General features: G+C 32.1%; 10 protein-coding genes and 1 long non-coding RNA gene across 18 annotated transcripts; 8 read left to right on the top strand and 3 right to left on the bottom strand.

Annotated features, from left to right (window-relative positions):
- Window positions 1-5634: 5634 nt before the first annotated feature.
- LOC137831324 (cytochrome P450 71D11-like) lies at window positions 5635-7988 on the top strand. Its single transcript, XM_068638965.1, has 2 exons — window positions 5635-6704; window positions 7250-7988. The coding sequence occupies exons 1-2, from the start codon at window positions 5802-5804 to the stop codon at window positions 7871-7873; spliced, it is 1527 nt and encodes a 508-aa protein (XP_068495066.1). The 5' UTR covers window positions 5635-5801; the 3' UTR covers window positions 7874-7988.
- A 7530-nt stretch (window positions 7989-15518) lies between these two features.
- LOC137831323 (cytochrome P450 71D9-like) lies at window positions 15519-18998 on the top strand. Of its 2 annotated transcripts, XM_068638964.1 has the most exons (4): window positions 15519-15536; window positions 16366-16455; window positions 16596-17365; window positions 18225-18998. In XM_068638964.1, the coding sequence occupies exons 2-4, from the start codon at window positions 16431-16433 to the stop codon at window positions 18834-18836; spliced, it is 1407 nt and encodes a 468-aa protein (XP_068495065.1). In that variant the 5' UTR covers window positions 15519-15536; window positions 16366-16430; the 3' UTR covers window positions 18837-18998. The 2 variants fall into 2 exon arrangements, with proteins under 2 accessions (XP_068495065.1, XP_068495064.1); XM_068638963.1 differs by lacking the exon at window positions 15519-15536 and having other exon boundaries at window positions 16453-17365.
- Window positions 18999-21281: 2283 nt separating this feature from the next.
- Window positions 21282-23648, top strand: LOC137831322 (cytochrome P450 71D9-like). Its single transcript, XM_068638962.1, has 2 exons — window positions 21282-22318; window positions 22882-23648. Exons 1-2 carry the CDS (start codon window positions 21416-21418, stop codon window positions 23500-23502), a joined length of 1524 nt encoding a protein of 507 aa, XP_068495063.1. The 5' UTR covers window positions 21282-21415; the 3' UTR covers window positions 23503-23648.
- Window positions 23649-24576: 928 nt separating this feature from the next.
- LOC137831321 (uncharacterized) lies at window positions 24577-27192 on the top strand. The gene is made up of 2 exons (XM_068638961.1): window positions 24577-25219; window positions 26466-27192. The coding sequence occupies exons 1-2, from the start codon at window positions 24709-24711 to the stop codon at window positions 26861-26863; spliced, it is 909 nt and encodes a 302-aa protein (XP_068495062.1). The 5' UTR covers window positions 24577-24708; the 3' UTR covers window positions 26864-27192.
- A 6367-nt stretch (window positions 27193-33559) lies between these two features.
- Window positions 33560-39815, top strand: LOC137831320 (ABC transporter C family member 3-like). 2 transcript variants are annotated; one of them, XM_068638960.1, is made up of 11 exons: window positions 33570-34955; window positions 35034-36200; window positions 36375-36461; window positions 36554-37204; window positions 37394-37558; window positions 37677-37971; window positions 38075-38286; window positions 38477-38782; window positions 38891-38954; window positions 39153-39392; window positions 39482-39815. In XM_068638960.1, exons 1-11 carry the CDS (start codon window positions 33822-33824, stop codon window positions 39595-39597), a joined length of 4437 nt encoding a protein of 1478 aa, XP_068495061.1. In that variant the 5' UTR covers window positions 33570-33821; the 3' UTR covers window positions 39598-39815. The 2 variants fall into 2 exon arrangements, with proteins under 2 accessions (XP_068495060.1, XP_068495061.1); XM_068638959.1 differs by having other exon boundaries at window positions 33560-36200.
- Window positions 39816-43999: 4184 nt separating this feature from the next.
- Window positions 44000-47541, top strand: LOC137833069 (uncharacterized). Its single transcript, XM_068641451.1, has 7 exons — window positions 44000-44148; window positions 44255-44340; window positions 45726-46021; window positions 46092-46218; window positions 46307-46582; window positions 46776-46877; window positions 46980-47541. Exons 2-7 carry the CDS (start codon window positions 44293-44295, stop codon window positions 47358-47360), a joined length of 1230 nt encoding a protein of 409 aa, XP_068497552.1. The 5' UTR covers window positions 44000-44148; window positions 44255-44292; the 3' UTR covers window positions 47361-47541.
- A 1586-nt stretch (window positions 47542-49127) lies between these two features.
- On the top strand, window positions 49128-55374 carry LOC137831319 (ABC transporter C family member 3-like). Of its 3 annotated transcripts, none has more exons than XM_068638956.1 (10): window positions 49128-51508; window positions 51853-51939; window positions 52039-52689; window positions 52901-53065; window positions 53281-53575; window positions 53672-53886; window positions 54012-54317; window positions 54406-54469; window positions 54568-54807; window positions 55018-55374. In XM_068638956.1, exons 1-10 carry the CDS (start codon window positions 49730-49732, stop codon window positions 55128-55130), a joined length of 3915 nt encoding a protein of 1304 aa, XP_068495057.1. In that variant the 5' UTR covers window positions 49128-49729; the 3' UTR covers window positions 55131-55374. The 3 variants fall into 3 exon arrangements, 2 of the variants coding, with proteins under 2 accessions (XP_068495057.1, XP_068495058.1); XR_011084403.1 differs by having other exon boundaries at window positions 49189-51508; window positions 53722-53886; XM_068638957.1 differs by lacking the exon at window positions 52039-52689 and having other exon boundaries at window positions 49275-51508.
- Window positions 55375-60971: 5597 nt separating this feature from the next.
- LOC137831318 (uncharacterized) lies at window positions 60972-62685 on the bottom strand. 2 transcript variants are annotated; one of them, XR_011084401.1, is made up of 5 exons: window positions 62200-62685; window positions 61891-62109; window positions 61599-61801; window positions 61351-61503; window positions 60972-61214 (listed from the first exon to the last, which is right to left on the bottom strand). It is a non-coding gene; the product is annotated as an uncharacterized lncRNA (long non-coding RNA). The 2 variants fall into 2 exon arrangements; XR_011084402.1 differs by having other exon boundaries at window positions 61599-61797.
- Window positions 62686-67251: 4566 nt separating this feature from the next.
- Window positions 67252-69389, bottom strand: LOC137831317 (U-box domain-containing protein 14). Its single transcript, XM_068638955.1, has 2 exons — window positions 69256-69389; window positions 67252-69060 (listed from the first exon to the last, which is right to left on the bottom strand). Exon 2 carries the CDS (start codon window positions 69012-69014, stop codon window positions 67629-67631), a length of 1386 nt encoding a protein of 461 aa, XP_068495056.1. The 5' UTR covers window positions 69015-69060; window positions 69256-69389; the 3' UTR covers window positions 67252-67628.
- Window positions 69390-73288: 3899 nt separating this feature from the next.
- On the bottom strand, window positions 73289-78851 carry LOC137831315 (uncharacterized). Its single transcript, XM_068638954.1, has 9 exons — window positions 78484-78851; window positions 78056-78241; window positions 76460-76586; window positions 76215-76301; window positions 75894-76087; window positions 74541-74636; window positions 74339-74432; window positions 74115-74234; window positions 73289-73592 (listed from the first exon to the last, which is right to left on the bottom strand). Exons 1-9 carry the CDS (start codon window positions 78634-78636, stop codon window positions 73489-73491), a joined length of 1161 nt encoding a protein of 386 aa, XP_068495055.1. The 5' UTR covers window positions 78637-78851; the 3' UTR covers window positions 73289-73488.
- A 9719-nt stretch (window positions 78852-88570) lies between these two features.
- On the top strand, window positions 88571-92632 carry LOC137831314 (zinc finger CCCH domain-containing protein 18-like). Of its 3 annotated transcripts, none has more exons than XM_068638951.1 (8): window positions 88571-89395; window positions 89978-90902; window positions 90998-91153; window positions 91235-91414; window positions 91545-91636; window positions 91767-91940; window positions 92030-92099; window positions 92234-92632. In XM_068638951.1, the coding sequence occupies exons 2-8, from the start codon at window positions 90193-90195 to the stop codon at window positions 92304-92306; spliced, it is 1455 nt and encodes a 484-aa protein (XP_068495052.1). In that variant the 5' UTR covers window positions 88571-89395; window positions 89978-90192; the 3' UTR covers window positions 92307-92632. The 3 variants fall into 3 exon arrangements, with proteins under 3 accessions (XP_068495052.1, XP_068495053.1, XP_068495054.1); XM_068638952.1 differs by having other exon boundaries at window positions 89081-89395; window positions 89952-90902; XM_068638953.1 differs by lacking the exon at window positions 88571-89395 and adding an exon at window positions 89591-89705.
- Window positions 92633-112670: the final 20038 nt, after the last annotated feature.

Genomic DNA, 112670 nt, shown 5'->3' with positions numbered 1-112670 from the left:
TCTTTTCTTACTCATCACAATGCACCTGAACCTCCATCAAACCAACCTTCTTCTTCTACTCGTCATAATACATTGAACCTCTAGTAGACCAACCTTCTTCTCCCATGCCAAGAAATCTAGCACTCACTACCAAACCTTCTCCAACCGACCTTCCTGTTCGACGATCCAGTCGCACATCCACCCCACCTTCCTGGCTTCAAGACTACGTAACGGGATCCCAAGCCAATCATTCGATCACTACCCAAGACCGGTCGAATGGAACCAGGCATCCTATGCATCATTTTCTTTCTAATTCACGATTTTCTTCTACACATAGTGCATATCTTGCTAACATCACAGCCACCAAAGAACCTCACACTTATGGTCAAGCTATCCTTAATCCAAATTGGCAAAAAGCAATGGATGAAGAGCTTTCCGCCTTGCAGCTAAATCAAACGTGGACCTTGACACCGTTACCCGCTGGGCAGAAACCCATCGGATGCAAATGGGTCTATAAAATAAAGTACAACTCAGATGGTAGCGTCGACAGATATAAGGCGCGCCTTGTCGCAAAGAGGTACACTCAGATTGAAGGTGTCGACTATTCTGAAACTTTTTCACCAACAGCAAAATTAACAACTTTGAGGTGTCTCCTCACCATTGCAGCAGCCAGAAATTGGTTTACTCATCAGCTAGATGTGCAAAATACCTTCTTACATGGCACATTGCATGAAATTATTTACATGGACTTGCCACCCGGTCATCATCGACAGGGGAGAACATTGTATGTCGACTCAAGAAATCCCTTTATGGTCTCAAACAAGCATCTCGAACATGGTTTTCAACATTTTCTCATGTGATTAAATCTGTAGGATTTCAACAGTCTAACACAAATTAGTCTCTATTCAGAAGACATAATAACTCATCATTTACTGCCCTTTTGATTTATGTGGATGATATTCTTTTGATAGGAAATGATTTGACAGAAATTCAGCGTGTTAAATATTGTCTATTATAACAATTTCGCATTAAAGATCTTGGAGACCTAAAATATTTTTTAGGGATTGAATTTTCCCGTTCCAAAGTTGGTATTTACATGTTCCAAAGAAAATATGCGCTTGATATTTTGCAGGATACGACTCACAGGTGCTCGTCCAGACAAATTTCCAATGGAACACTACTTAAAACTCATGGAACGACTAATATACCTTACCTCACGGTTACTCAACCTGACATAACATTTTCGGTTCAGACCCTAAGTCAATATATACAGATCCACGGAAATGCTGCAATTCAAGTCCTAAAGGACATCAAAGGATCACCAAGACAAGAATTGTTATTGCCATCCGAAAACAATCTGACATTATTGCGACTCAGACTGGGGAGGTTGTAACAGAACTCGAAGATCAGTACCTGGATATTGCATTTTTCTTGGTTCTTTTATTATCTCATGGAAGTAAAAAAAAATAGACAAACGTATACCGCGCGATGACCAATACTTGTTTGGAGATAATTTGGTTGCGATATCTGTTGCAGGATTTAAAGGTGTCATGTAACTTGCCAGCTCAACTTGTCTGTGACAATCAAGTGGCATTACATATAGTAGCAAAACCCAGTATTTCATGAACGCACAAAGCACATTGAGATAGACTGTCACATTGTGCGAGAAAAATTACAAGCTGGGATAATCAGTCCTTTATATGTATCGACACAGTATTAACTCGCTGATATTTTTACAAAGGCACTAGGCAAAGAACGATTTTTGACGTACGACACAAGTTGGGGTTCATGATCTTCACCTACCAACTTGAGGGGAGTATTAAGGAAATAATAATTATTATCAAATTATATGCAACTAATTTAATAATAATAGAATTTCATGATTAGTATCCTACTTGTAAGTTAGAGAGAAAAACTCCCTATATATTTCATATACATCAGATAATAAGAAACCTCTCTTCTTATCATTTTCTTATAAGCATGATGTGTGATCGGTTCCTTTTCCTTATCTTGGTCTGTCCCATGAATCTGTCCCATGAATTTCAGACTGAGAAATTGAAACCCTTGGTGATGCTGAGACTGTGCACTCTGATGCTATCGTAGCAGTTTTAATCTTTGAATAACTTGAGATAAAAGTCGTCATTTTGCGTTTAGTGGATGATTTAAGTTTTTATATTATTTTTCACTTCCAACGACACTATTATTTGGCAAAGCTTCAATTCCCCAACCAACACCGTCCTTCCTTCATGGAATGTGTGGACCTAACGGCTTGTGTAATACTGATCTTATTATTGGAAGGACCACTCTTGTTTCTATTACCCCACCACAACTGCCAAACGCAGTTGGTGGACACTCTTATATTCGCTTTCACGTTAAACGGTCATCTTTTTGTTTTTACCATAGACGATTCAAGTTATCAAGATCTTTCTAAACTCAAATATTTTGTTCTGGAAGTGTTTTCTAATAATTATTAATCAATTGGGAAAGTTGTACTGACTTTAATTAATCTCTTTAAACAAAGAATAACTTCATCATTTGATTAAATCAATTCGGGAAAGTTTTTGAAATAAAAATGTTAACAGAAGGTTTTCAAAAATAGAAGTTCTTCGTATTCATGATTATGTCTTGTATGTTTTGTATGCATCAACATTTTGATTTTATACAAAGATGGAAAGTTTTTGAAATGAAATTACTAGAAGTTTTCTGATATAGAAGTTTTTTCAAAATATTTATTCTGTGTTATTCAAATTAATTTATATTGCTTACTGTTTATTAGAGTATATGTGAATTATTTCTGAAAGAATAAATGCTTAAGACGCGTGCAAAATTCTTTAATATCAGAAGTCTCCTTTTTTTAAGGTCTAATACAAAAAATAATGAAGTTGCATAGCAAAATTTGTGCAATCTTCAGGTCTTAGTGTACATGCTTCAAGGTTCATCTTTTTGAAAGTTATATGAAGGACTATAGGCAGAAGAAGAAACAATAACTATTAGAATATCTTTTGTATAGAAAAAGTTATGCACGAAGTTAATATTTCTTCTTTTAGAGTGTATAGTCAAATCGGATTACGTGCTTAATCATTGTAAATTCTTCGATCAGTTAATTATACTGATAAATGTCATAATTCAGTAATATTTTATATAAAAATATAAGTACTTATGAATTTTAATTGATAAAATAGTTAGGAAATTCTTTCTATACTAAATCAATTTTGATTGGCACCAACGAAAGTTTTAAAATTCCATTCTACCCTTTTTCACACATTTTTTTACGGATGCCAATATCTAGAAGTGATATATTTATCTATGAATATTGGCATCCGAAAGTGATAGTTTTGCCGACGAATATTGACATCCGAAAGTGTCAATTTTACCTACGGATATTGGTATCCAGAAGTGTCAATTTTGCCTATAAATATTGACATCCAGAAGACATCCAAAACTAGCACTCTTTGACTACGAACATTTTTATCCGAAAGACATCATCATGCTTTCTACACCACATCCGTAAGAGGTAGTTATTGAGGTTTCTAGCTAAACTTTTTCCTTGATTCTTATTTAATATTCTTTGCTGGATGGACAAGTATTATATGTAGACTAGTTTATACAGATAATGTTTTCCACACGAGTTTGCATGAATTATATTAATGATTTCATTTGGTTTTAAGATGATATTTTGGATACACATAATGTTTTCAATAACTTAATATTTAGGCTCGTGCGAAAAAGATATTAATTATTCCAAGAGTACTTGAGTGTTGCAGTCACAGTGGTGGTCCAACATACATGTGTGGATATGATAAATTACAAGAAATCGTGAACAAGTGGTTCAAGAATATGATTGTAACTTCTGGATAAACCTTATGGATATCTAGATTTAGAACTGAAGTGGTTGCTTCTGGATATGGACGTGAATTTGCAAAATGCACTATCATGCTTCGTGTGTGTGTAAGAGTTCCGCAAGAGTGCTTCGTGTGTGTGCCTCAATGTCTAGAACAATGAATGTGCTTAGCTGTTGGGTTGGATGCACTTAAGTGTAAACCTAATTTCAAGGTGTTTTGGTCATTTCGCATGGATCATTAAGGGTGTTATGGACATTTCACACGGTCAATTGGGTGCCAATAAGAATTGATTGTGGGGCAGGGAGAATCGGCCAAATAGTTATAATTCAACTTCAAATTCATCATACACTAAATCTTTTAACAAACTTTTACATATTGTCTTATATTTAGAGAATATTATACTTGAAAATTTAGCTGTTCTTTGTGAGTTCGATATTATTTTTTAAGGATAAATTATTACTTTTGACTCGGTACACTTGAGATAAAATAATTATCGTATACCCTATAAGCTTACCTTGTAGTCTTTTTGAGAATGTTTTTCTTGAATCTTGAGAGGTCTTAGTCTCGAGGAGATTAAGTCTGGTATAAGTTGAAGAAGTTTATGTACTTGATATAATTTGGAGATGTTTGTTTACTTGTTTAGTAATCCTTGTGATTAATGGAATCACTTAAATAGTTTGTTCATATATACAAGAACTGGACATAGCTCAAGGTGTATAAAATATGTTTTGCTTTATTCTCTCTTAGCCAGTTAGACATTGTGTTTTGGCTTTCTTCACGATTTGAGTTCAAACTTCATTAAACCCCTTATAGAGTTAGTTATTCCTATACAAATATACTAGTGATATCTTTTAAGTAAATTGTACAATTTAGTAACAGAATGTTACTAAAAAATGAATAAAATTTAAAAATGTTGTCTTTCTATTTAAACAATTTAGTAAACGTTACAAAATATTTATATGCAACATTTTTATAATCTTACTTTATTAGAAAAATATTACTGAAGATTTTTAATAACAATTTTAAAATGTCTCTTTATTGAAAAAAAAAATTACTAAAGATTCTTAATAACATTTTTATAATGTTACATTTTTATAATGTTACATTTTTATTAAAAATATTACTAAAAATTTTTAGCAACATTTTAAAAGTGTTATCTTACTGTTAAATAAATTTTACTAAAAGTATTTACTAATATTTTTATTGATATGTGAAAATATTGCTAAAAGTCCTTAGTAACCTAACATTTGATAAAGTGTTACCAAATGATGTTAGTAACATTTTTTATTTAATGATATTTTTTAATGTGTCAGATTTAGATATGTCATAATACTTTATACTTTTCATATTCATGCCTTTTTGTTTTCTCACTTCTTGTTCATCTAAAATTATAAACATATTTAGTGTTCGTACAAGGCTAGGGCCACCCTATAAAACCACTTCTTCCTTCAATCCGTCTACCCTAGAGTCTCAGCTCATTTGCTATTCTCTCAACCCATAGAAAATTAAATGACATGGCCTTAATTTTGAGAAATAAAAAGCACAAATAGTTCTATGTCAGAAAAAATCTCATTCTTTCACTCTTGTATTGTAAAAATCACATAACTTCAACTATTAAAAATTTTGGAGCAAAGAAAAAAATTACCTGATGTTTTGAACCAGAGATTATCTCATGCCATAAATATAGTCTGTTAGTCTAATTATTCATGAAAAGGACTCGTGGGTTCAAAGATAATGACTTCATTGAACTAAACGAAACCAACTCCAATTGTACCAAACTAAGGTTAAATGCTTTCCTTGTAAAATTTAAAATAGCAGGCACTTTCATAGAGAAGAAATCAATCATACACAAAAGTCCCTATATAGGAGAAACCAAGATGATGACAAGGTACCAACAAACGTAGTTAAGAATGCTAAGTAATGTGTATATAAACAAGCACTAGTAGCAGCTGACTGACATTAGAAATCTGCATCTTTTCCATGGCTCAACTAGTGCTCTACTTTCCAGCTCTTATCTTCTTTATCTTCTTAACCCTTGTAGTACAGAAAATTGGAAAGAAACCCAGGAAAACAGATGAAACAACTTCTAAAATACCTCATGGGCCTACAAAGCTACCTATTATAGGAAATATATACAATCTGCTATTCTCTCAACCCCATATAAAATTAAGAGATTTGGCCTTAAAATATGGACCTTTGATGCATCTTCAACTTGGAGAGATTTCTACTATTGTCATTTCATCCCCTGAGTGTGCTAAGGAAGTGATGAAAACCCATGATATTAACTTTGCCACAAGGCCTAAAGTCCTAGCTGTGGATATAATGAGTTACAATTCCACAGATATAGCTTTCGCTCCTTACGGAGAATATTGGAGGCAGCTAAGAAAAATTTGCACATTGGAGCTTTTAAGCCTAAAACGTGTAAACTCATACCAGCCAATTAGAGAAGAGGAGCTCTCCAATCTTGTCAAATGGATAGATTCAAAGAAAGGATCCCCCATCAATCTCACTCAAGCTGTACTTTCATCAATTTATTCAATTGCTTCAAGGTCTGCCTTTGGCAAGAAATACAAAGACCAAGAAAACTTCATATTAGTGATTAAAAAATTGATTAAAGCTGCAGGAGGTTTTGATATTGGAGATTTGTTTCCTTCTGCTACTTGGCTGCAACATGTCACTGGCATGAGGCCCAAGCTTGAGAACTTGCATCAACAAGCCGATCAGATAATGGAAAACATCATCAATGAGCATAAAGAGGCAAAGTCAGAGGCCAATGATTACGAAAGGGAAGCAGAAGATCTTGTGGATGTTCTCATACAATATGAGGAGGGTAGCAAGCAGGATTTTTCTTTAACTAGGAACAACATCAAGGCTATAATTCTGGTATGGATCATAACCTCTTGCAAATACATTTTATGATCATAATCTTTCTCATACTTGCTATGAAAGTGGAATTAGTTAATAAGGATGAGTTTGATTTCTATTTTTCATAAACTGATTTAGTTTTTAAAATATGAAGAAACTAGACACTCACACCAAGTTCATACCTCACCCAAACATTACCAGTGCCGATGACTCGCTCTGATGAGCTAAGATCCCAAAACAGAATAACTGAATCAGAAAACATCTCCTGGGTGTTTCTATTTTATGTTTCTAAAACACTTTTTTTGGAAGAAATTTTCAAAACTTAACACATTCTAGGGGAGAAACTCATTATTGTATAGCATGAATCTTTGGAGAACAATTTTTAAAACCAAAAAGAGAGTATGAAATCAAAATGATTCTAAATTCCTCACTTTTCCCCTCTATATCTTATTTTTCACTGGTGAGATTTTGGAAGTAGTGAAACATTTGCCTAAAAACTCTAGAAGCATGCAGTCTGTTTATTTCCTTACTTTTAGCCTTTTGATTGATAAACTATTTTTAAGGACATTTTTGCTGCTGGAGGTGAGACATCAGCAACAACCATAGATTGGGCAATGGCTGAAATAATGAAGAATTCAAGAGTAATGAAACATGCGCAAGCTGAGGTTAGAGAGGTATTCAACATGAAAGGAAGGGTTGATGAAAATTGCATCAATGAACTCAAATATTTGAAACTAGTTGTGAAAGAGACCTTGAGATTACACCCTCCAATTCCTCTTTTGCTTCCAAGAGAATGTGGTCAAACATGTGAGATACATGGCTATAACATACCAGCCAAAAGCAAGGTCATAGTCAATGCTTGGGCAATTGGAAGAGATTCAAACTATTGGACTGAACCTGAGAGATTTTATCCCGAGAGATTCATTGACAACACTATTGACTACAAAGGGAATAATTTTGAGTACATTCCTTTTGGAGCTGGAAGAAGGATATGCCCTGGAAGCATATTTGCATCCAGAGTTGTCGAATTGACCCTTGCAATGTTGCTATATCACTTTGATTGGAAGCTTCCAAGTGGAATGATAAGTGAAGAATTGGACATGAGTGAAGAGTTTGGAATCACAGTTAGAAGAAAGCATGATCTGTTCTTGGTTCCTTTTCCTTGTCTTCCTCTGCCTGTCCTTTGAATTTCACACTGAGAAATTGAAACCTTTGGTGATGTTGAGATGGTGCACTCTGATGCTACCGTAGCTGTTTTAAACTTTGAATAACTTGAGATAAAAGTCCGTCATTTTGCGTTCAGTGGATGATTTAATTTTTTATATTATTTTTCATGATCAGTAGGAGTTCCTAGAGTCAAGAAAGCATGATCTTCTATTCTGTTATTTAACTGTGTTTAAACATGAATTACACATAAAATACAAGTCACTTCTGTTATTTTTAACTCTCAATTAAAACTAGCAATTGATAACATGAACCTTCCTTTTTGAGAGACTAAGTTAGATTCATAGCGTACCATGGAAACATAAACTCCCAAAAAACATATCAGAGTTGTTCTTTTCTGGCTTGTTTCTTCACTACCCTGTTTTTCTTGCAATTTTTTATGGAATACACCCAAGGGAGAATCCTAGAATGATTTTTGTTGCACTACAGCTTGATGAATCTAAATCGTCTAATTTTCAATCCTTAATCAGAGTTATTTAGCGTGCTATTCAAAACCGAATGGAGCAAGCATGTTGGTTTCTCCATAACAACTTCCTAATTATACACATGAAAACAGATAACCCGACAGGATGTATAGATCCAGAGAGAGATTCATGGTGTTGAAGAAATTATATTATAATGCAATAATTTATATTATCATTACCTCTAATTATCCAAAAGCTTGTCTATTTTTATTTTTTTTTGAGTAAAAGTGATGTTAGAACTTGAAAGGCTGGATCATTATACCTCCATGGTTTATGAGTAAAAGTGATGTTAGATCCTCTTTTTATTTTCAGTTGTTGTGTGAGTGCTTCAGGATGGTTGTGCCCAAATCTTTCTTTCAGGATGCTGATATGATATGATCTTACCTAATAGGAGATAGTAGGGGATGTGATGAGGCAGTTGCTTGGTTTATGAATGCTTGAATTTAATGTTTTTCATCTTTGAAAAGAAAACCTTTATATAAATTCTTTCTAGATAAAGGGATTAAGACTACATCTTTGTAAATATTAAGAATGAATACAATTTTGTTAAGGATTGCAGCAAAAATTTTAATGCTTTTAAGAATTTAAAACATTTTTTCTTGATGCTTTTGCTTCATACAAAAGATAAATAGATGTCTTTTGTGATGGTGAACTGTGGCTGATCGGTAGGTCTATTTTACCAGGATAGAAAATACTTTCAAGGATTACACAAAATCCTTACATCCCGTAGAAGTCCTTGGCCCAGATAGTTAGCTGTTTCTTCTGCATCTCATTCTTTCTCATGCAGCTTGTGCATTTCTGAATTGTGTAATTCAGAAAAATGTTTCCAAATTGAGTCATAAATTGTTTTTGAATAAAGTTTTGAATTTTGTATTCTAGAATATATTTCTAGATATGCATTTTGGAATGTAAAACATGTAAGAAATTATGTAAATTAATTTCTATAAAGTGACTCACATGACTTAGAGTTTGGGCTTTGGGTCCAAATATGATTTAATAATAATAATAGAATTAAAGGCCCATTAGTTAATGTGAGAAATATATATCTGATGATATACCTAATGGAAAACCTACATCTGATGGAGATTGGGTACTAAAGGCTATAGGGTTCTGTCTCTGCAAATAATAGTTGTCTCATTGTTAACCATCACAAAAGTGTGTGACAAGAACAGAATTGCAAGAGATAGATTGGGATAAAGGAGATAAAGTAACTGCTCAATTAGGATCACTCATGGATCAAGGTAAGTGTCTATTCCTTCTTGATTGTATCATTGTGTGAGAATCATGATATGATAAGATCTATTTGTGAACATAAATTGTATGTGTTCAATTTACGTTTATTCATGTGTTTTGACTTACATGTGGTATCAGAGCCTTGTTGCTCAAGTTGTGATTCTCCATTAATGCTTTTCCAAAGTCAAAGAACCCTAATTTTAAAATATTTTCAATTTAAGAACTCTAATTTTAAAATTAGGATTTATACATTAAGGTTTTCATTCCTCTATAATAGATCCCTAATTGTCCTAAACCATCAAAATTAAAGAACCCTAATTTTTAAAATTAGGGTTTATGGATCAACGCCATTAACGGCGTAAAACCTTTTGAACCCAAACGCAAGAGAGTGGCTGCTGCTGTTGCGGCTGACTCATTGTGAGAGGGGTGGTTAACGGCATCCCTGCAGCCTAAGCAATTTTGCTTCATGAAAAAGAAGCAAATTTGATTTACTGTGCCTTAGGTTATCAATTTTATTAATATTATATTAGAAATATAAAATAATGAAATACGTCAATTTTATTGATATTATATTATAATATAATATAATAAAATGCATTAAAAGAATCTAATTAGTGAATCTATGTATGAATTATTCTCTGCCATCATGAAATGCATGAATTCTTTGCTGCACCCCATATTAAAGTTTATGTATCATGTTTTAATGTAATTTTATTTGCATTAAATTAAAGTTTAATTAAAGTTTTAATGAAATTTTATTATGTTTTAATGTAATTTTATTTGCATTAAATTAAAGTTTAATTAAAGTTTTAATGAAATTTTATTATGTTCATTAAATTAAAGTTTGATTAATTGATTGAAAGTGAGGAATGGAAAATTATATTTCCGCTTTATGTATTTAATTTTAAATTAAAATTTTGGAATTACTTGTATGATGGATTTGTAATCACCAAAGTGATCAAATCTTTAAGTTTTATTTAATTCCAAATTATGGATGAAATTTTATTTCATATAATGATATTATTTATGGAATTATTTGTATGATAGATTTGTAATCACCAAAGTGATCAAATCTTTAAGTTTTATTTAATTCCAAATTATGGATGAAATTTTATTTCATATAATGATATTATTTTTTGGAATTATTTGTATGATATATTTGTAATCACCAAAGTGATCAAATCTTTATGTTTTATTTAATTCCAAATTATGGATGATGAAATTTTATTTGAATTAATGATATTATTTATGGAATTATTTGTATGATAGATTTGTAATCACCAAAGTGATCAAATCTTTAAGTTTTATTTAATTCCAAATTACTGATAAATTTTATTCCAATTACCTATAGAATGGATGCTAAATTATTTATATATGTGGGTAAATGGAAATTCATTATTATAGGGCATTATGGATCACCCAAAGGTTGATTAGTTGTCCTTATAATTAATGGATATGATTGTCGGTAGTGAGTATGTGTTATTAGTTTTGCTTGTATATTCAAAGATAACAAGTGTTTCTAGTTAATGCATATATCTTAGCAAATAAAGTTAATACTATTAGCATCATTATGTTTTGTGTATTAATGAATCTCCCAAAGGAGAACATTAGTATACATAGAATGTTTTCTGAATCTGTATGGTATGTTTAGTTTATGACTCAAAGTATTAATGTTAAGCATGTGTGATCAAGTATATGTTCCTGTATCTTTATGCGAATGAGCATAGCAAGTAATATTAAGTCTGCTCTTTCCAAAACTGATAGTGCAAAAGAATTTATGAAAATTTTTGGAAGAGCGCTCCCAAACTACTGATAAGTCTCTTGTTGGGACATTAATGAGCACATTAACCATCATGGAATTTGATGGTTCTCGTACTATGCACGAACATGTCATTGAAATGAATAATATTGCGGCAAGACTTAAGCCTATTGGAATGGCAGTGGATGAGAACTATAACATGTTAGTTCAGGAAAAGACTAAATTGAAGAATCGAGGAAACCACTCTATACACTATGTGAACAATCAGGGAGCTGGAAAGAAGGTCTTCAAGAAACATGGAAAGGGTAAAGGACCAGTGAAGATAAATGAGTCCTCTACTAAGCTCTAGAAGAAGAATGACAAATGTCATTTCTGTAAGAAATTGGATTTGGTACTCTTTATGATGGATTATATAGATTGAACCTTGATAATCTATATGTTGAAACTCTTATGACCTCGCATCATAACGTAGTTTATTGAATGAATGTTCTGCTTTCTTGTGGTACAAACGTTTGGGGCATATTTCCAAAGAAAGGATGGAAAGATTAGTAAAGAATGAAATACTTTCAAGTTTGGATTTTACTTATCTGAATGTTTGTGTAGATTGTATTAAAGGCAAACAAACAAAACACACAAAGAAAAGAGCCACAAGAAGTACTCAGCTTCTTGAAATTATACACACTGATATATGTGGACCTTTTGATGCAAGTTCTTTCAATAAAGAAAGGTATTTTATCACCTTTATTGATGATTTTTTACGTTATGGTTATGTTTATTTACTGCATGAAAAATCGCAAGCGGTGAATGTAAAATTAAACATGAATAAACGTAAATTGAACACATACAATTATGTTCACAAATAGATCTTATCATATCATGATTCTCACACAATCATACAATCAAGAAGGAATAGGCACTTACCTTGATCCATGAGTGATCTTAATTGAGCAGTTATTTTATCTCCTTTGTCCCAATCTATCTCTTAGCAATTCCGTTCTTGTCACACACTTTCGTGATGGTTAACAGTGAGACAACTATTATTTGCAGAGACAGAACCCTATAGCCTTTAGTACCCAATCTCCATCAGATGTAGGTTTTCATTAGGTATATCATCAGATATATATTTCTCACATTAACCAATGGACCTTTAATTCTATTATTATTATTAAATCATATTTGGGCCCAAAGCCCAAACTCTAAGTAATGTGAGTCACTTTATAGAAATTAATTTACATAATTTCTTACAGTGAATGCCTAGGAAGTTTATATAAATGAAGTGGAAAGACAATTAGACAAAAAAGTGAAAATTTTCAGATCAGACAGAGGTAGTGAATATTATGGAAAGTATGATGAAAGTGGACAACATCCTGGTCCGTTTGCTAAGTTCCTTGAAAGACGTGGTATTTGTGCTCAATACACAATGCCAGGTACACCACAACAAAATGGTGTTTCAAAAAGGCGTAATCGAACCTTAATGGATATGGTTAGGAGCATGTTAAGTAAGTCAACTGTACCTGTTTCATTGTGGATGTATGCTTTAAAAACTGTCATGTATCTGTTGAACAAGGTTCCTAGTAAGGCAGTTCAAAAGACACCTTTTGAATTGAGGACAGGAAGGAAACCCAGTTTGAGACACCTGCATGTTTGGGGATGTCAGGCAGAAGTTAGAATATACAACCCGCAAGAGAAGAAATTGGATGCAAGAACAATCAGTGGATATTTCATTGGTTATCCAGCAAAGTCAAAAGGGTATATGTTTTACTGTCCTACCCATAACACAAGAATTGTTGAATCTGGAAATGCACGGTTCATTGAAAATGGTGAAACCAGTGGGAGTGATACTTCACAAAATGTGGAGATTAAGGAAGTTAGAGTACAAGTTCCTTTAACTAGTACCTTTACTTCAAGTATTGTTGTTCCTAATGTAGTTGAGTCACTCAATGATGAAGAAGAACAACAAATTAATGATCATGAAGAAAACAATGAACCTGTAGTAGAACAACCACAAGAAATAGTATTAAGAAGATCTCAAAGAGAAAGAAAGTCTGTTGTTTCGAATGATTATGTGGTTTATCTACAAGAGTCAGAAAATGACTTAAGTATTGATAATGATCCAGTTTCATTTTCAGACGCCGTCAATGATGATAATTCTGATAAGTGGTTAGATGCCATGAAAGATGAGCTTAAATCAATGGCACAGAATGATGTATGGGACCTTATAGAATTGCCAGAAGGATGCAAGAGAGTCGGGTGTAAATGGGTCTTTAAGACTAAACGTGACTCTCATGTCAATATCGAACGTTATAAGGCCCGACTTGTTGCCAAAGGTTTTACTCAAAAAGATGGCATTGATTATAAGGATGTTTATATGGACCAACCAGTGGGGTTCATTGAAGAAGGAAAGGAACACATGGTGTGTAAACTTAAGAAATCAATATACGGGCTTAAACAGGCTTCTAAGCAATGGTATCTTAAGTTCAATGATACTATTGTGTCCTTTGGGTTTAAGGAAAACATCGTTGATCGGTGTATATACCTGAAGGTCAGTGGGAGCAAGTTTATATTCCTGATTCTGTATGTTGATGATACCTTGCTTGCAACTAATGATCTTGGTCTATTAAGTGAGACTAAGAAGTTTCTCTCTAATAACTTTGAGATGAAAGATATGGGCGAGGCATACTATGTGATATGAATTGAAATATTCCATGACAGATCACAAGGACGGTTAGGTTTATCTCAGAAAGCATATATTAATAAAGTTTTAGAGAGATTCAAAATGGATAAATATTCGACATCTCCTGTTCCAATACAGAAAGGAGACAAATTTAGTCTCATGCAATGTCCAAAGAATGACTTGGAACAGAAACAGATGGAGAATATACCTTATGCATCTATTGTTGGGAGTTTAATGTATGCTCAAACTTGTACACGACCAGATATTAGTTTTGTAGTTGGTATGCTTGGTAGATACCAGAGTAATCCAGGATTGGATCATTGGAAAGCAGCAAAGAAAGTTTTAAGATACTTGCAAGGAACGAAGGATCACATGCTTACTTTTAAAAGATCTGATCACCTTGAGGTGATTGGATATACAGATTCAGATTTTGCTGGCTATGTAGATACACGAAAGTCTACATTTGGTTATGTGTATCTTTTAGCCGGAGGAGCGATTTCATGGAAAAGTGCGAAGCAGTCAGTCATCGTTGCGTCCACTATGGAGGCTGAATTTGTGGCATGCTTTGAGGCCACAGTTCATGCTAATTGGTTGCGGAATTTTATTTCAGGACTTGGAATTGTTGACAGTATTGCCAAGCCGCTGAAAATTTATTGTGATAACTCCGCAACAGTCTTCTTTCCTAAAAACGACAAGTATTCCAAAGGTGCTAAACATATGGAATTGAAATACTTTGCCGTTAAAGAAGAAGTTTAGAAACATAAAGTGTCAATAGAACATATTAGCATTAATCTTATGATTGCTGACCCTTTAACAAAAGGGTTACCGCCCAAAACATTTACTGGTCATGTTGTAAATATGGGCATTATGTCTACTAGTGAATTATGAATGTTGTTAATGCTTATTTGACACTCTGAGCTCATTGATAAATAAAGTTTCTGAAATTTATGTTGTTTTCTACTTTATGTATATGCATGCAAATTATGTTATTGTGTTGTGGAAAACAAATTATGTTGTTATTGATGACAATGACATTATGTTTGAACCTATTATGAATTTCTCACTATGAAGTCATATTAAGGAGAAAGAATGATATAGTAGTACATGGAAGGAAATGTGTTGATTCAAATGACATGTAACCGCCATGACTCTTATTATTTATGTATTCTTGATTATGAATAATGATAGAACCAATTTATGTAAGGCCTTTTAAATGCGCATTTATGTAATTATTAAATCATGAAAGTATTATAAGTCATATGAGTCAAGTAGGCCCATTAGTTAATGTGAGAAATATATATCTGATGATATACCTAATGGAAAACCTACATCTGATGGAGATTGGGTACTAAAGGCTATAGGGTTCTGTCTCTGCAAATAATAGTTGTCTCACTGTTAACCATCACGAAAGTGTGTGACAAGAACAGAATTGCAAGAGATAGATTGGGATAAAGGAGATAAAGTAACTGCTCAATTAGGATCACTCATGGATCAAGGTAAGTGTCTATTCCTTCTTGATTGTATCATTGTGTGAGAATCATGATATGATAAGATCTATTTGTGAACATAAATTGTATGTGTTCAATTTACGTTTATTCATGTGTTTTGACTTACAAAACATTCTGAAATTAAAGCCGGATTGAGTAATTATGTGAGTAATTGTTTGGTTAGTCATCCTTTTGTGACTAGGACAGAAAGAAGAGGAGGATGTAGTAGAGGTATTCTCAAGATAATGACATTATCCTAGTAAGAAAATAAAAGTGATGTGAGTTGTCCTTAAGATCTACTGTCAGTAAATTAGGAAGGTTGAAATTCTGATATCAAATTCAGATTATGTTAAGAAATAAAATTCCTAGAATTAACTGGAGAATAAAACAGGATCAAATCATTTCCTGATATTTTGTTTTTTCAGAAATAGGCTGCTATCATTTCTGTGATAAATCACTCCCATCAGTATGTAGAATAAAATTTTTATTCCCTTCCTATCTACATCTACCATTATTCAGAGAAACACTTTAAAAGAGAAACACACGTCGAATTAGTCAATGGATTTAAGTGTAGTTTTCTTAATTATTGTGGAACCCAAGTTTCATAAATATGAGAATGATTGCTTTAAAATATAACAATTATCAAGTTCTGCAATTTTTTAAGCCATATGATTTTGCTAAGGAGTTTTTTAAACTAAATGTTTGTCAGTTGATGTACTACTGCAACCACTATTTTGTATATAGAAATATGTCTCTTTGTTTCTAGTTTTTGGCTGTGGTAACATTCTTGTCCATTTTGAATGGTGTTGCATTAATCAAATACATCACCAAAATGCAGAGTATATTGCAACCAGGAGATTAAAAATATTCAATAACGGACGATGAAGGTTCCACAATCTATATATGAGCTGCAAACAAAATTTCATTGGTAAAACAGAAAACCTTGATCTAACTTTTATTTCCACATGGATCTTCAAACCCTCTACGTTTTATCCATTGTCATTTTTATGTTTATTGCACACAAAATAATAACAAAGAAATGTGCCTCAACTTCAAATTTACCACCAGGGCCATGGAAGCTACCTATCATAGGGAACATACACAACCTTGTAGGCTCACTTCCCCATCGTAGACTGAGAGATTTATCAGCAAAATATGGACCCTTGATGCATCTGAAGCTTGGAGAGGTTTCTACCATTGTGGTTTCGTCTGCAGAGTATGCTAAAGAAGTGTTGAAAACCCATGATCTTATCTTTGCATCAAGGCCTCCAATACTAGCTTCAAAGATATTGTCTTACGATTCTGTGGGCATTTCTTTTTCTCCTTATGGTGATTACTGGAGACAGCTAAGGAAGATTTGTGCGTTGGAGCTATTAAGCTTGAAACGAGTCCAATCTTTCCAGCCAATCAGAGAGGAAGAGCTCACTAAATTCATCAAAAACATTGCTTCAAAAGAAGGGTCACCCATCAATCTCACCAAAGAAATCCTCTCAACAATATCTACAATTGTTTCAAGGACAGCCCTTGGAAGCAAGTATAGGGACCATAAAAAATTCATATCAGCTGTAAGGGAAGCCACGGAGGTTGCTGGAGGTTTTGACTTGGGAGATTTGTACCCTTCTGCAGGATGGCTTCAGCACATCTCAGGGTTGAAGGGTAAGCTAGAGCAGAGTCATCAACAAACTGACCGGATAATGCAAAGGATCATTGATGATCATAGAGAGGCTAAGTCAAGGGCCGCACAAGCCCAAGGTGAACAAGTGGAGGATGATCTTGTAGATGTGCTCATGAAGGAGGAGTTTGGCTTAAGTGACAATAGTATCAAGGCTGTGATTTTGGTAAGAGTATTTACATCTCCCATCAATGTTATTTGCATAGTAGAGAGTGATGAACAATTCACATCTTCCCTATGTACTTACTTTTATTAAACTGCTGCTGTGTGCTGATAACTTCTGAAATGTGCTAGTCAACTTTTAAACGGTGACACACAAACAAGAAGCAAAACTAAGTTGCTACTTGACACTAACAATTCCAAATAAGAATAGGTTAAGGTTGTATTTAGATAAATTTGTCTATAATAAGTACTTACAAGAAAAGAATTTTTTTTTATCAGCAAAGAACTTAAATTAAATTAAGAGGATACTTCACGGTATCCAACCCTTATACATAACCCAAAAATCACATAATAGGGTTTTTGGATCACAAAAACAAACCAGGAACACAAAAGTACAGTTGTTTGCTGCATAAAAGCATACAAAACAGCACCAACAAACCCTGCCACTAGAATCTGCTAAAGAACTTCACCCTGCAGCTTCTGAATTGGCCAGCTCCTCAACACCACAACTCTCCAAAAGTATAGAATTTCTATATAACTAAAGCTGTAACAGATTAAAAGAAAAGAAAATGATAAAAAAAAGGATAGAGGCTTCTCCTTGTTAGCTGAAATTAGTTTTGCATATCCAAAGTACAAAGTTTTGTACAAAGAAGTTTAAGTTCACACCACTCTGATTTACAATAGGTCTTATGCTGTGTTGTACTGGACTAATTCATTATACTTTTTTGGTGAATGATGGTATTATTTGGGTTAATTTCATTTAACTTTCTTGCTTATTCTTCCACTGCAAAGAATTTTGGTATTCCTTCCACTGTTTCCTATAAAATTCAGATGAACATCATGATGTCATGATCTTGAATTAGGATATTTATGGAGGGGGAAGCGAGACATCATCTATTACCATAACATGGGCAATGGCAGAGATGATAAAAAATCCAAGAGTAATGAAGAAGGTACAGAGTGAGGTAAGAGAGGTATTTGGTAAAGAAGGAGGCCCTAATGAAAGTGACATGGAGAATCTAAAATATTTGAAATCTGTTGTGAAAGAGACATTGAGACTGCACCCTCCTGGTCCCCTTCTACTTCCAAGAGAGAGTGGACAAGCTTGTGAGATAAAAGGGTATCACATACCAATCAAAAGCAAGATCATTGTCAATGCTTGGGCTATTGGAAGAGACCCAAATCACTGGACTGAGGCAGAGAGGTTTTATCCTGAGAGGTTCATTGAAAGTGATTTTGACTACAAAGGCAATAATTTTGAGTATATTCCATTTGGTGCTGGAAGAAGAATGTGCCCTGGCCTCACATTTGGCTTGACCAATGTTGAGTTTCCTCTTGCATTGTTAATGTATCATTTTGATTGGAAACTTCCCAATGGAATGAGGAATGAAGATTTGGATATGACTGAGGTTTTTGGAGTATCAGTTAGTAGAAAACATGATTTGCAGCTAATTCCTGTCACTTTCCATCCTTGAAAGAGCTGAGATTAAGGAAACTTTGTATCAACTGTTGGTGATGTTTTTCTTAGCCTTTTCATTTCACTGAACAAATATATAAAGAAAAATATGTATTTGAACCTCAATAATGGGGCTTTGGAAGATAAATTTCTAAGAGAAAAGAAAATGCAATCTGTTCAATTCTGTCTAATTTATTAGTTAGGACTATATTAATTTTTAAGAGTGTTAAAATTGAAATAAGTTAATCTTAATCAAATTTCATAACTGCCTAAGGTTTCTATTTGAGATTTTAATATTTTTTATTGACTTCAACAATATAGCATAAATTACTAGGTTGATACATATTGCATTATATTAATTTTGATTAATATTTTTAATTTTTAAATTTATATTTATCTAATGACATTTATAGTTTGAACAAGATCTTTGTTTTGGTTTCGAGCAAATATGTGTCCTATAATTATATATTATATATTGTGGGTGCGAATTAAATATTTTTAGTTATTTCAACAAGATAATTATATTTGTTAATTTTTTTTAAAATAATTTAAAAACCAAAAATTGTAAAAAATAGTAGCAATTGTGCATTTAATCACTGCGTAAGATGTTAAAAAGCATAACCATTGTGTTCAAAGTTAAATTTATTTATGACAAAAGAATTTATTTGGTGTAGTGGTTAAAGTTTTTGTACGAAATATTATATTTTTCTTGTAGTGATGATAAGCCAATAATCTCAGGCACTTTCTTCTTGCACCCCTACATTTTTCTTCTTGCACCCCCACAATATCATCCAAAGACCATATTATCCCTATTATTTTTTAAAAAACCCAAAATGCACTTAAGCTGTACTTAAATTTTACATTTCGGATTATGAAATCCGAAAAATTTTTGGATTGACACTTCTGGTAAATTTTTGGATCTACCAATCCATAATTCAAAATATATATTCCACATTCAGAAACCCATCATTCAAAAAAAATATTCCGGATTTCCTAATCCGTAACAGAAATATGCATTCTGGATTCAGAAATCCATAATTAAAAAAAAAAATTCTGAATTCACCAATCCGTAACAGAATTAGGCTTCCGGATTCAGCAATTCGGAAATCAACAATTTATGCAAAATTTGCTTTCGGAACACCCCTCATCCAGAAAACACAATTTAATCAATTTTGGATTCATGAATCCGTAATACATTACCAAATCTCGATATCTGGTAACCCCAAAATCTCCATAACTACCATGCTCCTAAAAAAAACTTAATTCTTACCTCTACAACCAAATAACACTCCAGCAAAATAGCGTATCCATCTATTTTGCCTCGAACAACTACAAAAACCCTTCACCAGTGGTTGATATTTAATGATGAAAATTAATAGTGACAAAAAATTCAGCATGGTACCCTTTTCAAATTATAGGTCAAGATTAATTTTAAAATATTTAAAATTGTGGGGTGCAGGAAGAATAAGCCATAATCACTTTCGAATTACTTAAACAATATCAAAACCCAATTAGGTTAAGAAAAATTAACTATTCAAGATATTTGAAGTTATATTAATACTTCTATTAAAATTTCAATAAAAAAAATCACGTACTTTTATCTTAAAGATTTTATGTTAAAAGTAGTATCTTAAGTTTGTTATCTGAAATACTTGATTGATTGTGACTGATTTGATCTAATGATTGTAACTATTTGTTGTAAATTAATATTTTATGATTGAGACATATATTAATACATTACCGAATAAATGAGTTTGCCTTGGTTGTTCAGTTAGCGACGGAATCAAAGTTGATGAAAATTGAAAGAAACAGATTATGACGAAAACAAGGGCTACAAACAAATAATCAAATAATGAATGTTTGACGTAATCCCTTAACTTTACGTTTGGGCTGAAAATTTCATAATGTCCACAAAATTTCATAATTATATGGTTCAGACATTAAATAAAAAATCAATGATATTTATCATTATACTAAAAAAAAAAAAGTTGTGAATTTTTTTTAGGGTTTTAAAATATGATTTTTGTTTTATTATTCTTACATACTTTTTTTTATCCTTATGAAGATAAAAAAGAGAGTATTTGGTGAGTAACAGTGATTTCTTTTAACTGATTTTAAGAGAAAAGCGTGGAAAGTTAGAAGTAGAAGAATTTATGCAAAATAAAAAATATTATTAAACAGATTAAATAGTAAGAAATAGAATTATTATACTAAATAAAATTATAATAAAATAAATATTACAATAATAATTCAAATTAATTAATTTAAATTTAATATTTTATAAAGTATTTTATTTTAATATATTATTAGTTTAAAATATAAATTTTGTATTTATTAAGATTTTTTAAATAATTTTTTTAATTTAAAATTTATTTTAACTTTAATTTATATTTTACAATTTATTTTTATATAAAACAATTTTAAAAATTTATTTTAATACATGAATCACAATTATTACTTTCTTCTATCATTTCTTACTCCTTTTAATACAAATAAAGGATAGGTTGAATTTTGCCCTCTTCCATTACAATCTGTGACCACAAATTCTCACATCAAGCTCTCTAATCAGATACTGATAGTTTGTTTTCCTTCACATCCATGGAGATTGGTCTCCAAAACATTCCCTCACCTGCAATCTTACCCTTGTTCTTCTTCTTGTTCATAGGGTTTAGCATATTTTGCATAACAAAAACCAAGTCTTCAAACTCCAAGTTACCACCAGGACCACCAAAACTACCCCTTATAGGAAACTTGCACCTGCTTGGAGCAATGCCTCATCATGGCCTGCAAAAACTATCACACCAATATGGCCCTCTCATGCACATAAAACTTGGTGCACTTTCCACCATAGTGGTGTCTTCCCCTGAAATGGCCAAGGAAGTGATGAAGACACATGACATCATTTTTGCAAATAGGCCTTATCTTCTTGCAGCAGATGTAATATCCTATGGCTCCAAGGGCATCAGTTTTTCCCCTTACGGCAGTTACTGGAGGCAGATGAGAAAGATTTGCACCTTTGAGCTACTAACTCCAAAACGTGTTGAATCATTTAAAGCAATTAGAGAAGAGGAGACATCAAAACTTGTTAAAGAGGTAGGTTTGAGTGAAGGGTCATCTATGAATCTCAGTAAGATGATCAATTCATTCTCCTATGGATTAACATCACGTGTAGCTTTTGGAGGTAAATCCAATGATCAAGAAGCTTTCATAGCTGTTATGAAAGAGGTGTTAAAAGGTGTTGCTGGTTTCTCCCTAGCTGACTTGTATCCTATTAAAGTGCTTCCAGTTTTGACTGGATTAAGGTCCAAAGTTGAAAAGCTACATCAAGAAGTAGATAGGATTCTGGAGAAAATTGTGAGAGATCACAGGGACACTAGTTCAGAAACAAAGGAAACCAGTGAAAAAGCAGGAGAAGATCTGGTTGATGTCCTGCTAAAGCTTCAGAAGCATAACAACCTTGAGCATCCTCTATCTGACAACGTTATCAAAGCAACCATTTTGGTTAGTATTTGCAATTACAAATCATATAATTTCCAAAATAGCTCCAAATATACATCATCAAAGATCAAATAACTCCTGTTGACTTCGATGATTGTAACATTTTCTTTGTTAAAAAGACTTTAAGGTGATACTCTCGCTGCCAGAGCATAAGCAATATTCATAGCATACTTGGATTTTGACTACAAACTAAGTTTAAGTAAAATCTAGTATATTATAACTCATATTTAGATAAAGAAGATTTTCTTCGAGAGGCTCAACCAAAATCTATGTATGACTCTTGAATTTGAAGAAAAAAAAACAGTTTCCCATGTAAGTTACTTGATAAAAACTTAACAGTTTGATCAATTGGAGTCATGATCAACTGTTATAAGTTAAACTCAAATGCAGCTCGACTTCAGAAGAAGTTAGGCAAGGTGCTATATGAATGAAAAAATTTCAATTCATTTTTCCTTCTTATTATGTTCTCCTGTAAGTTTATCTGACAGAACTGGGATATACTATACTAGTTCAGTTGTGTTGCAATAAATAGTTGGCAAATATGCTGAGTTTATCATTTATTTCAGGATATCTTCAGTGCTGGAAGTGGTACTTCAGCTAAAACCATAGATTGGGCCATGTCAGAACTTGTCAAAAACCCAAGGGTGATGGAGAAAGCACAAGCTGAGATAAGAAGGGTGTTGGGTGAAAAGGGGCATGTAGATGAAGCTAACCTCCATGAACTGAAGTACTTAAAGTCAGTAATCAAAGAAACATTGCGTCTACACACTCCTGTTCCATTATTACTGCCAAGGGAGTGTAGTGAGAGATGTGAAATTAAAGGGTATGAAATAGCAGCTAAGAGCAAGGTTATTGTTAATGCTTGGGCTATTGGAAGGGATCCAAACTATTGGAATGATGCTGAGAAGTTTTGGCCAGAAAGGTTCCTTGATGAGTCAGTTGATTACAGAGGTGGAGATTTTCAGTTTATTCCATTTGGTGCTGGAAAGAGGATGTGTCCTGGAAGCACTTTTGGCATTGCTAATGTTGAAATCTTGCTAGCAAATTTACTTTTCCATTTTGATTGGAAGATGCCTGATGGGAACAAGTGTGAAGACCTTGACATGACTGAATCATTTGGCTTGTCTGTTAGAAGAAAACAAGATTTGTATTTGATTCCTTACATGTGCCACTCATTTGCTAATTAGAACCACTCAGTTTTAAAATCACTCCATTTTTAGTGAAAATGGAAGGATTTTGAAGAATGAAGATACAAAAACAAGAGTTCAGAGAGCCAACACTTCTACAAGTCATTCATTAATGCCAATTAGTGCACATAAAGGTGTATTTTCCCTTTTTTTGCAATTTTTTATTTAGATTCGTTAGTTGCTAATTTTTATATGTTTATAAGATTTTGGTTATCGAGTTTGAGTACATGTTAATTAAAATAAATAAATAAATAAATAATATAACAAAAATGGTGTAATTTGATTTCAAAATTACAAAAATAGAAAAAAAAAATATTTATTACGAGATTGGGTAGGTAAGTCATGTGACATAAAAATGCTTGTATACGAGTATAATGTATTATAACTAAATTAATTTTAAAATATATATTTAATTTTTTTTCACTAAAATTAAAAATCTATATTAGTTTTCATCATACAATTATTTTAAAAATAACAAGAATTAAATTAAATTTGAATGAAAAATATGACAATATGGTTCAACATTATTTATACAATTTTTCTTATAAAAATACAATCAGAGCATAATTTGGTTGCTCAATTTCATAATGAAAAAAACTAGTTATATTATTTCAAGTTTTTTAATATTGTTTTCAAATTGAAGATAAAATTTAATTTCATAGTTAGTATGGATTTTTAACGTCAAGTTTTATCACGTAAATTACGGCTGTAAAACTTTATTTTAATTCGAAAATACCACAAACACTTAATAGACTAGTAAAACTTTATTCATAAGTAATAAAGTATTTAAAAATTATATAACTTTGTTTTTTCGTTTAATTTTTGTGTATACACTTTATTATTTTATTTTATGATTTTGATAAATAGCATTACAATGTTTTAATGTTGTAGAATTCGAAGTAAATTTCTCAGAAAACATTTTTTGAGATTTTTTAGGGAATATTTTGAAATGATTTAATATTAATAAGCTATAAGTAAACTATATAAAAGATTAATATAATTTATAATTTAGAAAATTAGGATTAAGTTTGTAAGTTTTTTTGTATATGTCAGTTAATTTTCTTAAGAGCATTCATTTTCTTCCAACTATGCTCAGAACAGTAAACGAGGTCGTTTCGTTTTACTCATTATCCCTCTTTCTCTCCCTATTCTCTGTCACACCACATTCCATTTTTTCCAAAAAGTTTGCACCTTTCCAGCTCCGTCATGGCCTCAAAACCAGAATCCGAAACCGGGTCGGGTGTGAGGAAGCAAAACGGAACGAACATCTCCGAGTTGATTTCCGAGTTGCGCGACTCGTTCCTGAGTAGCGACTTCGACCGAGTCGAACAGGTGCTGGTGGCTCGGGAAGCGAGGCTGGAGGCAGAGCTCGACGAGAAGAAGAGAGAAATTGGGTTCCTCAAAGAAAGAATCACAATTGAGACGTTGGGGAGGATCAATGCGGAGTTGAAACTGAAGAAGCTGAGGAAAAAGAAGTTGGTGAGGAGTGATGATGGGTTTGGGGATTGTGAAATTGTTGTGAAGAGGGAAAAGTGCAATGTTGAGGGTGGTGGTGAAGTGGAGGGTGGAAAGGTTGAAGCTTTGGGAAGAAAGGAGAGAAGGGTTGCTGAGTTGGAGAGTGAGAAGGAGATGAAGGTTTATGAGGAGAAGAAGGAAGTGGTTGGAATCAATGGTTCTATGTCTTTGAAGAGAGATGAAGGTGGTTTAGGTGCTTCAGGTATGGATTTTTTTTGTCTTGCTTTTTTTTCTAGTTTGGCTATATGGTTGTGGTTAATTGAATGTTTGTTGAGAGAAAAGAGGAAAAAAAAGTTTCAATTTAGTTTTTGAAGTGATGGTGCATCAACTTCTGTATGTAACTCTACTAGGGCCATTATCCTTTACTTTTCCTAGCTTGTTGAATGCTCCAGCTATTGATAGTTTATCTTCAGTTTATATTTTTGTGAATTCAGATCCTACTTGGTGATCATCTTAGTAATCACCTTAGTAGTTGTTTGTTCATTCCTCTTCTTCATATCATCCTTCTATTAATATGGCCAAATGAAATGAGTATGGCAAAAGAAAGGTTCATTATAATGTCAGAAAGGATTGTGCATATTTTCTCTTTTAGACGTTCTGCTCATGGTTTGATTATCAAAGTTGTGGTTTACATATTCTACAAGATTTGAGCACCCTGATGTCAGAATCTGCAACTGCTGTGGTTTTACTTGAGCTTGTTACCATGATTTTCTGTTCTAGTGGAGGGCTGGCTTGTTTATGTGCTTTGTGTAAAAAACAAACGATTTCTTATAAAATCAAGTTTGTTGGATTTCCTACCATATGTATATCTATATTTGATTTAAGTATAGATCATCATCAATTACTTAAAGAGCCAAGTGTATGTATGTTAGGGAAACAAACCTCTTCTTGCACACTGAAGATCAAAGGATAGAACACAAACAACATCTCCGTAAATAGAAATAGTTGAAGGGTATAAATTGAACATGGTTCAACACTTGTTGTGTACGTTCACAAGAACATCTCAATAAATATATTGAATATTTTTAATTTTTTATAAACTTCTTCACAAGTACTTAAACGATAAAAAAAATCAATAGAAAAAATGAAATAAAATTCTCCATGAGCTAAAGTTAGTTTATACTTAAATTAGTCTGTAGAAGTTCTCTTGTATTAGTTTCTCTAAAAGTTTATTTTTAACTTATTGATAAGCTAAAGAAAAGTTATTTAATTTTTCTTTCTTTATTTTTTTCTCCTATAAGTTAATTTTGCTTTCTTATCTTCTTCTCCTATAAGTACTTATAGAGAAATCCATACAAATAGGTCAATTATCTCCCAATAAGATTACAGGTTTTATTAGGGTTTTGAAGTCTACTGCACTTCATATCCCAAGCTTCTGCTTAAGGTTTTTTTTTTGTCCACAAATATACTATTGTGTAGGACTAACATATCTCTCTCTGTGATGCCAGAAAGGGGAAAATTGAGTATTGAAGATGTTATTACTGTAGAAAGTGATGAAGATGAGTGTAATTTACAAGCAACATCGGACAAAAAAGAGACTACTTCATGTACTATTATAGATAATAACCATCAAAGTTCACCAGCAGCATTCCAGAAAAACCTTCTGACAGGATTGACTGAAAGCATTGGGAATCTGAAAAGAAAATTTGTTTCTTCGCCCAAACTCGATGAAAATATCAATGTCTTGAAAAGCTTAGATAGCGAGACTTCCTCTTCTAGTTCCAGTTCTAGTTCCTCTTCTAGTTCCTCTTCAGCTTCATTTGATATGGATAGTCTCCCTGTTAGAAACAATAAGAAAACTAGAACAGATGCAACCAATCTTAGATTGGATTTATCGCAAAGGTAAAGAGGCAGGGCATAGATTTATGGTAATGGAAATACTTACCATAGAATGGATTTTTCTTGTGGCATATGAGGGAAACATCTTGGTAGATAAGTGTTTTATTAAATAGCAGATTATTGTTCATTGATTATGTATAAAAGTAATCATAACAACCTACTTCCCATTCACTTACAGGATGAATGGATTGAAGAAATCCAGGATTGGTTCTAGTAGGAGTTAGGTAAGTTATTCTGTGGTAAAATACTGATGGAACAAGATGAACAATAGTAAAATCTTGCACGTCAAGGAACACTAAATTAATAATTTTTCGTATATGGATGATTATCAAGCCAGCCACAATACTGCACTTGTCAAAGTTACTACATTATCTACCCAATAAGGTCACCTTCACCAAGAATAATTTCTAGTTATTCTTTATTACATTATCTTTGAAATTTAAAATTCTATAGCATTTACAAATTAATTACACCAATGATTGTGACTGGGTTAACAATGCACATTAAGCTTATGCAGAAATTATTATATAAACATTATTGCATGGTTCTAGTTGATCTTTGTGCAACACAATAACAATTCTTATTCTTAAGTTAAAAAATGTGATTACATATTAGATGAAGATTGGTGAGAGCTGTGCTGTCTCAAACTATGAAATAAGTAATAAAACTTATAAAGATTTATGCTTAATTTCTGCTGAACATATCTTGTATGAGAGACAAGAAGATGGTTTCATACTGACAATTAATTTCATAGTAGTCTATCTAAAGAATCAAAACTTGGAATACCACAAAAAGAAATCTAATTAATAGATAAGGGAATATTGTTAGAATGAGTAATTACACACTAGGCCAAAAAAACAATCCAATTAATTGGATGAAAGATTTTATATTAGGTTAAGTACATGCTTTTTCTGTTCTGTCATTTTATTTAGTATGTTATTTTCCAGTTTCATCTTTGCTTTATTTTAAGTATTGTAAGGCCCATGACCCTCAAGTTCTTAGGGACTAACCAAGGACTAACCAATATGAATGAAGGCAAAAGTTTTTTTTGGTAACCTTAATTTTTAGTATAGCAGTAACAAAAGATCTAACAAATATGCTCACTATCCTTACTTCTGTATGTGCTTATTACTTATTACGAACTTGTATATATATATCAAACATCTGTCTTCCTCCTCGCCCCACCATGGATAAGTTTCCATGTTTTCCTTACCTTTCTCTTTCTCTTGGTGTTATATAAAATAATGAAAAGGTCATAATATAGGAGTTCCACCACCATGGAAGCTGCCCCTCGTAGGAAACTTACACCTACTTTTTTGGCTCATCTCGCCCCCATTGTGTTTTAAGAAACTTGGCCAGCATGTATGGTCCCCCTTAATGCACCTAAAACTAGGAGAGGTATCAAACATCATAGTTTCTTCTCCATAAATGGCCAAAGAGATTGTGAAAACACATGATATCATCTTTTCCAATAGGCCACAAATTCTTGTTAACAAAGTTGCTTACAATTCCAAAGACATTGCCTTCTCTCCCTATGGAAGCCATTGGAAGCAACTAAAAGATGTGCACAGAAGAGCTTTTAGCCTCAAAGCGGGTACAGTGTTTCTGGTGTCAACATTCATTTAAGAGGATGTGTCCTTGGATTGCATTTGCAATAGCTGACATTGAGTTGTCACTTGCTAGGTTGCTCTACCATTTTGATTGGAGGCTGCCTATTGGAATCAAATTTCAAGAACTTGACATGACTGAATCATATGGTTTAAGGAAAACTGAGAAAAAAAAGTATTTGTTTGATTTTCTTAAGGAAGACATTATGAAGCAAAATTCTAAAGTATTTTTGTTTCAACTCTCTCTGTTAAGTAAAAAAAAGGCAGATAAATAATTTTAACGATGATAGAAGAAAATAATTTATGAATTGTGGAATCCAAACAAATTTTACGGAAAAAAATGATTTTTAAATTGTATAATTTAAAGTTTTTTTGAATTGTATAAATGCTCTACAAACTAATATAATCCGTTTCTTTGAATTTTGGAGAAAAAAATTATATCTGTCGAAAGAATTCTCCAATACACAATCAATAGTTTTCAAACAAATTAAAAACAGAGAAGTCCTACTCCTGCATGACTTTTACCCCTGTTTGCTTCCATGGATGTACTGTTCAAGAGGAAGGATGTGAGTGGATATCCATGGTTTGGATCAAGGGATGTGCAGGGAAGTGAAGGAGAAGATATACCTGTGAACAGTAAATATCCTCTCCCCTCAAAATGAAGAGATGTAGAAGGAAAGTCATGTCAACATTCCTTATTTCCAAATTTACCCTCATTTAAATGTATCACAATGTTTCATTTGAATGTATTAGTATTTTAAAAAATTTATTGTACAATGTTTAAAATATATATATATATATATAATATTTAAAATGAAAAAACAAATCATAATAAATTTTAAGGAAGTTTTAAGTTGTTTATTATTTTATAAAATATTATAAATCAGTGTAAAAAAAATATAGTTAAATAAAATCTTCCATTTATATATTAGTTATTAGAGTAGATCAGGTGATACCTATTTTTCAAATTCTAATCAGATATTTTATTAAATGTGGTTGGATTTAGTTTTTTTTAAAGAAAAGAACATACTATATCTAATTAAAATTAAAAATATTACCTGGATTGGATCATGGTCATCACCAAAAGGTTATACTAAATATTTTTCATCTTATTTTATACTAAATATTTAATTTATTTAATACAAAAAAAAATCTCTAAAAACAATCCATCACTTAAAATAATTTTATTCTAACTTAAATTATTCATTAGAAACTGAAAATATAATTAATATATTTCACTTATTTTTACATAATTTATTAATAAAAACTACACTTTATTATAAATATTAGTTATTAAATAAATTTAACTAACACAAATATTTAATAAACCAAAATAATAATAATTAATTATTGAACTATATCGGATTATACTACTAATACATTTTTATCCTTATTTTTTATTATAGTTTTTTATGAAATCCTTTTCTAAGGTTAATTAAGTTATATTTTTGTTACTGTTATATTTTTTAGATTGCTTTATTGTGAGATTTTTTAATATTAAAAAATAGTAATTTTTTATTTATATAAGATGTGATTTATTTTTTAATTTTATAGTATATGTTTAATATTTAAAGAAATTATTTGAAATTCTGTTTTTTTTTGTTATGTTTATATTAATATATTTCTATATATATAGTTATTATGTTTATGAGTTATAATTTATTTTATTATAATTTTTTATGAAAATTTTTTCTATTGTTAATTACGTGATATTTTTGTTGTTGTAGTATTTTTTATTTTTCATTTCTAGAGAGTTTTTAATATTAAAAAATAATATCTTTTTATTTATATAAGATTTGATTTATTTTTCAATTTTATTACTTGAAGTTCTGTTTTTATTTAATTTGTTGAATACATATTTTTTTTTCTAATTATAGTTTTTATATTATACATATTTACATTTAACATATATTTTTTTAATTATAATTTTTAAATCTAAGAAATGTGTGAAAGTTTTTCATTTTTAAACAAAAATAACTCATTTTGTTATTAATTTTTTTAATAGGCAAGGGTTAATATGTAAAGTAACATTTCACACATTTAAAAAAAATTAAAATTCTCTCGTAACAATCACATAACTTACAAACTCCTAACCTACCCCAATCCAAACACCCTCACTTTCTTCACACTTTCCTCACACATCCTCACATATCCACTATCTCAAATCCTCATACATCCCCTCCCTAATCCAAACAGAGTCTAAAAGATAAAATAAAAAATTTAAAAGCAAAAGGTATGTATTATGCATATGACTTCATTGATAATAAAAAATAATAAATAAAAATCGTATTTAAAAACATGAAATTTTATTTACTCATTTTTATAATTCTTTTTTAAAAATAGATCTCTTTAGATAAATTTGTAAGAAAAAACGCAACAATTATCAATTAATTTGATACGATAAAGATATTGTGTTTTTAGTTCTAATTATACATACTAAATTATTTTACAAATATATGAGACTCTATGTGTGCCATAGGTGTAACTTCTCAAAACATTGAACATTGTTGTATGGATTACAGAAGCATGTGTTACAAATTAATACTGAGAATGGGGAACATTGGAGTATGGATCAAAGGCAATTTTTTGGTGTGATTGATACATCATCACTTGATACAACTAGCACTTGATTATATTATAAAGTGAACTTTAAGTCTAACTCAATCCCATAAAACTAATTCATGGGGTGAGATTTGCACCAACTTATATACAATGAAATATTTTTATCTCTAGTCGATGTGGGATCTCCAACACATCTCCTCACGCCGAGAGTGACAGCTCGTACGTGAAACAACATATTAACATATTATGGGTGGTCCTCAAATAGCAAGTGACACAATAGGCCCAACAAACACTCGCTACGATAGACTGAAAATGGTTATGATACCATACAATTTTTTCATTTTTTATTTAATTTTTGTTTTCTCTCATTCAAATAATAATATTCTTTTTTATTTTCTTTGTCACTATTTCTTTTCTTTATAAGTCAAACAAAAACTGAGTTTCTTGTACTCTCGTCCTCTTTTATCATCTGTCCCATCATGTATTAACTACCTGCCATACAAATGCATAAATGTGTTCATAATTTTACATCTTGTATTTCACTACATACGTGAAAGTTCACAAATATTTCACATCCATATATCAGGGATTATTATTATCTTCAGCAATAACTGTACCTAACTCTATCCATTTTATTAATGTTTTCAACAATATGATGAGAAGTGAAGGACTGTAAAAAAGTTAGAATAAAAAATAAAACTGTTTAAATTAAGTAAAAAATATATAGAAATAAATAAAAAGTTATATAATTCTATTTATTAATTTTTATATTTAGTTGTTGATTATTTACTGTTATTATTATAGGAAAACAACAAGAAGAAAAAAAAAAACAAAGTTTATAAGAATTGTAAGTATGTACGATAAACATTCAAGCAACAATTAAGACACTGTACATTTGCTGATAAAAAAAACAAAACACTACATTTTCAGATGTTGAATTAATTCTAAATTGGTTTCTAAATTCTATTATTATTAAATAGTTTTTAAATTGGTATCTAATTAGCAACCAATGTTTTAATTACCAATTATTTAGTTTCTAAATTTGGTTTCTAAAATCTTGGTTGCTAATTAGATACATCTATTTAACAATATTAAAAACCAATATTTTTTTTTAGTTTTTAAAATGTCTCTAATTTAGTTACTATTGCAACTAATTATTTTGGTCTCTAAAAATTATTTTCTATTTCATGATTGTCTTGTAGTGTCATTACTATATCATTAAACTAATTAAAACAATAACTGAATTCATATAAATAAAATAAATAATATCCTAAAGCAGTAATTAATGTCATAGAGAATAAATAAAAAATGAAATAGAAAAGTCACAAAAGAACAAAAGCACACTAATTGTAAATGTTAGTATGTGATTTATCAATTCAAAAGGTGACTGATTTTTTTTGAAAAAAAAATGCTAAAAAATCTTAATTAATAACTAATTTTGTATGAAAAATGAATTAACCAAACAAGTCTAATAATTCAAATCATAACTAAATAAGTTAAATAGTAACTCAATTTCTAAAATAAATAAAATAAAGAAATCGTTAAACAAGAAAATTTGTATACAAAAATTAAAATAAAAAATAAAAAGGGTTACAAATATTGGAACAATAATATACTACGTGCAAAAATGTCTATAGTGAATTTTTTTCTTCAATTACAATTTTCAAGCAATAACAATCAATACCAACTTCTATTAGTACATATTATTCGTAATTTTAATTCAAATTATACAAATACTTCGCATATGAAAATTTCAAAAATCAATTAAAAATAAAATTATATCATTAACATCATAATTTGAGTTGTATGAAAAAATATTATTTTTTATTTACAATTTTCTATTTAAATATAAAGTAATACATATCTACATTCATATATCAACATTTATCTTTATTTAAATTCAATTCTTTAACAATTTTATGTTAAGAATATTTAGGTAAATAAATACATAATGCAATTAGTTTTATTTTATTTACATCAATTATATCTTGTAATATCTTTCCACTCAAATGTAATTAATTTCTATACATTTAAACAACAAAATTTTCCTCTCACTTTCATCTCTTTTCCTTCCCTTACAAACAAGCATAATAAATGTGTATAAAAGAAGTGAGAACATGGCAATTACATTTCTGAATAAATTATAAACATTGAATTAATGAATGTGTACGAGAAAAGTGACATTCTGTTTGATCTAGAATTATTTTAATAATTTATAAATTAAGTTGTTTTTAAATTAAATATTGTTTCACGTGCTTCAGATTTTGCAGTGCCATTTAATATAAACATTAAAATTTATGTGCACTGGTGAACTGCAATGATTTATAAATCATTTAATGGGAAATAATAATCTAAATTTTTTATAATCTTACAACTTTCAATATTATTATTTAAATATTTTTAAATATATTCATCACACCTTAAAGAATTGCATTAAGAGTTGTATATGATATTTTCCTTACTTATTTAATATGGTAACTGCATTTAATTTACACTTCAGAACTTTTATTCAGATCATGTGCAATGTGTCATTCATCGTGGCTCACTGCGGATCAAGCCTTTCTTCTCACTATCACTTTCATAATTTTCACCCGTGTTTCCTGGAAAATATAGCCTCCATTTTCTCTTGTTTTCTTGCTCTTTCCTTCATATCTTGTTTTCATTCATTGACCATAACTTCATTGTCGTCCATAACCAGAATGCCTTCATTACCAATCCATTTCTCAGAATCCTTGCAAGGTTCCCCAACAAACTGAAATTCCTTGTTATTGTTTCTAGATCAGCTGTTGTACATTCATGATGTTGTTTGTCTCATCACTCCATTCTCTTACTCTTAGACACCTTGGCAGTAGTTTTCTGAGATATTTAGTTAAGCCGGTTTTCTTGCATGGCTTTTCTGGTTTCCTTCATCTACTGTTATTGGTGGTGCTTTTAGTGTCGCTGCTGTGGAGGAAAGTCGCAGTTGGAACCAGAGAACGTTCTACAAAGAACATTACTAATGCCTTGTTTGCTAAGGCTCCACTTTGTTCCCTACTTGTTTCGGCTTTCAATCTTCTACTCTTTTTGTTTGATTACTTTTGTTGGTATAAAAATGGTTGGTCAGAAGAAAAGCTTGCGACCCTTTTGGATTTTCTGCTCAAAACAGTTGCTTGGGGTGTTGGTGGTGTTTGCTTGCACATGGAACTCTTCATTTCAAGGGAAAGAAGATTACCATTCTTCTTCAGAGCTTGGTGCGTCCTTTTCCTCTCTGTTTCCGGCTATTGCTTTATAGTGGACTTTGCTCTCTATGAAAAAAAGCATTCTGCTTTGTCCATTCAGAGCTTAGTTTCTGATGCTTTCTCTGTGTGTGCGTGTTTATTCTTCTTTTACTTGGACTTGCTTGTAAAAAATGAGAGTGGAGTAGGAGATAGTACTTTTCAAGAATCTCTTTTGGATGCTGACTCAAGAGGTGATGTGTTTGGGTCAAAAGAGACCAAGGGGGGTGACACTGTTACACCTTACTCTAATGCTGGAATATTTGGCCTTCTTACCTTCTCTTGGATTGGTCCTCTAATTACTGTTGGCAGGAAGAAGTCTTTAGACCTTGAGGATGTCCCCCAACTTGACAAAAGAGACAGTTTAACTGGAGCTTTTCCAACTTTTAGGGATAGGCTTGAGGCACAATGTGGAGCTGTTAACACAGTGACCACACTTATGTTAGTGAAGTCATTAGTATTCTCAAGCTGGAAAGAAATTATTTTCACAGCCATACTTGCATTGCTAAACACTTTGGCTTCTTTTGTTGGTCCCTATCTTATTGATGGTTTTGTTCAATTCCTTAACGGACAACGAAAATTTGAGCACGAGGGCCTTATATTGGTGACTGCATTTTTAGTGGCAAAGCTTTTGGAGGGCCTCACAAAGAGGCACTGGTTTTTTAGGTTGCAGCAGGTAGGAATACGAATGCGAGCATTGCTTGTGACTATCATATATAATAAAATTTTGAATCTTTCATTTCAATCCAAGCAGGGTCACACTACTGGGGAAATAATCAACTTCATGACAGTTGATGCAGAAAAAGTTGGTGAGTTCAGTTGGCATCTACATGATCTGTGGTTAGTAGTTCTACAGGTTATAGTAGCCTTGTTGATTTTGTATAGAAATCTTGGGCTTGCTTCAATTTCTGGCCTTGTTGCAATTCTCATTGTAATGTGGGCAAACATTCCCCTGGGTTCAATCCAAGAGAAGTTTCATAACAAGTTGATGGAGTCAAAAGATGCAAGAATGAAAACAACATCTGAGATTTTGAGGAACATGCGGATTCTCAAACTACAAGGATGGGAAATGAAGTTTTTGTCTAACATAACCGAACTCAGAAAGATCGAGCAAGGCTGGTTAAAAAAAGTTATGTACTCGTTAGCCATGATCATATTTGTATTTTGGTGTGCCCCAGCGTTTGTGTCAGTGGTTACTTTTGGTACTTCTATACTTGGAGGGATCCCCCTTGAGTCAGGGAAGATACTGTCTACACTAGCCACATTCCAGATTCTCCAAGAACCCATTTATAATCTTCCAGAGACAATTTCAATGATGGCACAGACCAAGGTTTCTCTTGACAGGATTGCATCTTTCCTTCGTCTGGATGAGATTGTATTTGATGTTGTGGAGAAGCTTCCACAAGGTAGTTCTAATGTAGCTATTGAAGTAGTTGATGGGAATTTCTCTTGGGATTCGTTTTCCCCTAGTATAACATTGCAAAACATAAATCTCAGAGTTTTTCATGGCATGAGGGTTGCTGTTTGTGGTAGTGTTGGATCAGGCAAGTCAACTTTGCTTTCTTGTATATTAGGAGAAGTACCCAAGAAATCAGGGATTTTGAAGGTATGTGGAACAAAGGCCTATGTAGCTCAGTCATCATGGATACAAAGTAGCACGATAGAGGATAATATATTGTTTGGCAAGGACATGGAAAGGCAAAGGTACGAGAAGGTTCTTGAAGCTTGTTGCCTAAAGAAGGATCTAGATATTCTGTCATTTGGAGATCAGACTATAATAGGAGAGAGGGGGATAAATTTGAGTGGTGGACAGAAACAAAGAATACAAATTGCTCGTGCTCTATACCATGATGCTGATATATATCTATTTGATGATGTGTTTAGTGCTGTGGATGCTCACACAGGATCTCATCTCTTTCAGGTAACTCATTTTCTACTGTAATTTGTAATGTAGTGTGTTATTATTCTATTGTATTTCTTTGTATGTATTATAAAGTAGAAACTTTCTCAAGAATTTGTCAAATGTTCTGAATGTAGCATGGCCATTGTATCAGTATTTAGGTAAATGAGCCTTTTCATTTTATGTATATGACAGGAATGCTTACTCGACCATTTAAGTTCAAAGACAGTGGTTTATGTTACTCATCAAGTAGAGTTCTTACCTGCTGCTGACCTTATTTTGGTAAGCAATTCTCAGAATTATGTTGTCATTAATTTATTTAGTTTGCTTTTCTTCTTTACACATTTCTCATCAGAATATGATTTATTTGTTAGGTCATGAAAGATGGGAAGATTATTCAAAGTGGAAAATATAATGATCTGCTCAACTCAGGCACTGATTTTATGGAACTTGTTGGTGCTCATAAAGAAGCTTTGTCTGCACTTGATTCAATAGATGGAGGGAAAGCGTCTTATACAACAAGTACATCACAAGAGGATGTAAGTTTCGTTGTTTCTCACGGTATTGAAGAAAGGGAAGTAAAGAAAAATGAGCAAAATGGTGGAAAAGATAACAAATGTGATCCAAAAGGCCAGCTTATCCAAGAAGAAGAAAGAGAGAAAGGTAAAGTTGGGTTTTCAGTTTATTGGAAATATGTAACAACAACATATGGAGGAGCACTTATACCACTCATACTGTTGGCTGAAATTTTGTTTCAACTTCTTCAAATTGGAAGCAACTATTGGATGGCTTGGGCAACTCCTGTCTCAACTGATGTTGAGCCACCTGTTGGAGGAAGTGCCCTTATACTTGTATATGTAGCTTTGGCCATAGGAAGTTCTATCTGTGTCCTTGCTAGAGCAACACTTGTTGCCACAACTGGTTATGAGACAGCTACTTCACTCTTCAACAACATGCATTTCAGCATTTTCCGTGCTCCCATGTCATTTTTCGATGCCACTCCAAGTGGGAGAATCCTTAATAGGGTATGTCGAACTAACTATGGATGTCACACTATCCATTTCATTTGTTATGATTTTGAGAAGACTATATGAATCTTTAATATATTTTCGAGAACCATTGATTAATTAACTATTAGTCACATCAATTTTGTTGGTTGTCTTCACTTTTCAATGTTAATAGGACGAAATGAATAAATTATATGCTCCTTTCAGGCTTCTACCGATCAAAGTGCAGTGGATATAGACATTCCTTTTCAAACTGGATCATTTGCTTCCTCTGTGGTCCATGTTCTTGGAATTGTAGGAGTAATGTCTCAAGTTGCATGGCAGGTTTTCATTGTCTTTATTCCTGTTATAGCAATCAACATCTGGTATCAGGTATTTTGTTTTGCACCATGTTGTCTTTGATGACAGGATATTAAGGTGTGACTGGATCATTTGCAAAATTTATTTATCATGTTGTGTGTTGACATCTTAAAAACCTACAATTCATCAGCAATATTATTTACCATCAGCCCGGGAACTATCACGTTTAGTTGGGGTATGCAACGCTCCTGTCATTCAGCACTTTGCTGAAACAATATCAGGTTCATCAACCATCAGGAGCTTTGATCAGGTGCCAGGATTTCAGCAAACAAATATGAAACTGATAGATGGATATTCTCGCCCCAAGTTCAACAATGCTGCTGCTATGGAATGGTTGTGCTTCCGATTAGATATGTTGTCTTCTATCACATTTGCCTTTTGCTTGATATTCTTGATATCTATTCCACATGGATTCATAGACTCAGGTATAAACTCAAATCCAACGATCTTGTTTACCAATCCAAAGTGTGTATTCATAACGGAGCACTAGACCATAATCGTGGCACATTCTTTTTCTTGCTTTTGAAGGTATTGCTGGTTTAGCTGTAACCTATGGCCTTAATCTGAACATTATACAATCATGGATGATATGGGAACTTTGCAGCTTGGAGAACAAAATTATATCAGTGGAAAGAATTCTTCAGTATACTTCCATTCCTAGTGAGCCTCCTCTTGTAGAAGAAAACCGGCCACATGATTCTTGGCCATCATGTGGCAAGATTGATATTCACAACTTGCAGGTAATTGGACTTCTTAATATGTTTGCATTTTATTGTGTTTTCCTTTTGTTGTTGATTTACCAAACTTGAGCCAAGTTGTTTTTATCCTCTTATATTTTGAAGTTAGCTTCTGAACAAAAAAGAATTTCGCTTGTATGTTAGTGCTTTATTTTTTTGCTACGTTTATAATGATGACATACACTTGATGAAGGTACGTTACGCTCCACATATGCCATTTGTGTTGCATGGCTTTACATGCACATTTCATGGAGGACTTAAAACTGGAATTGTTGGGAGAACAGGAAGTGGCAAATCAACTCTCATACAAACACTATTCCGAATTGTTGAGCCCACTGTTGGGAGAGTTATGATTGATGGCATCAACATCTCATCCATTGGAATTTATGATTTGAGGTCTAGACTGAGCATTATCCCTCAGGATCCAACCATGTTTGAAGGTACTGTGAGAAGTAATCTGGACCCACTTGAAGAGTACACAGATGAACAAATTTGGGAGGTGGGTTGGTTTCCGTTGTCACACAAGAAGAGACTAGATTCTATCCAAAACACTTCACTTGGTTTTGTTCTTGGCAGTTCCTTTACTCATTGGAATTCTCTTATGTAGGCCCTTGATAAGTGTCAACTTGGAGATGAAGTCAGAAGGAAAGAAGGAAAACTAGACTCTGCAGGTTTGTCTTCTAAATTTGTTAAACATAAACATGACATTCATAGTGTAAAAGTTTTCCACACTATTAACTTTACAAAATTGGGTGAATTTTGTGACCATTTATATAATCTGACTATATCTTTAGTCCACCACAAAAGCTCTTCTAATGTGTATTTCATCTATTCCTTGAATGAATCTATTGTTAAAATGGATGCTGCAGTTTGTGAAGATGGAGAGAATTGGAGTATGGGCCAGAGGCAATTGGTGTGTCTTGGTAGAGTGCTGCTTAAGAAGAGTAGGGTCTTGGTGCTAGATGAAGCTACTGCATCTGTTGACACAGCTACAGATAATTTGATTCAGCAAACTCTTAGGCAATATTTTTCTGATTGCACAGTCATTACAATTGCCCATAGGATAACTTCTGTCATTAACAGTGATATGATTCTACTACTTAATGAAGGTGAGAAAAGGCTTTAATGTTACATTCTTCTTAGAACTTAAATCACTTTAGTGTTCATGTGTTGATTATTTGATTGGACATTGTTGCAGGACTTATTGAGGAGTATGATTCCCCAGCAAGGTTGCTAGAGGACAAGTTTTCTTCTTTTGCTCAACTTGTGGCAAAGTATACCACAAGGTCCAATTCCAGTTTGGACCAACTATAATAACAGTTTTTCCTTTTTCTATTTTTGTTTGAATGGCATCAAGTTGGGGAAATTACAAGGATAATCACTGTGTTTTTTCATTTGTAACGGTGTAGTTTATAATTAAGGAAGTGTACCCTAAAACTAATTTTATAATGTAAAAATTTATGAAGATTCTATGTGGTAAGATTTTTCACCTTTCAAATTGATTTTATAATATTGAATTAGATATAAATTTATCTTGATTTCTCCATACATGAGACTCAGATACTTCTACACTTCTATTAAATGACATATTCGTGTAAGACACACGATGCTGACACTCGTACACACTCAAAACACTTATCAATAAAATGTTCAATTTAAACAAATATTTATTGAATTTCTTAAAATTCTAACACGATTTAAAAAAAATACAATAATTTTCTAAAAACTCAAATTTATTGTATAAAATTTTATTATGATTATAAAATTAAGGAACAAATTCTTTTGAACCAGACATGAAAAACAATTTTTTGCTCCAAAAAAAATCTGAAACATACTTGTACACATAAATATTTATTATCAATTCATATAATTCATAATTATATAATATATAGATCTGTGTTCCCGTGTCCTACATTTTAGATATTATACGTATGTCCGTGTCATGTCAGTGTTTGTATCCGTGTTTGTGTTACATAGGTCTCATTCCATATTCTACTTAGAACTAGGTTTGGAATATGTTAACCAAAATGATTTTAAAACATTATTTATGGTGAAAGAAAAGGTAAACAATTAACATATGATCAAATTTTAAGATATTATATATATATATATATATATATATATATATAAAACATAGTTTTAAAAAAATCATATTAGACATCACAATAACTACGGACACTTATGATCTCAACCACATTTTTTTAACATGATTTTTAAAAGATTATATTTCATAAAATGAAACTTAAATATGTTGTTTTCTTCATAAATATTGATTGCTAAATAGTATAAATGCTAAAAAGCGGTTAAACTATTAGTAATCGTCACGATTTTTAAAATAATTATGGTAAAAATCAGTACACTTATATCATAGATGATATTCTTTAATTGAATAACAATATAAAGTTGTTTTACACTATTAATATACATTTTTCTTTTTTGTTAGTTTTTTTGGAAAAAAATGGTTATTTTGCTTTTAAATAAAATGTTGGAGAAGTATTTTTTAAGATATTGACTTTTATTAGTCGGGTGTGGTTCCACTAGCATAGAAATGCTAAACAAGAGCGGTTGTTTTACATTTACAAATGCGACTATAGAGCCGCATTTGACCAACATGCATTCGTAAATCAAAGAGATACAAATGCTATATAGCCGCATTTGTAAATACTATTTATAAGTGCGGCTATTTCTAGTAGCCGCATTTGTAAATGTTATACCCCTAACCTTGTCACCTGATTCAGAAACATATACATATGTTTCTGAATCAGGTGACAAGGTTAGGGGTATAACATTTACAAATGCGGCTATTACCATAGCCGCATTCGTATATGTGATTTACAAATGCGGCTATTACCAAAACCGAATTTGTAAATCACATTTACGAATGCTGCTATTAAGTAAAACTGCATTTGTAAATCAAACATTGATTTACAAGTGCGGTTATCGCTAAAACCGCACTTGTAAATCCAAACGCTTTGATTTACAAATGCGGCTTTTCAAATAGCCGCACTTGTAAATCAACATAATCTTAAAAATGTCACTGAATTTTTTACAAATATGTGTAAGCGCAAAACCACACTAAATAAAGAACATTATTTTCTTCATTTTACACTAGTGCTAAGTGTTTGTGGTGTGAACTCTATGTTTATTAGAATTAAGAATAAAAAATACTATTGAATGGTAGAATTGGAAAGACAAATTTGTATTATGAATTTTACTTCAGAATTTATTTATGAATCAATTTAATATTTAAACATTTTAAGATCAATAATTAAAAAAATATTAATTAAAATATACATTTTATTATGTATTAATCTATTTGTTCAATAATTTCATACAACAACTCTTAGCATAAAGATATCCTTATACCTTATCACCTAGTATTATAGTCCTTTATCAATCATAGTGAAGTTATGAACAACTTCCACATTCATATTGGTTATAATATCATGAGTGTGAATAGTACATTGAGAATGCAAAATCACATCTTTATTCTTCAATCCTTTGGCAACCACTCATCTTATGTTAGTAAGTTGGTAGTATTTTAGGTAGAAAAGTGATAGTTTTACAATTTTTGGATTCTCCACTCACACCCTTATCTCCAGGATCTAGGGAGGTGTAATTCAGTTTTTTCTTAAATAATTTCATTACCACTTCAAAAATAGGATAACCTTTTCTCAAAATTTTCTAACTTTTTGTTTTAGCTTTTGAAGATCATCATAAACTTTTAATTTTTTTTTATTAAAATTTGGAACTATTATAGATAACTTATAAAATCAATTAAACCGTGATGAAAGTTCGGTTTTCTCTTCATAAAAAAATTTAATATAGTTTTGTTTTTGTCTGTGAACATTACAGTTTTTTTTTGTCTGTAAACATTACAATAAATTTCTAATTTTACATATAGATTATTCCTAGAAACACTGCATTATTATTCCCAAATTTGTATTCGTCAATAAAATACAATTACCCTCATAATTTTATCAACAGAGTTATGAATTTTATAATATGGTAATTTGTCATTAAAATCTGTGGGAAAAAATATTATTAATATTATTATGATTATTATTAATAATTTTACTATTATTATTATAATTATTAGTATTAATATTATTATTTTTAACATTAATACTGTTATTCATATTAATATTGTTATTGAGTATATATTATTATTCATATTAATACTATTATTATTATTATTATTATTAATATTAATATTAATAATATTATTATTAATAGTAAATATTAATAGTAATGATAATATATTATTATTATTACTATTATTATTATTATTATTATCTCTCTATGGTTATAGATTTTATGTCTATTTATAACCTTGATTCTCTTCTTCATAATTATAATAATTATAAGTAAATATTTATTTAATTTTTGAGTAGAGATAATTATTATAGACAAATAATAACAACAGTGATTTTATAATATAAGTTAAGTTTATAAATTTTTTCACAAAGTAGCTAAACTCCTAATTTGTTGGAGTATTTGATTTAGCCATAAGAAGAAGAAGAAGAGGTGAACCAACTTTCCACTTCTTCAATCTATTTAATTGTTTTTTAAATTATACTTTATCTTTATTATTATTTCTCTCTATTATTTTTCACTAAAAAAAATATCAAATTGCAACTAATTCTAGAGGCCAAAATAATTAGTTACTATTTGATTAAATTAGACACTATTTTAGAGACTAAAAAAATTATTGATATCTAAAGTAGTTTCTCTTACTAATAAAATTTTATAAAGTGGTTTTGTAAATCAGTGTCTAACTATTAGGTACCAATGTTTTATCAACTAATATTTTAGATTCTAAATTAGTCTCCAAAAGAATAATTGAAACCAATTTAGAATCTAAAATATTAGTAGTTAAGATTTTAATAGCTAATTTAAAAATTATTTTATATTTTTTTTATCAATTATAAAAATCACTTTAGATAGTAATAATTTTCTAGTCTCTAAAATAGTATCTAATTTAGTTAATACAATAATTAATTATTTTTGGTCTAAATTTAGTTATTATTTAATAAATTTATTTTAAATTTAATTATTATTTAATGAATTTCTAAATTTGATTATTAATTAATAAATTTCTTCTAAATTTGGTTATTATTTAATTTTTCTTGTGTATTTCTCTAAGTACTAGCAAATCCCCTTAAATATTTTCCATCACATAGACAATATCTTAACATTATAAATCCTTATTGTTTCTTTGCATACTATCTATCTACTTTGACTTATTTAAAAAGAAAATATGGAACCCAAAAGTCATATATTGTTAAATATGAAAAATAAAGAGTAAAAGGGGAAAATTGTCATATTAAAAAATTGTATAGAAGAGTGTGAAATTACAAGTGCTTCATTAAAGCAAATACAAAAAACCATTCCACCAATTCAAGAGAAAAAAAATTCCCCAATATATTTACAACAATTGTTAAGAAAGATTTTCAAGGAAGATTTTTCCTCTTAAAAATAATCAGTTATTTTGAAAAAAAAAACTTTTTTAAACACAAGTAAAAATGGAATTATATAAATTAGGTTAAACTTTTTTTAAAAAATTTCTTAAAAATAATCACTAAATTATTTAGCCTCTATTCATATCAAAATTCAGAGAAAAAAGAGTCATTATACATATATGTAAAAGAACCAATTCTTTCTTAATACCCAAGAAAGGAGAGTAGCATTTAAGGGTGCCGCAGAGCTACCCAGTGAAGGCTTGTTTGGAAGAAGTGTAGCCACCAATTTTCTTGTGACCAAATTCCCAAATCATTCCCTATAAAAACAAATTGGCGTTTCAAATTCACTCTACGTACTTTTCATCACCCTTCTCCCATTTTCACATTCCAATGTGTAGAAACTGTAAAAATCTGTCTTATACTCTCATCGCTTCTTTCTCTTTCATTCTTTATATTGTGTTTGCGTATATGCTTTTCCTTTTCACCTTTATGAACGTGTGAATTTTCAGAAGCAGAAACGGTAACGTGGAAGAAGTTGGCACTTGGTATGGCCAGGAGAAAGAGTAATGCTAGCAGAAAGTTAACTAAGCGACTGGTAATGTAATATGTCTTTTGTTTATTCTTCGTTTCATTGATTTTATCCATTTGGGTCTTCACCATTCACTGTTATTATCATCCTCGTGTTTGCACGTCTTTTTGAAGGAAAAAGAATTGTTTTTTTATTCCCTATACGGAGGTATAAACGTTTGGATTATCGAGTCTTTTTTTTTAGAAGTGCTTCTAGGCTAAAGATACACACAAAAAGAACATTATCCAAAATTATATTTAACGTCCGAAAGTGCCTTTTTACAAGGTTATTGGAACATGCTTCCAAACATGCACGTGGTCAAGTCTCTGCACTTTCGTATTGATTAATTTGATCTTCAAAATTAGAAAAGAAAACACTAGGTTTAGTCACTTTTAATTTTAAATAACTCTGGATTTAGAAAGGAGATACTAAATTCACGTGTTTTTTGAAATTTGGGGGACTGATTCATCTTTATGAAAATGTGACTTTGACTACTTGTGAACGTAGAGGGACTAAATTTTTTTTTTATATTTTTAATCACTCTTCTTTCTGTTCATCCTCTGTTTGTTTTCTTAGTGGCTGGTTTGAAATCAGTTTTGTGTAATGCCTTGAATGCTTGTCTCTGTTGATATGTTTGGTATAGTAATGGTTGATTTGAAAACCCAATGAACTCTTAATTGGCAGAAGCTCTCGAATTTTTTTTGGGGATAGATAGTTCAATTTGAATATAACAAAAATAATATAAGTGTTAATTGGATTAATAGATTAAACCTTTGGATTTAAGGCGATATATCAATTGGTTTGAAGTTCCAAAGATTTGGGTCAATGAGGGACTTTTAAAGGGGATTTTGCTTTTTTATCTTGCTATATAGAAGATTTTTTTGAACTTTTATATTAATTGCATGAATATGGTAATTGCTTTGTGTTTTGGCTACTTTTGATTCTGGGGTCTTTACAGTTCTTTCGTTATGCTTTAGGGAGTCCATCACGGTAAAGTTTGTGCTCTTTAATATTGGTCGTGTCATGTACTGCTTATTGTTGAATTTTTAGACTATGAATACTTTTCTTGATATATTTTGCCTTGTGAAGTTGATGGGTAGCATGCGTCTCTCTATAATTTCTGCTGGATTCTCTTTGCATATTATTAAAACTTATCTTTATGAATTACTCCTGCAACTCAATTATCTGATTTTAGTGTGTGCACTGAATGTGGAGTCTAGGATGTGTTTTTATTCTGTATTTTGGCTTGGCTTCATTCATTTTCAACTCATACCTTTGATCCTAACACATGATAACAGCCACATATCATGTTTTTTGTGTTGTCTTGTTTAGCTATTTTACACCCTTCGGTGTGTTTCTGTTTTATAATGTTCTCAACAAAGTCTAAATTGTTAATTTTGTGATAACTATAGATGACAGAGAAATATCAGAATAAAGAAAAAGCTTCGAGTCATCCAACAAAAAAACGTGGTAGACCACGAAAGACCCCTCAAATTCCAGAAGATGCTTCACCGCATACAACAGTATCCGATCCTTCTGATCCACCTGCTTGGACATTTGATATGGCATCTCCATCTCGAATACAAGGGGTACACACACCATGTCCACAACCAATAAATTCAGATGCTGGTTGCATTCTTAAGTCAGAGGTTGAATCAGAGATACAGAGCAATGATGACAAGCCAATCCTATACCTTGATGGGCAAGGGTATGCTCTTGTATTTTGTTACTTATTCACTTTTTAAAAACTTCTGTTTGTTGACATGTAATCTCTACAGATTTTTACCTTCACGCCTTGCTGCTAGTGGGATTGGGGACCTTATCTCAAGGTATTATACTGATCCTTGGCCATCTTGGAAGAAGATATCAGCTAAAACAAGAGACTCGATGTTTGAAGAGTTTTTGGTGAGATTTCCTATGTTGATGACTACAAAAAAATTTGCATATGTATGTTTAGTCTACCGGTAGCTAACTTGTTTACTTGTATATATAGACAAAGTTTTCAATTAGTCCAGCAGATCACAGGTGGGCAAAAAGGAATTTTCAAATGCGAGGTTCAATATTGATGACCAATAAGCTAGTTAAGGCTCGAACCACAATGCTTAAACCTTATTGGATGGAAGATAGAGTCTGGGAGAAATTGTGCGAGCATTGGAAATCTGAAGATTTTAAAAAGAAGAGTGCTCAAGCAAAAACTAATCGGGCATCTAGTTATGGAACATCTCACACTGGTGGCTCTATTTCTGCATCTCAGCATAGAGTTAATATGGTAAAGTTGTTACTTAATATAATTTATTCTATTGTTTATCTCAATACTTAGAGTGTAAAAAAAAACATTTTTGCATCCACAATGCATGGACTTATAAATTAATTGCGTATAAGCAATGTTTGGTCAATTTAAGCAACTGTGGAGATGACTTAAACAATTAACTTCTGAACTTGTATTCTTGGTTCTGTGTTAGATTAAAGAGAATGGAGTCGCCCCAACTCCATTGGAGTTGTTTCGTCGCTTGCATCAACACAAGGACAAGACATGGGTGGACAGTAGATCGAAAAATCTAAATGTAGTGAACCCTCATCTTTACAATCATGTAACATTTTATGTGGTTCTATTCTATTTTGGACTGTTCTGAAACATCACGCTTGTATTGATGATATGATGACAGGAGGCATTTACTCGCACACTGAACCAATTGACCGAAAGTGCACTGGCACAAGGAAAGCCTCCACCCAATGAGTTGCATGTGTGGTCCGATGTGGCTAGATCGAAGAAAGGAAAAGTATATGGGCTTGGAGTAGAATCTACAGAAGTTAGAGGAGGGCCTTGCCATCATGGTTCATCTTCATCAATGGAGTTGGTTACAAAACAAGAGTTTGATGAACTGAGGAGGGAGATGGAAGAAGTAAGAAAAGAGAGAGATGTGCTTAAGACCAAAGTTTCAAATACTGAGAGACTTATTGAGGAGAACAATGCATTGATTCTACAGATGATGGAAAGCATCAATGATCACTCCATGCACTCTAGAGGAAATTTAAAACTAGGATGAGACAAACAAAGTCACAATGTTTGGATAGGTTGATTTTGGAGTGAGAGAAAAGGAAAGTATTAAGTTAGGAAAGATAATTTTCATGGATTTTGGATGACAAGTAAATGTGAAGGATTTGGCAAAATTAGCTGATCCAACCAGATTATCTCCTTTAGAAAAGACGAACTTTTGTTCTGTTTTGAACTCTAAGAGAAGTTATCTCAGTCCTCTTTGTTTTTAAATATGTACAAAAATCATTTTTTTATAAAAATAAAAAATTCTTAAATTAATATAATATTTATTTTGGTAAGTTAAATTTAATCATTCTATTTAAGTTTACATATTTCGCTACATTTTTTACCATCCAAACAATTAAAGAAAGTTTGTTTTATTTTATAAATTTCAATTCATTTATCCAGGTTTCATCTAATCCATACAAAGTGAACATTACTGATCTACCTTTACATTGTTTTTATACACATATTTCTTTCTTTTTTTTCATAATTTGAGAATCACGATTCTTGATCGAAAACTGTGATTATAAGAATGTCTACAATTTGTTTGGTTGATAAAAACTATTTATATATATTTTCTGAAAAAAATAGTTAGATATTTTATTTTTTAATATGCCAAATGATTTAATATATCCTTTTCAGGTATTAAAAGAGAGAAAATATGATTATCTAAATTTAACAAATCTATATAACAACAGTTATATAATGACAGTTCATGAACTGTCGTTGATTTTCGCAAAAATGATTTGTAACAACGGTTCAGACTAGAACTGTTGTTAAAAAGGCCAAAAGTATTAGGAGTTTGACACTGTTTTTTTGTTACAATGGCCTTGTAATAACCGTCGGTTGTGATATAGATATTTTGTATTCCACAAACCTTTGTTTTTTTATTAGTCTTCCTTTATATTTTTGCAAATTTTTTTATTGAAAACTTGTAATTTTTTTATTTACAAATTGGATTCTCCTTCAATCCTGAAATTTTTCTTCCTTCACTTCCTCTATTCCTTTGCCATCAAATTTGACATTTTGAAAAAAAAAACTAAAGAATAGGAAAAGCGGCACATAGGACAAATTTTCGTTGAGAAAAAAATAGAGCAAAAGCATGAAATTTGAAAGAACGTAATTCCTCCAACCAATTTGGACCGCTAAGTGTCACCAAAAGAATTTTCTTAACAAATTTGTTGAAACGAGTGTCCTTGTAAATAATTAAAGAGCATGAATAGATTTAAGTAACGAAAAAAGGTACCTTTCTGTCATCATATACTTTACGTTAGAAAGAGAAACTTTTTTAATTCTTGAAGAAAGATCTAGGAAGAAAGAAGAGAAAAGGACAAACTGTAATAAGTGAACAAGAATCTTCACAAATCATAGTATTTGTTTCTCTATCATTATTTATAGTTAAACTATCTTTTATTAGGATTAAATATAATCATTCAAATTGTATGCACTATTTGCTAATTTAAGTGAACTCCATTTTCTATATCCTTATTAGTGCTTCTACATTTGTCATTACTATTTTCTTAGTTAAAAATTGGGTTTTAACTTCAAATATGAAGTGATTCCATTTTTTCAAAAACAAATTAAATGACCTTGATCATTAAATGCCTAGGAATAGTTTCGCTCATGCACGATCTTTGTATTGTTTTTCATAATATTCCAAAAGTGTATATTGGCACGCGAGTTTGACCATTTTTAGAAAAATTGAATTTCACCAATTTTCTTAGTTTACATTTACAAAATTATATGAATAGTCTTTTTCAAGTGTTGAAATTTTATTTTCAAATACAAACCCGCAGCTAAAGTGATATATAATTAAATCTTTGAAATCTATTTGTATAATTTCATTGATTTTAAAGATGATTTGTAAAGAACACTCTGCTTTGGTTCAACATCAACCAGTCAAACGTTGTTCTTCACCGAGAAAATTTTACCCACTAAGTGAAGCTTCTTTCTTTTTTCATATATCACATCATGCTCCACTGTCTCTCGCCACTCTTCTTCCGTGATGCACCATCCAAGTCATTTTCTCCTTTGTTTCTCGTGCCATGGATATCAAAGAAAGTGAAAGAATTGGAATACAAAGTTTTGGTTTCTTGTATTATAAAAAACATAGTCTTGTTTGTAGCTTAGTTATTTGTGTGTTCAACCTTGGTTATGCTTACTATATGCTACTTTTACTTTTATAAACATGATGGTTCGAAGGAGCTTGCCACAGTTTCTGATTTTTCCCTGAAAATATGATCAGGACTCCCCGTGTTTGTTGATAACTTGGAGCTGCCTTTGTTTACTTCTTCTTGTTGTTACTTCCTTGTTTCTGACGTAGGTTCCACTATTACGGGTTTATTTCTATGTTACATTGGATGTTCTGTTAGAAATATGGCCAAGCTTTCCCCTCTTGAAGAGCCTCTTTTGGATGGTGACTCTAGAGCAATCAACAATTCTGATTCCAGTAAGACTAGAGGAAATGAAAATTCAACCCGATATTCAAATGCAGGATTTTTCAGTATGCTTACTTTCTCTTGGATCAGTCCGTTAATAGGTCTAGGAAATGAGAAGACTTTAAACCATGAGGACCTCCCACTTCTTGCAACTGATGACAGTGCTTATGGGATTTTTCCAACATTTAGAAACAAACTAGAGTCAGAGTGTGGTGTTCGAAATGTGACCACTCTTGGGCTGGTGAAGGTGTTATTCGTGTCAACTTGGCAAGGGATCTTTTTGTCAGGTTTGTTTGCATTCCTGTATGCATGTGCTTCCTTTGTTGGACCCTTTCTTATTGACATCCTTGTTCAATACCTCAATGGAGAATACATGTTTAAAAATGAAGGCTATGTTTTGGCAGCGACATTTGTTGCTGCAAAGCTTGTGGAGTGTCTTTCACAGAGGCACTTGATGTTTAGGTTCCAGCAGGTTGGGGTTAGGATGCAATCGATGTTGGTGGCAATGATCTATGCTAAAGGTTTGACTCTTTCGTGTCAAGCAAAGGAGGTTTGTAGTACTGGGGAAATCATCAACTTAATGACTGTCGATGCAGAAAGAATTGGTGAATTTTGTTGGTACATGCATGATCCATGGATGTGTGTTTTGCAACTTGCTTTAGCCCTGTTAATTCTCTATAGAAGTGTAGGTGTTGCTTCAATAGCTGCTCTTGCTGCCACTGTAATTGTGATGTTGCTAAACCATCCTGTGGCATCATTGCAAGAAAAGTTCCAAAGCAAGATAATGGAGTTCAAAGATAAAAGAATGAAGGCTACATCTGAGATTCTTAAGAATATGAGGATTCTAAAACTGCAAGCATGGGAGATGAAGTTCTTGTCAAAGATTATTCAGCTTAGGAGAACTGAGGAGATATGGCTAAAGAAATTTCTAGCTGGAACAGCAACTATTAGATTTCTCTTCCATAATGCCCCAACGTTTATTGCAGTGGTTACTTTTGGTACTTGTGTTCTTATAGGCATTCCACTTGAATCAGGAAAGGTCTTATCTGCACTTGCAACATTCCGAATTCTTCAAATGCCCATCTACAGTCTTCCTGACACAATTTCTATGATTGCACAAACTAAAATTTCTCTGGATAGGATTGCATCATTTCTTCGACTAGATGAGTTGCAGACTGATATTGTACAGAAGCTTCCATGGGGTAGTTCCGATAAGGCAATTGAATTAGTGGATGGAAACTTCTCATGGGATTTATCTTCCCCTAATCCAACATTGAGAAACATTAATCTCAATGTTTTTCATGGTATGAGAGTAGCTGTATGTGGTACTGTTGGATCAGGCAAGTCTAGTTTACTTTCTTGTATTATAGGGGAAGTACCAAAGATATCTGGGACATTGAAAATATGTGGAAGAAAGGCTTATGTTTCTCAATCGCCATGGATACAGAGTGGCAAGATAGAAGACAACATATTATTTGGTAAAGAGATGGACAGTGAGAAGTATGAGAAGGTGCTAGAAGCATGTTCCTTGACAAAGGACCTTGAGGTTCTACCATTTGGTGATCAGACCATTATTGGGGAGAAGGGAATCAATTTGAGTGGTGGACAGAAGCAAAGAGTGCAAATAGCCCGTGCTCTATACCAAGATGCTGATATATATCTTTTTGATGATCCCTTCAGTGCCGTTGATGCTCATACAGGATCCCATCTCTTTAAGGTACTATATTTTTCTAAACTACTATTTTCAGTGCAGTCTTGTTTTTTTCTTGGGAAGGTAATTTTAGACTTCCAAATTCTTGATATAATCTGAATCTTTTTTAACATTTTACATTTACTCAGTTCAAATGCTTACTTAGATGCGTGTTTCAAATAGTCTGAGTTTAGATTTCTCCAATTTTGAGTATAAAAATTCCCAGTGGAGTTTTATGTATCTAATCTCTATACAATGTCGAACAGCATAATGTGCTCATGGATACACCAATATACGTCAAACATAGTTACTCTAGTTTTGTTATGCATTTGGATGGCATCTGATTTTCCATTTACACTACACTGTTTCAGGAGTGCTTGCTTGGCCTTTTAAATTCAAAAACTGTGATATACGTAACACATCAAGTAGAGTTCTTACCTGATGCTGATCTAATACTGGTGAGTGATTTATAAATTTCACATTCGAGAATTAAAGCATCTGCATTTGGTCAATTTACTATTGTCTCAGTATTTTTATCATGCTTTCAACTTATCTAGGTTATGAGAGAAGGAAGGATAACTCAATCAGGAAAATATAATGACATTCTCAAGACAGGCACAGATTTTATGGAACTTGTAGGTGCACATAGAGCAGCTTTGTCTTCAATTAAGTCCTTAGAGAGAAGTCCAACATTTAAAACATCAAGTACCACCAAGGAGAAAACAAATTCATTAAGTGATTTTGAACTTGATCAAAATGTGGAAAACATATATGGTGAAAATGATAAGCCTAACGACACACTTGAGCCTAAAGGACAACTTGTTCAAGAAGAAGAACGAGAAAAGGGTAGAGTTGGGTTTAAAGTGTACTGGAAATACTTCACAACAGCTTATGGAGGAGCTCTTGTGCCCTTCATATTACTTGCTCAGACACTCACTGTGAGTTTTCAGATTGCAAGCAATTACTGGATGACTGTTGCAACTCCTGTTTCAATAACTGCTGAACCTGATATTGGAAGCTTTACACTTATGGTTGTCTATGTGGCTTTGGCAATTGGAAGTTCCATTTTCACCTTCGCCAGATCATTTCTTGCTGTGATAGCTGGATACAAGACATCCACTGTGCTCTTTGATAAAATGCAGTTGTGTATTTTTCGAGCACCAGTATCATTTTTTGATGCCACCCCAAGTGGTCGAATCCTCAATAGAGTATGTCAGTATGTGTTGATAATTCTTCATTGGTTTAATTTGAAGAGACAACTTTTTTAACTGATACAAATGGTGACGAGACAACTTTTTTAGCTGATATAAATGGCTGAGTGCATTGTTTTCGAAAGTTTGATTTCTTTTAATTGTTTTTCTAAATGACCATATTAAATGTAATTATTTACAAAATTCTTAGTTTTGTTTTTTGTTGCAGGCTTCAGTGGACCAAAGCACACTAGATATGTACATTGCCAATGTATTATGGGCAGTTACCTTAAATCTGGTTCAGCTCTTGGGAAATGTTGTTGTGATGTCTCAAGCTGCATGGCAGGTGTTCATAGTATTGATTCCTGTCATGGCAGCTAGCATATGGTACCAGGTAGTTTTGGATAATATCTACCTTTATAATTTGAAATTGAAAACACTTAACAACAGATGTCAGAAATTTTTTCTTTATTGATTAAGTATTTGAAATGCACTTAATTTTGTCACATTTCTCAGAAGTTCTGAGGGTAAGAAAAATATGAATCTGACTGATATCATTCTCCAAACAATATCACTGCATATGCTAACAAAGTGATTCAATAAATGTAGCGGTACTATTCTGCATCTGCTAGAGAATTGGCACGATTGGTTGGTACATGTCAAGCTCCAGTTATACAACATTTTTCTGAAACAATTTCTGGATCAACAACCATAAGAAGTTTTGAACAAGAACCAAGATTTAATGACATAAATATGAAGTTGATAGACAGATATTCCCAACCCAAACTATACAGTGCTACTGCAATTGAATGGCTGAGTTTCCGATTGGATATTTTATCCACTCTCATATTTGCCTTCTGTTTGGTATTCTTGATATCTTTCCCAAATTCAATGACTACTCCTGGTGAGTAATTCAAAGGACATTGCACACACGTTACTCTTTTATCACACTTAGCAAACAACTTCATTCATCTTTCATTCCAATTTTGTTTTTTCCAAGGCATTGCGGGATTGGCTGTGACATATGGACTTAATCTAAACTCTATACAGACTAAAATAATCTGGTTTCTTTGCAATTCGGAGAACAAAATTATATCTGTTGAAAGAATACTCCAGTACACATCCCTCCCAAGTGAAGCTCCTCTTGTGATTAAAGACAACCAACCTGATTCTTCTTGGCCATCATTTGGCGAGATTCATATCCAGGATTTACAGGTACATTTCAATGATCATTCATTTGTTCCATTAAGAATTGAAGCCTACAATTACATTTTCTTGGTTATAAAATCTTCCTGGTTTTCTTATGGTATATAAATGTAATGAGGAGCTGTGTTATGCAGGTTCGATATGCTCCTCACTTGCCTATTGTTTTACGAGGTCTTACTTGCACTTTTACTGCTGGAGCAAAAACTGGTATTGTGGGAAGAACAGGAAGTGGAAAATCAACTCTAGTGCAAACACTTCTCCGACTTATTGAACCTATGGCTGGAAAAATATTAATAGATAACATTAACATATCTTTGATTGGAATTCATGATTTGCGGTCTAAACTCAGCATTATTCCTCAAGATCCAACAATGTTTGAAGGGACTGTAAGAACCAACCTGGATCCACTGGAAGAGTACACAGATGAACAGATCTGGGAGGTAATTTGGTTTTGTTTGTAACTATGATGAGAAACTTATCTATTTAGTGCAGGTTATACGTGCTAATTTTTAATAAGAAACATTCCAGGCTCTAGATATGTGCCAACTAGGAGATGATGTAAGGAAAAAAGAAGGGAAGCTGGACTCCATAGGTGAGACTTCTTTAAACTTTGAACAGTGATTTAGTATGTTTCAATTATATGTCTAAATGTAGAAAGGAAGTGTTACTTATCATCATGAGTTTTTGCAGTTACTGAGAATGGAGAAAATTGGAGTATAGGTCAAAGGCAATTGGTCTGCCTAGGCCGTGTTCTACTGAAGAAAAGCAAGATCTTGGTGCTTGATGAGGCTACTGCATCAGTTGATACAGCCACAGATAATATTATTCAGCAAACAGTTAAGCAACAGTTTTCAGAATGCACTGTCATTACCATTGCTCATAGGATAACTTCTATCATCGACAGTGACATGGTTCTGTTTTTAAATCAAGGTAAGCATCACTTTCCTCGTGCTTATTTACTCTTATTCCAAATAAATAATCACATTTTTGGTGAAATCTTTTTGAACTAAACGAGATTATTTCTCCCAATAATCAAATCCGAAAGGCAGCATCATTTAATTTCTTTCTTGATTTGTCACTATTTTTCCTTTTATCTCATGATAAATATGAATATGATTTATTTTCATATTGATGCTGCAGGGTTGATTGAGGAATATGATTCACCAAAGAAACTTCTTGAGAACAATTCTTCATCTCTAGCTCAACTAGTTGCAGAATACACAAAGAGGTCAAACTCTGGTTTTGGAAATTAAATTGAAGTTAGCAACCAACCAGCTATGTTCTTCATGATGATACAAATTTTCTGGTGTCTGGTTTCCATTGCATTTCATGTATTGTATACTGGACTTAAGTAAATTTTTGTTGTTAAACTTCCTATTACTCTAACTGGGACTCACTCTATGGTGCATAATATTACTTTTGCTCCCAAATAATTTATGCATAGTTTGTGAGTTGTTATGCAAAAGTTTAATCTTAGTGGCTGATTGTAAGACTCAATTGCCTAGTTACCTAAAATGCAGACAAGTTTTTTGTTTGCTCAACATTTAAATCTCCACTTGTCATCTATACATTTTCCAAATATACATAAAAAATTTACAGAGTTTTGTGTGAGTTTATTTGAATATATTTTTTAGTAAAAACATTAAATAATATTATGTACAGAACTCTGAATAAGCTAATAAAGTTATACTTATATTATATGTTATGTGTAAGCCATTAAGTTATGTGTAAGCAGGATAATATGTACGTATATAATTTCAAAAATATTATAATAAATGTAGATAAGAACAAAGAATGAGGAATGATCAGGTTTTAAAATCTTTTCAAAACTTTTTAGGAAATTCAAAATGTTTTTAACACAGTAAATATAACATCATGATTCGTCCTAAAATGAATACGACAAACCTTGTCTGAGAAAAGCAAATTTCATCTTATTTAATGAAACCGTCACAAAAAAATACTCTTCATTTAATTACGATTTTATTCTTGATACTATATTTTTAACGAAGGATAGTTTAGTGGAAAACTGAATTTTAAATGAGATTAAATTAATTAAATAATTTTTAATTAATATAATTTGTTTATTTACTATTATTAGAAACCAAAATAGTAGACATATAAAACTTGAACCAAACGTGAACTAAGTTATACACCCGCATTAATATACCTTTTTATTTCCATATTTTTTATGAATTCTAAAAATGTTATAAAAAAATTAAGAATTTAAACGCAGAAGTTAATATATAGTTTTTTTTTTAATTATGCTATATGTGTTTTCTAATGAGGATGTCCAATATGCAAAATAATTAAAATAATATAAAACTGTTTGAGTTGTGTCGTTTCAAATTATAAGAAAATCAAACCTAAAAACAACATAAGCTAAAAATGAAAGGTATGTAAATGATAATTTAACCTAAATTATAAAGTTCAACAATTTGTTATTATCTCACATCGTATTGAAACGCTACTAAATGTCTGAATGATAATACCATCCCAGATTTGAAGTTTATCTCAAATTGATTTTCCCTCAAGAATTAATATAAAAATAGGAATATTAAATTCAAATTTTTTGGTTTTCTATTGAAATGCTGCATGCTTTCCCAAACTCAGGAATATTTCACAAACTCAAATGACATACATTTTTGTCGTATCTCAATAAATAAAATTTTAGGTTTGAATTTTGAAAGTGAAAAAATAAGCTGTCAATCTAGAAAAGTTTAGTTCAATAGATTCACCCTATTCTGATACCAATTTCAATTCAGAATTTTAACAAGTTTTCATTTTGTTATGATTTTGTTTGTTAAATTCATGTGAGTCTTGCATCAAATTTTGATTTTGATTTTGTGGGAAAATTTTCTTAGAGATTCCATTTCAATGTTTTGCTCTGGGTCAACCAGTCTTGAAGTTTGAGGCCAAAGTGTGTTGTTGAGCCATGCAATTTAGGAGCCAACTTGGTTTCTGGTCAAAGGGGTTTGAATTGTTTGGGTGGAGGTAGTGACAAGTTCAAAGGAAACAGTGACGTTTACCAAGGGAATTTGAACTTTATTTTGGAGTCACTGAAGAAGAGAATGAGGATAATTCTGACTGCAACTGTTTTTGGGGTGGTGGTGCTGTGGAAGATGTGCTTGCTATTGTGAAACATAGCAAAGTGTTTCTTAGGAATGCATGGCCCAAAGTGTTGCCAACTGTTAAGGCTGTTAAGGAGCAAGGGTTAGTACTGGTTGTACTTTTGTCTCTTTCTGCTTTCTTTTTTCTATGGCAGAGACTTCTGTTACCACACTTTGGACTTGGAAGGTACCACTTTTGACTTTTTATTTATTTTTTATTCTCTTGTCAATTATATTATTATATATATATATATATATATATATACTTTTATTTCCTCCTCCAGTTTAGTTTCGTCCTCCCATCTTATGCTTTGTTTGCATCCGAGTGAATACTGTTCATTCGGATTGAAATGCACGAAAGATATGAAAGTTATCTTCTCCAGCAAAGAAAGACAAGGAAATCTTGAGAAAAATACATCACATCATTACAAAAGTCTAAATTACTCTTAATTTTTAAAATTTAAAATAAAAATAATATATATAAAAAAATTATAAATAATAATAATAAATAAAATAATAAAAATAAAAAATAAATATAAATTAATACTTAGTAATAATTAAAATAAATTTATTAAATAATAATACTAACAATAATAGAAATTAATTTTAATTTTGATTTGATTTAATTTTATGAAAATAATTTTTATATGTATTTATAAAATTTTAATTAACTAAAATTAGTATAAAAATATCTCGTATTTTATTATTTAAATAATTTTTTTAAAAAAAGGTAAATTTGTAAACTTACATTTTACACATTTAAAAAAAATAAAAATTTTCTTACAACCATCATATCAATCACAAACTTCAATAAACTTTTCTCACAAATCCACTATAATATACCCTAATCCAAACAACTCTACTTTCTTTACACTTTTATCTCAAATCACTCCAAATCCACTCCCTCAAATCCTCTCTTCAATCCAAACACACCCTTAGTGTTTGCTTTCTTAAAGAAGAACAAGTTATTTTCTTTTTTATATTTTCTTAAAAACAAAATGATAGTGGGCTCATTCCTCAAATGCCCATTAAAAAGACATCTAAGTTCACATGGCTAAAAAATTTTATCTAGGATTATTTATGAATGTCTATCTGTTTGTGAGGATCTTGGAAGATCTTTTTTGTTTTCTTTTTCTGTTAACTTAGGTCAGTTGTCCACCAATGAAAAATGGTCTTTATAAGACCTCTGATAGAAAGAAAAGGACAATGAAATTTTATTTTTAAATAGATTTCCATGGGGTGTTAACCCCTGTTTCGTAGGCCTTGTGTTCTTTTTTCTTATGCAATTGCATATCAATTGGTGCTTTCATTGAGCCTGCACCATGCCTCCCAAACCAAACAAAGACCTAGATGAAACCCTCCAATTCATCCTAGACAAATTAGCTAACCTCCAAACCCAACTCCATAACACCATGAACATCATGAAAATCGATACAATAGCCTTCACCAAACTTTAGAAAACCACCAAATAGCATGGAAACAAAGCATGAATCTTTCACCCACACCATCAACACTCTCTTAACTGCCATCCCTGCAACTCTTTTTCAACCCAATGACTTGCCCCCAAACCCTTCGATACCTTTTTCTGTAGAAACAATCTCGCCTATCACACCCCTAATCTTTAACACCACCTCCTCTATTTTTGCTACCACTACAACCATTCTTCCCCCACCAATTTCTTCTTCCCCTCTTATCTCAACCATGCCTAGACCACCCAAAATACAACTCTCATTTTTTATGGCTCGGATCCCCTGGATTGGCTCTTTCAAACTCATCAGTTTTTCTAATTTTATAACATAGCTTGGGACTCTCGCCTACACATGGCGACTTTTTATATGCATGGTGATGCTCTAAGTTGGTTCAAGTGGATGTATCAAAATCACCAATGCAATGATTGGATTTCTTTTAGTCGTGCTCTAGAACTACGTTTTGGACCCTCCACATCAAGTGGAACTGTTCAAACTATGCCAAAATAGCATTATCATTGAATACCAGAGAACGTTTGAAAAACTATGCAATCAAGTTTTAGGCCTCACTCCAGAAATGATCCTTAATTGTTTCATCTCTAACCTTATTCCGAAAATCAGACGTGAGTTAGCTATGCTCCAACCTACTTCCATCACCTAAGCCATGGGTCTTGTCAAACTCTTGGAATCCAAGAATAATGACACCAAGCGTTTTAAAAATCCTTAGCCATTCTGTTTCAGCCTTCCCAACACTTGCTACCCCCACCTTGCCCCCTTTTTCTTCAACCAGCTATACCATCCACATCCTCATCTCTTCCTATAAAAAAACTTTCTTCAGCCCAACTTCAAGAACGAAGAGCGCGCGGGCCTATGTTACAATTGTGATGAGAAAAAAATTTATGGTCAGAAATGTGCAACCAAACGTTTTTTGTTGTTACTAGGAGACGAATGCCCCTCAGATACATCACCAGATACTATTTCCACCTTAGACAATGACCAAGAACCCGTGGACTCATCTCACATCCACCTATCTCTTCAAGCTTTATCCGGCACACCTTCAACCCACACATTTAAGTTCCAAGGCTACATTGTCAGTCTCCCAGTCACCATCTTAATCGACACTAGCAGCTCTCATAACATCCTCCAACCTTGTCTTACCTCGTTTCTTAACCTTTGTAGTCTCCCGATCACACCCTTTTCCATAATGGTTGGCAATGGTGACAAAATACATTGCACATTTATATGCCTCAACCTCACTGTTTCTATTCAACAACATTGTTTCTCCATTCCCTTCTACTTAATCCCTATTGAAGGTGTTGATTTAGTCTTTGGCATGGATTGGTTATATTCTCTTAGACTCCTACAAGCATATTTCTCTGCACCTCAACTCTCTTTCAACCATAATGGCATTCCCATCATTCTGCAAGGTACCACTAAACTTTTAGATAACCATGTTTCGACCACCAATATTTATCACCTTTTACACACAAATTCCGTAGCATCTTTTCACCTCTTAGTTTTCCAAATCAGACCCTCATCCTCATTCTCCACCTCCATCTAATATCCACCATTATGTTTTCAACCTCTTTCATGCTTACCAATCAGTTTTTACCACTATCCACTTTTCACCTCTTAGTTTTCCAAATCAGACCCTCATCCTCATTCTCCACCTCCATCTAATATCCACCATCATGTTTCCAACCTCTTTCATGCTTACCAATCAGTTTTTACCACTATCCACGGCCTACCCTCCACCGCACACAAAACCACCAAATACCCTTACTACCAAATTCCCCACCAGTAAATATCAAGCCCTACTGCTACCCACATGCCCACAAACATACATGACATCACTCATCCGAGAAATGTTAGAGAGGGTATCTTTTGCCCAAGTAAAATCCTTTTCTCTTCACCGGTTATTCTTATTAAAAAAAAGATAGTCTGTGGCGTTTTTTGTGTTGATTACAGGGCTTTGAATGCTATTACAATGAAAGATAGATTTCCAATTCCAACTATTGATGAATTACTGGATGAGCTAACAGAAGCTAGGGTGTTTATTAAGTTGGATTTAGGGTCTGGATATCACCAAATCAAAGTACAGTCTACTGATTGCCATAAAACAGCTTTTCGAACCTTTGATGGTCATTAAGAGTTATTAATTATGTCATTTGGGCTTTCTAATGCCCATTCTACCTTTCAAGCGGCCATGAACGACCTCCTAAGACCGCATCTAAGACAATTTGTGCTAGTTTATTTATGACATCCTTATCTACAGTAAATCCATGTCAGAGCATATCCAACACCTTACCATTACTCTCTAATTACTTCAAGACAACAATTTTTTGTCAAAGAATCTAAGTGCATGTTTGCAACGTCTAGGGTTTTCTATTTGGGCCATATCATTCAAGCAGGGACTGTTGCTCCTGACCCAGACAAGATTCAGGCCATACTTCTTTGGCCCAAACCTACCTCTCTCACCACTCTCCGCGTTTTTTTGGGAATTACCGAGTTTTATCACAAATTTATACACGGTTATGCCATTCTTGCCCCTCCATTCACGGATTTACTAAAATTCAAAGTTTTTACATGGAATGAAGAGGCACAAAAGACCTTTTTACAATTTAAGAAATTCCTAACTACACTCTTTGTTCTACATCTTCTAGATTTTTCTCTTTCGTTTGTGGTTGAAAAAGATGCCTCCAATTCTGTCATTGGCACAGTTCTCTCCCAAGCTGGTCATCCCATTGCTTTCTTCAGCAAGAAGCTATGTTCCAAAATACATTATAATTTAGTGCATGTCAAAGAAATGCTCGCAATCACTAAGGCAATAAAAAAATGGAGACACTACCTAATTGACAATCATTTCCAAATTCTCACAGAAGTCTTAAGGGGTTACTTACCAAGGCATGTTCTACTCTAGAGCAACAAAAATGGCCACCAAACTCATTGGTTACATTTTTTATATTTTGTACCGCCCAGACCGCCACAATCAAGCAGTTTATTTCCTCTCTCGGTCACCCACTTCTATTTTTTTGGCCATCTCCTCCCCAATCCTAGAAATCCTCTTGCAATTAAAAAAATATTACCAGTCAAAATTGGGGAAACAAGAAGTACACAAAGTTACAGCTTCTCAAAACAAAGAATATACCTTTCAAAACGATCTTTTGTATCTCGACCGAAGACTATATCTAACATCCATATAATCTCTGCACACCACCATACTTCACTAGTTCCATGCCACCCCCTCTGTTGGACACTCGGGCCTTAAAGCCATTGTGGCTCGCCTAGCCGCGTCCTTATATTGGCCAGGGATGTATAGAGATGTCAAATCGTTCATCAAACAATGTCTCCCTTGCCAAAAAAAATAAACAAGTCAACAACAAACCCTTAGGTCTTTTACAACCCAATCCCTCACCAACCCAAATTTGGGATGAGCTCACCACAGATTTCATAACACATTTAGCCACACGGTGATATGGGTCATATGTGATCTTTTGTCCAAATCTGTCCACCTCATAGCATTACCCACCTCCTTCACCGTATCCCAATTGGCTAACCGTTTTCTGTTGAGATTTGTAGGTTGCACGACATTCCCAAATCCATCATCTTCGATAGAGACTCACTCTTACTCAGTAATTTTTTGGAAGCAACATTTTCACCTACAAGGCACCAAACTCAAATTTAGCACCGCCTATCATCCTCAAACAGATGGTCAAACGGAAGTCATAAATAGAGGATTAGAAATTTACCTTCGCAAGTGACCATCCGAGGACATGGTACAAGTACTTACACCTTGTTGAGTTTTGGTATAACTCGTCCTACCATACCGCAATCAATACTACACCTTTCCAAGCGCTTTATGGGCGACCTCCACCTTCCATATCAGACTACATTTCGAGCACGACAACAGAACCAGCTCTCGCCACTACCTTACAAGAGTGCACATAGATAATGCACCATTTGAAGACCACCCTCGCTCACACTCAACATCGCATGGCCCAAATTGCAAACAAATCACGACTACGTCTTCAACATTAACAATTGGGTGCCACTACGACGAAAAGCATACCAACAATTTTCCCTCTCTTCCAAGCCTCACCACAAACTCATTCGAAAATATTATGGTCCATATCGCATCATCAAATGCATAGGAGTGGTTGCTTCACATTGCTTTACTTAAACCTTACCACGGCCACAAAAACCCCACCCTTCACCACCCCGACGACAACACTCTCATTTTTCCTCCACATCCCAACACTCTTTATGGCTCATAACTCAACCCAGAACACTCAAAAGATAACTTAAACCATTAAAATTCTTTACTTCCTCCGCACGCAACATTCTCACCTAACATCAGCGAGATTTCCGCTACCAATGACACGTGTCCACCATCAAGGGCCACCATTGAACGACCCTTCACTTGTCACCTAACCCACCCACGTGCCATTAACACCATAAACACATCAGCAAACACTCTCCTTAATACCCACCCGTGTGTCATTAATGTTGGCGGTCACTTACCCTCCCCAACCTTTCAAATTCACCCTAATTCAACCCTAACCCACTCAAACACCCCAACCCATCCCACACTAGAAACAACCCCGGTCTCACCAACCACACGCCCTTCCTCCACTAGGCAATTGCTTCCTGCACCATATCACTGTACCCGATTCTAGCGGAAAAGACGAAACTGTCCTTAAAAAAAATTCCAAAATATGTATTCCAGATTTTTTTTTCCTGAACGAAATTTTATATTACGGATTTTTTTATCTGGAATGGGTTTTTCATTTTTGTTTCCGGATTTTCATTTCCGAAACACAATAATTTCTTTTCCAGAATGTATTATTTTTCAATTCCGGATTTTTTTGTCCGAAATAGAATTTTAATTTTTATTTCCGGATTTTTATTTCTGAAACTCAATAATCACTTCCAAATTTATTTTTCCGGAATATATTATTTTCAATTCTGGATTTTTATTTCTGGAATTAAGGGCATTTTTAGAAATTAAAAAAATATGTTGGGTGCATGTCAAAAATGATTGGGTGTAGGAAGCATTTGCCCCTCCACCACCTTACTCGGTCCAATAACATTCAACAGCCCATTCAAATCTCTCCACTAAATCAAATTCAGTCTCAACATCTCCACATACCTCACTCACGACCCAACCAAAGTTTCTTACCCAATCCTAGCCCATTGATAATAACACCTCCCCAATCTACACTCAAGGAACCCATCATAGACCCACAACCTCTTCCAAATGCCCTTCCCAAATCCACATCCAACAACCTTGAGGACAAGGTTGCTCTGCAGGGGACAACAATTGATAGTGGACTCACACCTCAAAGGCCCATTAGAAAGACGTCCAAGCCCTCATGGCTAAAAGATTTTATCTAGGGTTATTTATGAATGTTTGTCTGTTTATGAGGATCTTGGAAGATCTTTTCTGTTTTAATTTTCTGTTAGCTTATACCAGTTGTCCACCAATAAAAAAATGGTCATTATAAGACCTTTGATAGAAAGAAAAGAACAAAGAAGTTTTATTTTTAAGTAGATTTCCAAGGGGGTGTTACTTTTGTTCCTTAGGCTTTGTGGTTTTTTTTTTTTTTATGCAACCGCATATGACAAAATCTTCTTGAATTTATGGATACCATTTTTATAATTTGAAGAATTTTACCTTTTTTATTCTTTTCTTTTCAAATTATACTTGAATTAGTTATACATAGTTTTCAATATAAAAATACTTCTCTTGTGCACTATTTGGTTCAAAAGAGAAACAAATAAAGCTCTTAAATATGATACAGTCTAAATAGTAGCATGAAAGTTTCTCTCCCGTACAAATCCACCCAATTTTGAGGGAGCCAAAATTGAGTAAGGGAATAATTTGGTGCCCTCCCTTTTCATCCAAATAAGAAAAGTTTATAGAAGTTTCCTTTCTTTCCTTCTCTTTCATTTCCTTCCTACTAAACATTATGTTAAATGAATTTTTTTATTATTATTTTTTAAAATTTAAAAGTAGTTGTGCAAAACACGGCAGTAAATACATCAAATTGGTTCAAGGATAAATTTTGACATTAAATTGAACATTTTTAAGAATTTTTTATTAATGAGTAAACTGAATATTGTTGGCTTGTTTTAGCAACATGAGTAATGACTGTATGTTTATCAATAATGCTACAGTATCTGATTATTATGTATTTCTGAATTCTGATGATTAACTGTTTTTGTAAAATAATAGGATGTTAGCTGCAGAAATAATCTTATTACTTGAATCTATTCTCTAGTTGTACTTGTATAAAACATGCAATACATGTCCACATAAATGGTTTTTGTTAAGTCTCATAAATTTCCAATCTGTCTTTGATTCAATTATCCATAATCATACACGGTTGCCATATTGCTTCTCACTGAGATCACTCCAAAAAGTTTTGCTGTTCATAATACCACAGATGTGATTCGGCTTGTGGTAAGTGATACTGTTCTTTGATGATCTTTAAAACATAAATTATGAAGAATACACATTTGAATTCTACGTGATATTTTTTTATTTAATTTCTTTTTATTATAAATATTGGTTCTGGTGTATCCAGGTCAAGCCAGTGGGGTGGCTTTATCAGATTACTGATAAAGTTTGTATGGTACATACCCTGCTTATGTTGCAGTTATATTTGTGAACATTCTCCTTGAAACTTTTGCAGTTCCACATTAATCAGTTGTTGTTTACTACTTCAGAGAACCATATGTTACTGAAGAAGAGCTAAAATTGTTGGTAAGAGGTGCAGAATTAAGTGAGGCAATAGAGGAGGAAGAACAGGAAATGTATCCTGTCTTGAATGATGTTATTTCTTTTTCTATTATCATTATCTTTCTCTTTTGAATAGAAAATGAAATTTCATGAACTTCCTAGCCATAGAAAAACTGTATTTTTAATTTGTTTTAAATGGAAACTGCAATATTATTTCAGTTTCCCATGTACTAGACATCCCATATTAAATTTCATAACCACTTTTTGTGAAAATCACTTGTACACGTCTTGTTAACTTTTAGGCTACTCACTAGCTGTCTGAAATCTATTTTATGTTGTCTGCCTATAAGTTCTGAAAATTTTAAAGAGCCTATGTGTATGGCATATAAATGTTATCAATATTACCTTTTACAGATTGTAACTCTGGAAGATATTGTTGAGGAAATAGTTGGTGAAATCTTTGATAAAAACGACTCAAAGGTAAAGCCAGTATAAATGCCTGTGCTCTCTCTTTCGTTTGTTTCTTTTGATTTTTCTTAAATAACTGAAAATCATACCAAAAGTCGGTCTATCGCTATAAGCTTTGTTCAAAAACAAATTTGCACTGCTAACAAGCACAATGGTTTACAATTAACTATATATTAATTTCATTACATTCTTGGTGTTTTGGCAGGAAGAGATTCAGAAGAAAACTGGCTACATAGTAAAGCAAGAGGAGGAGGGTGTATATGATGTCCATACAAAGACCTCTGTTGATTAGCTCTCTGAATATTTTAACATCAAGATGCCTGAGGTTTTTACTACTTTATGATCCAGTTATGATGCCTGAGGCTTAAGACTGCTGCATTGTGGTATCACTACACAAGTTGACTATGGAGTGAAAATGTGCACACTCTATATTATATAGAGGTTTTTACTGCTAAGAATAATTGAACTTCTCACAAATGGTTAAACTGTTTCAGTTCAGACTTGAATACCTATTCTGCTTCTACTATCACAGGGCCATCAGTGTGAGACAGTATAAGGCTTTGTGTGTGAAATGTTTGGATACATCTCTAAGACAGATAAATCAAATTGGGTATACATCAAATTAAAGATAATCGATTGGTTCTTATCTGACCTTCATTACTAAGGGCAGTCATTTGGATCCTTATTTGGGTTTCATATATGCAAAGTGGAAAACATAGACCTAAGAGCATAATAGAGTCTTGGTGTAATAATAGTATAATAGCGCGAACTGCATAATAATATGATAATTTTATTAAACACTAAAGGCAAATTTCTAGTCTTTGACAAGAGCTGTTCTTTCATGCACTAACTTTAAAATTTTATGCAGTGAAAACAAGCAATCTTATTATCACTTAATGCTTTTTTGCACCTTATAGATGAAACCTTGTTTTCTTTGGTGCAGATATGAAACAATGTTATTATTATTATAATTATAAAATCCCATACTATGCTTATTTTATTTTTATTTCATGAAAGAAATAGTGAAAACAACAATAAAAAAGAGGTCACTTAGTGGTACGTATAAGCTCAATGGGTTCATTTTTAGCTTATTATGAGAACTTTTTACATATAAAACATTGTTAAAACAAATTTAAAAGTAAGAGTGTAAAGTTCTTTTAAGTTTATAAGGGCATTCAGAACTTTTAATTCTTAAAACTTGTTGTCAAAGCAATTTTTAAAGCAAGAATGTCCAGTTATTTTAAGTTTACAAGTGCATTGAAGAAGTTATATGATGGAACTTTTGAAAATAGATGTCTGAGTTAATTTTAACTTATGCAAGAAATTTAGTATATTTTATTTCTTTTGAGACAAGAATATGTCGAAATATTTCTCCAAACTAGCTCATAATTTGTAGTCTAGATATCAAAATAAGCATTGAGTATAAAAAAAACAATTTGTGTTTTGTCCATGTTCTTCCTCTTCAGAACTTCTTAAATTAAAAAGTTGGACGATCTTGTAAACACGCTATAGTTCTTCTAGAGGATGTAAACTCAGTAACAAATCTAATGAGAATTCAAAATAAACTACTAATACAAAATAGCCTAGGAGCTTAGTAAAAGGGTATGACTGTTTCTGATTCACAATGAATAACATTACTAATGACAATACAAGAAAGTTATGCAAATTTAGATATTTTGCTACAAGTAAAACACTAACTCACCCATTTATATTTGTCTGTGAACTTCTGCAAATATCAAGATCTCTCTCTAGTTTCTCCAAATTCTCATCACAACATGCATCTATGCTAGGGTATAAAACTGATAAAATTGGTGGTGTTTTCTAAGGAGATAGGAAGTTTTACCTATTCTGATTAGACAACCGCACCAACAGCATTCATGGTACTGCATCAAAGTGTAGTCCTAAAACTTAAGAGAGAGAAGCCTATTCTGCAAATGCTTTGAGATCAAAAAGACACCCTCAAACTGATTATACAACATCTGGGTTCCATGTGAGCTGCTCAACGCTCATTCTTCTCAAGGATCTAGCCATGTGCTCATTCGATGCACGAATATGAACCAACCTATTCTGCATATTTCTGAATGAAGAAACATTAATTGCATTGGACACTCTATCATGATACAATGGATCTTCATAAAAATTGACAAGAGTCTCTGTAGCATTATCCCTTAGTTCCTCAACCTCATCAACATCATTCATCAAGTCAATGAGAATTGGAATAGCCCCTGCCTCAGCAAGTGACATTCTATCAGTTCCATCATAGCTCAGTTGAGCAAATGCCCCAGAAACGTTCACCTTCACATCTTCACTCCCACTCTCCAAAAGCTCAACAAGAATAGGAATTGCACCTGAATCCCTGACTACAGACATTGAATGCTTGTAGCCCGACAGATCCCACATCACATCGGCCGCAGAAGCCTTTGCCTCATCATTACCTTCTCTAAGAATCCTTACCAAATGACCAGCAATTTCAACAGCATTTGCCTCAGCAACAGCCAATATACAAAAAACATCCTCAGCTATCTCTTTCCCAGAAGGATCAGGTCCTTCAAGAAGCTCAGCATAAAGGGGGATAGCCCCAGCTTGAGCAACTGGCCTAATGTAATCCACATGAGCAGATATCACACCAAGAGAATTACCAGCAACAAGCTTTGTAGAGTGTTCTCCAACACGAAACAACGACACAAGAACTGGAATTGCTCCCAATTCAACAAGCACACGCCGAGTCTGTCTAGTGACTCCAAGCAAACCAATTGCTTGGCAAGCCCTTTCCCTGGACACTATGCTCCCAAAACTAGCAGCCTCCACAACATAGTGAAGAGCTCTTAGTCTAGTGAGAGCCTTCCTAACATCCCTCCTCAATGCTAACACACTCAAAATCTCCAACAAATACCTCCTAGTATCATTGGTGCAAGAACTCAACAAACCAATTATCACTTCCACCCCACCATTGGTGGCAACAACTGTCCTACTTGCATTGCAAAAACTAACAATAACCAGCAAACATTTTATCAGGATCTTCTGCATCCTTCCATCAGAGTGAGGCAACAACCTCATCAAAGAATGAGGAGCACCATGTCCACCAATTTCAACTGCCAACGCACCATCACCCCTGCAAGCAATGCACTTCAAGCAATAAGCAGCAGCCTCTTGAAGTGAAGGTGCAGAGTCATTTAAAACATTGTGACCAAGAATCTCAGTGAGAATGGGTATGGTGCGAGCTAAAACAGGTTCAGGGGCATGCTTAGAAATACGAGCCAGCATCATTATGGCCTTTATTTTCATATTCTTGGTACCTGAAGCTATCACATCCTGATACTTTTTCAGTTCTTGATCCCAATCAGCAAGGTTCATATCTCCAATTCAATCTAATAAGAGACTTATTTCAGATAATACAAGCCTAATTCAATGAGAAAAAATTAAAAATCAAAATTATTATCCAAACACCCTGTAAAAATAAAATGATAACTGAATGTACAGAAAATACTAGGAATATTAGAAATCAATAAACAGACATGAAAAACACGAGATGGAAAACACCCTTTTGGAAAAAGTGGCTGAATTTGAAGAAAAGGGAGTGAATCTTGGATGATACCTCTGAAAAATCAAAACTTTGGCACCAATCGAAAGGTAGCGAAACCCAACAAGTGGAGCACCGCCTCAGGCAGTGCTAGTCGTGGTTTTGATTCAACGTGCATCGACAATTGTAAACCATTGATCTTTATACACATTAAAAGGAAAAAAATAAAAATCAACGGTGCCTATAATTTTATATAAACAACTTATTTTTCATTAAATCAGCTAAAATAAGGAAAAAAAAAAATACTTTCTGAACACATTCTAACTTTTAAATTACAAATTAAGTTGCTATTAAAATAATAATTGTACCGGTACGGGGGAGAGATCGGGACCCACACGGCTGCCCGATGCCGTGTCAGCCTGACCGAGACCATGAGAACCTACTTGGTAGACCGGCCGTGGGCCGAGACCTTTGGAGACTTGGCCGACAGGCCGAGACCTTAGAAGACTTGGCCGACAGGCCGAGACCTTGGAAGGCTTGGCCGAGGCGACCGAGAGGTCGAGACCTTAGAAGACTTGGCCGAGAGGTCGAGACCTTAGAAGACTTGGCCGAGAGGTCGAGACCTTAGAAGACTTGGCCGACAGGCCGAGACCTTAGAAGACTTGGCCGACAGGCCGAGACCTTAGAAGACTTGGCCGAGAGATCGAGACCTTTGGAGACTTGGCCGAGAGGCCGAGACCTTAGACGACTCAACTTAGACGGCCGAAGACCACAGGTATTTGGCCGATGACCGACCCTTACCATGGGAATTGGCCGATGGCCGAACCCCATTACAACTAACGCGAGATCAGTGAAGCTAATCCACCATCAAGAATTAGGTAATGCAACCCTAAGCGGTATCCACCTCGATAAACGGACCCAACAAGGTAGGCCCACTAGAATAATATAAATAGCACGCATTTCAAGGAGTAAGGTATGTCATTATTACTGTTCACCTACCTGAGAGCTAACCACCCGCTTTACTGACTTGAGCGTCGGAGTGCCTTCGTAGGTACCCCCACCATCCGGTGTTCACCCGACGACCGAGTTCCGAGTGCCGAAGGGTAAGCAGAAGAAAGAGAAGGATCCCAGTTCATCACCCAGCCACCTGCCCGACCGAAGGAGGGAGAAGAAGACTTCAACAGTTCTCTAGGTCCCATCTCCCTAGCAGGAACAATAATGTAATCTACAAAATATATATATATATATATATGCTTCTCTATATTTTTTAAAAGAAAGTAGATTAAATAAAATAGAGAAGTAAGTATTACTCATTTAACTTGGTTAATAAAAAGTAACAGTAAAAAGTTTAAAAAAAATTGTATGTATTAAAATTAAATATATTTATTATAGTATTAAATAATTTAGATGCGGTGTGTATATATTTATTAACATTTATAATTTTATCTTGATATTATTAAATTATTGACTTGTGGTTGTTTTTCGATAATTCTTTTGTGTTTTCTCAAATGCATTTTGTGGGAAGAAGAAAAATGATATTTTCTCTTTCGAAATTCATATTAAAATTCATAACTAACATTCTGGATTTTTCTTTCTAGAATACGTTTTCCATTATAAAAATCTCTTTTGAATTTACATTTTCAAAAAGCAAATAACCCTCTCAAGGAACAAAATTTTCAGAATGCTTCTATATTGCTTACTCTAGTTTTTCCATAATTTGATTTCTAGAAAGCAATACATTCCTAATTTCATCCCAAACACTATTCAATCACACATTCTTACCTCAATCACCTAATTCAAACTTCCAATCACAACCACAACCTCCAATGCACCTTGTTGGACATGAGCCTTGCCTCCACCTGCAATCCACCATTACCAAAATCCAACCTTAGCACTCCTTCATTTCAAATCAAAATTCCAAAAATAATTTTAAAAAAATTATATAACTTAGGTCTCAAATGATTTAGTGAAGCAAGCAAAAACTCTTACATTTGTCCTTTATCCCTTTAATATTTTAGACATTGACGTGCATTTTACTATTTGGAGTAGGTTTATGTTTCAACTCTATTTCATTCGCATTCTTAAAAATCCTTCTATCATGCACAAGTTTAACTTCAATCTTATCTTCATCACTAGACAAATTTTACAAATCATCTGCAAAATTTGGTTCATAACCATCTATGAGAATGTTTGTCTCTCTTCTATTTCTTCATTTTTGCCTACTCTCAATAGCTCTCACCTCTTGCATTGTCAACCTCACTATGAACTTCAACAAATTCAATATTGTCCTTCCTTAACCATGAAGAATCTTCTAACACATGCCCAACATTGTCATCAGCATCAGCCTCACCAACACCCTCAGCATCAGTTCACCAAGAGCCTCGGCATCAACCTCAACAAGAGCCTCTGCTCCAGCCTCACCAACAACCTTAGAATCAGACTCACCAACAGCCTCAATATCTTCACCATCACCCCGCTCAAGATCAACTTCCTCACCATCATCATCCTCAATGTCAGCTTCCTCAACCTGACTGTCATGAAGCTCATCCTTCTCAGCATCACCTTCCTGACCATCAATCATCCTTACCCTCACCCTTGTCCCTATATTCTATAAAATAATGCTCCACAACTTGTACCTTTAATACATTGTGTACTAAAAATAAATAAATTTCATCATATCTATTTGTAACTTTCAGCATATCTATTGCACCACCATCATCAACCAAAATCTACAATTTTTCTCTAACACAGAACAACCTCCATGTAAATACCACATTCGATTTATTGTTAAAAACATCATCTCCTTCACAATGCGTACTATTTCAAAGTAACTCCATCTATCAGAGTTTCATGACAATGTTGATGTCTGACCATCCACATATCTCACTTTGTTACCTTCCAAAAATTTCTCATTATGGTGGACCACAAGGTAAAAAAAACTTTCATATATGATAACAAATTTATAAAAGGTATCCTTATAAAATATAGATGTAGATAAAAATACTAAACAAAATACAAATAAATCCTTCATTTAATAAACTAAAAAGGAATGTAAGACCACAATGGACCACATACACGAAGATTTTGCACATGGTGGGACCATAAATCCTAAATTACTACAAAAGTTTTCTTAAAGTAATTAATTACGCAACATACAACATATAAAATAACTGAATCAAATAAATAACATTTCAAAAACTTACCATAAACCTCTGAATCAACCAATCGTTAAACGCACACAATGAAAATGAAAAATACTTAACAAACACGGTACCACAATCAAGAATCCAAATCAACAAAATTGTTCAAATCGCCGTAAAGTCCACATTTACACTTCTCTCTACCACATCATAAACACTTAACATCGTTGATCCAAATTTAACATAAAGGACCACATTGATTTTAAGAAAAAAATCACTATAATAAATTAAATATTAACCTCAAATATAAAAAGTAATTAAACCTAAATGAATAGAGTAATCGAATAAATTTGTAAATATAAATATATGTAAGTTCATAACTCCAACATCCTTTATTGTAATTATTTTAGTTATCTTGATTAAGTATACAAATTTACTAAATATATAATACAAAAAATTACAACATTCAACATTTAAATACTTTTACTATATAAATATTCACTCCATGAAATTAGGTTATTTTATAAAACTTAACATCTAAAAAACTCTTATTATTTATCCATCGTCCAAAAACTTAAATCTAGATTAGACATTAAATCTTCTCGTTTGAACATTTCATCAAAATAAATAAACAATATTTCTTTCATGTATTATTCTATTTATACTTGTTTATTTAAATTTACTAAAATTTGAAATAAACTTTACTTTTACCTAGTTCTTAAAAATGTTAAGCATATTGATCCAACATTCAATCCAAATTAAAAGTTAGTTTTGATGTTCTAACTAAAACTCTAACACTCCTTTAAGTTATTTGTGCAGTGAGTACAAGGTCAAATTATTTCTTTTCATTTTTAAAAATGGAATAATTATTGCCACTTACTAGTGAAACAATATGGTCAATAATATGACAACATTTTTAAATAGTGTCATCACTAATCTAAAAAAAATTAAAATTTGAAGATAAAAAAGAACAAGACAAATTAAAATCCATTAGTGAGTTAAACTACTACTGGATATAAAACATGCAGACATCCATAGCTTAACTAAGAGTAAGGAAAGAGCTTTAATTTATAAGGAGTCCTAAAAAATTGAATCATATCAGAACTGAACATGGATCACACTTATCCATTTCATTGATTTTAAGATTATGACACAGCAAAAAGAAGAATCAAGAAAACTCAGTAATCACACGTTCACATTTATCTTCCAAAATCTTCACAGCTTCAGTGAATAGCACTTCAGGTGGTAATGCTCCAGTTGATTCAATAGTAACTACACAGACGAGTAAAAAGATAAATATGTAAGATCTTTTTGCAACATTTCAAACATTCATCTTTTAGTCAAACCAAATTTGCACAAAAAAGTAGAGACTCTTTGCATGCATCATTTCATCTTATACCTGCCATAATTTTATTGGATCTGCTTCTCATTTAATGATTCTCATTTATTTATTTAAATTGGTGGTTTCCAATATGTTTCAATCAATCCTAATGAGAGTGTTGCTAGCATTCTTTATATTTGCCACAGCATAACCATTGGCTATAATCTAATGTATCAACATTCTCGGGAATATCTCATTAGATAACCAACATCTGTAAGGCCTTTTTTCTTAATAAAGAGAATCAATATATGGCATCAGTCATGTCAATAAACCTACTCAATAAATTATTACTTCTAAGCTGAACCACAACAAGAACAAGTTATGTTGAGACTAGCCTACTAAAAATGATGTAATTTTTTGTATGCTAAGATTTCAGATAACTTTGAAGGTCTAGTGTTTAGGGTACAACTTACAAATGAAATGATGTTTAACGCGACGTATTGATATTCGATCTTCCCATTCTTTGCCCCCTCTGATGCATTCCCTACACAAAGTGCAATTCCGTGGTCTGGCTACTGTTGCCCTTCTTTTACCTACTCAATAACCAAATCAGCAAACTAAGTGCCAAAGAGAAAAACAATAATCATCCTTCACTATAATATGGTCCACGACAGCACTGAAACAAAAACTGAACTACCTTTTCCAATGTCTTCAATATCGAACACATTAGGTTCACATTTATTTACTAATTTTTCAGCCTGCTCATCCACAAAATCTTCCAAGAGTACAACCTAGAAGAGAGACAAAAAAATCAAGCTTACACGTGGCAGAATTTGCAAGTTTTTTGCAGTGTTCGAAGTGAGTATGACTAGTAGATAAGATATATTGTATTCCCTTACCTCCGGAAGCATCCTATACCAAGCAGTGGCAACTGGGGACCATTTTGCATGTGTCCTACCAATGCCTTTAACTGCATGTGCTTCAAGTTCAATTTCCTACAAATAGTATATGTATACCATATTCAGTATCAAATATACTTTCAGTATTCTATACGAAGACAAGTAAACAGAAACAAGCTTGAAAAAACATATAACTCAGTGTCTTGCATTACATGGTAAGCAAAAGGATAGATAGAAACAGAGGTAAATAAACCTCGTGTAGTAACAAATATGTCATTAAAGAGCAATTATACAGTCTATGAGGAAAAAAGTTGGCTAGTAGTGGAACTGTATGCATTGAAAATTAGAGATGGTAAATAAACTCCACAAATATTGTCCGAACACATCCCAATTTTGATGGAAAATCTCCATATTGACTAGGCACAGGTATGAATATGGGTATGAACATGAACATACACACTTCATCCCTGTTTTAAATTACTAAAACATATTTAGTTTATTAAGTAACCTAAAGACTAATTTACATTGTTCTCTTCCATCACAACCCCAATTACAAAGTTTTTCCTTTGTGAGATTGTCTTCAAATGATGTATTGCATTTCAAGATAAGTAAACATCAGTTTTATCGAATTAAATCATTTCTAGGACACATTAAATTATTTTTGTTTTTTTCATTATTTTTATTTGATATTTACTTTTTGCTATGTGAGAACTCTCAATCTTCTCTTTTCTCTTGGTTCTTCATTTTGTTTCATTTGAAGAACTCTCCTCTTGCTACATTATTTTTCATTCTATATTTCAACCGTTCAACTAGTCTGATATCCAACAAGTTCACTCAATCCCCAATATATTTCTCTCTCGACATTTGCAAAAATAATAAATGTTCTAGTTATCATGAAATTTCAATTATATAATTTATTATAATATCACACTTTCTTTACTGTGTTTTTATTTTTTTGGTAAGAAAATTATTTAATTAATATGGGATCATTAGTAGGTACGGGTGCAAGTACAAATATACTGATACCCAACGAGAGGAGATAGGACACAAATTTCATACCCGACAAAAATGGGGACTAGGATGTGTATAATTTTTTTACTTCGGGGACAGGGACAAGGCCCGGTATAGTCAATCACGCACTCGCCCCATTGTCATCCCTATTGATAATAAATGTTAAAATAGTTTCAGGGTAGAAAGATAACATCACAATATCACGTATAATAAGATCCAAAAAGCAATCCTTTTGGAGAAGAAAGTTATTCATGAAAGATAATTTATCTATCTAAAGCTTAACTCATAAAATTTAGAAAGAAAAGAAAACGTGATTACACTCCTTTTAGAGAAGAAGGTTACCTGACCAGGTCCAAGTTTAGCTAATATAATATCCGAATCTGTAAGCTCAAGTGAATTGCTGGAAAATTCAGGAAGTGAATTTTGGCTGCAAGTAAAAGATGTAAACGTCTTTGGTTTTGAAGATGTATTTGGTTTGACATCTTCACTGGGAAGCTCGCTCCCATTAGGTAACCACTTTAGCTTATCGGATTTCACTGCAATAATATCCCAATATCATCAATCAAAACAGATTGCAGCCAGGGTAAAGGATTAATTTAAATAGCTAAATAAGAAATTAAAACTAACATATATATTAGCAAGCAGGAGCTTCAAGTCACGTACCAGTAATACGAGGTTGACCCACTCGACAACGTTCATGTAGCCTAAAGACAATGGTGTTCTTTTCATTATTGTCGTCTCCTGCACTATCTATTCAAAAGAAAGGCAATAATAACACATTTAACTGCGTCCATACAGGGAAACACACTGCAAAGTGTACATAGTAGTTCAAATTTTCAAGTTACAAACCGGAAAGTCATAAAATTAATGACAAATACAATTACGTATAGGTTAGTATAGATATAGACCTGGATATTCAAATAGCCTGGGATCAATACGAATTGGAATGAGACCCAATCTATGGGAAAGAACTTCATCTTGTACAATTGATGTATTGTTTGCGATATATACTCTTTCAATAGCCATTGTTGGAACCTAAATTATAAAACCACAAAAAAAAAACATTATTTCCACCAGTACTTCACAACTACACTACCACTAACCTACTCAAAGTCATCATACAAAGCAATGAACAAAATCAAAGTAAGACTGCTTTAAAAGATATAGATAACCAGAGTTAATAAAAGAAAATTCAATTCAGCAAAAAACATCAAAAGCAAGTAAATTAACCCCCCTCATTCAATATTCCCCTCTGGCTTTAAGCAAATTTAAAGTAAACATTCTAATTGTAAAGGGCATCACATTTTCTAGATACTTATCTATATATAATTTATCATTTCATAATAAGTATTTCCATAACTATCCTGATGTAAGATTCCTGAATATGTTAATAGAAAACATACATTTTTTAATAATAATTAAATTTTGAGGTGTGCAAAATTGAATTTTCTTAAACACCAAACAGCTTTAAACAGTCCAATTCTTAATTCAAACATGAGAATTGTTTTAGAGGCAGTTGGGAACCAAACCACTTTTCAAGAACTGTTATGAATTGAACTGATTTCAAACCATTTAAAATATTGAGTCAGTTTTAACTGGTTTCAAACCAGATTTCACTACTACAGGCAATGCATAGCTGCGATGGGTAGCAGCATCAACTTTATACCAGAATCTTACTTTGTGGAGCTATAAATCTGCAGCATACCTCAGTATAGTCTGCGAAGATTTTGTAGAACCAAAACCAAAATGAAAAATCTAAAGAGCACATGTCAATAACATACGTTCGTTGCTCCAAAATGGCATTATCATTACCTACTAACCCAACATTCATCTTATACTTTTCCCTGATACTGATATTTACTCTTATTTCAAAGCTGATTGAATGACAGAAAAGATTGGGCAGCTTGAATAGCAGTGTTTCAGAACCTACTAAACGATTCACACAATCCAATGCCTTTAGTAGTCGTCTAGTTAATAGACACTAGATAATATCGAGTAGATATATATGGGTCAACCCAAAGTAACTTGAGGTTTAATAAAGGTAGAAATAGATCTCTTTGTTACCTTTTCACAGTTTAAGACTTGGAAAAAAACAATCAATGTCTGCATTTAAGTTTCTCAAAGTATTATTTAAAGTCCGTCATCAAACTCTACAATAAAACATTCTTCTCTACAAGGACACGTGTACATCCCCTCCAAATATGGCTGCTTGTACAGTCATAGGTCCAAAACATGCTAATTTAATTTCAGAAATTCTGACAAATCATTCTAGATACTGTACAAAGACATTAACACATTCAAAATTATAAACTAGTAAAGGCTCATGACTGGGCATCATCTCTACTATTGGATACTTATTAAAAAACAAAATTTAAGAAGAAGGAGCAAGTGTTGGAGATTATGCCAAGACATCTAACCTCCAAAAATAGCACTAACAAATGCATCAAAATATTTTAAAAATGCCATCAGCATTGCACACAATTAGGGAAGCAAAAATAGATCACCTCTGATATAAGAATTCTTCGAAATGCATTGGCGATTGCTGGATCTATACCAATCATATCAAACTCCATGTCACTGTCAGTAAGCCGCTTCACTTCAACTTTGAAGTTTTCACGGAAGCGATCAAACTGCTGACTGTTATCAACTCCCAAAGCCCCGTAAGCACCAGAATAATGTATAGTATCCGTCTACAAACACCAACATAGAAAAATGTAAATAAGAAAACAAACCTCTCTAAGATACATAACAAGTGCGATACTTGGAATCCTAACTCCAAAAATTCCAGCACCCCAATTGAGAAGATAGAAACTTTATAAAAAATTAGTGTTAAAAATACTTTTAAAAGGAGTAAAAACTATGTAGCATAAAAAGGGTAAAATTAAAATAACTTGAAGAGAACAAAAAAGAGGGCAAGAGCATGAGGGTTTACATGTATAGGAGCATCGTTGTTACAAAGAACACGCGTTCTGAAAAGTTCAAGGTGTGGAGGGAGCTTTGATGGAACATCGTCTAGGCTCAGTATAAAATCAAGTCCTAATCCATTATCACTCTGTTCCACCATTGATTCATCTTCCTCCGACATCCTTGTTGTGCTTCTTTCTCTCTCTTCTTAGATTTTTAGTGGTCTGTGGGTTAGCAATTGAAAGGGAGTGAAAGGAGCATCAAAGGGGTGATGTGTGATGAGAATTGCGAACTGGGTTTCTTTAGGGTTTAGGGTTTACCGGGAAGTATTTATTTATACCATGAATGAGATCAAGCTTCAGCCTTTGGGCCTGAAGACTTGATTTTCTGAATGCCAATAATCCAAATATAATTTGCTTTCATATATTTAGTTAATGTGTTGTTATTTTTATTTGATTTATATTTTAAAAAATTACTAAAAACTTAAATAAAAAATAAACATTTGATTGGTAGTTGAAATTTATTAAACTAATACGTTGGATAATAAGTTTTGTGAAATAATCCTTTAAATTATTGAATAAACATATTCATATTATACTGTATATATAAATTCATTAACATTAAAATATTTAAGATATTTTTAATTTTGGTTTTAATTAATTTAAAACCTTTGAAATTTGTATTCACATATTAATTATTTTAAAATAAACAAAAATAATGTAATATTTCAAAAAATTTAAAAATTTGTATGTAATGAGTTGATGAATTTTGAAAATCCTTGTCAATCAAGATATTATTACTGAAATTGAATTTGAAGGAAAAAATAGGATGAATGTGAATTGTTTGTATTATATGGTGGAGAGGAGAGAAAATATTTATGAAAAAGATTATATTTTTTTAATTAATAAAAATAAATATTACAAAATTAACTTTGCATGTAAAAAAGTGAAAAATTAATATAATTTATTTTGTTGTGAATTTTGATTGTTTATAATTAAAAAATATTTTTTCCTAAAAAATCTCATGTGGACATGTAATATGAATATGTATTATAATTAGGACTATCATTACATTTGATGTCTTGGGTTAGGGCTAGGGTTATAATTAAATTTGGGGTATTGAGATAAAGATAAGAGTTATGGAATACGAATTAGGCATAAAAATTACAAAATAACATCACTCTATAAAATAAAATGTGTAATTAATTATGTAAAATATATAATCGATTATTTTTAAACAATGTGCAAAATAAAGATTACACAATTGCATACGTAACTGTTGTTTACTTTCTTTACATAGTAGTGAGACACTAAATTTATACAATTCCCCATAAAGCAAACGCGTTTACATCTGCTATTTCTATCTGCATGCACACTATGTAACAAATTCAAAAGAGAGAAAATATTTCGAAATTTGTTTTTTTTTTTATACTTTTGCGTCTTAAAGATGAAAGTTCTTACTTCACAAATTTTGTGTTTTATGTTTCACTTTTTTATATTATTTTTTAAAATTTGTGTTATGCAAATGATTTGGCATTATTTACTTCCTCCCTCTTTCTGAATTTTTTAGTGTTCTATATTTCTTTTAAAACTTCTACATTTATTAATATCAATTTGAGTTTAAATATTGTAAAAAAAGTATAGGTTTTTTTTTATGTGTAAATACACGATCATCACAGATTAAAGAAAACAACCACAAAACAAATAAAATGGTAAACTAGCTATTATTTATTTTTTAAAACTTGTAACATAAATATAACTTTAAAAATTTACCTAAAACCATCAATATTCATGCATTTCACATAATCATAAGTGTCTATCAAAATTCACAATTCATCTTTCTCATGTCAGACTTTTACTGACTCACAACACATAGACATTTGACTCTACTTCTGGAAGACTCGTGGGTTGACTTAGACTTAGAGATCTGCACCTGTCATACACTATATCACTGTGAAATCCACACAGCTATGCGCATAATAATCTCAATATCATTTCTCTCCTATTATGACAGGGTTAATTCATATAACAGGTAAAGTTAGTTATCTTTCAAACAATTTATCCATTCATATGAACCTCCTTCGACTCTCACCACTTGAATAACTTCATCTATATGATTTCATTATATTAGGAGAGTCAGAATATCTCATTCTAGACCAATCCCTGGTCAATGCACATTTTAAACAATCTTAACACGGTATTTTCTTTCCTAAAAGTATTATGTCTTGATCACACTTTATTTAACACGTGAATACACCATTCAATCACACCATATATTTTAAACTTTCTAAACAATTCAAATGTATCTAAAAAGTCATTTAACAATAATAATCCAAAATAAACTATGCTAAAATAATAATATTAAATACACCAGAATGCACCCAAGACTTTTGGTTTGAACGAAAAATGTTCTCGAACGAGTTTGGGACCTAGAGAAGGATTGCTCCAGCTACCACCTTCGGTCGGTCTACGATGCTCCAAGCTCCCTGTTACACATTTCCTTCTCTCGGTCGTCTGGCTCCACAGGCGGTGAGGGTACTTGCAGAAGGCACTCCAACGCTCAAGTCAGTCGGGGTGTTAGCACTCGGGTGTTAGAGTATTGTAGATCATGACGTACCTTTTTCCTTGAAATGCATGCTATTTATATTACCTTAATGGGCCTTCATTGGTGGGCCGGATTAGGGAATTGGTTCGTGTTTAGGGTTGCGCTAAACAACCTTAACTACAGATTAATTTTGCTGACTTGGTCAACCCTTGACTAAACGTTAAGGGTCGGTTGGCCACGTATCATTACGTGTCCGCCTCGACATTGCTTAGGCGGTGGCTTGGTCCGAGTGTTGGCCGACTCAGTGAGTCATCCGATCGTACCAGTACAGTTGCCCACTAGGCTCGAAGGCTGGTACAGCCGAAGAGTCTGAGAGTTGGGATCCGGTTGGTGGCGTAATGATGGGTGAAGTGACTGGAAACGGCGCATGAGCGGATGTCGTGACGTGCATTTATGAAGGGTTTTTTTGGCGCCAAACGATGTGGGTCGTTGGATCAAGCATATCTAACGGTTGAGATTTTGTGACGTTAGGAATTCCGAGACATCTTCGGGTTATAAATAGGGGTTGAGAACAGTGACCTTTCACGCGTTCTAATATTCATTGAGTTCCGACACCCGAACGAATCCAAGCGATCTTTGTTGCGTTCTTCGTCCATCTCAAGGTTATTCATGTCTACCCGCTCGCATCCCACTTCTTCCTCTTCTCCCGCTCGGTCTCCTTTAACTGAACCCCCTTCTTGTTCGTCTTCTAAGTCTTCCTCATCTTCTTCTTCTTCTTCCACTTCCTCTTCCGACAAGGTCATATCGATCGGGGCAATTCAAACTATTGCCCCACAGGTAGAGGAAGTGAGGGGTGATGGTGCTGGTAACGCATCAGAACGGTCTAGCTCGTCTAAGCGACCGCACCCTCATGGGGGTCCGTCCTGGGTGGACCCCAAGGTATGCCAGATCGCGTTTGTGTTTCACACGGATGCCTCGGTGGTTGAGTTTCTTGGCAAGGTTCCAATTTTGAAGGCTTCGGCCGAAAACTCCTTAATGTCGTTCAGCCCTTATGCGCTAGACGACCGCGTGTACATGGAACGGTCATCTACTGAACTTCTTTTCTTCTTTATGTATAGTTGTCACGTGTCTCTTCCTTTTGATGTGTTCACGGTGGGTGTCCTTCGGGCGCTCAACGTGACACCGAGTCAGTTGCACCCCAATACGTGGGCATCCATGCAGGCTTTTCGCGTGGTATGCCAAATGTTAGGGGTGTGTCTCTTTCTACTTGTTTCTTGCATTTCTACGCCTCTCACCCTTCTGATCTAGTCGGCTGGCATTCCTTGGTCATTCGTTCGGGTAGTGTGTTGTTCAAGGCTTTCACGACCTCCTATAAGAACTTTAAATAGAAGTTTTTTAAGGTGTTCGTGGAGCCGACGTGCACGCGCTACTTCTTTGATGAGGTCGGCCAATCTAGGTTCCCCTTGTTTTGGATGAGGAATCCTACAAAGATAAAGGATTGGTCACACTTGGTCAGTCCAAGCAAAGGCGAGCGAGAGGTTTTCACTTTGTTTGATAGCCTTCCGAAGAAGCTTCCCGATTGGCCGCTGATGTCTTTGTACACAGAGATTGATCGTGTGGCGGCCTTCGAGGGTATGTTCTATATATTTAGTCCTTCGCTCGTTTTATTCTTTTAGCTAACGTGTTGTTTTTGTTTCAGTAATTGCTAAGAGGAAAATACCGCAGGCGGTTGGTATGCTGACTGTGTTTAAGAATAAATTGAATGAGAAGAGGGGGGGGGGGGTTGCCGGCACCGGGCCCCCTCCTATTGAGACTGTCGCTTGAGCGGGTTCATCGTCAAAGAACCCCAAGAAAAGGGTCAAGGAGGGAGGCAACATTGTCCGCACCTTTCAGGTACCCAGGGAGTTGTCGATCCCCCTCCAAGTCGAGCGATGACTTGTGTTGGGTCGACACCAACCGACGAGTTCAACCGTCCCATTCCAACAGCAGTCGCCTTACCTGTGACGGCCGCCCAAGAGTCGTCCCTGATGTTGTTTGGGGGTGACAAGTGCTTCACCAGGGCAATGAACTTTAACTTGCCCCTCGGCCTCGAAGAGCTTATTGGGTCGGTTCCCGAGGAGGATATTCTTGACGGTGGCGTCGAGATGATTTGTTGCAGCCTGATACTAACCCGTCGAGAGGTCGAAGCTTGCAGGCGACGCATTGAGGATATGTCGCGCCTCAAACACCTACTTCAGGAGGCGTCCAATAACCTGAAGTAGGTCGTCAATGCGAACACAACGTACGAAAAGAAGCTGTGTTCGCAGGCTGCGGAGCTCAAGCTGGGTGCGGCTCAGTTGGCCGAGGTGGAGAAGGTCGATGCTGAGAAGGCGGTTGAGATCGCTCGACTGCGCCAGACGCTGGAGGAGGCTGAGCGCAGGGGAGTGTTGCTGGAAGGGGAGGCTGCTTCTCAACGCCAAGGGAAGGAGGCGGCGGAGGTTGAGGTGTTGAAGACCATGGAGAACACCATGGTCTTAATAACTTAGAGCTTTGACTTGGCCGTCCGTCAGGCCGAGGTGTTGTATGGTAGGCCTCCACCCTCTGGTCCATTTGACCAAGAGATGGAGGTCTTCAATGGCCGATTGGTCCTGGCGGATAGGTCCAACATCTGCAGAGCACTGACCAACTTGCCCCGAGCGAGGGTGTTCAGGACTAGAGCTTAGGCTTTAGGTTTTTTTTAGACTCGTTCCTTTTGCTCCCTTGAGGCTTGACGTCAGCGGTTGCCATTGTCGTTCTGATGCTCGTGAACAACTTATCTCAAATCCCAAGAAATAGTAAATAGTACCAAGGTCTTTGATACTAAATGAGTTGTGAAGATGAGTTTTAACACGCTGGATTTCCTGAAGATTATTGCCAACCAACATAATGTCATCAACATATATCAACAGAGCGCTGAAAGAATGATTGTTTGTGCGAATAAATAAAGAATGATCAGTTGTACTTTGAACATAACCAAGTTGTATTACAGTTTGAGTTAGTTTTGAGTTCCATTATCGACTCACTTGCTTTAGTCCATGTAAAGATTTTCTAAGTTTACAAACTTGTGTGGGATGAGAAAGAGTAAGGCTTGCGGAAGGATTCATGTAAATTTCTTCATCAAGATCGCCATGAAGAAAAACATTATTCACATCTAGTTGATGAAGAATTCATCTCAGCACTTGCTAAAGACAAAATAAATTGAATTGTAGTAATTTTAACTACTGGAGAGAAAGTCTCAAAATACTCAATACCTTCGGTTTGAGTATATCCTTTGGAACCCAAACGAGCTTTGTACCTATCAATGGTGTCGTTTGGTTTATGTTTGGCTTTGAAAACCCATTTACGCCCAATAGGACGCTTTCTAGGAGGCAAATCCATCAAAGACCATGTTTTATTAGACTTAAGAGCATCAAATTCATGTTGCATAGCTTCTTTCCAACAATCATGTTGTATCACCTCTTTAAATGATTTAGGTTCTTGGATAAAATAAATATTATGACAAAAAGAAGAATATGTAGGAGAACAATTATGATAAGAGATATAATTTTGTATAGGATATTTAGTACTTGAAGAATGATTGGTAACATATTTTGAAGAGAAGAAAGTAGTGTGATGGTCCTTCAAGTATCCAGGTGGTTGTTTGAGACAAGTAGAAACTCGAACAGATGAAGGTTGTGGATCAGAATGTTGGTGTTGCAAGACATCATTATCAATTAAATGTAATGGTGTAGAAGAATCAGTAGCAGGAAGGCTGGATGGTATTACATTTTCATAAACTAGAGGAACAATATCACTAACAAATATATGCACAACAATATTATTATAAAAAATAGAAGGAACAATATCACCAACAAATGTAGGCATAACAATATCATTATCAGAAATAAAAGGAAGCAAATGCTTAAACATATCATGTGTCCAAATTGGTATCAATGTGTCCTTATAAAAACGAAAATAATTTTCATAAAAAATAACATCGCGTGTCACAAAAATATTTTTCTTATTCATATCAAAAAGAGTAAAACCTTTTACCCCATCTTTGTAACCGAGAAAAACACATTTTCTGGCTCTAGAATTAAGCTTTGTTCTTTGAACAATACTAGTAGTAGTGAAAGGCAAACAACCAATTTTTTTTATATGAGATAAATCTGGTATGTCATTATAAACCATTTGATATGGCGATTTATCATGTAAAAGAGGAATAAGAGTTCTATTAATTAAATGAACAGAGTGCTTGACAGCATATGACAAAAAACAAAGAGGTAAGTTAGACTGAAAAATCAATGCACGAGCGACATTCAAAATATGTTAATGTTTGCGTTCAATAATACTATTTTGTTGTAGAGTTTTCACACAACTAGTTTGATTAACAATCCCTTTTCTATTAAAGAAATTAGTCATAAGGAACTAAGGACCATTATCACTTCTTAATACTTTCAAATGAGTTAAACTGATTTTCAATCATATTGATGAAATTTTGTAAATGTGTGCGTGTTTCCGCTTTAGTTTTCATTAAACAAATTTATGTATGTTGGGTAAAATCATCTACAATAGTTAAAAAATATTTATACCCTTCAACAGAAACATGATTAAAAGGACCCCATATATAAACATGAAGCAAATAAAAAAAATTGAGTTGATTTAATAAAACTAGAAGGAAAATGTATTTGTTTTTGTTCAACAAAATGACATGTATCACAAGGATCAACAAAACCTATGGAAATATTTGAGTAATATGAAGACAAAATTTTCAACCTATCATAAGACAAATGTCTCATTTGAAAATGCCAAACTTTAGCATTATCAATATCTACACAAGATTTATTGATGTTGATTTTCTTATTTGGAAGGCATGAACTCTCACTGTCAAGTCTACTCGTTCCAATTTTTGTTTGTGACACCTGATGGATACTAGAAGTCCTCAATTGATAAAGGTTGTGTGATCTTTCAGTGGTACCAATCACTCTCCATGGTTGAGTCTGAATAACAAAAGAAATAGAAGGTTGAAAAATGGTTAAACAATTGTGATTTGTGGTTAATTTAGAAACAAAAATCAAATTGATGTGAAATGAAGGCACATATAAAACACCAGTCAAAGTGAGTAAGGGAGATATTTGAACTGTACCAGACTGATTAACACTTAATTGACTTCCGTTAGGTAAAGAGACTAGGACAGGTGAAAGGAAAAGATTCTTATCATAACATATATGATATGTAACACATGTGTCTAATACCCAATGACTAGAAAACTTATTTGATTTGGCTAAATTGATTTATGACGTATTGATACGATTCAAAGCAGAAGTTTGACAAGATGATTGTTGGATCAAAGTCATTAAATTGTTGTACTGTTCTTGAGAAATCTTAATATTGGAATTTGGGAGATTAGCCTCGAATGGGAGATTAGCCTCGAAAAGAGTAGCATCTTTTTTAGCATTAATAGATGCAGTCGTATGAGCAAATTTTGTTGTTTTTTGCTTGAATTTGTAACTTGATGGGAAACCATGTCTATGATAACATGTATCCACTATATGATAATTTCTTCCACAATACGTACAAAGACAACGAGAATTATTTCCCCTTCCGCCTCGTCCATTAAAATTGTGACCTCTGCCTCTACCATATCTTCCACTGATTCGTGGATCAACCACAATATTCATCAACACCTTGTCTATATCATTGTTATCAGTATCATGATAGTTGTTTTCGGTTAACAGGGAAGGAACGAGAACCATGGTCAGATTTTCATTGATGATGAGATAGTATAGATTGGAGGGATTAATAAGTTGATCTAGGGTTTGACTTGTTATGATGAAAAAATAATGAGCAAGATAGAGAAACAAAAAAATGGCACCAAACTCCTAAAAACTCTGATACCATATTAGTTTTGTATATCTCATGTTCTCGAACGGGTGTTGGGGCCTAGAGAACGATTGCTCTTCTACTTCCTTTGGTCGGTCGTTGTCGCTTTTAACTTTCTGCTTCGCCTTCCTCCTCTCGATCGTTTGGTCTCACAGGCTGTGATGGTACCTGTAGAAGGCACTCCAACGCTCAAGTCAGTCAGGGTGTCGACACTTGAATGTCAGAGTACTGTAGATAATGACGTACCTGATTCTTGGAATATGTGCTATTTATATTACCTTAATGAGCCTTCGTTGGTGGGCCGTATTAGGAGGTTGGTCCATGTTTAGCGTTGTGCTAAACAACTCTTAATTGTAGATTAACCCTGTTAACTTGGTCAACCCATGGCTCGTCATCATGGATCGGTCGGTCACATGTCGTCACAAGACCTTCTTATCGTGGTTGAGTTCCTGATCGACTCAGTGAGTCGTTCGGTCGTACTAGTACATCTCATATATTGAAAGAAAAGAAAAAAAAGAGAAAAAAGAGAAAAGAAAATAAATAAAAAATATATAAATAATTTTATTTTCTTCCTTTTCTCTTCTTTATCTAGAGACATACAAAACTAATAATTAGTATAAATTATTAAGATATGACTATAATCTTAATTAAAATTAATACTATTTGTTTTATTACATTTTAATATTCTTTAAAACCAATTAACGAAGCCGTAATCCCACTACTTAGGGTCTTCGAAATTAAACCCTAGAGCAATTGTTATGGAAAAAAAAGTTGTTACGATTCATCCTAACTCAATTTTGTGAATTTTGTGGAATAAAATAATATATTTAAAATAAACATAAATTTAATATGTAATCTTATTAAAATTTATTTTCGACCATTCCCAAAATAGGATAGACGAACTTTTCTTCTTTATTTATTTATATATATATATTATAATTTACTAAAATAATTAATTATTAAGTTATATTTTTGTTTTGTTAGTTATAAAATTTAAAAATAATTTAAAAATTATATAAAATATAAAAAATGATCAAACCAAAAATTAAAAAAATGTTTAATGTGACACTAATGGCAAAAGAAAAACACACTTGTTTTATGAAAGAAAATGGTGTTGCATACATTTAGCAAATTAAAGAATTTGGTAAACCACCTCAAAAACAAAAAGTCTCTTGTGTTGTGGGGTCTCCCAAACATGAAGTGGGCCCCACTTATCACAACAAAGATAAATCTAGTGGTACAGAAACAATGGACCCTTTATCACGCCACGTGTACTTTGGCTGTGGCATTGGGTTTTATACAATAATCAATATTTATAAAAAAAACTTCTGGTATAAAAGTGTCAAATTAATTTTCTCTAATTTATAAAAATCCATTCATAGAACTTTTGTAAAACTTTATATCATAACTCAATTTTACAGTCTATAGAAAAATTCATCATATTTTGTTTTCTTATAAAACCATCAATAGAGGTAATAAGTATTACATAAAATTTATGATCATAAGTTTAAATATTACTTTTTAATAAGTTTAGAAAAAAAAATATTATTAAAATAAAACTTTAAATTGGAGAAAAATATTATGAAATATTAAAAATAGAATAGAATAATGGGGATAAAAAGAATAAATCAAGATGTAAGTGGTTTGTGATTTTTCTCCCAACATATTGAAACTTTTGAGAAGAAAGTAAAGAAAGGTTTTATTTTGCCATGGCAAAGTTGCATGGAGCATACATTTTTGTTCTTGGCATGGTCCCCACCAACATGATCTGAGTTTCAGAATCTCAAGGATCCAACTCAGTGGTTCAGATTCAACTGGGCCCCACTTCCCTGTTTTTATTTTTCTCCCTCAATAGAGACACAACAAAAACCCACGTTTGTGCCATACACATGTTGCCGACGTGTGCATATGATCTACTCCTAAATTTAGCACATTGCTCATTCCCAAACATTTTCTATTCTTATTGTTAATTTAAGGTTTTAAATTTATATGAGGCATTTTATTTAACTTTGACCGTAACAATGAAAGATTTAAATATTATTATTAAAGATAAAGTAGGGAGATAATTTATAAGAAATTGTTTTATGCTTGTTGTAGTAGATATATTATAAGCAGTTATTTTAAAAAAAAATAAAAAATTCCAGGGTGTTTTGGTCACTGGGGGTAGTTCAAGAAGCAGTTATGGACTTCGAGAATTAAGCAAAATAATTTGCCTGGTATCTGTGGTTACGTAACAGCTGTGTATGATCTTCAAAAAATGGGTATAAAGAAGGCCAAATATAGATGAGTCATCACAGTGAATGAGTCGCATAACAGAGAGTGTTAGTGTGCAAGTGTGCAAGTGTTGCTCACTGGCTTCACATTGGAGTCTGCATCTGTTTTGATTCTGGACCTTTTCCAAAAGCATTCCTTTCCTCAGTTTTGTGATGATGTTGCTCTCTGAATGTCAGGTGAAGCTCTGAGATATGTAGACGAGAAAAGGGTTGTTGAAAGATCTGTGCTTGAAGCACTTGCAGGTTGTTTATCTCCTTCTCTGTTTCATGAGTATGAACCTTGCCACATTTTTAATTGTTAAGTACTTTTCTATGCTTTCTTTTCTTTTGGGGAAGGGGTTGTTTGTTGATCGGATGAGGATTCTCTGGGATGAAAGACAGGAGAATCTCAACCTTTAATTTTATTTGTTATCTTTTGATGGATGCAATTTTTGTGCTTTTGGGGGCATTTGATTATTTCTCACCATATGTTGCTGCTTTTGATGGGTACAGCTTTTGTGCTTTCTGGGGCATTGGATTACTTCTCACTGTTCATTTCCAAATTAGGAAACAAGTAATCCATGATCTGTATTTGCTTACAAATGGATTCATTGCTTACTACTATATTCATGAACTAGTTTGATACCTTTTGCTGGAAGAACATCACTTGTTGTTCTGAGATTTATCTGACTTTTTTTGTAAATCTTACTCTAGGACTCATTTATCTTTCATGTTTTTAAATTATGGCCACTGTTTCTTTATGTCTATTTCTCAGAAGTGTTTAATAATTTCTGTTGAGTGTTGTTTTAACTCCTTGCAGTGACTGAAAAGCTATGGATATTTCAGATTTCACAGGTAAAGTTTTAGGTAAACTTCAGAGATTTGAGCCTGAGAACGCTTCAAAGACCTTAGGGTATCTCCTTGTCCAAGAACATGGTGAACAAGACATGGCGAAATTGGCTTCATTCCCTGACGATTTAATTCGTGAGTTGGCGTTCCAGACCAGAAGCATGCTTCAAAGATCAGCTGCTAGATAAAGCATTCATCCAATTTCACTTCCAATGAACTGTCAACCAGGTTTTGACAATTTTTCAGTAATCTCCCCTACTTCAGTAATCACACCTGGCACCCCTACTACAACAGCAGGCATCCAGGTTCAATCTCCCTTCTGGGATCCTCAGCCTGCTAACAATACCAATGCAGAATATATGACATTGGGTTATTTGGATTCTATCTCTGAACTTCAAAAGCAAACCCCGTTCTTCAGTCTAGAGAATCACATGGATGCTATAAATTCTCGGGCTGTTGGGACTTCCGGCACTCCTGGAATTGCTAATGATTACTATGGCTTAGATGCTTCATCAGCTGGTAATTTGGGTGGAAAAGTTGGTAGAAGGTTTGACCATCCAGTCAAGATCTGTCACTACTTTAACAAAGGATTTTGTAAGCATGGAAATAGCTGTAGATACTATCATGGACTAGGGGCCCCTGATGTGTTCTCTCACATGTATGGAAATGATAGTTTGAATGATGATCAGATGATTTCACCTGGGTCACTGGCACAACTAGAGTCAGAAATTGTTGAACTCCTGAAACTGAAAAAGGGTGGTTCTATATCAATTGCTTCCCTTCCAATGGCATACTTTGACAAGTATAAGAAGGTGTTGCAGGCAGATGGCTACCTCACTGAGAGCCAGAGACATGGTAAGTCTGGCTACAGTCTGACAAAGCTTCTTGCGCGGTTGAAAAATAGCATTCGGCTAATTGACAGGTGACGATTTTGTAACTTCCATATGTGTTCTTTTGTAGAAAATTTGTTGAATATTTCATACTACAATTTTCCTTTTTGTGATGGTTGATTAGCAGGCCTCACGGGCAGCATTCGGTTGTTCTGGCGGAAGATGCTCCCAAGTTCAATGGGAGGGCAGATTATGCTAAATACATCAGTGCATCACGACAAATATACCTGACATTTCCGGCTGACAGCACTTTTAGCGAGATTGATGTTTCAAACTACTTTGGGTAAATGAATGTTTCAAACTTCTATGTAGTTAGTTTTTGTGTCTGACAATTCAAATTGCTTTAACATGTTTTTCTGTGTAGCACTTTTGGGAACGTTGAAGATGTAAGGATTCCAAGCCAAGAAAGAAGGATGTTTGGATTTGTTACATTTGATGATCCTGATACTGTTAAAGCAATTTTGGATAAGGGAAATCCTCATTATGTCTGTGAATCACGGGTTCTTGTGAAACCTTACAAGGAGAAGCCAAAACTTATGCTCAGGTAAATTCCATCTCACTATCGTTCAGAAAATGTTATATGAGAGAGTAGATGTAACAAATGCTATGAATAAATTGACAGATGCTGTACCATCAGTGTTTTTTTTTTCATGTGATTTTCAATTTGGATGCAGAAAGCATCCAGATAGAATTGAGCACCCGCACCCTGCTTATTGCTCAGCACACTACGTAGATGTTGACACTGAACCTTCGTCAAGTGAGCATGGTATACTCTAGTTTGGAACCAGATTTCATGTATCAGTTCAATGTGCTATATTTTTTATATGCATATGCTCTTTCTTTTCCTCTCTCCCTTTTGTTTAAGAAGCCTTTGCACTAATACTCAGTTTTTATAGTTCCAAGAGGTTGCACAAACCCTCGATTTCTGAGGAGGCTGATCATTGAACAGCAAGAGGAGACTGCCCTTGAATTTCAGAGAAGACGTTTTGCAGAGCTGCAATTGGCCCAAAACTCTTTCACCACTTCACCCCATTTTGGCTTTACCACGGACAGATCAAAAGTTTCAGATGGTGTGCAGTGATACATTATCAACAATGGATTGCATATTTTTCATGATCAGTTTCATTACATTTTATCTTGTATTTTCTCTTCTGTGCAGATCATTTCAATGTCCATTCCACCCAATCTCACAATCATGTTCTGAATGACAATTACACTGATGAGGACAGGTATATAAATCATCATGGGAACATTAAAACCTCTTTAAACACTTCCTTTTGCCAAGAATTTAATCTCATTCTTCTTTGTTCTACTCATTCATAATGATAATATTTTCTGACTTTTTGGAAAATATTTTATGCAGCAATCAAGGACTGAATCTCCCAGACAGCCCATTTTCATTTCCAGTAGATAGTGGAATTTCAGCAGTAATGTAGTTTCAGAAACACACAGAGACTACATACAAGATTACCAGAGAAATATAGAGTTAGTTTGACACATAATTGGGTCCTTCTTCCATTGGTCTCTTTCCTCAACTAGCTAATGAGTTTAGTCAACAACATTGCAAGTGCATGAAAGCTGAGTTGGTGGAATTAACAATAATAACACTGAAGAGGGTTATAGTTTTTTTTATAGAATCACAGAAAGATTATGAGCATGTTTGGTTTCTAGAATATGACAGTATGAGTAACCAATTACTCTCAAACAGTCTAATAATTTAATTTATATGTTACCAAGTATTTGGTTTTTTATTTTCTTATCAGATCTTGATTTTATGTCATACATTCAGTGAAATGCTCTCTGGATTTAGTAAGGAAATTTGTTTCTTGATACCAAATCAATATATTTGTTTTTATTTAGTTATATATATAATTTTACATAACCTTATAAAAAGATAGTTAACTTATTTTGGTTTCAAGGGAAAATTTTAATATATTTCTGGGCAAATAATCATTTTGTTTCCGTAAATGTGTAAAAAGTTCAAATTGGACATCTAATATTATTATTTTAACAAAATAATCTATGATTTATTCTCAAATTGGTTTTTTAAAATTATAATTTTAATGATAAAATAATTTCATGATACATTAAAATTATTTCACTTTTTTTCAAAACTAAAGTAGCACTGTGTCGTATATTTCATGATTAAATTGCTCAGTTACTCGTAAATTTTCAGTCGATATTTGAAAAGATTTATGAAATATATAAAATTATAAAACATTTTTCATATTTATTTTGACGACTATTTTTTTTTTCTTCATACCTCTTTTTTACAAATACTATAAGGTAATCGATATCGATTTTAACAGAAATGGTTGCTAAATAGTTTCTGAAAATTACTTTATTTTGAATCTAACAAAATACAATGCATACAATATAAAATGTTTTAATTTTAATTTTTGAAAAACCATTGTGTGATTAGTTGCATATTTATTTTTGAAGTAATTAATTATTATCTGTTTGACTTAGTATCTATCAACTATTGTTATAGTGTAATAATTTTTGCCAGTGGAGAGAAACTCTACCTTTGATCCAAAATATAGTCAAATTAAAATTTGTCCAAAAAAGGGTGAAGATTTATTAAACTAATAAGAACAATCATCATGTTTATTTAATATTATTATTAGGGTTTATAATATCTATGTGCTGTGACCAATGTCACATCCTTTGACGTGATCTATTTAAATATCTTATATGATTTAGCATTTATGTGACAATATTTAATAAGCATCATTTATTGGAGCTTCTAGAAAGGCTCTAACTTGTCAACATTTCAACGTTAAAAAAGGGTTTTCAGAGTCTTCAATGGACAATTCAAAGTCTCCAATTTGACATTTTAAATTCATTCAAATACGTATAAAATACTCAACAAGAGAATATTAGGCAATCCAATTAGCTTCTTAATCCATGTTTAGTAGGCCCCACGTATCACACATTAAAAACTTTGAGTAATTTTTTCTTCAATCTTAAAATGTTAAGAACTCATTTATTTGCTAATCTTTACTTTGATCTTCATTAAGTTCTAATGAGTTTTTGTGATTAAGGTTTAAGAATAATAAGAAATTAACATAAGAAGGATCTTTCAAAGGAAATCAGCAAGAATATTGCTTGAAACTTAAGTGTCACTCAATCTTTTGTTAATGGTGTTTTTAATAAATGATATAGATATTATTAATTGAGAAATTAAATTAGCAGAGAATGAACTGATGAGAAGCAACTCTTCCAATTAATCTTGATAATTTAATTCTTCATCATTTATTATATATAATTAATTATGCATATCAAAGAACAATTTACTTATCTCATCATTTAATAAATAACACACATTTAACAGTTAAATTAGAAAAAGGGGGAAAAGTTTAACAACTGGTTTAAATTTATTTGAAGTAATTTGTGCATTAATATTTGGATGAATTATTAACATGTTATCTTTTGATTAATTAATAGATAACTAGACAAAAAAAATAAAATTAGAACGTGTAAATTCAAGGAATCCCTATGGACCAAGTACTATTTGTGTAACTATGAAGAAAAACAAAATGAAGGGTTTTTTCCATTTTTACCACATCATCACTCACTTGTGATAAAACTGACCTATATATTTCAACAACAAAAAATATTGCCTTCACTAGAAAACCTTGAGAACTCAGACAGTCATGATCTAAGGGTATATATATATATATATATATATATATATATAAACTTTAAATTATAATTTCTTTCTAAAAAAATTTAAATATCCCCATATAAGGTGATTATGTTGTTGTATTTATCTTTGAAAGAAAATAAATATTAAGTAACTTTTCATTGTATAATCAACTATAATTAAATCATTAACATCATTTGAATTATAATTAATTGTTTGGTTTTCATACACTATAAAAAAATTATTAAATAAAATTCAATTTTAAAGAAAAAATAATTAATTAATATATTAACTAAATTAGATATTTTATTTTAAAGACTAAAATAATTATTGATATCTAAAGTAATTTCTATTATTAATAAAATTTATAAACTAGTTTTTAAATTGGTATCTAATTAACCAATTTATTAATAATAGAAACTAATTTAGAAATTAGTTTATAAATTTTATTAATAATAAAAACTACTTTAGATACCAATAATATTTTTAGCCTCTAAAATAATATCTAATTTAATCAATATAACTGCTAATTATTTTTTGTCTCTAAAATTGATTTCTATTTAATGATTTTCATACAAAGATAGTTCTGGTTAACAACATAAATTTGTGAAGAAAAATTGATATGTTATGTAGGGGTGTCGCTTAGAGTATATTTAATAATATAATTTTTTAGAGTTGCTTCAAATAAATATAGTGTTCGAAGGGTGTGAATGATGAACATAAATTTACTCATACTTAACAATTTTAATCATAGATTCTTGGATTGTAATCATGGATAAATCTACCATTTTAATTAATATTCCTCTAATTGAATTTAATTGGACCTTAATTGTTATTTATGTTAATTTTGTATTTTTAACTTAAGTTGTTTCTTTTGAATCAAAACGGGAAACGAAGTAAGAATTAGAGAATTAGTGACACTTAAAGCTTTTTAAAAAAAAAAAATAGATTGTTGGTTGAAAAATTATTGCTTTAAAATAAAATATTTTATTTTATTCATTTTTCGGAAATCAAATATGAGAATAATGAAGAAAAATATATTAATTTCTAGAAATAATATATAAACAAATCAAAATGTAAAGAATGACATTCAAATAATTAAATATGTATGAGGATATGCAATCAGAAAACTCCAATAGAATAACTAAATAAATAAAATAAACACACATGTTAATCTGATTGTCCGTGTCCCTCTCAGAACATCTACAACGTTCTTGAATGACACATGCAATTCTTTTCAAAGGCTTGTTCAAAGAAGAAAGAGAAGGAGGAAAGATTGGGTTTGTAGGAGGGAGTGAGACCGAAAGGTGGAAGATTGAGTTGTGGGAGGTTGAAAGAGGAAGGAAAGGGAAGGGCAAGGTTGGGTTGTGGGAAATAGAGGGAGAAGGTTGGGTTGCAAAGGGAGTTGGGAGAAAGGAATGGGAAAGAGTGAGGAGTGGAGAGAGAAAAAAGGGAAAAAGTGTGCCTTGTGAAAAGGGAGATGAGAGAAAAGGAATGTGAAAGTTTTAACCAAAATTATGCAAGAAGAAAAATAAATATCTCATATCTTGTTGTAACACTTCAATTATCCATAAAATAGATTTTCAAAATATCATTTAAACAATATCATTTAAACACATTGTTGGATCAAGTTATACATGGGAAAATCAAAGACAACACTCGGAGTGTGGAATCAAAGCAGTTGATTTGCATGAAATATGTACCATGTTTTTACTTCAATAACCAAATAATGAGTTGGTTATGTTCTCAATGCCTTTATTTTTGTTAAGACACTGAACTATTCGCACCCAAAATATCTCTTGGATGTTGGTTGATTTAGACAATCGAATGTTAATAGATATCACCGTTCTCAACAACTATATATCAAAATGCAAATTCATTCGCTGTATGAATTAATTTGATTTGAGAGTAGCGTCCTCAGCAACTAACATCCAATATCACCGCTGTCTAATTGCTGTCTAATTACAGCTGGAGTGTTATTTCCCATAAATGGAACTATTTTGACTCCATCAATTGCAGGGGCTCTCATGGGGCTGAGTTCCATTGGTGTAATGACCAACTCATTACTTTTGAGATTCAAATTTTCCTCAAGGTAGAAACAAATATATAATAGTACATCGCCAAATACCAAAATCATGTGGGTGACACAACATAACCAGAAAACGAGCCGACCTTATTAGAGGTTGGATACACACAGGTACAAAGTAAAACAACGCACCCTCCTGGGGAGAACATCACAGCGTTCACAACCAAGTTTTATACAAGTAGCCAACTTGCAATTAATGCAACAATGTTTGCAATAGATTGAAAAGAGTCTACACAAACACAAAACTGAACACCAGGGAAAAATGTATGTCACTCTTAACAGATACTCTTCTTTACGAACTCGGTCTCACCTGCAATACCATATTCAGATCTTTTGATGATTTCATAATTGCTGTTACAAGTCTTCTCATTTCCTCGTCCCTTATTTGAAGTGTCTCATCCGTTGTTTGAAGTGCCTCATCCCTTCTTTGAAGTGTCTCGTCCATTCTTTGAAATGCTTCGTCCCTTTGCTGGAGTGCCCTAAGTAGATTTTCTTGGAGGTAAAGAGTGTCAACTTTGATCTCATTCTCTACAGCTTCGTATTCCTGCACCAAGTCCTCCATCTTCCTTCTAAGATCTTCCTTCTTTCTTAATTTGTTATCTAAGTTCTGAGGTACTGTATTAAAAAGAGGTTCCCCTTTTGTTACAGGGGTATTCTCCGTTTCCGCTACAGGATTCTCCGCTACAAGATTCTCCGCTTCTAAATCCATTTATGCATTCTCCATGGTGTGTGGATGTGCTTCAAAACAGAGATTGCTCAATGTTGGAAAACTGAATTGGTAAAAGAGAACACACAATTGCGACTGTATTTTTTTATTGATAAATAATTGCTGTTATGAAATAACCAGAATTTCACTGACAAAAACAATAAAATCCACATAAACAGGTTCCATTTGATCTAATTTGGCAAATAGGGAGAAAAATGGATAGTTTCTGAAGAATGTTATCGGAAAGGGCGCTGTTCTTCGTCAAAATAGGATGGCGTTGAAATAAGAGAGACTCACATCTCTAAGAAGAAGTACCTAAGAACGCAAATGGTCCCTAACAATGTGGGTGACACAACATAACCAGAAAACAAGCCGACCTTAGATGTTGGATGCACGCAGGTACAAAGTAAAACAACACACCCTCCTGGGGAGAGCATCACAGCATTCACAACCAAGTTTTATACAAGTAGCCGACTTGCAATTAATGTAGCAATGTTTGCAATAGATTGAAAAGAGTCTACACAAACACAAAACTGAACACAAGGGAAAAATGTACCTATCACTCTTAACAAATACTCTTCTTTACGAACTCGGTCTCACCTGCAATACCATATTCAGATCTTTCGATGATTTCATAATTGCTGTTAAAAGTCTTCTCATTTCCTCGTCCCTTATTTGAAGTGTCTCGTCCGTTGTTTGAAGTGCCTCGTCCCTCTTGAAGTGCCTCGTCCATTCTTTGCAGTGCCTCGTGCATTCTTTGAAGTGCCTCGTGCATTCTTTGAAGTGCTTCGTCCCTTTGCTGGATGGAGTGCCCTAAGTAGATTTTCTTGGAGGTAAAGAGTGTCAACTTTGATCTCATTCTCTACAGCTTCGTATTCCTGCACCAAGTCCTCCATCTTCCTTCTAAGATCTTCCTTCTTTTAAAGAGAGGTTCTGTATTAAAGAGAGGTTCCCCTTTCTGTTACAGGGGTATTCTCCATTTTCGCTACAGGATTCTTCTCCGCTACAGGATTCTCCGATTCTAAATCCATTTATGCATTCTCCATGGTATGTGGCTGTGCTTCAAAACAGAAATTGCTCAATGTTGGAAAACTGAATTGGTAAAAGAGAACACACAATTGCGACTGCATTTTTTATTGATAAATAATTGTTGTTATGAAATAACCAGAATCTCACTGACAAAAACAATAAAATCCACATAAACAGGTTCCATTTGATCTAATTTGGCAAGTATAGAAATGGGTCTTATGTTGTAGTGGCAATTTCTTTCAACCTAATATTTTTTTCCTGTATGCACCTCCATGAGTATGGGAAAAGTTCAAATTATCTATGGTTAAAAACATTATTATTACATAATCTAAAAATGTATTCTCAGACTATTTATTTTTTAATTATAAATTATTATAAATTGTATAATACAGAAATATATTATAAATTATATAATGCGAAATACATTTTTATATTACATAATCTAAATCATATTTAAAAATGTATTTAGATTATATAGTTTGGAATGTTTTCAAAATTTACTATCCAAAAGTCTGAATTATCACTAAAAGAAAATTATTAAATAAAAAATAATTTTAGAGATAAAAAATAATTAATTTTCAAAGTTTAACTATCAAGAAATTAATTTAGAAATTTTATTAATAATAAAAATCATTTTAAATACTAATAATTTTTTAATATATTAAATGATCACATGATTGTTGTGCTTCTTTAGATCAAGTAAATGAGTGTTTCTTCAGCAGGTTATTGAGAGAAGCAACTATAGAAGCATCATGCTGAACAAATTTTAATAAAAACCCGTCAGCCCTAAAATTTTGTGCAATTATTTAATGGTGTTAGGTTTCGTTCAAGAAATCATTGCACAAATTTTTCTTAGGATCTAAGCAAATGCCATCCTTGGATATTATATGTCCCTATCGATTCCTTGGAAAACAAAAACTTGTTTCTCTTATGTTATGTTTGCTTTTGGGGGTGGCACTATAGCCGTAGACAGATGAGAGGTGCCACCCCCGTTTGCTTTTGTGCAAGGTTGAGGTTGAGGGTGTGGGTGAAGGGAAAGATAGGGTGTTTAGGGTTACTCTCATAAGTGAAGAGAAATGAGAGGATATTAAGATGAAAGCCATGTAGGATAGTGTGAAAGACATTGGTACCCTTGCTTTTGTTGAACTTTATCTTACACATGTGAGCCTTGCATGGCATGCACAACACCAGTGAACAGTGGCACATCAATGGCAGCAGATGCGCATGAGATTCTTGACTTTGGTTTAGGAATCTCTTTGACTAGAGAGTTGAATGCAAATTTTACCAGAGTTGAATGCGAATTCAATGCATAATTCAGGTGGTGAGAGAGTAGATGCGTCCTCATTCACGTATATAATATGTTTATGCAAAGCTAAGAAAGCATAGAACAAATTCAAATCACCCTACAAACTTGATCATGGGTTTAGGGGTCTTGGAGAGGCTCGTGAGTAAGCATAGTGATAGGAGAGTGAGTTTTGTTGTTCATCTCTTACCTCAGGTTAGGTTTTTGTGACTTTAGTTTCATGCCTAACCAGTTATCATTTAAAAACAATTCACACCATAATAGATTATGTGGGTAAAAACAATGGATAATCGATTATGATCATGACATAATTATTTGTAATTTTGGCTGAGCATAATCGACTATGGGAGCTATCTAAATTTCAACATAATCGATTATCTTGAAGCATAATCGATTATGTTGGATTTATAACTGCAAGCAAAGTCGATTATGCCAGTTAATTCTTTGGATTATCGATTATGTGGTTTTTTTAAGGCAATTATGTTATGTTCAATGTTTTTTCAGATTTTTTATTTTTAAATTTTTGTTTTTATTTTTTAATGAAATTTGTTTCCGACACAGTTTGATATTCCGTACAGTTGCATTGTGTTGTGGTGGTCTTCTTCCTCCCAGCAGTTCAATTGTTATTTTGTTATGCTCACTTGAGGTATGTAGTTTTTTTTATAATGTATGCTTTATTTTTGTTTGAACGTTTAATTTTAAAATTTGTTTATGTTTATTGTTTTTAAAATTTAATTTGTTTAAATTATTATAAACTAAATTAGATAGTTATTATTTTTGTGAACATTTAACTGTTTATAAGAAATATATTATTTTATTTAAAGTTAATATGTTTACAAATTGAAAATAGTAATTTTAAAAGTTGAGTTTTTTTTTTTAGATTTTACATAAATTATTAATGTTATAATTAAGAAGATTATAAAAAATGTTCTAGTAAATATAAAAATCAGAAAAAGTTTAGTGAAGAAATTTGAATTTTTAATAATATGTGTAGAGAATTATTATTTTTTGAACATTTAACTATTTATAACAAATATATTATTTTATTTTAAAAAAATATTTTTACAGAATGGAAATAAAAATTTTAATGTTCAGGTTTTTTTTAAATAAATTATTAATGTTAAAATAAAGAAGATTATAAAATATGTTGTAGTAATTAAAAAAAATCAGAAAAAGTTTAGAGAAGAAATTTGAATTTTTAATAATATGTGTAGATAGTTATTATTCTTTTGAACATTTAACTGTTTATAACAAATATATTATTTTATTTAAAAATAATATTTTTACAGAATGGAAGTAGAAATTTTTAATGTTGAGTTTTTTATTTTACATAAATTATTAATGTTATAATAAAGAAGATTATAAAAAATATTGTAGTAATTAAAAAAAAACAAAAAAAAGTTTAGAGAAGAAATTTGAATTTTTATTAATATGTGTAGATAGTTATTATTTTTTAACATTTAACTGTTTATAAGAAACAGATTATTTTATTTAGAATTAATATGTTTACAAATTGGAAATAGAAATTTTTAATGTTGAGGTTTTTTTTTTAGATTTTACATAAATTATTAAAGTTATAATAAAGAAGATTAAGAAAAATGTTGTAGTAATTAAGAAAAACATAAAAAGTTTAGGGAAAAAATTGAATTTTTATTAATATGTGTATTATTTTTTGAACATTTAAACTCTTTATAAGAAATATATTATTTTATTTAAAAATAATATTTTTACAAAATGGAAATAGAAATTTTTAATGTGGAGTTTTTTTTTTAGATTTTACATAAATTATTAATGTTATAAAAAAGAAGATTAAAAAAAGTGTTGTAGTATATTATATAAAAAAAAAGTTTAGAGAAGAAATTTGATTTTTTTTTAATATGTGTAGATAGTTATTATTTTTTTGAACATTTAACTGTTTATAAGAATATATTGTTTTATTTAAAATTAATATTTTTACAAATTGGAAATAGAAATTTTTAAAGTTGAGGTTTGTTTTTTAGATTTTACATAAATTATTAATGTTATAATTAAGAAGATTATAAAAAATGTTGTAGTAATTAAAAATAATCAGAAAAAGTTTAGAGAAGAAATTTGAATTTTTAATAATATGTGTAGATAGTTATTATTTTTTGAAAATTTAAGTGTTTATAGTAAATATATTATTTTATTTAAAAATAATATTTTTACAGAATGAAATAGAATTTTTTAATGTTGTGTTTTTTTTTAGATTTTACATAAATTTTTAATGTTATAATAAAGAAGATTATAAAAAATGTTGTAGTAATTAAAAAAACAGAAAAAGTTTAGAGAAGAAATTTAAATTTTTATTAATATGTGTAGATAGTTATTATTTTTTGATTATTTAACTGTTTATAAGAAATATATTATTTTATTTAAAAATAATATTTTTACATAATGGAAATAGAAGTTTTTAATGTTGCGGTTTTTTTTTAGATTTTACTTAAATTATTAATGTTATAATAAAGAAGATTAGAAAAAATGTTGTAGTAATTAAAAAAAAAGATAAAGTTTAGAGAAGAAATTTGAATTTTTATTAATATGTGTAGATAGTTATTATTATTTTTTTGAACATTTTACTGTTTATAAGAAATATATTGTTTTATTTAAAATTAATATTTTTACAAACTGGATAGAGAAATTTTTAATGTTCAGTTTTTGTTTAGATTTTACATAAATTATTAATGTTATAATAAAGAAGATTATTAAAAATGTTGTAGAAATTAAAAAAAAAAAACAGAAAAAGTTTAGAAAAGAAATTTGAATTTTTATTAATATGTGTAGATAGTTATTATTTTTTGAACATTTAACTATTTATAAGAAATATATTATTTTATTTAACTTTAATATTTTTACAAATTAGAAATATAAACTTTTAATATTTAGGCATTTTTTAGATTTTACATAAATTATTAATGTTATAATTAAAAATATTATACAAAATTATTAATTATTAATTATAAAAAAGATTTTACATAAATTATTAATAATATGTTATTGGTTAATTTTTTTTTTGTTTATATTTATTTTTTGTTTGATTAATTTATAATATTGAAAAATTGAATTTTAGTATATATTTGTCATTTTTGTTATTTACATAAATAAAATGATAGAGTGACTTACAATAAAATTTTTATTATAATTAATTAAAATTAGGTTTTAGAGTCACTCGGTGTACTTTTACATCGAAATGGTAATTGCATTCAATATGTTGTATTGACATTTACATGTAATTATGGTTCTCGATGAAAGTTAAAGATTTCATGGATAACATTATGAATTCGGCAAAACATTATGACGATGCAGAGATGATACATTTTGAGGAAACAAATGCAATTTAAGACGATGTTCTTACGACAAACATGAATTTAATTTCACAAATCTAACAACAAATTAAAAATAATACTGAAAGTGCATCAGTGATGATCCTTTGCATTATAGCTTTTGGATTGAATTTGTTACGCACGGTGCGTACTAGAAGCAATATGATTGAGTTCCAACCACAAAAAGAACGTCGCAGACAAGAATCTGACGTTCAATCTCATGCTTATGAAAATATGGATATTTGTAGGGTGTGACATTCCCTAGAGTCGACCCTTCTAAGAGGGGAATGTGATGATCAATTGCTCAAATAAGAGGTAGGCCTCACGATTCCTTGAATAATTATAGATATCTACTCAATATTTCCTCAATTTCTAGTACTGGTGAAGGTCTAAGGAACTATTCTATGGAATGGAACAATTGTAACAAAAAATATTCAGCTATGCCACTGGTAGAAATCATCCTCTTGATTTAATGTATAATGACTTCTAGGTGTCGTCTAGTGTTGGCCCTTGAGTTCAACCATTTTCCCCTTTCTAATGAATTTCATGGTTAGTTATTCATAGTCAATTAACACTAGTCCCAACGTTGTCAACCACTGTACCCCCAATACGATCTCAACCCCACTTAATGAGAACATAAACAAATTAACGAAAAATGTGTGAAAGCCCAATTGTAATGGTACATGTTTGCAAACAAATGAACATGAAAGTTCATCTCCATTCCTACCCCAAGACATGAAAGTTTTGAGTCGGGACAACTTGAAGGGCCATGAATTTAGTGTTGCAATCTTGGATGAAGTTGTGGGTACTCCCACTATCCACTAGAATCACAACTAGGGAACCGTTAACATGACCTAAAACCTTGAGTTTCTGAGTTATTATGTGGCCCATCAATGTGTGTAAACTGATTATAACGTAGAATTCTTTTGTTGCGGTCTTGGTCTCTCGGGCTTCAATTTGAAGTGTCACTTGGGCTTCCAAATTGGTCACACTAGTATTCATTGCTTCTTAGAAAGCTTTATGGCTTTCTAGTAATTGAAGAATGAAATCTATTTTTTCATCATTTTATGACACATGCATGGTGTCTCCTTGAGTTTTCTCTCAACGGAAGTACCAAAATACAATGCCTTGGCTACTCGTTTTACGATTCATGTTTATCTTTCTGATCCTAAGTAAGATCTCGATTTTGACTACCTTGGCTACTCGTACTCTTTCCACCATTATCTTCGCCACATAAGGGGAGAGAGGAACGTTATGTAAGGTCGTGTCTTCTTGATAGACTTTTCCAATGGCCACCACCTGAGCAAACATGTCACCCTCTACCAGTAGCTCACATTGGCTCATCTAGCCAATAATATCCTCCCTTGATGTTGTAGGAGTCGCACAACTCCCCTTTGTGCTCTTGGGTGTGAGACTAACCCTAGCCTCAGGCAGTTCAACACAAACTTGTTGCGATAGAAAATCCTGTCGCAACTCTAGCCGCACTTGTTAAGTCCCCTTTCTCATCTCCTCCATTAATTCTTGACGTATTTTACTCGTCAGTTCTGCTTTGGTCTCTGAGGCGAGGGAGGAGGATGAGTGTCGGGGGAGGGGAGGAGGATGAAGCAATTTTGTGAAACTTTTATCATTCCATCAATTTATTACCTTCAAATTCATCAATCTTAACACTGTCGACAACTGTGTGAAGTTAGTTGATCCAGGATACAATGGAGTCTCTGCATCACTTGACATACTTCCATATTCATGTGCTTCTGCAAAAGACTTAACTCTCACATCACGAATCATGTCCTCCAATCATGTACTTCACCATGTACTGCATCATCCATGGTGGGTCCCACATATTCTTCAGTTACGGAAACACGTGGTAAATTTAATAATTCGCCATGCCATGTCCAAGTTGTATAAGATTGAAGAAATCCAGTTAGGCTGACACCTCAAGTAACAACAATCATTTGTCATCACATGAAACAAGTATTATTAAAAAAAAGAAAATACAAAAAAAATATGGGAGGATTAGACCAAAACTCATATGTTAACAAAAATGATACATATGTAGACTATACCTATTCATAAAGAATTCTAAGAACAGGCTAGATGAAAACCTATTATACCAATGAAATGATTCTCTATGAATAAATCCTAAATTAGTCAACTTATCAACATACACTTACCAATTATTTTTAATGATGTTATTTATTTTAATTATTATATTTTATGTTATATTATCAAATACTAATCTTATGTAATATCTTAAGGTAATTTTAAGTGATTCAAAATAAATATAAAATAATTAAGTACTGTTCAAAGTTCCATTACGTTATTTACATATCTTTTATAAAAATAAGAAGTTTTTCAATTTAAAAAAAAAACATGACAAACTTAATAAAATAACTAAAAAAATAAAAATTATACTCATGATCAATGATGTCATAATACATTATGTTCTAAAAATTTATGTGTTTTTTCATTGTATTATTCCTATTTATCAAAAATAAATTATAAATTTATATTATTAATATAAATGTTTAAATATTATTGTTTATTTAAATTTTAATATTAAATATAATTATATATAAATGATAAAAATAAAAAGAATCGTATGTGTTTCTATAGTTAAGTTAAAAAAAACTTATTTAGATATAAAAAAGTACTATCTTTTGGAATTGAAAGTTTTTAAAGAGTACCCCATATAAGATCTAATAACTATTGACAAGTAATTGTAAAAAAGTCAAAACTCATATATTTAAAACCATTTAATAAATGTGTTTAATTAGTGAAATAACATGTTCAGATGCACATGTACTTACTACTTAATTAAAAAAAATTATGAATCTGTTAGTTTTTGTTAGCAATGAAATTCAAACACATATGTGTCCCTTCCTTCCTTCATCTTTTACCACCAAGTCAAACTTATATCTCCCATTAATATATCAAATAGAAAGATTGGAATGCATGAAAAACAAAAAAAATAGTTTACGTTCATTCATTATTATAAGAATGATCTTCAACAAAGCTATATCAACATCGGTTATGCTGATGACCGTTGTTAACAAAAATGTGATGATAAACTCATCATAATGAAAATGGTAATGAATACATATTCAAAACTTACAAATTTGCACAGTAAACTTCTTCAAATTTCTTTAGAGTTTCAAGATACAAATTATATATATATATATATATATATAGGTATATCAAAATATTTTATTTGAAGGTTTTTTCTTACTTTATCAGTAAAAATGATCAGGAATCCTGCATAAATCTTTCTTTCCAAAACGACTATCAACAATCTTTCCTGGTTCAAATCATGGTTATGAAATTATTCGCATACCAACAAAAATTTGTAATCTCCAATAAAATTATGTATTATTCTTACTACTAGAGTTTCTATCATTATAAGAATATAGTATTATTAATATCAATTTTATTTTTTCAACAAGTTGTTTATTATAATCTGCATATAAAAATCAATTGGTAATGCATAACTTCATTTATCTATCGAATAATATCTTCAAAATATTACACCAAAATGATATATCGTTAAATTACATCATTGTTACATTCTCAATTCTATGTATGGAATAATCCGTATATAAAATTTGTATAAATCATAATTTATTTATAGATAAAAATTTATTTGAAGTAATTTGTGGATTAATATTTGGATGAATTATTAACATGTTATCTTTTGATTAATTAATAGATAACTAGACAAAATAAATAACAATTAGAACGTGCAAATTCAAGGAATCCCTATGGACCAAGTACTATTTGTGTAACTATGAAGAAAAACAAAATGAAGGGTTTTTTCCATTTTTACCACATCATCACTCACTTGTGATAAAACTGACCTATATATTTCAACAACAAAAAATATTGCCTTCACTAGAAAACCTTGAGAACACACACACACATATATATATATATATATATAATATCCCCATATAAGGTGATTATGTTGTTGTATTTATCTTTGAAAGAAAATAAATATTAAGTAACTTTTCATTGTATAATCAACTATAATTAAATCATTAACATCATTTGAATTATAATTAATTGTTTGGTTTTCATACACCATAAAAAAAATTATTAAATAAAAATTAATTTTAAAGAAAAAAATAATTAATTAATATATTAACTAAATTAGATATTTTATTTTAAAGACTAAAATAATTATTGATATCTAAAGTAGTTTATATTATTAATAAAATTTATAAACTAGTTTTTAAATTGGTATCTAATTAACTATAAAAGTTTTAGATACCAATTTATTAATAATAGAAACTAATTTGGAAATTAGTTTATAAATTTTATTAATAATAAAAACTACTTTAGATACCAATAATATTTTTAGCCTCTAAAATAATATCTAATTTAATCAATATAACTACTAATTATTTTTGGTCTTTAAAATTGATTTCTATTTAATGATTTTCATACAAAGATAGTTCTGGTTAACAACATAAATTTGTGGAGAAAAATTGATATGTTATGTAGGGGTGTCGCTTAGAGTATATTTAATAATATAATTTTTTAGAGTTGCTTCAAATAAATATAGTGTTAGAAGAGAGTGAATGATGAACATAAATTTACTCATACTTAACAATTTTAATCATAGATTCTTGGACTGTAATCATGGATAAATCTACTATTTTAATTAATATTTCTCTAATTGGATTTAATTGGGCCTTAATTGTTATTTATGTTAATTTTGTATTTTTAACCTAAGTTGTTTCTTTTGAATCAAAACGGGAAACAAAGTAAGAATTAGAGAATTAGTGACACTTAAAGCTTTTTTTTAAAAAAAATTAGATTGTTGGTTGAAAAAACTATTGCTTTAAAATAAAATATTTTATTTTATTCATTTTTCGGAAATCAAATATGAGAATAATGAAGAAAAACATATTAATTTCTAGAAATAATATATAAACAAATCAAAATGTAAAGAATGACATTCAAATAATTAAAGATGTATAATGATATGCAATCAGAAAACTCCAATAGAATAACTAAATAAATAAAATAAAGACACATGTTGATCTCATTGTTCTTGTCCCTCTCAGAACATCTACAACGTTCTTGAATGACACATGCAATTCTTTTCAAAGGCTTGTTCAAGAAAGAAAGAGAAGGAGGAAAGATTGGGTTTGTAGGAGGGAGTGAGACCGAAAGGTGGAAGATTGAGTTGTGGGAGGTTGAAAGAGGAAGGAAAGGGAAGGGCAAGGTTGAGTTGTGGGAAAGAGAGGGAGAAGGTTGGGTTGCAAAGGGAGTTGGGAGAAAGGAATGAGAAAGAGTGAGGAGTGGAGAGAGAAAAAAGGGAAAGAGTGTGCCTTGTGAAAAGGGAGATGAGAGAAAAGGAATGTGAAAGTTTTAACCAAAGTTGTGCAAGAAGAAAAATAAATGTCTCATATCTTGTTGTAACACTTCAATTATCCATAAAATAGATTTTCAAAATATCATTTAAACACATTGTTGGATCAAGTTATACATGGGAAAATCAAAGACAACACTCATGAAGAAGTCATGTTAATAGTTGAGCACTAACATGAAGTCAACAACATTGATAGTAATAAATAAAGAAGAAAGACTGTATAACAAAATCATGAGCAAGGTCATTATTAGTTGTTCAATGATTACTTTTTGAGAATCCTATGTACACAAAAACTCAATTTTGTCAAAGGTTTCGTATGCAAAAGGATATCTTCATAAGAATTGTAGAAACCCTTAGTAATCACAATGACTACATTACACTGAGGTTAGATAGAACACAAAGAAGAGGTTTATCACCTTTCCAAAAGTGCATTACTACTATTTGTATATTAGCTTATGACTCACTTGCTGATTGTGTGATGGATATATTCAAATTGGTGAAAGAGCTGAAGTGAGAAATGTTTATAATGATTTGTATCAAACATATAAGCAATATTTGGAAATGAGTACCTAAGGTCAAATAACGAATACAACAAGTGATTACCATAAATAATCATGTGGATGACTATATTCAAATTGGTGAAAACACTTAAATGGAATGCTTATAACAATTTGTATAAAGTATTTATACAACATTTTTTTAGATGAGTACCTAAGGAAGACAAACAATGCAAATACAATGTGTGGCTAAATATGAAATCATTTTGCATTCATATGCATAAAGTGATATGAGCATCATTATAATATGATATAATAACATTATGTTATAATATGTGTAAAGCAAACCCATAAATTTATTGGACTGTTTAAACGTACAAATGCAACACGATAATGGAGAAAACACAAGAACTAAAAATGTGAACAGAAAATACAGTAGAACATAATAATGAAGAATTACAAAAAAAAACAATTTAATGTGTCATTCACAGGTAGAAATTCACTATGGAACAAAAATTGAGATTATAACATGAATTTTCTCTTAAGTCTTATAGTGAACTCTCAACTCAAACGTCAAGGTAAAACTGTTTAGTACAAGGTCTTAATATAACTAGAAAAAGTTGTCTAATTTACTTTCAACATAAGACGCGCCTCAAACAGAAACGGTTAACGTGTATAGTGAAGGTCTTCGAACTACTAGACGATTTAAGACTTCTAAATGATCTAACACCTCTAGATGGTCTAAGAACCTTTGAACATAGTTTTTGACTGAACCAATCTTCACATATGTTTTATTTATATTAGGTTACCCTTTCATACTTGTTGTATACTACTATCACTACTAGAAAAATCATTATATAAAAATCAATTTTAGAGACAAAAAATAATTAGTTACCATATTTACTAAATTAGATATTAATTTATAGTTGGTCTTTTCTCTAGAAAGTCAGGGTTCTTAAATCAAAATACGAGTTTAGAATGGTTTATAGATCCTCATCTCTTTGGTATGAAATTAAGCAGTTTTATTCTACTATACTTTATTATACTTCTTGGATTGTTGGTACATGTACTTTTATTAATTTATGGAATGATAAATGATGTTCTACTACTTGTTTATCAAATATTGCAGGGTTATTTGATGGTGCTAGCATTCCGGATACAATTCCTCAGTTTTGGACAGGTTGTGATTGGAACATTCCCTTGTCTTTACAACAAATGCTTCATTGTTTTAATCATATCATGGTTAGGGAGGAACATGATATTCCTAATTGGATTCTAGATGAGTCTGGTCATTTCACTCTTAAATCGGCTAGGACTTTTTTCTTGGAACCAGGAGTTCCATGTGGTTGGGATAAATTCATTTGGTCTTCATCTATTCCGCCTTCCAAAACTCTAGTACTTTGGAAAGTTTTTCATGGGAGGTTTCCTAGAGATCAACATATTCAGAATAAAGGTTTGCATATATATATATATATATATATATATATTATGTGTACGCTTTGTGAAAAACATGAGGAATCTATTCAACATTTATTTTTTTTAATGTTCTAATGCTTTGCATATTTGGAGTTGGATTTGACATATTTTTCTTACTTCTCATTTCTCTACTAAGGATAATCTTTTTTCTTTTATTAAGAGTGATGATAGTCCTTTGGTTAAATTGATTAAGCTTGTTGTGATAACTTTTTCTATTTGGATGATATGGCATATGAGGAATTATGCTAGATTTCAAGATAAGATTGAGGTTTCTAGGGCTATTTCGAAAATTAAAGACTCAACTTGTCTAGTGAGAAATTTTTCTAAAGCTTCAATGAAGAATGATATGTTGGATTTCAATGTGATTAAGTTTTTTGGTATTAGTACTCGTAATGGTAAAGTTCTTCGTCCTCTTCCTGTTATATGAGAGTTTCTTTCACCAGACTGTGTTAAAATTAACACTGATGGGGCTGTTACGGGTATCCTAGTCTTGCTACTTATGGGAGTATTTTTGGTACTTTCTCTACGTTTCTTGAAGTTCAGACTGCTATGGTTGTTGAGTTTTATGGGTATAGAGGAAGCTCAAAAGATGGAGCTTACTAATGTCTGGCTTGAATGTGATTATGCCTTGGTTTGTGCTGCGTTTACTGCTAGGACTAATCTAATGTTTCGTGGATGTTTCGTAATCGATGAAATACTTGTCTTAATTATTGTGGGAAAATCAGGTTTAGGGTTACTCATATTTTTCGTGAAGGCATAAATTGCTAATTTAGGATTTATTCATAGAGAACCATTTCATTGGTATAATAGACTTCTATCTAGTTTGTTCTTAGAATTCTTTATATAGTTTACCTATATATCGTTTTTGTTAGTATATGAGTTTTGGTCTAGTCTTCCCATGTTTTTGTATTTTCTTTCTTTTTTTTTCTTTTTTTAATAATATTATTTTCATGTGATGACAGATGATTGTTGTTGCTTGAGGTGTCAACCTAGTTGAGATGTCAAGTTGCATAGTGATGCATAACATGAAAACTTTTATAAAAATAAATAAATTATAGACTAAAAAATTATTGGTATCTAAAGTAGTTTATAATAATTTATAAACTAGTTTGTAAATTGGTATCTAATTAGTTACTTTACATCTAATTAGCTATCAATTTTAGAATATAAAGTAGTTGGTAACTAAAATATTAATAGCTAATTAGATACCAATTTAGAAACTAATTTATAATTTTTATTAATAATAGAAACTACTTTAAATACCAATAATTATTTTAGTATCTAAAATAGTATCTAATTTAGTCAATACAATGATTAATTATTTTTTTATCTATAAAATTAAATTTTATTTAATAATTTTCTTATAGTGTATGATAATCATATTTAATATAAAAGTAAAATTTGTTACGGATGATGATGGAAGTGCCTTTCAAATGATTAGATAAATTTATTATATTACTATGTTTTTTAGGACTTTAAATTTGAAGATTTTTTTATATATATACAACTATATAATAAATATTACATATTTATAGTTTTTGAATATAACATTAGAGGTATACCCAACTAGTATGATAAATAATCTTCTTTTTGAAAGACATTATAATTATACATCAAATAAAAATAACCCAACCTTAATCTTTTATTAGTTATTTGTTTATATTAACAACAAACTGTAAGATGCATATTCCGTATACTTTGGTTAAAAAACACTAAGATACAAATGTAATATTAGGAATTTATGATAAACATAATGAATAAAAACCATCATAAAAACTTATGAACTTACTTTTTTTTATAATTTTCTCTTATAACTAACACATCACATCTCTTGTTATCATAGAGACATTCTACTAATGATTCCTAGAAGTATATTAGGAAGCAAAGTTTGTAGGTGAATTAGTGCGGTTGACTAAAAAACTAAGGGGTTTAAGGGCTATAGAAAACAAATTGGTTGTAGTCTTTGTTTTGATGAATATTATATAAATAAATATCTTTTAAGATAGGAGATGAAATGTAATTTAAAGTTTTGGCCCAGAATATATTTATATAAATAAATATGTGTTAAGGTAGGAGACGAAACAAAATTTAAAGTTGGTTTAGTATATTAATTGATATACCATATCACAATGTAAGAATGGATGATATATTATAAATATTATTTAATATTTTTTTAAAGTTTATTATATTTTTTTTAGTATTTATGAAAAAATCTCCTTACAGAACAAAGTCAATGAACCACCATCAAAATATGCACTAGAAGATATGTTAAGCTTTGCAAAAAGGCCTGTATTATCATCTTTTTGTGAGCATTTTAGTTAAATTTAAGTTCGTATTTCATTTTG

The sequence above is a fragment of the Phaseolus vulgaris genome, chromosome 6 (genome assembly GCF_000499845.2).
Source record: "Phaseolus vulgaris cultivar G19833 chromosome 6, P. vulgaris v2.0, whole genome shotgun sequence".
NCBI classification, from domain to species: Eukaryota; Viridiplantae; Streptophyta; class Magnoliopsida; order Fabales; family Fabaceae; genus Phaseolus; species Phaseolus vulgaris.
This window is presented reverse-complemented; position numbering and strand designations above follow the sequence as displayed.

Coding starts and splice junctions, on each gene's coding strand:
- LOC137831324 (XM_068638965.1), top strand. CDS start 5,802: ATGGCTCAACTAGTGCTCTACTTTCCAGCTCTTATCTTCTTTATCTTC. Junction 6,705..7,249: donor ACATCAAGGCTATAATTCTG/GTATGGATCATA, acceptor ACTATTTTTAAG/GACATTTTTGCTGCTGGAGG.
- LOC137831323 (XM_068638963.1), top strand. CDS start 16,493: ATGGATCTTCAAACCCTCTACGTTTTATCCATTGTCATTTTTATGTTT. Junction 17,366..18,224: donor GTATCAAGGCTGTGATTTTG/GTAAGAGTATTT, acceptor ATCTTGAATTAG/GATATTTATGGAGGGGGAAG.
- LOC137831322 (XM_068638962.1), top strand. CDS start 21,416: ATGGAGATTGGTCTCCAAAACATTCCCTCACCTGCAATCTTACCCTTG. Junction 22,319..22,881: donor TTATCAAAGCAACCATTTTG/GTTAGTATTTGC, acceptor CATTTATTTCAG/GATATCTTCAGTGCTGGAAG.
- LOC137831321 (XM_068638961.1), top strand. CDS start 24,709: ATGGCCTCAAAACCAGAATCCGAAACCGGGTCGGGTGTGAGGAAGCAA. Junction 25,220..26,465: donor AGGTGGTTTAGGTGCTTCAG/GTATGGATTTTT, acceptor CTGTGATGCCAG/AAAGGGGAAAATTGAGTATT.
- LOC137831320 (XM_068638959.1), top strand. CDS start 33,822: ATGATGTTGTTTGTCTCATCACTCCATTCTCTTACTCTTAGACACCTT. Junction 36,201..36,374: donor CAGGATCTCATCTCTTTCAG/GTAACTCATTTT, acceptor TGTATATGACAG/GAATGCTTACTCGACCATTT. Junction 38,783..38,890: donor CAGATGAACAAATTTGGGAG/GTGGGTTGGTTT, acceptor TCTCTTATGTAG/GCCCTTGATAAGTGTCAACT.
- LOC137833069 (XM_068641451.1), top strand. CDS start 44,293: ATGGCCAGGAGAAAGAGTAATGCTAGCAGAAAGTTAACTAAGCGACTG. Junction 44,341..45,725: donor GAAAGTTAACTAAGCGACTG/GTAATGTAATAT, acceptor TGATAACTATAG/ATGACAGAGAAATATCAGAA. Junction 46,219..46,306: donor CGATGTTTGAAGAGTTTTTG/GTGAGATTTCCT, acceptor TTGTATATATAG/ACAAAGTTTTCAATTAGTCC.
- LOC137831319 (XM_068638956.1), top strand. CDS start 49,730: ATGGCCAAGCTTTCCCCTCTTGAAGAGCCTCTTTTGGATGGTGACTCT. Junction 51,940..52,038: donor CTGATGCTGATCTAATACTG/GTGAGTGATTTA, acceptor CAACTTATCTAG/GTTATGAGAGAAGGAAGGAT. Junction 53,066..53,280: donor CAGCTAGCATATGGTACCAG/GTAGTTTTGGAT, acceptor CAATAAATGTAG/CGGTACTATTCTGCATCTGC.
- LOC137831317 (XM_068638955.1), bottom strand. CDS start 69,014: ATGAACCTTGCTGATTGGGATCAAGAACTGAAAAAGTATCAGGATGTG.
- LOC137831315 (XM_068638954.1), bottom strand. CDS start 78,636: ATGTCGGAGGAAGATGAATCAATGGTGGAACAGAGTGATAATGGATTA. Junction 78,242..78,483: donor ACAACGATGCTCCTATACAT/GTAAACCCTCAT, acceptor TGGTGTTTGTAG/ACGGATACTATACATTATTC. Junction 76,088..76,214: donor GGGTCAACCTCGTATTACTG/GTACGTGACTTG, acceptor ATATTATTGCAG/TGAAATCCGATAAGCTAAAG.
- LOC137831314 (XM_068638951.1), top strand. CDS start 90,193: ATGAACTGTCAACCAGGTTTTGACAATTTTTCAGTAATCTCCCCTACT. Junction 90,903..90,997: donor AGCATTCGGCTAATTGACAG/GTGACGATTTTG, acceptor GTTGATTAGCAG/GCCTCACGGGCAGCATTCGG. Junction 91,637..91,766: donor ACCTTCGTCAAGTGAGCATG/GTATACTCTAGT, acceptor CAGTTTTTATAG/TTCCAAGAGGTTGCACAAAC.